The following is a 144,179-nucleotide window of genomic DNA, read 5'->3' as shown; positions in this document are numbered from 1 at the left end:
CAGCAAAAAGGAAGAGGGCTTCTGCTTCTCCTCATCAAGTTCTTAGACTGGGCTAAAAAGCCAACATTATATCAGACTGTCAGGGTGGGACAAGCAGACTTCCAAACCACAAGATTAACACGCTACTTTGGGCTGCTCAGTCAAAGCAGGCAAACTGAATTTTGGTGGGAAAATCTGCCTCACAGTAGGGGAGTGAAGGGAGGTCCATCATAGATATAAATGCTCACTTTTGAATGTCTAAAGTTAGTTTTCCTGCTTGTCAGCTGTTGGAAGCATTTGTGTCTGCAAAGTATTTAAATGGGAAGCAAGCAGTCAGTGTAGTAAAAAAACATCTCTCTAATCTTTTGAAAGACTAAAAAGTATACATTTATGTAAAAAACAGCCTTCCTAGTTGATGTATAGAAGCAAAAAGTGCTTTTAAAGTAGACATAAAACCAGTTTCTATGTAAGAGCCCCCCTTATCCCACACCAGCTCAAAGTGCCAAGGGGGTGGCAACGTATGACTTAACATTCGTGGCTGTCGTACGGCTAAGTGTGTTGGGTTGGGGAAAGCAATGGTGAACTACCCTGTAAAACCTTCACTGCGAGACTCTGTGGATCTCTCTCGACGCGCTATAGGACAGAAAGGCCTGGAAGGGGACGATCTACGGAGTAGCCGAGGGTCGGACGCGACTGTGTGGCTTGGATTGGATTGGATGTAAGAGCACCATTGAATCATTTATTAGCTCTAGAATATGTGGTTTGAAATTCCAGCTAAAATTTTGTTTGAGTAATGTCAAATAAATTGACACAAAACAAATTATATGGATTTTGGTGAAAGAATTTTTAAATGGCAGCTTGGCCACTTTGCTTGAAGTACTTTTTTTACCCCAAGAGGGAGAATTGCATCATAATACCAGCATATTTGTGTAACCAAGACTGTGCTTCTAGCAAATAGCAAAGTCAGGTACAGAGTCTAACATCTATGACTCACAGTCCCCTAATCTGTTCCCTGGATCTGTGTTACTCAAACTTCTGATAGTTGAAAAACAAATTTTCTGAATGAAAACCAGAGACGTGTCATTCTTGTACCCCAAAAGAGTCTGAGGAGCATACCTTATGCATTTTTGCATTATAGAATGGAAGCCCAGGCCTCAGAATAACTATGTGCAAAGAGAAATGGGCAGCCTACTTTGAAGATGGGTAATTCTACATCTATGCATCAAGTTGCAGTCAAGTTGAATTGTTTATATTAGAGATAGCAAACATTGAATTAAATATGGAACTTCTGTTAAAAGATAAATGTTGAGATGGTAAAAACATTGGCAGGATATAAAGCTACAGACAGTTTCCTGAACTTTGGCTGTAGCTTTAAATTTGTCAGCTGCCTGGAAGAGTTGCTAACATCCAGGTCAGACCTGGAGTTCTCCCAGAATTACAATTTATCTCCAGGCTACATTGATTATTTCCTCTTGAGAGGATGGCAACTTCAGAGGGTAGAGCAGGGTATCACTACTCAACTGAGCCCCCTTCTTTCCTCAAACTAACTTTCCCCAAAACTTCTTTCCCCGAGCTCTGCCCCCATATCTCCAGGAATTACCCAAGCTGGAGTTGGCAACCCTACTGCTTGGTGAGTCTCTGGCCCTGGAAATCAAAAGTTCTTATAGATTTGGAAAGGAAAGTTGATGCATGCAAAATGATCCAAGTTCATACTAAAATTGGTCTGTAAATACAATGACTAAGGAGCGTGGTCACTTAGTCTTTAGGTTGCCACAAGACTCTGGTCATTCTTTTTCTGCAATAGATTAACATGTCTGTCCCTTAGGTATTATGACTAAGGAGGTTGTTCAGTAGCAAAACAACAACTCTTGGTTAAGAGCAAAATTAAGGATAATTCACACACCAAAATATGCAAGGTAGATCAAGATGTTAGTTTGTCTGTAGCAGTGGAAAAGGGCAAGAGTCCAGTAGCAACTATAAAACTAATACAATTTGTGGTAGGGTATGAACTTTTGTAAGTCGCAGCTGAAGAAGTGAGCTGTGACTCACAAAAACTCATACCCTACCACAAATTTTGTTAGTCTTACAGGTGCTACTGGACTATTGCTCTTTTCTACTGCTACAAAATATGCAAGAAATTCCGTCTTTCTATGCCAGCATTTTAGCTTGACCTGTATAATGCAAAATAGTTTTTGTTAAGTTTGTAGCTAGCCTTGTACATAACATTTTATTTAATCATTTGTAAAATTTAAAATGTCCCCCAAATTGATTAAATTAAATTAAAGTAGTGAGTTAGAGAACTAGTGTGGTATAGTGGTCAGGATGTTGGACTGGGAGTCAGGAGAGTCAGTTCAAATCTTCTTTTGCTTACCACGAAAATTTCTGGATCATTCTTTCTCAGCTTAACCTCACAGGGTTGTGGTGAAGATAAAATGGAGGAGTGGTGAACCATGCTGACCAATCTGAGCTTTTTGAAGGAAGAGTGGGATATAAATGCACTAAGTAAGTAAATAGCCATTTAATTTTTTCCCCTTGAACTTGTCTAAAGTTAATTGGAATAAAGATGCATACTTTTCATATTTCTGTGGTTTCAGATGGCTGAGTCTTAGTTTCTTTTACTACTTCATATTACAACAAAAGAATATGAGCTGAGCTGCAAGCTATATGTGTAAGGAATTAATCAATTATTCACATTTTATTTTGGCATTGAAATCATTCTGCTCATACACGTGAGCAATCCTAAAGAGATCTATGCAGAAGTAAGTCCCATTTTATTCAATGGAGCTTATTCCTAGGTAAGTGCTCTTAGGAATGGAGCCATACTATATTAAAACTATCTACGGGTTCTCCAGAACAATAGGAAAACTTTGGAAGGAATTCCTCCTCACTTGGGAATTTAGGAAACTTGGCAGGGCTTCTTGCTGGATAGTTTTATATATCTCTGGAAGACGTATATGTCCTATGTCCCTTGTCCCCCCATCCCCCAGTCTATCATGAGTGGTTGAAAACCTTCAAGTGGCAGAATTTTAGGCACAGGGCCAGTGCAGACATAATTATTACTACAGTTAAGTGAGCTCAAACTGTTATGGATTTGTACACCCTTACTCTCCTTTCCCTGGCTAACATGGTTCAGTGGTACATCTGCACCACTGTTAACCACAATTTTCTCTGTAGTTTACAAACCAGTTTCTAACACTAGTCTCAAAGCTAACCTGCTACTGGTGAAATTCCAGCATAGTTGTCACTAACCAAAGAACCAAGGAAGGCAGGGAGTAACGATTTATACTTATTTATTAAAATATTTATATGCAACCTTGCTTGTGGCTCAAGATGGCTTACAAACCAAAAACTTGACATTTCAAAACATACAAAATAAAACCATAGATATCTTCTCCCCCCAAAGATGCCTACAGTCTATACCCTCTTAAAAGTCCTGACAAATAAGATGGCCTTGTAGATTCTCTTGAACAGTTATAAAGATGGAGCCCCCTTCACCACCTCAGAGAGCCCTTCACAAAGTGGGAGCGGCCCTGAAGAAGGCATGGGCTCTGGACTAGAGATGGGCATGAACAGAAAAAAAACCCTAAAATGATGTTCGTTGTTCATTGCCATCCACGAACAGGGACTCACGAACAACCACAAACATGGCCCTGTTCACGAATATGTTCGTGGTTGGCTGTTTGAGGGGGCCAGCAGGCTCTCCTCCAGCCATCATCCATGTCAAGATCCCTGCTGCACCACTCCCAGAAACCTGACCTGAGCAGGCACCAGGAAAGGTACCAATAATAAATACTAGCTTGGCCCCAGAGCCTGGCAGCAGCCCTGGAACTTGAAGGGGTAGATCCCTATCGCACCACTCCCAGAAACCTGACCTAAGCAGGCACCAGGAAAGGTACCAATAATAAATAATAGCTTGGCCCAGAGCCTGGCAGCAGCCCTGGAACTTGAAGGGGTAGGTCCCTATCCCACCACACACAAAGAAATCCAACGCACTCTGTCAAAATGCCAACAGCAGCTGTCTTTCCCTCTCCAAAGCCAGAGCTGGGAGCCCCCCTCAACCCTGGTCTTTGTTCCCTTGTAACAAATTTGGAGCTCCACACTTGAAAGGAAGACCTGCCTATCAAGCTAAATTGGACTTAGATTGGGGTTTCCAGGGCAACAGCAGGAGTTCAGACAGAGTTCAGACAATCCCTGCCTAACTTGCCAAGGGAATTGATTGCAGGTGCCAGACTGTCTGGCTTGACAAACAGCAACGAACAAGGCTTGCAACGACCACCTTTTCATTTAGAATGGGGCCTCACAAACAGCTTGTTCGTGAACAGCAGATTGCGCTGTTCGTGGCTTTTTTTTGTTCATATTGCTGTTCGTGCCCATCTCTACCCTGGACTCCAGGTGATGTCTCGTGGGCTACCTTAAGTGGGGGACCAGCCAGTAGGTGACAGTCTGAAGGCCATATTTGGTGCATGGGAGAAGATGGTCTTTTAGATATGTCGGCATTAGCCATAAAGGGTTTTAAAGGTCTCAGAAGCAAACTGGCTGCTAAGGTAGCTACTTAACATAAACACAATACGTTCTTATTAGAGCACCTGTCAATAACTGGGCTATTGCATTGTGAACCAGCTGAGGTTTTGGGTCTGTCTTCAAGGGCAGGCCAACATTACAATAGACTAGCTACAGGGATACAAAAGCATGGATCAGTATGGCTAGAATAACTGTGTCTAAGATAGGGGAGTTAGTGAACCAGATGCAGCTGATAGAAGGTACTCTTGGCCACTACAACATCCTGCTTTTCAAATAGCATGGCTGCATCTGTGAGCACCCCAGCTCTCTTAACTTGCTCTGCAAATGCCAATTTCCCTCCATCCAATACACTGCATCTCTTCCCAACCAGGGTCATCTCTGCCTTGCCTGGATTCAGCTTCAACTTTTTCTGCTATAGCTATATGACCTTAACATGAGGCAGGTTTAAGGGGAGGCAGTGTATGAATCCTTAGCAGGTTCTAACCTAAGTATTATTAGGCAATCTCTAGTAATAGATTTTTTCTCTAAGCCAAAAAAATATGATTGTTTGCTTTTACCAAAAACCTTTTAATGAGCTGTGATTTCTGACTGTAGGTTAGCACTGCTAGGTAGTGCTCTGGTTTCATTTTCTTGAAATAGATCTCTCAACTACTGGTTAAGCTGCAGTAATGTTATGGAAATAATCTAACAGCACAGGAATGAACTGTCGGTACAAAAGGCCTAGCAAAATAAGGGACTGTGGTGCTGCTAGCAATGAGGTGTAGAAGAAGAGACTGATCTCTGCGCTCATTCATTCTTAGTCCCTGCCCTGCAACATTTGTGTCAGCTTCTTGATGATGATATTGTTAGGATAGAGCTGAATGGAGTTTTGTTTGGGATAAGATTTCAACATGCAGAGGTATGTTAAGAAGAATACAGCAAGCTGAATGTAGAATAAATGATTTAGAATAAATATTTTGTCCCCAAGATTTGTCTTATAAATAGCTGTTGCTCGCCTGCCATCTTTAGTCCAGCCCAAGTTTCAGCTGGAGGACCCTCATTACTGTGAGAGCAACCAATCTTATTTTTCAGAGTCTGCATTAGGAATGTGCAAATCGGGTTTCCGATTCAGGTAAAACACCTAAATCGGACCCGATTCACAAAGATTCAGGATTTCCAGATTAGGCCCAGCATCCTGGGCCCGATTTGGAAACCCCAAATCTAAGCTTCCCCAAGCAATTCATATTGCAACCCCAGCGACCCAGATGGAGTTTAAAGGGCCCGCTGCAAACCCTGCCAAGCAGCTGATCTGCACCGGTGGGGTTTGAACTCCCCTGCCGCTTATTTCACCGAATGGGAGAGGAAGGAGGGGCTTCCCTCCTCCCCCTCCCATCAGGTGAAATAAGCAGCAGGGAGGGTTGTTTGTCAGTGTGCTCCAAATCTTTACGGAGCACACCGAAGCAGGTCAAACAAGGTATTTCCAACTCTTTTTTCTGCTTTGGGTTTCCCACTTTTTTTTTTTTTGCACACCCCTAGTCTGGATGAGAGCAAATAATATTTCTTGGTAAGAAAAAAAGTGACAATGGTTTGGGGATGATTAGACTTAGCTTTCCAAGTCAGATGTAAACGTTGACATTTCCCAGATGTTAATATTAGAGGGCATCTCACTGTACCGTCCTATGCAGAATTACTCCACTCTAACCTCATTGGTTTCAAAGGATAGCAATGTCAGGCAGGCAGGAGGAATGCTGGCTGGCTGACATCTGTCTGAAAATAATTTCTATTTGAGTTGCAAACAGTAGGATATTCTAGCTCTGGTGCCAATTCCGTCCTCCCCCCTCCTCCCCGATGATGCATTTAAAATGTGGTTGTTAAGGCATCTAGAGGAAAAGGGCCAATGTGGTAATGTGGTAATAAGCCCGTTGGTTTTAAAAGAGCTATTGTGTCTTCTGAAACCTAGGGAAATCATGGGATTCAGATTGCATGTTTGCTCCTTTTGAACTGCTTTCCTCTGTATAATCGCACAGTATAATTTTATATCTAATCCACACTAAAGTATCTTTTGAACTGTTCTTTTTAACTGCAGAAATAAATATTTCTTATGAGATGAATTTCCTAAGTTATGTTTCTTTTAATTAAAAGGGTATTTGGTAACATTTATAGCATTTATTGAAGGAAGAAATGTTTTTGTAAGGAAAAAATGACAGGTTTGATAAAGAGGACCAGTGCAAAGTACATCTAACCTTGTACTGTGAGAATTCTTACACCTTGTCCAAATTAAAAATAAAATATTTCTCTTGAGCATCTCAGGACCTAGAGCGGGTGACAACAATATTTTAAAAACGATAAAATATACATTAAAACAACAGATATAAAAACCAACCTTATGATCCCACTAGCAAAGCATTCCATCTGTTTAGGTTCAAACTACTCCAGTGGCTCTCCAGAATAGCTCTGTTTTGCAGCCTCACCAGAATTCTTGGAAGGGAGGAGCCCACTCAACTCTTCCGAGAGGCTGTTGCAGAGGCATGGGGTAGCCACTTGAAAAGACTGAACCCAGACTGTTGCCAAGCATACCTTAGACAAAGGAGGTACTAACAGTAGACTTTGTGGAAAGAACCGCTACTGGGAACATGTTGGAAGAGGAAGTCCTTCAGGCATGCAGGCCCCAGGTCATGAAGGGCTTAAAAAAGAGTACTAAATTGAACCTGGAAACTAATGGGCAGCCAGTGAAGGGACCTCAGAATATGGGTGATGTGACCCCACCAGCTAGACTGAGACAACTCTCATGACCCCCCACTGAGCTGGCTCTGACACCTGCCAGCTCCCCAGGCAGATGTCCTCCAGCCTCCGATGGACAGGTAAGGGGGTTACACCACCTTGTTCCTTCTCCTGCCCTGGGAGTGACAGCAAGCTCCAGCTGCCTCTCCCTGCAATTCCTGTCCAGCCTTCACAGGAAATTGACTTTAAAGGTGTCTCCTTGCTCCACCTCCCTGAATCTTCTCCCAATCTTCACCCAGGCTCCCTGAGTGGTCCTTCTCCCAGCCTATCTGATGGAGGGCTGGGTAGACTCTGCAGTTTTCTGGCCCCACACACTCCATCCTAGCAAAGGGTGGAACATTTGGTCTGTTCTCTGCCTATCTCACTCCTGCTGCTTCTGGAGCTTCTCCAGTGGCTCCCTTGGCAGCATGGGGCCTGTACCTGCCAGGATCATGCTGCAGGCAATCTCCTGTGGACCTGGCTGAGATGGAGCTGCCTGGGCAACTGCAGGAGAAGTGTGAGTCAGCTGGGTGGCGACAGGGTATTCCTGGGCTTGCCATCCCCCCGCTGGGGATAGGGAATCCCCTTCTCCCACTTCCTCCCCCACCCCCACTTACCTGGCGAGCAGGGGGCATGCCCCTGGGGCATGCCCCGGGCAATGCAGGCGCACCCCTGGGCAGCGTGGCATGCCTCTGTGCTCTGCCATGGTGCACTCACATGCCCCGCAGTGGCCTCAGGCGCAGGGTGCTGGAGGGAGCGCTGGAGGAGGCGCGGGGGGCCGGAGCGCGCTCCACAAAGCTGCAGCCTCCTATCCCTCCCGCCCCACACCGCCGCTGCTGCCAGCACATGCCCCCGGCTGGGTGAAGCAGCCACGGGCAGGCATCTGCGGCGGCACAGGCAACCGAGCAAGAGAGCTTGGAGGCCACCCACGCACTATCACAGCCGCCAGCCGCAGCGATTGGGCCGGCGGCAGCGCGCGCTCTCCCGTGATGACGTCATGTGTGACGTCATCACGCAGGCCGGTGCGTGTGCACTTGCACGGGGGGGGGGGTGCCCGGATGGTGGCCGCGAGTGCCAAAAACCCTTGTGCCGCCCCTGCTATCACAGTAATCAGCCAACCTAACCAGCATCCGTTTGAGCCCAATTTTGGCAAAGGCATAATTAACATATCATCTGCATACAGCAGGACTGAAATTTTTCAACCAGCCAATGAAGAGGGAAAAAATGTTCTGGGATTCCATGGCCTAGACAAAATAATTAATATAAAAATTAAACCAAAAGGAGGCCAATAGGCAACACTGTTTTACACCTTTCCTTAATGGGATAGGATCCGTAAGAGAGCCATGTGAACCCACTCTTACCCTGACTGTGAGAATGGAATTTAGTTCCCTCAGTATCCTGAAAAATTTTCTGTCAGTGTTTGTTTTATCAAGTTTGTCCCATAATCTTGATCTCCCAATAGAGTCATAGGCTGAAGTAAGAGTCAAAGGCTGAAGTAAGATCAACAAAAGCAACATAGAGATTTTCTATAATTTTGGTGTATTTCTGAATCAGGGCCTTCAATATCATACAGTGATCAACTGTGCTACTACGACTGTTTAAAAACGTGCTTGTTCAGAATTAAAAAGGTTTGATGATTCTGCCCAATCTTCCAATTTTAGGAGAAGGTGGTGAGTATATAGTCCCAAAGTAAGTAACTGAAACAAAAAATCTTGGAGGTTAGATTAAACTGCCTAACTATCAAGAAAAAAAAATCAAGCCTTTTAAATTATGTTGCTTTCACAGTAGAACAGCTTCAAAAAATAGGGGAGAAAATTAAAATTCTGTCAGTCATACTCTATATATCATCTATTTCACCATGTATATATGTATTGGGACTAAAAATTGACCCCAATACCATAAAGGTATAAATTGCAATTTACAGAAAATTACTATTGGGGGAGTATGTATTACGAAAGGCCAATTAACTTACAGTTGTAAAAAAAAGAAATAACACTGTTTACTTTTCCCCACTTTCTGTCCGACAGACTTGTAAGATTTTGAATCCTTTTCTGCACGGATATGAGTATCTCATTGCAGCTACTAGCACAAGTTCTGTTTATTTGTACTTTTATTATCATAAAATGACAGTTCTGTGCAGTATGAACACATTAGTATTCTGCCAGTGAGAACATACCTGCTGAGTCACAATCTTCCCTTGTTTCCCCTTCTGTACCATCAACCTAGAGAAATGGAAATTTTAAGACAGCACTGGAAAATTGGAAGGTGAAAGCACAGTGCAGCCACAAACACTGCAATGCCACCAGAAAAACAGTCTAATCTGTCTTTGTCAGTTCAGCTCCAGAGTTTGGAAGTAATTTCATTTGGATTAGTTTCCTTTCTAAAGTTAACAAGCGGGGCATATTCTGTCCAGATTTTGCTTAGTTAAGTTCTGGGGGGGGGGGGGGAGCATTCATTCAGATTTACTTGTTTTTGTTGAGTTCGTATGGATAGAATTTTATAATTAATTTTATATTTTTATATTATTGTAGCTTGCAATTATAGGGAAGTTTATAATACATGTAAATATGAACAGATGAAAAACTATAGTGGTAAACAGCGATGGGCACAAACCACAAAAAAACTGAACCATGAGGTTCGTGGTTCGTGTCTTCATGAACCAGGAACCACGAACTGGGGCAAGTTTACGAACCAGTTCGTGGGGTTTAAATGGCCATTTCCAGCCACTTAATAGCAGCAGGGAAAGGGGCACTTGACAATTTAAAGGGCCGTTTCCTGCCTTGCAAGCGGCAGGTCCCTTTAAACTATCAGCTAAAAGGCAGCAGGGCCCTTTAAACTTCCCAAACCCCAGCCCCCACCCCCCACCCCAGCCCCACACTTACCTTGCCCACGGCGTCCTCCCCCTCCTCCCACGAGGGGCAGGAAGGCTGTTTTTGGCCTCTTCTACAGCTGCGTGGGCCTGCAGGGCAGTGGAGGAAGCCGAAAATGGCCTTCCAGCCCCTCAAATGGCCGCCACGCCCTTCCCACCCCTCGCGGGAGGAGGGGGAGGATGCTGTGGGCTGCAAGAGAAGCTGAATTGTGCTGTTAAAATCAGAGCAGCCACTCTTGCGCCTCTTGGAGCAAGAAATCTCTATCAGTCCTGCCTTTCTGTCGATATAGGATCAGAGAAACTTTGACAAGTGGAAAGGCTGGAGGCACCACCATTGTTTGGAAATCCTTAACAAAATCAGGAACAGATTCACAAGATTTGGAGTTGCAGGGAGTATCTCTTTCCATTGTTCTAGGAGCTGACCAGGAAAATAGACATGTATAATAAGTACGAAATAAAGTGTTCCTCTGGTTTTAATCTGGAGTTGGGGGATGGGGCTCTGCATCCCAAGTATCAAGTGTTTGAGAAGCACTGGCATCGAATTTTGATGAAATTATGAGAAGGTTCTGATCAAATGAAAACAGAAACAGCATTGTACGGCCACTTTTATACCCACAAAAATATTGGTTCTCAGGGCAGTTTGGGTGGTTTTCCTGCCATACATCAAAGGCCTGCAAATGTAATCATCAGCACTTCTCAAAGGACTTGCTTATCTTCTAGCTTGGAAAGTTCAAGAGGTAGTTCACAATAAGTGTTAAGGATTTTGAAACTAGAATATTTGTTAGTAGAAATGAAAAAACATCGGTTTGTTCTTACAGGCTTGATTTATATTATTTATTTTAAATATTTATATTCTAGTTTCTGTCAAAACAAACTGACATTGTTAAGCAAAATACACTATTAAAAACAAAAGCAAATGGAGCAACATAAAACAGATTAAATTCATGGATGAATAGCTTTGCCTTTGCCCTATACCTAAGTCTGTCTGACTGTACAGTACAAGTGTCTCTAGGGAGGAGATTCCATAAATGAAGCATATCATTTCCCTTGTTCCTTACCTTTCCCTTCTTACATAGAGAAGGCAAATCAGAAACTAACTCCAATTATCTAAACATACAAATGCAGATACATGCATTAACTAGAATTAATTTTCTCTTACAAACCCAGATTCAGAGCCTGAATTAAATCTTGGTTTAGAATCCTGGTCTGGGGTGGAAAAGCGCAAGCTCCAGTTAATTAGTAATCTTGCACCAGAAATAACTTTCTAACCATAATTCTATGCACAAGAAGGAAAGGTGGAGGACTGAAACATGTAAGATCAGCAATCTGTATTCATATGCCTCCTGCCAGAACGCTGGCTCCAACTGATGTTGGAATGCATCTTGTTTGGGAAGAGAGCTCATGGGATAGTTTTTGTTTGGCTGCTGTGGCTGGCGTGGGCTAATTCAGTTTAGTGAGTCTCTGCTTGAATTCTAGTGCAGAGAAGTTGCATAGGGAAGTAAGAGTGAGGGCAGTTCTTAACAGCTGTCATTTCCGAGGGACCACAATCCTTCATTACCACCCACCCTGCCAATCTCAACAGAAAATGTGTGTTGACTACAGAGGAAGCCTACATGTGCGCTCTGTGCATAGCAGCTGTGTGATGGCAAGTTCTGCTTAGCTCAAGCAGTCAACCAACTGCCTATTATTTAACTGCTGTCAAATATTCTGTGAAATCAAGAACTCTCCTGTGAAAATGAAAGCTTCCCTTTTTTATTTCATTATGATGTTATTTCTTAGTAAGAACAAATGTGAGGTGAGCTTGTTCAAGCTGTCAGGGACAAGCCTAGCAGTATAGTAATGCTTCTTCTGCAGACATCTTCAAGGCCAGGAGAACTGACCTGCTGTCTACTTAGAACCACTGCCTTTTAAAAAGCTTGAATGTTTACAAAAATGCTGTTACTTTGTTTTTTTTAATTTAATTCTTTTTGTTTGTTTTAACACTGCAGGTAGGCCATGGTGTTCCAGGTCAGAAGGCGGGCAGGGGGTGGTGGTGTTAATGAATCGTTCACATTCATAAAAAAGCATTACTTTACATTGTTAAAAGTTAAACTGATGTTGCAAAATGTTTTTGAAGTAAATTTCATTGTTTTACATTATTTGACTGTTTAACTGATCACCTTTTTTTGACAAGTCCTCAGGTGCTGAGTCTAGCTGTTATTAAGTTTATTCACCTGCATCTGCACAGGTAACACTGCTCAAGCACACACAGTAAGTGAAAGTATTTCTGCTCATTTTTATTCAAAGGATTCATTCCTGCATTCTGTGAGTGCCAGGATCAAGACCTTTGACACATTTCTGTCACCCCAGCAGTCTCTTTAGACCTGGTAAAATTGATTCCTGGGATCGTGGAACTCTGCAAGGGTCAGGAGACTGTAGTAAGGGGTGTGTGTGAAATTGCTCTTTTGATCTCTTCCGTCAAGGTAGCTTCACTGACGGAAGAGGAAAGAAGGGCAATTTCACTCCTTTTCCTCTTTCCGCTGCAGCCTCTCAAAATGTATATTCATGTGGGTCCTGCAACACCAGAAATCAACTGGGCATAGAAGGGACTGCTGGGAGGTGGGGAGGGATGCATGAAGATCTGTGACGATCAGTACTCTGCACTGACTGATCACAGGAGCCAACCCAGATACCAGTTGGTATCTGATGAAGGGAGTTTTGACTCTTGAAAGCTCATACTCTTGGAATCTTGTTGGTCTTTAAGGTTCTTCTGGACTTGGATCTTGCTCTTCTACTTCAAACTGACATGGTTATCTACCTGAAACTAGGATCCACCCCAAACTCTTCTGGCTTAATTAAAAGAATTCTGGCTGTCTAAAATTCTGGATTTTTTCACAAAACAATGGACAAAAGCATAAGTACAGCCTGTTGGAACTTGTAGGTGGTCCATTTAGTTCAGCATACTGTTTCACATAGCTGCCAACCAGTCACCAAACAAACAGGATACTGAAGTTGAGTTTCTACCCTGATGTTGCCTTCTAGCACTAGTATTCAGAGGTTGATTGCCTCTATGTATGGATTCTCCCTTATTTATTTATTTGTTCGATTTTTAGCCCTCCTTCCCCGCAAACTCAGGGTGGGGTACAGTAAAATGCTGAATGAACATTGAAACTATATAACATATATATAAATAAGATTTAAAATACTAAAACATAAATACCTAAAACAACTTATCAGACAGCGGCCCCTTCCAATTTCCCCAATCTGAACATAACAATTCCAAGAGGAGAGGGTGGGGGCCATAGTTGATCATATTCTGGTGACAGCACTTATGGGGGACAGATGACTTTGTCGCCCCCCTAGCGGGAGACCGGTAGGAGGCACCTAAGCAATCAGAAGGTCAAAGACTGGCCTCAACATATGCCTGGTGGAACAACTCTGTCTTACATGCCTGCTGAAAGGACATAAGATCTTGGCGGGCCTGGGTGTCCTCCAACAGAGAGTTCCACCAGGTTGGGGCCAGGATTGAAAAAGCCCTGGCCCTGGTCGAGGCCAGCCGAGCCTCCCTGGGGTCAGAGACCACCAGTAAGTTCTTATTTGCAGATCTTAATGGGATGGATGGTTGAATCTGAATAGGGCTGGGTTGGCAAGGGGAGAGATCTGAGCAGGGTATAATGCCATAGAATCCACCCTCCATAGCAGCCATTTTCTCAGGGGAACTGATCTCTGTGGCTTGGAGTTGTAATTCCAGATTTCCAGCCACCACCTGGAGGCTGGCAATCCTGGTATAGACATCTGCAATAAAAAAATGGGGCATATAGGAGATCTTTATATTCAAAGGAATCATCAAGAAATAATTCCATTCTTGCTTTTAGTTGCAAAGATGCAAGCTGCTAAGGTTTGTTAAAAGCAAATTTACATCTGCCATAAATACTTGATATGATATGATGTGGAAAATTTTAGTAGAGGACAAAAGAACTATACAAATTAAAGTCATGCACAATACTTTTGACATAAATAACAGAAAAATTGATTCCCTTTTTATCATTTGTTGATGCAAATAAGATTTGGCAACATACCGTGAAAGACTGAGATATATAAATAAAAAGTCGTCTTTTAAATCTTCATGAAAGTTAGGAAGGTTAAATTAACCTTAATTTAGGTTAAATTAACACATTGTATTGTAGCCAATTCTTACTACATTTGACTGGCGTGTTGAATCTTTTTTTGTTAACCCATAGTAAAGAATGTTATGAAAAATTTAACGAAATAAGAAAAAGTGAGATCCCAACAAAAGTTAGGAGGTCAGTATTACATTCATGTTTTAGTCTGCACGTGATCATTCTTCAGGAGCTGAAATATCTCTGGCAAACACATTTGTTCTGTTATTTTACTGCTAGCTCACTATGAGTAACTATTAGGAAAAAATAAGTATAGATGTTTGCCTACATAAAATGCACACCAAAGGCACAAACCCCTTTCCTAAAGGGGTGGAGAAGACAGTCATGTTAGTAACTTTCCTATAATTATTTTAACAGATACAAAAAATAATTACAACAGAAACTTTTCAAAGTTTTCTTCAGGCTTCTACTTTTAAAATACCAAGCTCCCCCTTACACAAATTTCTTTGCCCTACTCCTCAAAACTTAAATATGATCCCAGTTTAAATTTATATTCTACACGCTAAGTCTTCTGTAGATTTTTCCTGAGAAATTACCGCAATGAAAAGTGTTGATTTTCTGTCCATAACTAAACCCTAACCATATGTTACTAGAAGTCATTTACTCCCAGTATGGACAAAGTTTTACCCTGATTTGGTGTCAAGAAAAGGCTTCTACTTCCCGATAACTAAAGAATGAAGCAACTAGCAGAACGCTTTGCCCAGCAATCAGAGCGTGTTTGCTATGAGCAATCACAGGGTGGCAGTATGAAAGTCAAAGCTCTAGACAGGCAGAGCCAGAATCTGATTATACTGAACTTTTTGTTAATGATTTACTGCCTTTTAGAAGTCTCCCCAACTGTATGCATAAAACTAACAAGTGTTTAACTCAATCATAGTTGTTCCAAATTAGTTTCTCAGTTTCTTAATTGATTGGCAGATATAAAATTCTTTTATTCACAATCTGTATATAACTTACTCTAGGTACTATTATTAGTAGTAAAGTGATACTCTCTGATGCAAAAAAAAAAAGTGGAGTTTACATATGCATAACTGTGTGCCAGATCGCACTCATAAGCATTAAACCTATCCATAAGTTGTTTTCAGCTTAAAAAGCCAGGCATTAGAAGAGCAGCATACAATTGTACCAAATAAAGAAATAGCTGATCGCACAGTATCAATAACTATCATGTCTGCAACAATTTCCTATGTCACAAGCTAAATCAATAGGCCCGTCAAATGTATGTTTACTCAGCATAACCTTAGTTTGTTTAGGAGTCATTGCAAGCATGGAGGCAATGGCAGCTGACTGCAATGAAGCTCTCATGAAAGCCATTGGGAGTGTTTCTATTCCACACAATAGAGCTGATAGGGATAAGTCTTATGCATTCTTGGCATTACTTTGTGTTTATATCACACATATTGAAAGTGCAACAAAATTATTTTTCAACGTATTTGTATTGTTAATAGTTCATATTCTACCTCAGTGACTTGGAAACTGCTGAAAATTACCACTGGTAAAGTTTCTGTCAGCAAATTACGACTTTTCACCCCTCCCTCCCACAGCAGTCCAAATCTGTCTCCCAGGGGACCCCCAGGAGTAGCATGAGAGGGGAATCAGATGTTTGACATGGGCAGAAGGTATATTACTGAATCTGGGGCACTGGGCAAACGTCCAGGATGGGGACCCAGGATCACTGCCCCACCCAGAACCAACCTAGGGATGGCCCATGCTCTGTGTAAGGAGGGTGGGAGCTGCTGCTAGAAGCTGGCTGTGCCCTGCTCTGTGAGTGCAGGAGCCTGGTCCTGGCCTGCTGAAGATGCTGGAAATAGTGGTGCTTAACGCTGCTCCCGGTACTAGTGGAGGTAAGAATTGGTGAAAATTGCTCCCCCTTTTAAATGTGATAATATTAGGTGGGATCCAATGCAGTATCAGTAAAGAACTTTTTCTCAAGCCCTGCTCTCTATGCCTCTGCCTGCAGAGGTGATGTGAGTGGCAAGCACAGACAGGGATTTTTCAGTGGTGGCTCCTCTTCTTTACACCTTCCTCCCCCTTGAGGCTTACATTATGATCCTTTACCTAGGGCAAAACATTTCTTTTTTATGCAGGATTTTAATGTCCCCCTGGGTGTATGGATGTTGATTGGTGATTGGTACATTCTAAAAGATATAGAGAGGTGCAAGGAGAAACCATTAATTGGTTATCGAAAAACCAGGAGCCTGAAGGATATTCTCATACACTCTGCCTTTGATCATCACCAATCACCATCCATACACCCAGAGGGACATTTCTCTTGTGGAATTGCACGATTTGCAACATGGCAGTTAATTTGAAGGAGATAGAGAATCCTGTAAGTATGAAACAGCTCAGTAATAGAGACTTTTCTAACTGTAAAACACCTTATGTAGTTTGTGTTACGTTTCTGTAAAAAATTATACATTGGGAGTACCACTCGACCTTTGAGAGTGAGGATTCAAGAACACATATCCAGAATAAAGAATAAAGTTACAGATGCCCCTTTAGTGTCCCATTTCATTGAAAACAACCACGGGGAGAAAGATTTTAAAGTTTCAGTTTTAACAGTAATGAAGCCCTCCTTGAACTATGATGTCCAACAGAAGTTATTGCAAAGGGAGTCAGAATGGATATTCAAATTAAAAACATTGTTTCCATGTGGGTTAAGTAATGAGATGGAACTCTCTTGCTATTTGTGATATAATTATGCATTTGTTTAATACAACACTGTACCTTTATATCTGTAATTTATGGCTGCAGAAGTGTATTTATATGACATCATGAGCATTAGAACCCTACGGCAATGGTCCGTCGGCTCCTTCATCTTCCAGGAAATGATGGTGGTGGTGTTGGAGTGATTGTAAGTAACAGGCATACATATGGTTTGATTAAGGGAGGTTGTAATAGTGTAATATTTAATGCAACATCATATGGTTTGATTACAGAGTATGTTGATTTGAGTCTCTGAAAAAGACATTGTCGAAACGGGAAAGCAGGCTGGCGACACCCATCAGGCTCTTACAGCCTATTTTTGGATGGTCTCAGCTATAACCACTGGGAAATGTTGTGTGAAAATATTCCATATGGATATGAACAGTTCTGAAACTGTGTGATGCATATAGATTATTGCACAATCAAAATGCTACATGTTCTTCATGATATACATGCAGTTTTTCAGCTAAACAATGTAGCTCTTGCTTTTCTTTTTATGTTACTGAATATTAGAGTGCACAATATCATGCATGCTTCATAAATCAGAGAATACAAACCTTTTGTTAATTATTAGATATACTGGCCAGCATCCAAAGAACCATGAGACTAGTTCCATAAGCTCCAATGCACTTTAGACTGAACACTCTTGAACAGGAGCCATCCCACCTAACAGGCTGCTTATGAAAGGAAAGCAAACAGCCCAGGTTGTTTTCCTCCTTAATAGGCACAGCTCTGAAACAGACTGTAATGGTGGCTTAGTCCTCTAGTTACTATCTGATATTTTGCTAGGAACATTTTGAAAAGGTAGGTCATTGCTTATTGACAATGTTATTGCATAAACATAAGATAAATTATAAATAACCATTTCCTTTTCAACATGTACTACAGTTCTGAACAAATGTTAGAACGTTTTAATTAGAGAGCCTGTGTTAGGTAGAAGTTTGGATTAAATACAACCTGCAAAAAAACAGGCAGAATTATTCTACAGTCCCTGTATACTGGCTTCTGCTACATAAGGCATAAGGCAGATGTTACCTTATGAACATCCAAAGTAAAAAGTATGGGACAAAACAGAACCAATAAAAGTGTGTTAAATACTTCTGCAGCATCCCGAGAAGTTCTCCGGCAACACATCATTCACAATATTATATTCTGATAATAGTCCTATATTAGTCAGGAGTAGACCTGGGCACGAACAGAAAAAAAAATGAACATGTCTTCGTTGTTCATTGCCATCCACGAACGAACGACGACGAACATGATCCTGTTCATGAACGTGTTCGTTGTTCGTGGGGGCCAGCAAGCTCTCCTCCAGCCACCAAGATCCCTACCGCACCACTCCCAGAAACCCTATCTGAGCAGGCAGCAGGAAATGTACCAATAATAAATAATAGCTTGGCCCCAGAGCCTGGCAGCAGCCCTGGAACCTGAAGGGGTAGATCCCTATCCCACCACACAAAGAAAATTCAAGCTCCAATGCACTCACCTTGTCTCTCTAACAGTAGCTGTCTCTCTCTGAAAGCCAGAGCTGAGAGCCCCCTCCCCCCTGGTCTTTTCCTCTTGTAACAAATTTGGGGCTCCACACTTGGAAGGAAGACTTGCCTATCAAGATAAATTGGGCTTAGATTAGGGTTTCCAGAGCAACAGCAGGAGTTCAGACAGAGTTCAGACAATCCCTGCCTGAGTTGTCATGGGAATTGATTGCAGGTGCCAGACTGTCTGGCTTGACGAACAGCAACGAATAGCAACGAGGCTTGCAATGACCACCTGTTCGTTTAGAATGAGGCCTCATGAACAGCTTGTTCGCAAACAGCAGATTGGGCTGTTCGTGGTTTTTTTTAGTTCGTATTGCTGTTCATGCCCATCTCTAGTCAGGAGCACTAGTCAACAGAGACTGATTCTATAAGCTGTTCTCACTACCTCTTATAAGACCTTGGTGCTAAGTGTTCATAGTGCCTGTTTTGTCAAACGCAGCAGCAACTGATACTTGTAGCCCAGCTCTTTGTAGAATATGTTGGAAATGATGGGACAGTACAACACCTCTTTGTACCAAGCTCAGCAGTACTATAGAGGGGGCTGAAGAGTTAGTAAAGTGGACATCTATATCCTTTGCTTGACTATTTTGCTGCTTTATCTTTGATCTTAGATTGCTAATCTCTGCGACTTCCTTCATTTTTGCACTGGGGGAAAATTTGCTAAAAATTGCCCCCAAACTTAGGATCAAACTATACGTGCATCCCTGCCTCACCCTCCTGCCTGAGGCATTTGCTGAGCCGGCCTCCTTCCTCACGGCCCTGTTGGGTTGGCCCAGGCTTTCCTGCCTTTCTGTCCTAGGACCCACTTCTAGCCAGGTTGTCTGGCTGCTCTTGTAACTCATCTTGCCTTCTCTAGCTCCTGGGATCTCATGAAGGAAGGTGCTATTAGCAACCTTGGCCTCTTCTGCCCAACTGGAGCCTGTGCTGGTTGGGTTACAGTCTTTTGCAGTGAAGGTTAGACCCACAGGTTTCCTGGGCCAGGCAGCAGTATCAGTGCCTGCTGCATGCTGGCCTAGTTGCAGCCTCCTGTCTGGCTGAGGCCTGGGGCTGCAGATGAGTTGGGTATTGGGGCAGCAGTAGCACGGAGACAACTCTTGAGTCCAGTGGTGTCATTATTGGACATCTGCTTTTTAATGACAGAAACCAAGGCTTAAAGGCTGTGTTGATGCAGAGAAACAGCCATGGAGGGGGGCATTCATTACTTAAAACTACTGGTTAACCTCACAATATTTTCTTTTTTCAGATGCCCGATTTTTCTGCAAACTTGGGGCATTTTTCAGGATTGTAGAACGATCTGTTTTGTCTATTCATGGCTCTGGCCTCTGCCTTTAAATATCCACAGATCAGGCCATGTTGAGAATTAAATATATTGGTGATGAAAATATAATATAATATAATATAATATAATATAATATAATATAATATAATATAATATAATATAATATAATATAATATATAGAACGTATTCAATAAACAATGCTATTTATAAGGTATGTGCGTATAAACTGCCTGAAGTTTTTGCAGACATCGAGACTACAACCCTTTTTCCCTTATAAAAGTGTCCTCCTGAACAATTCCAACTACCCTGCACACAAAAATCACTTAAGAAATCACATGGTAACATTTCATTGAACAGTTTTTTGTCCTTCGAAAAATAGTGGTATCTGGTTGACAGAATGTTATAAAAACTAATGCATTTCTGATGGCTGTACACATTGCTCATAACTTCAGATAAAGTGGAGAAAAGAGAAATAAAATTTCATACAGATTATTTGCCATTAATAGGACCATTTCTTAATGCTATTAGTGATCATTTCTACCCACCCTGCCATTGGAGCACTTACACTAATGTAGTTCATGGAAAACATCCAATAAGGTTTTCTTTATTGCCTGAATATTTTCAGAGCATTACAGGATTGTGATGGTGGTGGTGGTGTGCTTTTCTAAGAAGAGGCACACAATACAGACAATAATTTAAGCAAGCCCTTTATTGTTAATTCTTAGTGGTAAGCGTAAGTTAAAAATGAAATTTAAAAATACACTCGGGCATGTGTTCCATATATTAGTACACTTCGGTAGCTTTGTATGTGGAAAGTCAAATAATTTTATTCTTAAATTTTGAGATGCTGCTTTTTCATTAAGATATTTTAAAGTGGTGAGCATGTCTTGTCAAATCAAAATGTTTTTTAAAAAACAACATGCACTGTGCAAGTGACTTGCAAGACAGTTCTGTGACTTAAGACGTCCTTGGCTGACTAAACAGTGAAATCATAAGCAGAGTTACTCCAGTTTAAATCCATTGAAACAACTTTAAACAATTGTAGCATGAAGGGAAAGCAATACCTGTAGATGTAGTGTGTGTGTTTTTATATGTTGTCTTTTTCCCTTTCCCCCTGTTCCCATTTTTCCCTTTTTGTAGTGTTAGTAATTAAAAAATAAAAAAATATATTAAAAAAAAAAGAAATCAATGGTGTAACTCTGCTCAGGATTTCAATGTAAGTCAACATTTTCATTTCTATTTATTTTATGTTATTTCTAAACCACCTTTCTCACAGAGACTCAAGGCATATTATGCAATATAAGTTAATACAAACCATGGCTGAGACATCTAATAAACAACGAGATAGGGGGTTTGGATTGCAGAAATTTGAAAACAAGCAGAAATCTGATACAGAGCTAAAACAATGCTGAAACGAAGCATACACATGTAACATGACATGTTAAATGATACAGAACTAACCTAGTAGGAACATACTCATATCAACACACAGTAGTATATTCCAGTCATTTTTCCTTTACCCAAGTATCTTTCTGAACATTTTCCTTACAGTGCCCTTCTGAATAATTTAGTTAACAGGCCAATCTATAAGTTGAGGTGAGCAAAGAATGCACATGTACAGGCTGTTGTTGATTTTGCCCATTTGTAGGGCGGCACCTGCAGAAAGAATATTCCTGCAGGATCAGTGACAGGGGCTTGACCAGTGTCATCTTGGTTCATACTTATTTTTTGTTTTTGAGAAGCTGCACAATAATGATTATGATAATAATTCCAAAAGGAAGCTAGAAACAGCCAGGCAGTAGACAAGAAAAAAGACTGTCCAGTGTGTATGTGTGTGTGTGATGTATGTGCAAATGAGTGGCAACAGCTGTTCAAGGGAACCAAGTTCACGGTAGCAAAGAAGATCTGAGGAGTCATGATAAGCTGGAAATGGAGTATGAAAGACAACTTTATGAAGTCATATGTAATGAAATAAAGGATGGTATTCTTAAAAGTCAACAAAATGAAAAGTTATTTTGACAAACCACAGTATTATGTAAGATTGTATGAACTTCAGCTATTCTAGGCTCTTAGGAAAAGTTTACTATTAAGTTATACTTATTGGATTTTTATAATATTTCCACAAAGTCACCTTGTGTCAGCATAGGATCAGACTGGTCAGCCAAAAAAGGGAAAGTAGGTATTATATTACATCTATTGTCCATAATTGAAACTGCTTTTATGCAAGTATAATTTCTTTCTATAGTTAAGCTATACTTACACTGCACTCACTCCTAGGAGGAATTCACAGCAATTCGTGTGAGCCCAAGGAACCAGTGTAGAATAGTGGTTAGAGCTTAGTGGTTAGGCTCAGGTTTGAATCCCAGCTCTGCTACGGAAGCTCACTGGGTGCCCATCGGCCAGTCACACTCTCAGACTCTCTGGGTTGTTGCAAGGATAAAATAGAGGAGAGGAGAATGATGTAAGTTGCTCTGGATCCCAGTTGGGAAGAACAGGCAGGGTATAAATAAAATAAATAAATGGTTGTTGTGGGTTTTCCAGGCTGTATTGCCGTGGTCTTGGCATTGTAGTTCCTGACGTTTCGCCAGCAGCTGTGGCTGGCATCTTCAGAGGTGTAGCACCAAAAGACAGAGATCTCTCAGTGTCACAGTGTGGAAAAGATGTTGGCAGGTCATTTATATCTACTCAGGAGGGGTGGGGTTGAGCTGAGTCATCCTGTAAGAGTTTCCCAGGGTGTGGAATGCTAATGGTGGGAGGCTTCACTGTATCCTGAGGAGGTTCTTTTGCATATGGATTGGTGCTTGATGTGCTAATCTTCTCTGCAGGGCTATTGTCGGGGATAGAGTGTTTTGTTAGCCTGGTGTTTTTCAGAACTGGAAACCATGCTCTGTTCATTCTTAAGGTTTCTTCTTTCCTGTTGAAGTTTTGCTTATGCTTGTGAATTTCAATGGCTTCCCTGTGCAGTCTGACAAAGTAGTTGGAAGTATTGTCCAGTATTTTGGTGTCCTGGAATAAGATACTGTGCCCTGTTTGAGTTAGGCTATGTTCAGCCACTGCTGATTTTTCAGGTTGTCCAAGTCTGCAGTGTCTTTCATGATCTTTTATTCTGGTCTGGATGCTACGCTTTGTGGTCCCGATGTAAACTTGTCCACAGCTGCAGGGTATAAGGTATACTCCTGCAGAGGCGAGGGGGGTCTCTACTGTCTTTTGCTGATCATAGCATCTGTTGTATTTTTCGGGTGGGTCTGAATACTGCTTGAAGGTTATGCTTTTTCATAAGCTTTCCCATCTGATCAGTAATTCCTTCGATATATGGCAAAAACATTTTTACTGTAGAAGACTGTTTTTCCTTGGTTGTTTGATTCATCCTGGGTTTGATTGCTCTTCGGATTTCATTTCTGGAGTAGCCTGGCGAAACGTCAGGAACTACAATGCCAAGACCACGGCAATACAGCCTGGAAAACCCACAACAACCATCGTTCTCCGGCCGTGAAAGCCTTCGACATTACATCAAAATAAATAAAAATTATAAAATAAAAAGGATATCCTTTTATTGTCTCAGAGAACACAGCCCCAGCTTCTGACAGGTGGCCTGCATGGTGCCCAAGCTCTTTCGCATCAGAGTCTGGTAGCTTACTTTATCCTTGGCAAAGTGCAGGGATAGGAGGGCTCTTGGTTCACAGGACACCCTATGCCATCCACACTGATGCCCATTCAATATGGCTAGAGTCCCGTTAAGGAGAGTCAGTTTGGTGTGGTGGTTAACAGCAGTGGGTCTCTAATCTGGGTTTCATTCCCCATTCCTCCACTTGAAGCCAGCTGGGTGACCTTGGGTCAGTCACAGCTCTTGGGAGCTCTCTCAGCCCCACCCACCTCACTGGATGATTGTTGTGGGGTAATAATGATATACTTTGTAAAGCGCTCTGAGTGGGTGTTAAGTTGTCCTGAAGGGTGGTATATAAATCAAGCATTATTATTATTATTATTCAAATTATCCAACACACAATCAACAATAAGCAGAGATCACATGTTATTATTGATTGGCCTTGCTAAGCTGATACAAGTTTCCACCGGAGACCAAAGTATCAACCAGATATTGGCGTAATATGTACGCTGTTCCAAGTAGCTCCGTCTTTTGCAGTTCTGTAGGTGTTATGTCAGAAATTGGCAGTTTTTCCATATGAATTGCAAAGTTTTTCTAGATGGTTCCAAGTGCCCCGATGACAATGGGAACTACTGTTGCATTCTTCTTCCATAGGGTGGTTTCTATTGTCAGATCTCTATATTTAATCGTTTTTTTTCTTGTTCTTTTTCTTCAGCTCTGGCATCCCCAGGAATTGCAATGTCGATTATCCAGACTTTTTGATTTTCCACGACTGTTATGTCTGGTGCATTATGTTCAAGGTGCCGATCAGTTTGAATTCTGAAATCTCACAAGATCTTGACTTGTTCATTTACAAGCACCTTTTCCACCTGATGTTCCCATGAATTCTTTGATACTGGCAAGTTATACTTTTTATACAATGACCAATGAATCATCATCATCATCATCATCATCACTGTCTGTTGTTGTTCTACAGGACATTGGAAAGTGAGGCTCCACCTTTTGAACATTTTCTTGCTCTTGCCACCAGAGCTCTGGATCCCTATTCAGATCTCCTGCTGACAGCCAACTTGCCCCTATTATCTATAATGATGCTTCTTCTTCACAGAGATCACTTTCAGTTCTCCTGGTGGAATTGTTGAGTCCAGCTCTGGAAGGCTGCACAGGACTCCTTGTCACACTATAGAAAACTAAATAATGTCATAAAATATGAAAACATGCATAGGAATCACAATTGTGTAAGACACAACCAAAACCTCAGTTACAACCTCACAGGGAGACAGGTTCCCCTGCACTCCAAATTATTCATTTTCAGTACTTTTCCTAGATTAAGACTCACTTCCAATTAAATATACTTAGAGAATTACAATCTTACAAAACATCAGACAAAGATTTTGTATATATAATGCAGATATTATTATATATCTCTACAGGGATATCACAAGTAAAAGATGGCTGCCAAAAGGCAACTCACTAAAACATACACATTTAGTTTTTCTATTTTGAAAGAGATATGACTTTTTTTTTTGTTAACAAGCAACTATAGCATTTCTGCAACTAGGGTCCAGGGATGTCTGGAATCTATGAGGGTAGCACAGGTGGTCCACAAGCCCTTGCAAGGAGACAGAACGAACCCCCTTGACATCATTTGGCTAATACAAAAACAGTTTTCTGGGTATAGGGTAAGGATCTGTTTCCTCTCCTTTTGAAGAGTGGGGACCCATAGAGCTACCACCACCACACTCATCTAGCTTCCAAATCACCACAAAGCAATAGCAAAAGGGAGTGAGGTGAGGTGGGGGGAAGCACAGATTAGAAGCTGGGTGCCCAGCATTCTGCCTTCTGAAATCAACAAACACAGTTGATTTGTGAGAATGTTATCAGATACAGCATGTTCTTGATGAAGCTTCTCGAAATGAGTGAGCAAGCCGGCCCCTCGTTGTGCGGAGCAGTTGGAATTATTTCTCCTGGAAAAGAAATATACATGGGCCGAATCCACATTACCTCCGCGCGTCCCGGTGTTGCACTAAATGTCCGCGAAACACCCGGAAGTATAGCGTCTTTCAAGCGCGATTCAGAAATTGCGCTTGAAAGATGCTATACTTCCGGGTGTTTCGCAGACATTTAGTGCAGCACCGAGACGCGTGGAGGTAATGTGGATTTGGCCATGGTAAACTATTAATAACACAAGACAGTTGTCTTAAAACATTTATGGACTTTCCAACATAAGGCTAATTGCCTAAAATGTTCAGGCACTTTCCTCAAGGCTGTACAACCTAAGATGATTATTAGCAGAAGGCTATTTATGCAATACCCATTTTGTACGGATTGTAGTTAATGTTTGTCTTCCATTTGTATTAATTCCTGGGTTGATTTGTTTTCTGAGTAAGGTTTTTTTATTGTTTTTATTGATTTTGCTATAATATACATAACAAACAGATAACAGTAAAGTAAGTAAAACAATTAAATCCTTATGATTTCCAATTAGATAAGTCAAATATCGTGTACGAAAACTGATCACAACACAATAAAATCATTAAAATATAATTTGACTCTGTTCCTTATTACAATGTTTTGTTACTCAGTTATAATATGTGTTATTTTACCGAGTCTCTCACTGGTTTAAAGTAGTATAAAGTAGATTTTTGAGAGGTTGTAGATTGTTTTCAGCTATATACTCAAAGAATGGATACCATTTTGTCATAAAATCAGCTTCTTTCGGATAATGTTCTGCTTGATATAATCTATCGTGAATTTTTTCTTGTATATAATGATCCCAAAATTTCACCAACCAGCTATCAATCGATGGTATTTTTTGTGATTTCCAGTTTACAGCTATTAAACTTTTGGCAGCCACTAATACGTTGTTAATTAGATCTCTTCTAATTTTGGGGATCACAATTGTGTCCCATTGATCTAAGAATAAAATTTCTGGTGCAAGGGGAATTGTATAGCCTGTTATTTCTTTTATCTGTCTTAATATATCTTTCCAAAAGTTTTCAATTGGGGGGCATTCCCACCAACAATGTGCAAATGATCCTATTCTGCTGCAACCTTTCCAACAAAGTGGTAATACCTGGTTTAGATATTTATTCATATATTTATTGATAATTTGTATCTTGCACTTGAACACATTATAATATTGAATTGAAGTTCACATTTGTTGATTGTTTACCATTGTGAACCACATGATGTATATATGAATTGTTTAATTGCCTAATAATCTGAATAGTGAATACTATCAGTAGAATGATTAGGGTTTGGATTTTGTGACTAATTAGTAAGTTGCAGTGGGTTTCCTCTTTCTTTGTTGTAGTTCTTTACTGCAACACTCCTTTTTCCCACCGGCAGAACGGCAACCCTACCACCTCCACATGCTCATTCAGCCAAGGCCTTCCACTGACAGTGCTCTTCTGGAGTGGAAGCAGGACCTCAGAGGTTATGGCGCTGGTAGAGCTGCCAACCTCCAGGCGAGGCCTAGATATTTCATGGAATTACAAGTGATCTCCAGACTACAGATGGTAAAAATGGCTGCCTTGCAGGATGGACTCTATGGCATTATACTCTGCTGAGGTCCCTCTCCTCCCCAAACCCTGTCCTCTTCAGGCTCCATCCCTAAATGTCCAGGAATTTCCAAACCCCTATGTGGCAACTCTAGGGCCTGGGTTCATGTCCTGCATGAACTTCCGCCTAGGGTTGCCAGTCCCCTGCTGGGGGCAGGGGATCCCTTGCTCCCCCTCCCCCCACTTGCCTGGCTGGTGGAGGAGGCACACACCTCCTGGGATCACGTTCCCAGACACTCCCATGGGCCCGATCTGTCCTGGATTGGGCCCAAATTGGCCCAGATCAGGCTGCTGCTGAGCGCAACAGTGCTCCTGTGCTTTGCAACAGCCCGATCCGGGTCAAATCGGGCCCGATTTGGCCCTCCGCAGAGCACAGGAGCACTCTCAGGCTGGCCACGGCCTGCACAATGATGTCACTTCCCAGAAGAGGGGACCTGGCAACCCTACTCCTGCCCTCTCCTTTTCTGTGAGCAGCTCTGAAAGTTTTTCCAGGCTCCTTCTGACGCCTGTTCAGCAGACTTCTAGCTAGAAGTTATTAGCCAAAAATGAATTTTCTTGATGTCTCTGTTGCAAAGTCACTTCTAATTAAGTGTCATATCCTTTTGAGCTGTAGCCCCATAGAATCAGCTATGAGACCAGACCTTATAGGCCACCTACAAACAATGTATTTATTTAAACTTGATTTTACAGAGTAGCTGATAAGGGACTTGCTAGATTGTTCTGAGGATACGATCCTCAGATGATGGAGGCTTCCAGGATGCATGCACAATATGCAGCAGGGTTGAAAGGGGGCTGTCTGGTGCCTGACAGGCTGATGTGGGGGAGGAAAGTCCTGCAGAGAGGGATGCTGCTCAAAAATCTGAATCAAAATGGGAGTATCCCTGGGTTGCTATAGTTTGAGAACCACTAGGTTAATACATTCTAAAATTAGTTAGGGTTGCCAGGTCTGGGTTGGGAGATTCCTGGAGATTTGGGGGGGTGAAGCCAGGGGAGGACAAGGTTTGGGGAGGGGGGGACCTCAGCAGGATATAATGGCATTGAGTCCACCCTCCAAAACTACCATTTTCTCCATGTAGCCTGGAAATAAATTGTAGTTTTGGGAAATCTCCAGCTATTAGCTGGATGTTGGCAACCCTCATTCCAACACTTAAAGGACTACTAGTTTTCTTTAGTAGGTAATTTATTTTACAAGCGAGTTTTGTGGCTCATACTTCCCACCCTATATATAAATTATATGAAAATTCAGATAAAATCAATGAAGTAGTACGACTATGCCCCCACCCCTTTGCCTTCATGTTATTTGCATCCAGCTCCCAAATGTTAAACTGTCTTGAGGGGGTTCTCAACTCTGCTTTCGTGCCAGAGCCTACTGTGCTTTGAATGTCTTGCCAACAGTCAGCTGGTGAAACTTTTCTTCCATGATGAGAAACCGTTTAGCTGAATTTCTGCTGAATACAAGAGCTCCTAAAGGCAGAGGAGCCGTGCTGGTGTAGGTGGGAGACTTAATTATATCCCTGGAAGGTGCATGGGCGTATTCTAATAAAGTGACTTGTAAAATTGAGTTCTTGAGGAGGAGGACGCCGTTTGAAAATTAGGGGATGCTGAAGCGAAGACGATATCTGAGCATGCTGTAAGAGGCTATCCCTTTAAAGGACGCTATTTATTTATAATATAAAAAAAGAAGCGGAGCCAGGAGGGAGAAGGAAAGGAACTCCGTCTCAAACGCCCGCCCGGATCGCTTCCGTGTACTTACTCGCTTCCTGAACAGCGCGCGTCACCGTGCCCTTCGGTTTGACGCGCCCGCCCTGCCTCTCTTCCTCCTCCGCGTTCAGGCTAGCGGGGAGGGCCTGAGGAGGCGGCCATCTTGGGCTCGCTCGCTCGCCGGGCTGTGCGTGTGTGAGCGAGTAGGGGGGGGGGAGGGAGGCAGGCCGGGGCAGGGAGTGACTGGCTGGCTCCTTTGCGGAAGTGGGTGGCTTCTCTCCCCGGTCGTGGAAGGAGCAGAGCGAGTCTCGGGGGGTCCTCCGCACCTTTCCCCAGCGCCGTCTCGACCCCAGGAGGATGGCAGGGCGGCTCCCGGCCTGCGTGGTGGACTGTGGCACAGGGTGAGCGTAGGGGAGAGCGAGAGGGGGATGAATGGAGGGAGGAAGCAGCAGCAAGCGCTGGGGCTGCTGCTGCTGACAGTTTGCTGCCAGGCGGTGGAGGCAATGGAGAGGGCGGGGAAGGGAAGCTGAGCGGCCGGGCTTGAATTCTGCTTCCTTCGGGGGCGTGAGGGTGGGTGCGTGCATTGCTTGGCTGACCCTCCTCAAAAACAGACCTCGCAAAGCCCTGGGCTGGCTTTGCCTTTCGGCACCCGAGTGCTTCCTTGCCTCTTCTCCACGCATCTCCTCCCACTCATTCTCCGCACTGATTGCTACATTAGCTTGCAACTTGCGAGATGAGGAGGAGGCGTGTGTAGGGGGGGGGGGAGTTGGGGAAGGGGGATGGCGAAATGCAGCCCCTCCGATGGTGCTCGACACGAAGAGTAAATCCTGTCGGTCGGTTTTGGCTTTTAGCCCCCCGCCTTCAGAAATGTGGTTTTGTGGGAGTGGAGCCAGCGGGGGTGGGTGGGTGTCACACCCTTACCGTTTCCTCACCTTCGTATTTTAAATATGTGGGATTGGTTCCTGCTCGTTTTTCTGGCGTCAGCTTCTGTGAAAAATCTGTTTCACTTGTCTTTCCATTATAAAGCAATCGAGGTTGTAATTGCCACAATTCTATTCATTGTTTAATATCGTGAAAACTCAGTGTATCTCTCTGCTTCCCTTTTTTGGCTTCACGTGGGAAACGGGGAAGCCTGTGAAAAGGACACTTGCACGATAAGATCACCATTCTCTTTCCTTGTGCCAGGGTTTTTATCACCCTTTTTTCCACTTCATTCATTTTCCTAAAAAGATGCCCTTTCGGAAAGTAGCATTTCCTGTTAGTTTTTTTGGAAGAAAAAGCCTGCACTTTCATATTTGCTTCGTTTAAGTACAGAGTCTAGGAGATCAGGGTGCATCCATTATATATCTTTAAAGGAATAAGCCTAGTTAATATATTTTAAAACTGAGTTTGATCATTTGGTGAAACAGTATATTTCAAAGTGGTGGTTTCACTGGGCAAGGCCATGATTTTTCCATCTGTGTCATTTATTCAGCATTACTTCTCTCTGTGTGGGAGCAAGAAAAAGAAAAAAATCTCCCCGCTGTAATGAGCAAGCGCAGAGGAACTTCCTTAGTTTTGTCAAAGGCTCTTCCTCCTTTCATGCTTTTATACCTTATAAGGCAGTTTTCAGTGTCAAACCTGAACCAAATCTTTTTTAGAAACAGGTTTTTGTATTTAGCAACTTTTGGTTGGTGATAAGAGAGAAGGTTAATGCCTAAATGTATGCCTAAATGTGCTTAATGCCTAAGTGTATGTCTGCAGATAAAGAGTATTGTGGAGGTTCTTCAGGGTGCTCAGCAAATATAAAGCTTTAGAGGTATAACTGGGAGCGAAGAGTTCCTGAAATGAGTACTTTGTATCCCTCATGTCAGCTCCCTAAGAGCTGAGCGCAAGGCAAGTTCTTTCTGTGATTGGCAGCATCCATCATACTTATCCAGATAACTTTTGTGATACTCTAGTATGAATATTCACAGTTTCTACCACAGAAATTTTTACATGGTATGCATGACAGTACAACTCCTATCTATTTAAAAAAACAAAAGGTGTTTTATATATATTCTTTTTGGGAGGGGAAGAATAGAGCTGTTTACATTGTTAGATGTGCTGTTACCTAATGCTCTGAGTGAATAATGAACTTGCCTTTTAATTTTAAAATTACAAACATGCTTTTATGAAGAAAAACAATGACCTCAGGGTCAATGAAACAAAGTATTCAAAATTAGGTGGCAATGTTGGGAGAGTTTATCTGGCTCTTATTAGTAAATTATATTTGAATTTATTTTCTTCTGTTACACATCTGGGTATGCCCCACCATGGTAAACTTAAAATATTTTATTAAAGCAAATACTTAAGTAATACATAGGTCAAGTGCCCTTCTTTGGAAACTTTCTTCCAGAAGCTTTGATCTTGCACCTAAGAGGCCTCTTTACTTGATTAGACATTTGCTTTCAGTTGTAAAGTTAAAATTGTACGTGCGAGGTACATGCGAGAGTATTTTATATAATTCACAATACCTTTCCGTTGAGTCCAGACTTCTAATTTGAGATTCCAGGATTGAAGCACAAGACTTAATTCCGGTTTCCTCAAAGGGGTCTTCCAGCCAATGCCTGCATACCTGCTTCTTTGACCATAGCATCTTTTAACCGGTGGCTGTGTTTTTACAATTTCAGAATGCTTATATTTTTAAGAAAGGGACTTTTTAATTCCCACCAGTGGAAGCAGTTTCCATATTGGTGCCAAGGAGCTTGGGGGCGGGGGGCGTATTTTGTCTGGAGAGCTAATTTTCTCTGGCTTCATACATGTGTAATTTTATGGAGGCCTAAGGTGTACCTGAGATATTGTGCCTGTTTGGCTCGTGTGATTTGTAGTGTGCTATCCATCTGCATTGTGGGCAGGGATTGATTGTAGTATGAACTACAATGCTGAAAGAGGGATAACTGAACTTTTAATGGGAAGAGCTGATCTGATCTAAAAACTATATTGCAGAAAACACATCTTATATAAATGCCCCGTAAGTGTGGTCCAGTTGCAAAGGTTTTGTGTACCGAGTACCGAGAACTCTCATTTCTATTAAAGATGACTCATGTTTGTATTGATTTACTCTTCATGCAGCAGTGCAGCTGCACTAGAGTTTGCTGCAGTCAATATCTAAAAGTGCATCTTCAAGTATACAGTGGACAGGAAGCTACAATGTGGTGTGGTTCTCTTGCATATACTTTTGAGTGTTAAGGGACACACCTATGTTCCTTACATATTTATCATTGCAAACACGACTGCAGTACTACATTACTAGGTCTGCAAGTTTCTTACAAATTTAAAGCCTTAACAGGTGGCATAGTAGTAATTAAAGGGAAAATTTTGTGTCCTTGATTGACTTGATTTTCTGGAAGATGAGATTATGTAAAAGATTCAAATCAAATATCCCATTGAACTGTGGTTTGGGTTTCCAAACAGACCATAGACTGGTACTGCTGGGCTGCTTTTGGTTTGTAACTGTTTATCATTCCTGTTCCTTATGGGGCACAAGGCCCTGGAACTGGGGCAGAGGCAAAAACACTGGTTTGTCAGTTCAGTTCTGATTTTAAGACATTGTTAGCATGAATTATGATTTGTAACATCACTTCAAACCATAGCATCTGATTTGCTACCTGATTACAAACCATGTTTTCTAAATGTAAACATGTTAAACTGGGCCTTGACAAATTTTCTTTGTCTCTAGGACCCAGCCCCCAAATTTAGAGCCTGTCTAATTTTTCAACTTTCAAGGATTTGTGTTTTAATTGCCAATTTTTAAAATTCTTTCTGCCACAAAATCTAACCCTAACCTCCTTGCAGGTTTGTTGTACTTTAATACAATTACTAGAAAATGTTGTAGTATACAAATATAGGAGTAACCCTGGTTCTTACCTTCTTTCGTCTTGGTGCTGACATCTAACACTAGACTAACTTCACCCCATTTTCACATAATTCCATTATTGCTTTAAAATCTCCATTTAATTGAATATTGGAGCTAGTATAGAAAGTAACTGGTTAAGAAATGAATTTATCCACTGCCACTGAACGGTGTAAGATTATATTTATATATAAATAAGCAATGACAACGTTAAGCACATATGTTTTTATGTCATACAGCAGAATAGTTTGATGCAAAATAACTAAGCGTTGGTTGGATCCAGACAGCTTTTTGCTGTGTCTCAGCCAATTCCCTTCCTTATTACAGCTTCTGTTCCACATGGTTTTTTGTCCATACCGGTCCCATGATCCCAAACAGAGGGACCCTTTCCTCCCCTTTTCAGGAGTGGAAAAAGTGGTTGGATCCAATCTGTTATACTTCCACTGAGAAATGCAACAATTAAATCATTGCTGAAAATGCTGGGTGCAACAATGAAATTTCTAGACACCATGGTGACCCTGGCACCAAAGATTTGTTGGGCCTTTTATTAAATAATAGTTAAGCTTCCTTAGCCATGATTTAATGTGATATTGGAATGAAGCCATTTTAGTTATGATTTTATGACATTTGACACCATTGCTGCTTGGTAAATTAAGAAAAATATGAATATTGATATTTAAGGCAAAATTTACACTAGATGGTTAGGAAGCTGTTGATATTCTTATGTTTTAAGGCTGGCTACTTGATTTAATTTGTTACTTCCCTTGAGAAGATATTGAGCAAGCGGGAGGATTTTATTTTATAACAGTCATCATCTGAAGATGTTGCAAAACAATTCTGAGATTTCTTGAGTAACATCTGGGAGGCAGGTCCCTGGCTAATGCAGAGTGGGACTTGGCAAATACTTTTAAAGGAGAAGTGTGCCGCTGATTCGGAACCAGCTCATAGCAACCCCATGAAGTTCCACCTCATGGGGTTTTCAACCCAACAGATGAGTAGAGGTGGTTTGCCATTGTCTTCTTCTGGATAGCAGCCCTAGTCTCCCATGGTGGTCTCCTGATGAGATTGGACTAATCTGGGCTGTTAGGGCAGCTGCAGTAAATACTTTGAGAGCATATAGTTTCATATACAGAGAAAAGCATATATTCTCAACATATAATGTGGAATAGTTATTCATGTCTGGGAAATGATAGTATTTTTATTCCACAGAACAGAATTTCCCTTTACTTAACTTTAAAACATAAGTATAAACTTCAGTTGTGCTTGATTGCCACTTAACCAAGATATTCTATTTTTATTCACGAATACTCAAGGACTGCATACTGCATGTAAAAATACCTATTAAAATGTCAGACAAGTTAAATTACTATTTCACTGTAGTCCTTTTCAGATATTAAAATCTTCCCAATGCTTGCCATGTTGTGTGAACCGGGGTAACGTGTATTTACCAAGCATGAATGTGATGCCCCAGAAGAACTCAGAAGTAATTTCATGAGTACCAAAGCTCCCGTTATTTATGGTTAGTAGGCTCCTAGTACAAGTGACTGTAATGTCTGAAAGGACTTGTATCTCCCCTGAAATGCATTAATAATACACTTTCACAGTGGGAAAATTAAGAAAATTGACTTTGTTTGCATTTTGCAGTGAGCCAGTAATTCTGAAAGCTACATTGTATAACTAGAACCATTTGAGTGAGTTTTAATTACATTTGTGGCACTGCTAAATTTTGTGCTAGTATACAGTGTTCTCTCTAGTAATAGCTGACCCTCTGCTGAACTCTTTGTTGCTACATATTTGTTATCATTGAGTAACTATTCTAGTTTATACCACCTTTTGTTGTTGTAGTACTCATGTTAATACAGTTTGGAACCACTTGGACGCTTCTGCGGTGCTGATGTTCAGTTAAACTGACTGTTAACTGTGTTCTGCATTGATGATAGGGATGTTCTGCGCATAGATTAGTCTCATACCTAGTCTGTATCTGATTCTCAATGTGGCCCTATCTGGATACTTCAGTCTGGAGCAATGAACAGACAAGACAGATCTTTCTACAACCAGATTTATGCAAACTGGCTCTTATGAGTACACCTTCAAAGACTAGAATAGCCCTGGAGAAGGCTCTGATACCTCCTCTGTTTTTTTTACTGGCAGAAACCAAGGCTTGCAATACTGTTGTGGTTGCCTACCAGTGGCTATTGAGGGTGTTTGATTCTTAAAGCTACAGGTGCAGTTTTTATGAGGGGGTTAATCCCCCATTTTATTTAGATTTTTATTTAACATTTAGATTTCAGATTTTTCTGCAGACCTTGAGCATTTTTCAGGTTTGTAAAAAGATCTTTCTTGTCTGTTCATGGCTCCATTCTCTGGATTTAAGTATCCACAGGTTTGGCTATGTTAAGAATTAGATATATTGATTGTACATTGCTTACAAGTAGGAGAGAGAGTAAATAGTGTGGGGAGGGGAATACAGGGGAAAGTAAGGTGCTCCCTGCAAGCCCTTGTAGGTTTCCCACTGCACACCATGCAGTTGGCCGTATTTTTACCAGGTTGAGGCTAGTGACAGGGAAGGGAATAAAGATATGTTTGTTTGGATGGTGGAAGAGAACAAAGGAAAAGGGAAGCGGCTATGGGAACTTTTAGGAAACAAAAAGAGGAAATGATGGGGGAAGGGAGAATAAGATGCTCCCCATAAGTCGTAGCAGGTCCCCCATTTGTATTTATTTATTTATATCTTTATATATTGTCTTTCTAGAGAATGTGCTCAAAGTGGCTTACATAGGGAGATGCATTTGGCTTGTGATTCTTTGAACCTTTACTTGTAGTGAATCTTCATACTGGTAGTTTCTTACACGTTCAGTCTTAATGGAATATGGACTAGAGATTGGGAACCAGAATAAATATCAAACTATTTCAACATGTGATAATTTGAATATATTAGATTTTATTCACTAATGAATTCAATTGATTTAAAACATTCTAATCTTATACAGGAAAAGTCACTGATGAGTGAAGCTACGGTAACCTTTAAAGACAGCTTGTTGCCCCATCAGAAACTGCCCATCAGTAAAGATTTTCTGTGGAGGCTCTGCTTAGTATTTCACCATTTTCACAGGAGATGTGGGTGATTGCTTGAAATGGGACCCTTTCTGTGTTGGTTTCTCAACTATTGGACTCCCAGCTAGCATCATTAAGCAAAATTCTCTTAATTCCTCTTTACCTATTTTCTCCTTGTAATTCAGCAATCCATTTATTTTCTACTTTTTAGGAATTTGGAATATCTGTTTCTAATCAATTTGTCAGGCCTGGCCTTCCCCTCCGCTGGCTTAATGCTCTGCTGTGCTGGGCTCTGTCACCTCTGTGGAGTAAAGTGGTCTTCCTCTGCCTCAGAGTTGGGGTAGGGGAGGGGATTGCACCATCTTGTTCCTCCTCCTACCTGACTGTACATTCCTCTCTGCTCACTAGGTCACGCCAACACTCCTCATGCCTGGGGGACCTGCCTTTATACCCCCTTGGTTCTTCCTCCCCCCTGTCCCTCCACTAGTCACCCTTCATGCCTGTGCTGGGGCTTTACTACCACCAATCATCCCTGGCTGCCTGTTGGACGTGTACACATCCTCTCTCAGAGATGGACTCTGCTGGGCTCTTGGCCTGCCACTCCACTTCAGCAGGCTTCTCCCTCTCCCTTGCACCCACCCCTGACCTTGGTGTCTCTCTACCCCTGCCGACACCCTCCTCCTCCTTCCCAGCTCCCATGTGGTGTCCTAGGCGTGCTTTTCCCACCCGTGCTGGTCCTGGGCCCACACTTCTGTGGTGTCAGGCTTCAGGGGGCGGTTCATGCCATGCAGGCCGGGCCTCCAGGTTGGCCTCCATCTCGGCAGGTAAGAGGCTGGCTGACCCACCGACCCCCAACTCCTCTGCCACAGCACAGAGTGACAGGAAGAAGGTTCTGCAGAATTTCATTCTGTAGATGCTCAGGGGCAGGCATTGTCTTCCAAACGTTCTTAGCCTCCTACTAGAGCACTGTTGCAGGGGGGAACACTTAAGCATCCGCCTTGTTTTTCTTGGTATCCAAGCTAATCTTAGGTGGAATTCAAATGACATATCCATAAATAATGTCCAGGTCTTTTGAGCAGTCTATCCTGCAGTGACAGATTCTCTCGGTTATATTTTGTCCTTTTCCAACAAAAACTGTTCATTTATGCTGAGCTATTTCATAGTAGCTTCATCCTGGGATGGTTCATTTCTCAAATACAGCTCTTAAGAGATTTTATATAGCAGCTCTAAGTAGTGTTGAACATTATGTCAAGCTGAGGAGAGGAATGTGCAAATCACTTGTTTATAACATTTATTAGCAGCCTCATATTGTAAGGCGGATTACAATATAAATAAAATAAACATAAAATGAATAAAAGCAGTTTAAGACTACAAATAAAACATAGAACCAAAGTGAATTAAAAGAGGTCCAAAATAAAAATCTCTTCAGCTGCCCTCTGAAGATTGGCATTGAGGGAATCAGGTGCACCTCCCTGGTGACGCTCGTCCATAATGTGGGACTGCCTTAGAAAAGGCTCTTTCTTGTGTACTCACCAAGTTATCTTTTCACATTGCTTGGTAGCTTTCAGTGTTGGAACATCAGCTTCTCTCCCTATGCAGAGATATCCATACAGTCTGGATTTTGTACAGGGGTACATAGGGGTACATAGATGTTATTTCCTTTCCCACTTCTGTTTCTCTATGTGAAACCACTCTCAGAGTAATTAGACTCTTTCTTTCTGGTTTACATCAGTCTGTAGTTTTAGTTTTTCAAAACATTTTCAGTTTTGATGGAAGCAGGAATAATAATTGCTTGCCATTGGAAGTGTTGTGAAGTTCTATAGACAGAAGTATTGTTACAGAATGTGTAGGTGGTTGCAAGTCTGATGAAGCTGGCAAATCATATGAATGTGAAAGGGAAAGGACAAAGTAATTCAGTAAGACTGAATACCCTTTACAGGAAAAAAAGAATTTTAGAACATCAGAGAGAGTGTCATGATAAACAGGGATGTAGTATTTATAACATAAAACAGCGGAGGTATATAATTCCTAACTATAAATACTGTTCAGTTAAGATAATATCTATTGGGTTTTTTTTGCTTACCAGTCCCAAACGCAATTAATACTAAACATGCAAAAGTTTAAATAAAAACCTCAAATACTACCAATGGCATATGGAGTAATGAGTTTAGTCTCATTTTAAGATTTATTTTATGAAGACATGTAAGTATAATCTCTGCTACCCAGAGGCCACAGTCAACTAGTCACAACTCCTAGTCTAAACCAAAACAGTATTCCATTGTACCACACTGGTTGTTTGGTACAAATACATAGCAAATATAACAATAAAAATGGAATTTCCAATTGAAATAGGAAATAGGAAAACATGGTTACTCTAAAATTGATAATATTAAGTAATACTTCCAAAGTCATGGGCTGCTTTTTGGTTCTCAGTTTTTTACATTCAAGGTAATGAGTGGTTATAACACCCAAAATATTATTTGTGCATTTAGTATTATATTTCCATGTGGTTATTATTGCTTGTTCTACTAATTTTAATCTGCAAGCTGAAACTGGATCCTAGGAAATAATCATCTGGTGACTCATGTTGTTCATTCAAGCAGATCTGAATTGAAGACTACCTGGGAATCCCATGTATACCTCTGTGAATTCCTTGGAGAAAACATGGGATACAAACAAAACAACTGCGTTCATATGTTTAGAATTGCTGGGAGAAGGACTGCCTATCTAAATATTAATGAAACTGGCAAATCATCTTCATGATCGTTTATGTAACTTCTAAGTATTCTAGAAACATGTTTTTAAATTGGTCTTTTATATGAACTTTATGCTTTATTCTAGATAACTAGATCATTAATTTATTGGCCTAGCAGTGGGTTTCTTTATTTCATTAAACTGAATTAATATTGGGAATATACATTACAAACAAAAATAGATAGTGTAGAAAGTATTGCTAATACAGTGACAATAGAAACAATAGTGGGTTTTTAAGTTCATTGTGATCAAAAACTTGTGATTCTTGGGACATGCTAATGTCAGCAGTCAGGTAAAGTTTCTGTAACTGAATGATTCATTGGACAGCAGTTCTTTGAGGCTTTAATCCTGGAATACCAGGGTCAACTTCCAGGGACAAATTTTGCTTGAGGCAAATTAAACGTCAATTTTTATAGGAAGCTGAGCAAAGTAGGCAGTACACTTGGTGATGCTTTCAGTTATAATGCGTGGTAGAGAAACTATAATAGGTGGTAGAAAAACTCCTAGATTTGTAACAAGCTGCTGCATCTACTGCTGCAAGACTGGCTCTCGTTGCTGCTGTCGTGAACAAATACAACACCAAGATTTTTTAACCTCTTGTTAAGTGAATGAAAATAGTTGATATGTCCCTTGTATTGTTTTGGAAAAGTTTATATAAAAATTTGTGGGTTGTTAAACATGTCAAGGGCAAAGTCCCATACATGCAGTGTGGTATGTTTTGTTTCCACATTTGTTGCTGGCACTATGAGGTCCCACATACCCAGACTGAGTCATCTTTAAGAATGTGATGAGAAAATGCCTACTGTTCACATTTCCATCCTTTATATTTCAGTTTTGCAGTGTCTGCTGCTGTTATGAGGCAGAATTTGTATCTCAAATTTTTAGTGGCAGTGGAAAAATATGACTATTGCAAACCTTTTCTAGTAATTGGAATGTGTGGTAGTGGACAGTGTCCAAGTCATAGTGACCACTGGTGGGGTTTTCATGGCAAGAGATGAACAAAGGTGGTTTGCTGTTGCCTGCTTCTGCAGTCCTGGTCTTTGTTGGAGGTCTTCCATCCAATTACTAACCAAGGCTAACCCTGCTTAGCTTCTGAGATCTGATGAGATCAGGGTCACCTGGGCAGTCCAGGTCAGGACAATTGGAATGTTGGGGTACATGTATAGTAATTGGAATGTAATGAGCTAGATGTATACATTTTAAAAACTTTTTTGTGTAGTTATAAACAGATTTGATACCACCATCAGTGAAGCCCTACTGTCTTCAGATATAGGTCAGATTATCATTTTATCAGGACAGAATGGTCTTTACCATCAAGGAGATTTAACTTCACAGTAGGTCTTCATTACAGAAACTACATTGGAGTTAAAACAACTGAAAATACAGCCTACTGTGCCTTTATGCTAGTAATGCTATTTTTATTTCTTTATCTTCTGTGCCATTTTTGTTTATTTTAATATGCCTTTTGTGGATTGCCTTGTGACAAAAGACTATCGGAAAATAGTAAGATATGAATGGATATACTATGCTGTTGTCAGTGGGGTAATAACCAACAGGACTTTCGTAGGAAGTCTTTTAATTGTAACAAAGTTTGTTATAGCAAAGCTTTAGGGACTTCTTTCCTTCCTTGACAGTTACAGTCTTCTCCTGGGCTTCTGTCCTTACCTCAGTTGTTCTGCCCTCAGTTTCCAAAATACTTCATCATTCTTATTGCTGACTTCACGTCTTTCTTTCTAGAACAGATTTTCTCCTTAACATCAATGCTCTCTTTCACCCTATGATCTTCAAACTTATCTCTTTCACCTTCTCCAGAAATGTCTCCTGCATTCCTAATTTCTCCCTTGCTCTCCCTAATGCTTAGAACTCTTTCTAGCGTACTTACACAGTGCCACTTCTTTCTCTCTCTCCGGATCCCTTCTCAAAACCCATGTCTTACTCTTTGGAGATAAAACAAGCTGAAACAAAGCCTAAGAACAAGTACATATTCCTGTTTCTACTTGTCTGTTCTTGTGTTTGTAGTTTTACACTGGGTATAAACTCATATCCTTTTTGCTTATTTGGTTTTTGTTTCTTATTAGAATACTATGCACCCTAATCAGTCTCTGATAATGTGTTAACTTTTATAGTTAGTTAAGGACTCATCAGTATGACGGACTGAGAATGGGAACAAACAGTTGCAGTTGTATAGTTCTGTCCTCTTTCCATCAGTTGCTTTCCTTCTCATTGCCTTCATACTCTTTGGTAACACTTTTTAAGACTTTACATGTTTATTGTAGGCATGAGTTACTCTTTAGAGTGAGTTGGTTATCCAGTCTTGCCTGCATGGCCCTTTGTTGGTCATAGGAATTGATCAACATTAGCTTGTGAGGTTCTGAGTAGAAATGTAAAATATCTGGAAATTTTGAAACCATGGGGAAAATGGAATTTTTGGGGAAACCAAAATATATGCTATACTTTGATTATTTTCCTGCTTTAACAACATAAAATATATCAATAATTACTAAATACATAAAATTGTATGATGGTACCTGTATGATATTTGAAAGTCTGTCTTCATTTTCTACAAGCAAGATTGGAATTTCATCCAATACTCAAGAGAGTGAACTACAATCCTGTGCTACCTTAACACATTTTTGCCATCTTGAGTGTAGTAAAAAGTATTAAACATACAAAACTTGAAACTAAGAAAGGTATGTTATTGGACAGACATGGTCTTGTACAGTCATAATAGTATATCAAATTAAACTCTATAACATTGAATTACTCTACAGTGTATTATCATATACATAGCATATTATAGATAAAATTAATCAAATTCAAACAAATACGTACTTGAAAGTATAATTTATACTGAAGACATGTACATAGGAATTGTCATTATCTAATGTTATAGATTCTCTTGCATTAAAATCTTTATTACATATTCAGAGTAAATAAAACCTTCCTCAGAAAGCATTTCACTCATTCCAAATGAGAATATTTTATGTGAATGTTTTTCAGTATGCCCCTAAATTTTCAGTTTTCCACTGGATAAATTAAAAAATCCTTGAGGAAAGAATGCAAAACAAACCACCACGTCTGGCCTTCACACCGAGTTCTAACAGCTGGGCTTGCATCTCCAAGAGACAAGGGCCAAGTAGAGGCGAGAATAACATATTGGACCAACATGGCACTCATCATATAGACAAGTCCCTTAGCAAGTTACAAGGTATTATTGTTTAAAAAAGTAGAACTAACGTAGTATCTGCTGTATTAATAATTACTGGACTCACTGAGCTGGCCTGTGAGCTGTTAGCTTAGAGCTTCCTCTATACCAGTTCCTTTTTATAGACCAACAAAGGATTTTTTTGTCTGCAGTTTTGAAGTATCAGTTTCTTCTTCCAGTTTCAACACTACCGACAAATGGCAGTTCAAACAATTCCAGTTCCTTTTTAAAAAAACCACACAAGTTTAAGTACTTGCTCAACCTTAAATAAAAGCAAAAACCCAGATGCAAAAACGGAAAGCGTGTGTTGACCAGATACGTGTTCCGTTATCACAAATTTCTGGAAATTAAGGATGTTCCATTCCTTTAAGATTCTATGGTTGTTGCTGAATGTTGTGCAAGTTACATAACCGATAGAAATAAATGATTTTTGTAGGCAAGGTGTAGTTTATATGTATTATTTTCTTTAATCTTGTGTTCTTCTGAGAACTTCAACAGCTTACCCTGTAAGCTAGAGTTTAGCAACACAAGATTATAATTGACTGATCAATCAAAGATTGTGGTTTGACTATAGTCATATATTGGAAGATAGTTTTGTAAGCATAGAATAGACAAAAGGAATTCTTTACTCAGTTATCCATATGCTAAATATTAATCATATATCTAAATAATCATATATCTAATTTCCAACAATGACTCTAGAAAATAAAGTGCATATTCAGATAGGAGGGGTTTTCTGCAAACTTGAAACACCCTCAGGCTTGCCAAATCTGAAAATAGAAAAAAAGTGAGGGAGATTTTTAAAAGTTTTAAAACCCTAATCTAGCAGAGGACAGGAGATCAAGATCTTGCGAAATTCCATCATTAGATCTTGGCTGCCATTTTGAGGTTTGTTAAGGAACCTCTTAAACATGCAAAAGCACAGCACAGATGTGTCATAGTCAGGCAGACAATCTGGAGGAGGAACTGTCACTGCTGACAAGCAAGGCAGTGACTGTAAAGAGGTAGGAGGTGGTAAGAAGGATGTCAGAGGCGCCACTGCTGGAGTGACATCAGTGGTGCTGTGAGCAGGCAGGCAAGGCAAGAATGGGAGGGGCAGTGGGGAAGAGTCGGAGGGCTGGCAGGTGAGGGGAGGAAAGACGGTGGGGGCAAAGCGGAAAGAAGCTGTAGAGAAAGCTGGGGTGAGTGGAGTGCAATGTTCTCTCCCCTCTTGAGTCCCTGCTTGTATATAAAATATTCTGATGCTGAGGAAAAATAATGCTTATTATTTCTTCTGCTGGTAGTAAGAGGGAGCATAAGGCTTAACTGTGAAAAATGGGTCTTAGTGTCTATCAGGAGGCTGTGGCCTGTACAAATGGTGTGTATGGTGGGGAACTAATGGTGCTAGCCAGCAGGGGGTAATTGTGTCTGAATCCAGCACAAGCAAAAGGTTAATGCTAAGAATTCATGCCACATTGTGCAAAGGGATAGCATAACACAAATAGAAATCAAGAGGCTAAAGGCTGCCCATGCTGGGAGAGCAGGCTCAGAAAGAGGAAAGGTTGAAGTAATGGATCAAGGGAGGCAAAAAAGGGGGACCAAGAATAAATGTCTCAGTGAAGAAGAAGCAGGAAGGGTTTAGAAATAATTCAGTCGGCTAGAACCAATGCTAAGTGAAGGGCAGAGCCCTATGCATGGTAGTCTTAGACACCAAGTATCTCCTGTAGCTTTTCTTCAGGACTAAGACTGTTATGTATTGGAAGAGGCCTGGCTGCAAACCCTAAGGTACCTAGCTAAGGTGATTTTATAGACAGTATATATGAGTGCTGTTTATTCATGCATAAAAAGTCCAGCTGTAGCATGCTTTCTGTTATGAATGAGAGACAAGTTTCCTTCCAGACCATGTTTATAGGTTTTGGGTTCTTGGGCATTGAGTCAAATGCTTAAAACTTTTAAAACATCAAATTTTAGTTAAGAATTTAGAAGTGATACAGATATACAGAAACAGAAGAGACAGCTTGGTGTGAAAAATCAGTGAAGGGCTGGACACAGCAAATGTCCCAGGAGTAATGCTCAGGTGATTTTTCTTGTTGCCTAAATCTGCAAGTATAATACTTCTGTTTAGTGGCGGAACCTCAGAATGATTTAGGTTCTGCTTCCAGGAACCAGCCAAGCTAAAACTTAATTGTATGTGGGGATACAAGGGACTGCCTTACAGTGGCTCGTCTCCTTTCTCCATGGTCAGGGATAGAGAAGTTAGGAGGTAGGAGCATGCCACCTGTTGATGTGCGATGTTCTGCAAGTGGCGATACTCTGTGCTCTGTTCTTTAATCTTTATATGCATCCCCTCGCCCAGCTGGTACGAAGCTTCGGATTGGGTTGTCACCAGTATGTGGATGACGCCCAGTTGTATCTGTTGATGGACAGCAGGCCTGACTCTGCCTTAGAGGTACTAGTTAGACCTTTGGAGGCCATGCCTGGATGGGTGAAGCAGAGTCGACTGAAGATGAATCCCATGAAGACGGAGGTCCTGTACTTAGGTTGTGGGCCATTAAGTTTGGGGATCCAGCTCCTGGCCTTTGATAGGGCACCCCTTGTGTCTGTTCCAGCAGTCAGGAACCTAGGGGTGACAATGGATACCTCCTTATCCTTATCAATGGTGGCCCAGGTCACTGCAGTTGCCCATTCTGCTTTCTTCCATCTTTGGCAGGCCAGGCAGCTTGCCCCATACTTCTTGACCCATGACCTAATGACAATGATCCATGCAATGGTCACCTCCAGGCTGGATTATTGTTACTTACTTTATGCAGGGCTTCCCTTGAGTCTGGTCTGGAAATTACAACAGGTCCAGAATGCTGCTGCATTGTCCTAACTGGTACCCTGTATAGGGTACATATTAGAGCCAAGCTACAAGTGACTTTTTTCACGTGGACAACACTTGATCGTTTTCGCAAGTTTTCCTGGGAACTGAAGTCCAAGTATCCTTCCCCTCTCTGTTAGAATTGCTGTCTGAAGAGCCAGAGAAAGCCGGCTGCTGCAGCAGCTTTTGCAAATCGTTCCTCCAGTCACAAGCCTGCTTTCAACGATTGTTTGCGGGTGGGCAGCTGCTACTTTCTCCCTGGGCATCCTGCTCCCGGGGAGCTGCTCTGGAGAAAGCTGCTGTGTCGGTGAAGCTCCAGCCACAGCAACAGCGGAAGAATCTGCTGCTGCTGTAACATGCCCTCATTCCAGTTTTTCTCCAGGAGCTCAGGAGCAAGGGAAGGGCTTGTTAGAGCAGGAGCAAATTCTTCCGCTGTCGCTGCGGCTGGAGCTTCACTGACATGGTGATGTTCTGACAGGCATATGGTTGAGGCCAGTCTTGTATCCATCTGTTGAGCCTCCCTACCGGTGTCCTGTCAGACTGTATAGCCATCTTGCTCCTCCTCCATGAGTCATAATGTGACCAGAATGGCTGTTTCCTCCCCCCCCCTCCCCCGTGCACCATGGGCAGGGGTGGATGGTATGGACCGCTGTCTTGGGAACTGTATTTTACTGTATTTTATTATCATCAAAACGATGTGGTTTTATTGTGATTTTAAATGTATTTATACCCTATTGTAACCTGCCCTGAGCCCACTTGTGTGGAGGGCAGGCTAGCAATCAAATAAATAAATAAAATAAATATAGCCAGTCACTGTTTGCTACCATAAAGTTGTTAAAGGCACTTTGAAGGCTTTTGAAGTAAAATGTGACTTCTTGAACTTTTGAAGCAGGTACTGTGTGTGCAGCAGCCCCCCCCCCCCATTTTGCACAGTATATTTTTGGTCTCTGATCACAAAGTTTCAGGAAAAGGTAATTGTATTAGGTAGCAGGGTAGATATGTCAAGGTTTTTGTGTGCGTATTCATTGAGATGTCTTACAGTCAAGGTGCCAACTCATGGTTATGTAAGTCTTCTATGTGGTGGTTGTTCCATATAGCATCATCGAGATTTCGGATGTCTCACTGAGTCTTCGTGCTATCCTGTGTTTTTACTTTGGCTGGGGGGTGGTTACTGTTAAAGTAGATGAACATCTTGGCAGTCTTGTACATCTTTTGTTCTCTATTAAAAGAAAATCCCAAATTATAGTAGACACCATGGATAAAATGTTTGAGGAACCAATAAGGGTTTGTTGATTTAAGTACTACAGACAATATAATCTGTATGGAGCAGTTAACCATCACCTTTCATGGATTTGCGACTTGCAATTTCACTTACAGTCTACAGACTGGGGTTGGACTGGATGACTCTGGAGGGCCCTTCCAACCCTATGATTCTGTGACCAATCACATGATGTTGCTTCCAGCGTATTTTTACTCACACCACACCATTGTTATTATATAATTACATTTTGTGGGGAATTTGATTGTTTTGCTACTGAGAACCAGCACACCTCTGTCTCCTGGTATTTGTGGAGTTTTCATTCATCGTGATCCTAGGAATAGATCCCCGTAAATGTTGAGAGTCTGCTGTACTACTTACTTCCATTTTTTATCACCCCTGATACTTTCTTTTCATAGTTAACTAAAGTTCAGTTTCTCTGATAATACTTTCTGAATATCTAAGTTAAAAAAATGTTTTATCTGTACTCTTAAATTTGTCGTGTTGTTCCGTTAAAATTCCTTGTATAAATGCCTTTAGGATAAATGTTAACTTTTAAAAGGTTTTTAAGTGCTACCCAAGCCTCAGTATTGGGTGGTTGAGAAACACATCAGTATTAATTATGTGAAACATTATTATTCTAGCAGTAGTTAAATAACAAATATGTAATAACAAATATGTAATCTCTGCTCACGATATTTCTTGATTTGATGGTGCTTCTGCTAGCATATGTTGGGGAAGCTCGTGTTATAATTTTGTTCTATCTTTACCATTTTAATCAGTTTAATATTAGAAAATAACTGCTATCTAATTATCTGTTTAATGGGTTAGTTCCCTACTGAACAAGAAATTTAGTAGGTTTATTTTTAAAAATATATTTTCCCAATGGTCACAACCTGGTTAACTTTTTGAACTTTAGAACCCTGGCATAAGGGTCAGTAGGAATTATTAGCCACTTCAGTATTTTCAATGATATTCCTGTCAGGATTCTCTACACTGGGGGAAAATACTGATTTCTGTAGTATAATCCACCCCTTCACATAACTTACTTGTGTTTTTTTATTTATGAATGTGTTTGATTTCTTTTTGGAAAGTATTTAGGGTTTAATTCTGCATTTCATGCTTTGATGCTCTGTATATTATGAAATCACCTGAATATTGGAATGGTGAGGAATATAGAATTAGCAAATAGTAAGATCACTTTATATAATGAAAATTGCTACTACAAACTGAATTTGGGGCGTGCCTCTTGTTTGATTCACAGATGATTCATATCTTGTGCATGACTTGTACTACTTTTATATTGCAAAACTGAGCTTGCTAAGAAATTTCTGAGTAAAAACCTTTGGTAGGGTAGGTCTGTTTAGTTTATTAGATGTGTCCTGCTCTTGTGTTGCATATTTTTTTGTTGTCCAAGTGTAACTTTCCACATTTAAATTTCTTTTTTCTTCAATTTCTAGTACTTTTTTGGTTTACTGAGAATTGCTGGTATTCTATTTGTGACATGAATGTGAAGCTGTTCCACTTAAAGTTTAATTCTCATTCAGAATCTAAAATGCTAGTTGTAGAGCTGATAAAACCAATATTGAGTGGCTAGAGCATCTGCCAATAATCTTATTTATTTTCATGACTCAGTCTCTGGCACTTTTGTTAAAGTAGCTATGAATATTTTTAGAACTGCTGAATTGTACAACTTGATCCTAGACTTTTTACTGGAAGTACATCTTAGCATTTTCTACCAGTTTTCATGATTTTTGGGTGTGCAGTGGATCATTTCCTGCATAAACTACGAAGCAGTCTGTTAATCCTAAATAGTCTTCTATTTATTTTCAGTGTGCTAGATTATTGTCTGATCTTTACTACTTTATTAAATGTGCAACTGTCACACAAGCAGCCTGGATACTTTGCATGTTTTCTCAGAAATACATCCCAAGGAGTCCAGTGTCATCTGTACTCAGCTATGTACTGTGGCCTATATTTTTTTGGTTCTCAATATGGATTCAAAACTTGTTCCTCATACTACACATAGTTAATGTTGTTATGCATGACTTTGGAAACAGAATAAAACTTGATTATTCCATTGAGGGCTGTTTATTATATTCAGGTGTTCCATCCTGTTGCAGCAACATGAAATTTCCATACATCAGGAACATAAAGTGCATTTGGAATGATGTATAAACAAGTGCAGCAAATAGTTCCCATCAGTGTAACCTGTTACCCTGCCCTTCCTCTGAGGAACTTAAATTGCATACAAGGTTCTCCCCTCCTGCACTTTATCCTCACAACAACCCTGTTAAGTTGGTTAGACTGAAAGAGAGTGACTGGCATGAGATCTTCATGGCAGAATGGACTTTTCCAGTCTTATTCCAGCATTCTATCTTAACCATTACATCATACTGGTTATATTGAGATGCCTTTAATGCTCCTTCTTCTCAGAGAGACCAATCATGGGAATTGGAAAAGTAATGATAATCTTGTCTGTGCTGTCTCATAAAACAGCTATATAAACTTAGTATGTTGCATTTTGCTAACTTGAGCTTGGAATGGCTTGAAAGTGCAGTGATTATCTAAGAATGTCTTAAGGAAGGGATTCCCAAACTTGTTGAGCCTATGGGCACTTCTGGCATTTTGAGAATGAGAAGTGGATGTCATGACAAAATGGCTTCTATGGGACAATCACAAAATGACTGCATGGGATGCAGGCGGGCAGTTGACAGGATGTTGGGAGGTTGTAAGCCATCTAATGAGGAAGGCAACTGTTCTGAATGGGTGCTCCATACATACACAAAGGTGATATCTCCTGGGTTCTTCTGAAACACAGCCTCAGTGAGGTGGAAAGCTAGGATGGTCTCTTGCTTTGGGGAAGAGAGTCTTTGTCAAAGAAATAAATGGATGCAGTAAAGATATTGGCGCATATCATTTTGGGGATTATTGCTTTAAGTTTCTAGATTGCTATAGCACTGTCATGAAAATGGGAACAATGAGCTGTTGTCATTATCTTTGCATTTATTAGAATAGTGCCTGTGGACCATTTCCGTATCATGTAGTCTGCTGTCCTTTTTGCTCCTGAGAGAGACCTAGTTAGGCCTGCAGAACCCTTTGCTGCCAGCAGACATTTCTCCATTCTGGTTGCTGCTAGTTGTCCCAGAGACGGCTCCGCTGTTCTGTTATTCCTTGCTGCTCCTATTTCCCATATTTCTTAAGTGTTTATCTTTTTATCTGTTGGAAGGCCTTGTGTCTCCGAAATGGCCACTCTTTCACCTAAAACCAATAAAATCCATTTAATTTCCCTTTTGGCTTTCAGGCAATTTGTCTTTTAGCATCAGTAGAAAACATCCTTGGCATCCTTCACCTCTCTGCTCTTGTACAGCCGGAGCATGTATTCAAACACTCTTCTTTACTACAGCCTCCTGCCTCGTTATCGTCATACGCAAGCCCATCTTTTCTTTCTATCTAATATTTCGTATGCACTGCAGACAAATCCTCCCATTTGTCATCCTTCTGGTAAGCTGCAGCTACTGCCTTTCTTCCCCTAAAATATTTCTGAACCCCAGGCCCCTCCAGTTGAGATTCATTCTTTTGCAGCAGTACCAGTCTTAAAACTCCTGTAACATGCAGCACCTTCCCTCCACTGTTTATCCTCCAGTCCTTCCTTTCCTCCTTGCACCTTTAATATTTCTGCTTTAAAATTTGTATCACTCCCTTCCCTCAGCCTTATTGCCTAGCAACAGCTGTTGCTCTAGCTGCTCCAGAATATAAGCATCTCTTGTCTGATGGCACAGTGCAAGAAAGTGGGTAGAACAGAGCTGATCTTATCCTGTAAGGGATCCATTAGTGGATGTTGGTATATAATGCCTATTTGATATTGCTGCTAAGCTATATAATGTTTTTACTTTGGTGTTGTGCTCTGTGAGAAACCATTAAAATCATGGTTTGCCTTGACAAATGTTGCCTCAGCTCTGCCTGGACATCTCTGGAACCAGTGGTGCCAGGCAACAACTAGTGATACATGAAGCATCTTCAAACAATATTTTCAGATTCTGGTTTGGAAATAATTAACCATAGTTAATAAAATGGCCTCTTTTCAGATGAATATACTGGTAACCCTAGTTTGTTTAAATCATAGCTTGATGATTCTCTGACTCAACATGAATGTATTGCCAATTGGGAGAGGGAGGGTATGAAGGGATGAGCTGGTGCTAGGCTATCGTGTCCCTTTCTTACATGCTTAGGGTAATGCTGATGACCGTTTTTGCCTCAAGAAGGAATTTTCCTCTAGGCCAGAGTTACTGAGTGTCCTGGAGGTTTTTTGCCTTCTTCTGAGCTTAAAGCAGGGTTCACTGATAGAAGTAAGGAGGGAGATAGCTTTGAATTTCCTGCATTGTCCTGGGGGTTGGGCTAGATGACCCTTGGGTCCCTTCTAACTATGTTTCTGTGTCTGAACTGAGCCATAGTTTTCTTTTTAGTCTGTAAAGTTCTGCATAGTTGACTGAGAATTTTGCAGAAGCTTCTGATTGGTGTTCATGTTCACATAAGAGATGCCTGTCTCTAACTTATTACATAGGAAATAAGTGATTACTTTTGTTTATAAGCAGGTTAAAACTTTTTTAACGTGAACATGGGTCTGCATTTTGGTGCCTCACAAGAACTAAAGATAGCATCCCCTGAGTTTGTTAATCTGTCACAAAAAGGTACAAGTTCTTAAATCTGTATATAGATGTGTACATATATTGAGGATACATATTTCCAAGAGTTTATCGTTGCTGATATGTTGTACCTGTTTGGACAAGACTTGAATGCAGCTTTCTGTTCACAGCTTCATGTCTGAACCTCCTGAGAAATAAGAAAAAGAGAATAAAATGACTTTTGTTAGTCTAAGAATAAACATACTCAACAATTCCAGGGAACCTAAGCAAGTGAGATAGTTAGTTTAAATTCCAGCTTCAGCTTTCTGCAAATCTGGGAAATACTTGCCCAAGAGATACATTGTTTATGTATTGCTGATATTTATCCAGGTTGTTTAAGGACAGAGATAGTATTAGATAATGTAAAAGTAGGAGTAAAGAATAAAAGCAAAGTGACAGGTGGACTTTAGTACTCTGTACTTTTGTTAAAGGGAGTAAGTAGAATTTGAGGACTAATGTGGAAAGCTCTTGGGGCAGACTACATATTATGCTGCACTTGCATATAACAAAGCCTGAACAGTCCTGTTGACCTTGCAACCTGCCCCCCTTCCCCAGCTGCTTTTATCCTCATCAGTATTGTGGACCCATGTGTGCCTTGTCAATATGGATGTGGTACTTCATGGAGAATGCAAGCAGCTGGGAATGACATTTCAGGGGAAAACTGGTTGGCAAGATATTTTAAACTTTTTTTCTGGTGCTTAAACATGAACAGTGTTACTATCTTTGGGTCCTGGAATGCCTGGAAGAAAGGCAGGTATATACATATTTTAAATAAATGGTTTTACAGATTTTGGTATTGGAGGGAAGTGTGAAACTTTTGCAAAACATATCAAACATTTAATGGCATAATACCCACTTTATAAAATCTATAATTAATTGTCTCTTTTCATGCTATAAGATATTTGTTTTGAATTTTTAAGCTATGGTTGTAATTTTAAAAACTATTTATTTTACGGCCTGTCTTTCTTACTGAAACTGAAGGCAGATTACAGAATAAAAACAATGCACTCATACAACATACCAGTTTGGTGCTGTGGTTAAGAGTGGTGGGACTCTAATCTGGAGAACGGGGTTTGTTCCCCACTCCTCCGCTTGAAGCTGGCTGGGTGACCTTGGGTCAGTCACGGCTCTTCCAGAGCTCTCTCAGCCCCACCCACCTCACAGGGTGATTGTTGTGGGGATAATAACGTACTTTGTAAACTGCTCTGAGTGGGCGTTAAGTTGTCCTGAAGGGCAGTATATAAATCGAATGTTATAAAACACCAATGAACAGTGCAATGGGATGAGGGTTACAGAAATATGAGATAAATGAACAACAAACTACCTAAATGGTCTCCAACATGGTTCCTGTGGGCAACATGGTGCCTGCCAAGACCTCTATTGATGCCTGACAAGTATTTTTAGAAAGTAATGGAGCTCTTGTGCAGCAGGGCATCTAATTAGCTATGCAGATTAAAATAACATTTTTCCAGAGGCAGCTGTTAACATCTTGCTCTTGGACTTCCTCTGTGTGTGTAGCTCGGCCTCTCATGATGACCATTTTGTGGTTGGCACCACCTGCTACAGAAACCATTTTATGGTTGTGCCCATTACCCTTTGTCAGAATTCCAAATTTGTTTGCGGGCTCAAAAAGATTAAGGGCCCCTGCTATAAACAGTGTAACAAGTGGCATTACAAAAGTATAAGACAATGTAGTAAAAGCAGGATAACGCCTAGAAATGTTCTGGAATTCCAGTAGATGGTGTTGACTCAATTTTCAGGGGATTTTAATATATGCCTTCTAATAATTAGCTCCCCTCGTTGACTGTGTTGAATGAAGAAAGCCAGTTTAAATAGGCGTGGTTCTCAAACTATGTGTATGCCTAATAGACTTGGAAGTGTGTGCTTTGTCAATAGAAATCATTCTTGACTATTTGTCATTGTGAGTCATGGAGACATCTGTACTGCAAAATAGCAATATAGTACACAGTTCATAATAGTACTGCTAATACATTGGCTTCCAGATCCATTGCAAACATAGTACAGCTTTGTGATATTTCAGTAATACCAATGACCAATATGCTAGTAATAGAATGGTCTCATTACTTATTCCTGAAGTGACTCATTAACATCATTGAGTTATTCTTAAAGTATGTTATTTGTGGCATTAAAAATGTGGTCATTGGCCAGAGCAAAATATGCTGAAGTCAGTTAGAAATATGATTCTATGCAGAGTTAAGCATAAGCCAACTGTGATTTCTATAGGTTTGGGTACTGCTACTGTGAATAAGATTTTATAGCATCCTTTTACCATTCTCTTATAGTACAGAGAGAGAAAGTGTAGTGTTTATGGCTTTAGTGTGTCATGAAAGTCTTTGTAATGCTAAAATCAAAGTTACGAAATTACTTATACAGCAATAAAATGGCCCACTTATTAGTTGACAATAAAAATACTGCAGTAGGTGCTGTACTGAAGCTTAAATAGTTCCTGCTTATTGTCTTTTAGACAAGGAAGGATCCTAGAAGACAAGGAACCTAAGATGGGAAAGGAGAAAGAAGATGCAGATAGTTAGGCACAAAGTATATTTAATTGATAGCCAGATGGTGAGAGTAAATTGGATTTGTGGAAACATGAGGGGAGTCGTTTAAAAATCTGCCTTTAAAAAGAGGACATAGCAAATGTAAGAGAACAGAGCATTCCATGAAGATGCAATTACAAAAGAGTGAAGGTGAGAAATTTAGTGACAAAACTGACATATGATGTACAGAAAAGAAATGTGAAGAATCAAATTCAAAGAGAAAATGGAGCTGAATAAAAATATTATATTCACAAAAAGACATTAAATGTGCACGCAGCTAAAAAAATGGATTCTGAGTATTGACTTGCTATGTTATATTGGCCACTTTTGCTTGAACATGTGGAGTGGCCATAATGTAATAGTTTATGTACCTATATTGACAAATATGGTAAAGCTGAATTAGACTTAATTTAGGTCGGTTTGTGAATTATAGTCAGTCTGTCAGAGTAAGGGTTCCAGGATAAGGAAGCATGCACCATGTAAATCTCAGTGGAATCTGTATATTAAAATTAAAGTACAAATTAAAATCAGATGTGCTTTAAGAGTCTCTCAGCAATGTTACTGCTAAAGAAAAAAAAGTAGTCTAAAGGTAGACTACAACCTTGAAATCCTTGTTTTTTAAAAAAATTATTAACTGGTACTGTTGTACTTCAGAGAAGAGTACATTTAATTCCTTAACATGTTAGGAACAGAAAAACCCATCATAAGAGAAAGGAAAAAAGTAGAATGGGGTGCATTTTTAAATTTCTTCTAGCTGAACAGGCAAGCTGGTGTTAAATGAAAAATCATTTGGAAATCTGTTGCCTCTTAACCTTTTCCATATGTTGGTACTAGGTGGAAGCTCTTCAGCTTGGTGATCAACTACAGCAGAATCCTACAAAACATCCATGGATTTTTCTTCTACCAGCGTTGTTAGCCTAAAACAATATTATTACACTATGTGGAGCCTTTCTTCAGAATTCTTTTGAGTCATGTGCTAAGTAATGTATATTTAGGATAATTTGTAACAACTTTTTAAAGGTTATTTTTCTGATAATGCAAATTCTGAAATTGGGCTGTTACTTAAGCGTGAAGATTAATGAGTGAAGTTGATCTGTCTCAATATCTGTATGAAAGAATATTTCTCTGCGGTATCTTTTATAACTGTTCTACCCTGTCATTGTTGTGTAACCTGTTCATATTGTTCTTTTACAGGTATACCAAATTGGGATATGCTGGTAATACAGAACCACAGTTCATCATTCCTTCATGTAAGTTTTTTATTTTTGTGCTGAGTAAGCCGAAGTTGTATTTAAGAATATCGTTTGGCCTTCTACAATATTACATATAATATGTAATATGATACATTTATTATGGGAGCTTTTAAGCCTCATGGAAAAACATTTGAAAAAAATGTATATTCAGAAGTCTGAGTAATGCTTATTAGGTTTACATTGATATCATACTATATGGAGGGACAGTTTGGATATTGAAAAACACATTTTAATAACATGGATTCTGTGTTCAAAGTTATGATACAGGGAGTTACTTGCAAAGGACATTTATGTACAGGCGTTCAGTAACATTAGTGTTTGATTTACACTTTAAAATAATATTTCTCTAGTCCTAAAAATGGATTTCTGTTAGTATTCAGGTATGTTCAAGTCTTTTATTGGGTTATCAATCATTTAGTGTGTTTAAGATGAATAGCAGGAGATGGGTTATTTTATTTCAGTTTTTTAAAGTAGTTTTTTGTCTTATTTGCTAATTTGGTTTTCCTAATGCCTGATAAAGGCTTTTCTCTGGTTTTCAAATTATTCTTGAACAAGCTCCTGAAGACTTCATTAGTTTTAACTTTCAATTATTTATTTTATTTTTCAATAATAATAGTAACATTTGATTTATATACCACCCTTCAGGGCAACTTATCACCCACTCAGAGTGGTTTACAAAGTGTGTTATTTTATCCTCATGACAATCACCCTGTGAGGTGGGTGGGGCTGAGAGCGCTCTGGGAGAGCTGTGGCTGACCCAAGGTCATCCAGCTGGCTTCAAGCTGAGGAGTGGGGAGTCAAACCCGGTTCTGCAGGTTAGAGTCCTACTACTCTTAACCACTACCCCAAACTGGCTCTTTAACACCTGCTTCATGTTAGTGAAATTGTCATAATTAGACTGGAGAACTCAATAAAGTTGCTTTGGGGAATTGTTCTCTTAACCTTTTATATATATGTTAGTGCTAGGTGATTAGTTAAATGATCGAAAACAATCATAATGTGCTCTTAAAAAGGACAAACCATTAAATTCTGACTAGCTACCAGATGTAGCAGAAGAAGAGTCTTAGAGGAAGATGTATATGGGGAATTAAGTTTATAAATTGGCAGATCTCAGGTAGCAGTACTGGTTCTTGTTGGAGTAACTTCCCTGAGTTAATGCAGAATTTTGCTTCCATGTTTCTTTCATTGAATGCCTTGCTGTGGCCCATTGCTGCACTGCAGGATGATTAAAATGGGTTGCTGGCTCTTCATACCTTACGTCCTATTTCCCTTGCCTGAAATGGAGCTTATCCCTTTGAAAGTCATTTAACATGTCTCATGGAAAGGTTTTAAAGGTCTTTGGAATATTTAGCCTTCCTACAGCCCCCATTTGTTTTTCCCCCCTTAATAACATACTTGTTTCGTGTGAAAGAAATTGCCATTCGGGGAACATAATATCAGTTTATGAAATTAAAGCATTTTATTAGTCTTCTGTCCTTGAGGCCAGATTTATGAATAATTATAGTGAGAGCAATCTCTTGCAGTGAACTGTAGCTCAAAATAGGATTTAACTGCAGTCAATGTTTGTCAGACAAATAACTGCATTTCTTGTTTAATTACTTCACAATCCTAAACTACTATGGGGAAGAAAAACCATTATTATATAAATCAATGTGTTCGTGCCTTTGTCACTGGTTGCATGATTTTTAGCAGATTCTTACAACATTCCTTGTTCTTCCTCATATTTTCTTCCGTAGCTTGACATAGACAAAATGCGAACTTGAACCATGAGGTTCAGTGCTGTAGTGTGTAAACTATTAATCAGCTTTGGTTATCCCTGAACAGAAGTTCTATTAGGACAGTGTGGCTTATTGGGTTGGCTCTGTATGTTTGAGAGGGCATGGAGTCCTTTAAACTCTAACTTAAATGGAATGGACAGAATTGCTGTGGGTGGAAATACCATAATACTTGAATGTGTGTGTACCCAGTGAAGTAGATGGCCAGTAGATTCGGAACAGACAAAAAGAATTATTTTTGTAACTTAAAAATTGTCACAGAATGTAGCACAGGTTATTAGTTTTGTTCATTTTAAAGGGTATTATACATGGACAATAGGCCCATTGGTGGCTTATTAGCTACAGTGACTAAATGAAATTTCTGTGCTGAGGCATTCGTTCTCTAAATTTCAGGGGGGGAGGGCAACAGTAGGGAGCAGCTTCAGCCTCCATGACTAGCTTATAGTCCTTATGGTGATATATGGTTGGCTGCTGTGTAAACCATTGGTCTGATGTGGCACCGGTGCTGTTATGTTTGTTGTATTTATGTATACTGCAGTTGGAGTATTGTGTCATGTTGTCATCAAATCTGGTTCTGAAAATACAATTTACAGTTAAGTTGTATGTGTGGGGAGGAGAAAAGAAGACAGAGCATCATGTCAGTCCATGTTTAGGATCATGGTTTTCCATTATTAGTGTATGGGTATGTATTTTAAAAGCAGGAATCTTACCACCAAAGGTCTGTTGTTCATCTCAGTTGTTTATTATTCCTCCCCTGAAGTCTCCTCCATTATGCCCATTTGTTGACCTCTTTAGGTATTTTAAGAGCTTTTGCCTTGGCTAGACAAAATGCCCATTCTTTGGTGATCATGTGGGGTAGGTTTCTGCATTTATTGCATTCAGAACAAATTTGTACATGTTCAGGTAGAATTGATACTATTGCACACATGCTTTTGGAGTGCCCTTTGCATGTTAATCTTAGGAGATGTTATATTTCGCTATGCTTGCAAGCTAGCTCTGATTCATTTCCCTATGAGACACTACATTTTTACTGGTTGATAAGGATCCAAAAAAAGATCCCTGCAGTTGCAAACTTTTTGTTACTCCTTTGGCCTATTGTATAATAAATGACTAAGAATAACTATATACTGCTCAAGATCATTGTATCATAGAGCTTTTATTAGATGTAAGATGTCTGCTTTTCCTTTCCTTTTAAGAAGTGTAAGAATCTTTGGCAGGTTGCTGTGACCAGAAACTACTATTCACAGGGGTCATTTCCTAGAAAAAGAATGTCAGGAACTCATTAGCATATCTCATTAGCATATGCCACACCCCCTGACATCACCGGAAGTGTATCAGAAGGCACCATCCACCCCTCAGGCCCCTTTCCCCAAAAATCTCCAGGTATTTTCTTAAAGCAGAATGAACTCAAAGCAGCTTACCCTCCTCTGGAGAGCCAGCCCTGCTTGCTTGCATGCACGCACTCTCTCACACAAATCACAAATGAAAATAAAGCAGCAGAATGAATTCAAAGCAGCTTACCCTCCTTTGGAGTCCAGCCCCACCCGGCTTGCACCCATTCACTCATTTTGTCTCCCCCCCCCACAAGTCACAAATGAAAATAAAGCAAGCAGCAGAACAGAATGAATTCTAAGCAGCTTACGTTCCTTTGGAGCCGAGCCCCACTCAGCTTGCACTCATTCACTCATTTCTCTCTCTCTCTCGCTCATTCGCTCGCTCTCATATATCTTGAAACATCATGGTAACCTAGTTCTTGGTCTATCCAGGTATAATGTCCCGTACATGCTGTCAGAATGTGTTGTTTTTCTAAAATACCAGTATTCCCTCCATTCTGATGTTAAGCAAGAAGATTATCTAGCTTATGTATGACTGTTAATGCAGAAATGGTTCCTACTGGTTTCATTTATACTTTATAGTCTACCTTTCTCACTGAGATTCCAGGTGGATTACACAGTGTAATTCCATACAAAAAATAGCTGGAACATACAGTAGGTTATTATTACGCAAATAGGAGGTCTCCTTAATTGGTTGGGGGAATTAGCATTAAGGAGGCAAGCAAAAGGGAGTAACTAGACATCTCCAACAATGTTTATGGGGATTATTCCCTTAGAGAACTCTAAAATAAATCAGGCAGATGTTCAACCGGAAAGATTTTTTTATGAAAAAGAAATAAAAGACAAACGTACAGAAAATCACACATGGCATGCAAGGCTAACTAGGAAAGTCAGGGAGGAAAGTGGGAGAAAGCAGTTTCAAGAAGAGTGATAATTACCAGTCTCGAAGAACAGAAGTCTGCGGAGGCAGTAAAATGACCAATATTTCACCGAGGAGTCTCGAGCAAACTTGAGGGTGGTTATATGGATCCAGAACACACATACAGAGCATATCGCTGGGGAGCCCAGTTATAGAGTGAAATGCTCCTGGGGTAAGCTGATGTGTTGCACCCAAAAACAATCATTTAATGGCGTGTCCGGAGGTAGAAGAATAAGTTGGGAGAGGCTTGAAGTGACTATCTGGGATAGACATTAAGTGAAAATATTGCTTGATGACCTGGAAAGCACCAGATGGGAAAGCTACCAGGTTTGTGGAATAGCTTTGATTAGGATAGAAGGGTGAGGGAAAGCGAAGCAAGGTGTTGATGCGATTAGAGATGGGTTTTCTTAAGAAACCTTGTTATCTCTGTGTCTCTCTCCAGGATGTGGAGGGGTCTTAAGTCAGTCAGCTGCCTCTGACTCATGTTCTGGTAGTTTTCCAGGCTCTTGCCCAGCTGGAATCTGCTCTGGGTCAGGCAGTGCCTTGGACTTATGGAGGGGCATTTATGATATTCCATCCATAAACTGCTCTCTTGATGTGAGGAAGGGGTCTGACTGTTAACCGTATAGACCAGCGATGGCGAACCTATGGCATGCGTGCCACAGCTGGCATGCAGAGCCCTCTCTTTGGGCACGTGAGCCAAGTCACCGATGCTAGGTCCAGGGCTCATTTGGAGGGGGAACGCCTGCAATGGTGTTCCAGTAGCTCTGAGCAGAGATCACATGGGTTTTGGCCCTGCCCATGTGATTCCTTTTCCTCAAGGCTGCCCGTCTCTTTAGCAGCAGGAAGCGGAGGCAGCAGCAAGACTGCTGGGGCTGGCTTTCTAAAGAAGAGTAAGCTGCTTTGATTTAACTTGCTTTACTTACAGCCATGGCTCTTGAGTGAGTGTGTGTGAGAGAGAGAGTGCTTGGAAGCAGGGCTGCTGGTTTAAAGAAGGGTAAACTGCTTTGATTTAACTTGCTTTACTTTCAGTCGTGGCTGTTGAGTGAGAGAGAGAGAGCTTGCAAGCAGGGCTGCTGGTCTAAAGAAGGGCAAACTGCTTTGATTTAACTTGCTTTACTTTCAGTCGTGGCTCTTGAGTGAGTGAGAGAGAGAGAGAGAGAGAGAGAGAGAGAGAGAGAGAGAGAGAGAGAGAGAGAGAGAGAGAGTGCTTGCAAGCAGGGCTGCTGGTCTAAAGAAGGGCAACCTGCTTTGATTTAACTTGCTTTACTTTCATTCGTGGCTCCTGAGTGAGTGAGAGAGAGAGATGTTAATTAGTTGGGACAACTGTATGAGTTGTTTTTTCTTAACTAAAACCTCAGTATTCAGGTTTAATTGCAGTGCTGGCACTTTGAAATAAATAAGTTGGTTTTGTGTTGCAGTTTGGGCACTCGGGCTCAAAAAGGTTCGCCATCACTGGTAAAGACTGCAGAAACTTGAAAACAAGCTGAAATCTGATACAGAGTGGAAACAATGTTGAAACGAAACATAAGCAAGTTGACATGACATAATAAACAGCAGTAATAGACAGTGCCCGGCAGTAAAGTCTGTAGCCCCTATGTTTTTATCAAAGCAGCTCTTTAAACCATTTCCTTAAGATATAACCCTATTGTTGGGAAGGTCGCCTCTCTTCCTCCCAATTCTGAGTGGTGATCACAGCCACGTCAGCAATCATGCAGGTAGGACACGTTCTCTTTTGTTTCTGAAACTGAAAGCTCTTCCTTTTCCAAAAGCCTTGGCTTTCTAATCTCCAGGTTTGTTCTGGGGTGTACCCACATGCAAGCCATGAATTCCAGACTCAGCTTAAATAAAAGTTAAGTTTATTTGCTTAAGGAGTGTTTGCAAAAAGTATATGCAACAGACATTAAAATGAGAAAACATTCATCTATGGTGGGGGAAAAATCCACTTCAGGGTAGTTTGGAGGAAGTTACCCCCCTTAATTGCCTAAATGCTGAGAAATTCCTGTTCTGAGTGACATGGACAGAGGGGCTTGAGATAGAATGCTATGGAACCCGACAAGATAACTCCCACCTTGAAGATAGATGGTGTCCAGCATTGACCTTTTGAGTCCATCTCAAGAGGAATGATTTGAACCAGTCTAGGGCACATCCCCTGATATTTGTGTGCTCTAAGCTGGCAAATATATTAATAGACATGTACAATTAATCTACCTGATCATTTATAGGACTGAGGAAGTAATATCTGTTGCTCAGTATAGGTTATTAGCTGTCTTTCTGCAGATATAAGTTCCCAAGTTGTCATTTGATTTTCGGCCTGTGACTTGGAAACCTCAGTACTTCACAAATATTCTCACAACTCGGTTAGAAACTTTTAAGAGTGAGTCATAAGAATTTTCCAGGAGTTCTGTATAGTGAGCTGCATCATTAAGCAGTGACTTGAACTTGTCTTATACCTACGTTCTCTATATTGCACTACACAAACTTGTCATTATTATTTCTGGCAAGAATGACATTATGATAGATTTAATTTACAAGAGTGGACACTTGAAAGAGTTTTTTGTTTTTTTAATTTGGTTTTTTTATCCTAGATACTTTACTTATTAAGAGTCTGGGATAAAATGTCTTAAAACAGTAGTTATTAGTATTACCAAACTTTTAAAGAAGGGAAGCTGTGGAAAAGGGACAAAAGAGCAAAGAACTTGTTACGTAGGAAGTTTGCATAGCAAACACTAATAAGTTGTATTTGGGGAATAGAAAACTTGCCACTTTCTTCGATCTGTCCCTAATGCTAACCAGTTGCCTTTTTACTTGTAGTATCTCTCAGTCAAGACAGGAGAGAAGGGTCATATAACTCGGATAAATCCACTAATATAATCTGCTGTCCTCTGTATATTAATCTTCTTTACTGTGTTTCTCATGCAAGACTGTCTGTTGTAGTGAGTGCTAGGGTAGATTCATGGTGACCTTCATTACTTCGTAAGGGGTTGAATCTCATGAAAAATTTCTTAGAGCCAAAACACACGAGAAGAAATACCTAGGTTCAGCACGTGTTCTCTTACCTCAAGGTTTGCCGGGATCTGTAGGCGTCCTGGAAGCTTAAAGTTTAGCATTTACAGAGCAGCAGGAAGGGAAATACAGGCGCCTGTATTTCCCTTCCCCTTCCTGCTGCTCTGTAAATGCTAAACTTGTTCTCTTACCTCAAGGTTTGTTGGGAAGTGCAGGTGTCTTGGCAGCTTAAAGTTTAGAATTTACAGAGCAGCAGGAAGGGGAAGGGAAATACAGGCGCCTGTATTTCCCTTCCTGCTGCTCTGTAAATGCTAAACTTTAAGCTTCCAGGACGCCTACAGATCCCAGCAAACCTTGAGGTAAGAGAACACGTGCTGAATCTAGGTATTTCTTCTCGTGTGTTTTGGCTCTTATTTTCCTTGCCTCTTCTGCTGCAGCCTCAAATGCTGTCTATGAGGGGAAAATTGTTAAAAATTGCTCCCTACCCCCTGTTGGTGGACATTTTCCATGTTTTCTGCATCAGTGCCACAAATCACACTATGGTCATTAGCTTTCAGTGGTCTGGCTTAATGTTACACACAATATCCCATTGAATTGCTTCTCCAATATGAGAAAACAGGAATTAGTATGTTAAAATTACATGCATGTTTAGTCAGATTGGTTTGAATGGAAACTGTATTGGAGATAGTGGTAGTCAAATCATCTCTTAATTGGTTTGGAATTTAGCTTAGTGTTGGTATTGTTTTGTAATGTTCTAATCATTTCATGTTACAAATGGTCTTAAGTGAGATTAAATTAGAAATGTATTGTGTTTGAAAATCATTCCTAGAGATACTGTATATTTCCTAATAATAGAAATAGTTACCTACTTCAGTATTGGTGCTGCTTGCAGGACGCAGGTCTTTTTCTAATGCAATCACCTTTTCTTTATTAAAGGTATTGCTATTAAGGAATCAGCCAAAGTTGGGGATCAAGCACAAAGAAGGGTTATGAAGGGTGTGGATGATCTAGACTTCTTTATTGGGGATGAAGCAATAGAAAAACCAACATATGCAACAAAGGTATGTAAAATTGAAACAAGTACCTTTAAATTATGTGGTGCGCTTACTGGTTCTGTGATGGTTTAGTTTGTCCCATATAATAATAGCGAACATCCTTCTTTGGGTCAGTGCATTCAGTCTGCAAGTAGAACAAATACATTATATAAAGTTAAATGCGTTGTAGGGATGTCATAAACAACTTGGCTGTTACTATTTCAAGTTTTAGTTGTTATTTATTGCATGGTGATGGGTCAGCAGGGGCTTCAGAACACTATTTTAGACTTGCAACAAGCCTATGAGAGATGTTAGATCAATGGAAAGTGACTTGCCCAATAAGCTTGAGATCGGAGTTGATATTTAAACCTATGTTCACTTGTTTCACACTGTCTCTTGAAAGGAATGGTATAACTGATGGCATCTTTTGTTGAGCTAGTTTTGGTCACTTTTTCTATACCTAAAACTCAAGAAGTGAAGAGTGGAGAGAAAACTTATCTTATAAATTCCCCATAGTGGATAAAATAGCTTTAATGCGATTCTTACATGAGTTATGCTTCAGTTACCTTGTTCACCATAAGCTTTTAGTGCAAGCCCTCCATTTTTCTAAGAATTCTTCTTTTGGGGATTCAGTGTGTGTTTTACTGTATTAGTTGTGCTTTGGTTGCATTGCTTGCCAATAACATTATCCAGATATTCCCATTCACTTGAAACTAATTGAGCTCCAGTATAATTCTGTCAAAGTGGCAACGTTTGCGATATGCCTTGCCAGTGATGTCTCAGTGGCATCTGGCTCGTCAGTGTTGAACTGATCCAGCAAGGCTGTTCCGATGATCGTGTGAAGCTGATAATTCAGTTGAGATATACATTAAAAAATCGGAACAGAGATCATTGTTTCATCTAGGATTTTTTGAGCCTAAGAAGAATTATGCTAAAGCATTGTGAAGATTAAATAGGACGAAGTATTCTGCACTTTTAAGATTTTAAAATAAATGCAATTGTTCTATGCACAGTTGTCTCCTAAAATATTCATATTAACTTGTGGCAATATTCTCTTCCCATTTATTTAATACATAGCTGTTAAAGTAAGCTATAGCTATAACAGAACTTGTGGCTTAAAACACCCAATTCAATGTTTTTGGATATTTTGCTCAGTGGCCCATCCGCCATGGAATAGTTGAAGACTGGGACTTGATGGAAAGATTTATGGAACAGGTTATCTTCAAATATTTAAGGGCAGAACCTGAAGACCATTATTTTCTATTGGTGAGTAAACATTATTTTTGAAGAGTCAACAGTTAGCCTTTCAGGAAAGTAGAATAAGCCTTTAGCTTTAATATGCTCAGGAGAAACTAATCACAAGCAATGGCTTGAAAGCATGCAGGGTAGTCAGTTGCTGATTTTAATGGCTTATCTTTAAGTGTTAAAGTCAAGGACCTTCTGAGTTGCCAATGCCTTTCAATCTACTACTTCCCTCTCATTTTGCAAAAGCTTCCTTTTAACTGGTAATTGGTATCCTGGCAACTACATTTTAGCTAAGTATTTCTTCACTGATGCAGCAGGGGTGTATCTGAAGCCTTAATATAATTAAAACTATTTAAAACAACTGTCGTTGCTTAGATACAGTTCTTAGTCACTGATGCTTATATGTTTTTTCCACTTTCATATTGAGATTGTTGAAACATAGTCTGTTCAATATGAACTATAATAGAGCTTTTAAAGTCACAGACAAATTGGTGGCACTTTAAATGACATTTTCCATTATTGCTGGGAATTTCCAATCATACTATTCTACTCTTAGGTGGGTTTACATAAGCTAGCTGCCCTTCTCAAAAAAGCAGAGGTCTTTTACTACGGCTGGCTGACGAGAGAAGATCTGGGTCAAAGATACAAGACAAATTACTCTTTTAACACTAGAGAAAACACATATCTAGCTCTCCACTGCAAACTTATATTTAGAAGTTTTAACACAGGTTGACTGGAAGCTGGCGATAACCTGAAGAAATCACACAACAGGTTCAGAAAGTGACTAGCTATAACTTTTATCCATCCCAAACCGAATCATGACAGTTTAATTGTATGAATCAGCCCACAAGCAACCAATGGCTAGAAACAGTAATGACTAAGGCTTTGTTAGGTAAACTGACAAACTTGCAGGAGTGGGTTCAAAAGTTCCCTATTCTTAGAAGGCTAATATATCAGAGATGATGGTCTAACATAGTTTTCTACTCAGCATGTCTCCCCCCCCCCCCAATGTATAGGAATCTTTTCTCAATAAGCCTGAAAAAATAATATAGCCTCTCGGGTCAGTCTATACAGAAATCACCTTAAATATTGGCTGTTCTTTTTGTGATAACCTGCAAGTGCAAATTGCCTTCAACATATGTCTTACTTTAACAGCTTTAAAAGCTGGTGTCAATGTCCACTTTAGAAGCCAGGTGGAGGAGTATTCACCAATCCAGAAACATTTCCAACATTTCCAAAATATGAAAATGCATGTTGAGCATGCTTAATTCTACATTATTTGGGACACTGGGTTATTTTTTTTTAAGAATTTAAATTTATAGAAATTTCGAGTTAGGAATTTCTTAGTGGAAGACTGTGGCAAAATTCAGAAGTTGTAACGGAATACAGGTAAACTTTGGGCACAAACTCATAATTGCTGCGCATGCTTTTCTCCCTCCCATCTCCTATTTCACATAGAGGTTAGGTGATCCTGCTTTTATCAAGCTCCAATTTGGTGAGGCATCTGCCTTTTGATATCAGTGAATTGAAGCTTGATCAAACTGGGAAGCTTTACGTTCACTGTCCGTCTTCTGTGCAGCCCCACATAGGGACTGCGCCTGCGCAGGCCTGCCGACCGGATTTTTCTTTTCTAGCAAACGTCCACTAGGGGGCGCACGTCCGATCCAATGCGCATGCGCGGCCGTTTCCCGCCCGAGCGACATTGGGCGACGTCGCCCCCTTTCCCCTCAGTTTCTTCTTTGCCGCCGACCGGTAAAGATCTAGCTGTCCGCTTTGTGAGGAAACTTTTTTTCTGTCGATCGAGATCGTGAAGATGTCGGAGAAGTCGCTATTTAAGCGCTGTTCCACCTGCTCCACGAAGATGACGAGGACGGATGGTCACTCCGTGTGCCTCGAGTGCCTGGGCGAGGGGCACGTCGTCGGGAAATGTGAGCACTGCCGACGGTTCACCCCGAAGGCCAGGGCAGAGAGGGCGAATCGAATGAACGCCCTGCTGTGGAGAAGGGCGATGCGGGTTTCGGGGGCTCCCGGTACCCCGGGGGGGCCGCCACCGGCTGGTGGGACTGTTGACACCCCCCCTGAGATGGGATCTCAAAGGGCTGCTTCCACTTCGCGTTCCCGCTCACCGGATCGCCAACAGGCCCGGCACCCGACCCCGGATCCGAAGGAGGCTGCGAATTCCGCGTCGGGTCGCAAGCACTCAACTCCGAAGTCGGATCCGACTCGGAAGCGGCACCATTCCAGGTCCCCGTCGAGGTCGGAACCGACCGCCACACCGGCTCCGAAGGTGCTGAGGACTTCATCGGATCCGAACATCCCGGCTGGATCGGTTCCCAAGCCGTCGGATCCGACACCTGCTCCGACAGCGTCGGCTCCGAAGCCCGCTGAATCGGCTCACACCGGCCTTGTTCCGGAGACGGGCTCTCGATCGGATCCGAAGGCATCGACTTCGTTGGCCGTGTTGCCGGCTCCGATGGACCGGAACCGAAGCTCCGATCCGACTTCGGCCGCCAAGGGCAGGAAGAAGTCGAAGGATAAGACGAAGCACAGGCAGTCGGCTTCGGTCCAGACGGATGATGTTCTCTGGGAAAAGCCCTCGACCCCATCACCGCACCTGTCACCTCCATTGCACCACTCCACTGATGACGATGGTGACCTGCCCGACGCTCCGCCTCGGGTTGCCCAGACGTGGCATGCCGGTGACTATGCGGACGGGGAGGACCGGCCTTTTCATCGGAGTGGCTATGGCAGGCCGGTTTCCCTGTATGCCAGCTCTCCATCATTTTGCAGGGAGTATTGGGGTGACACTCGGAGTGAGTTCTCCCACTATGGTTCTCCCAGGCACCTTTCGCCTTACCATCCTGCGGAACCCTATCAGGGTCTGAGTCCCAGCCCTCCATCTGACCCGTCGCCGGATGACATCATCATTGGGACCGGTCGTGTGTCACCGTCTGAGGACTACCGGCTCTACTCTGAGCAGATGGTCAGGATGGCCCGTTCTCTCGACATCGAGATATCGGCCGTAGATCCTAAGCCTAAGGACAAAATTCTACAATATGTCCAGTCCGGTAACCCTCCAACTATTGCTTTCCCGTTCACCGAGGGCTTGGTGGAAATCATTCACGACATCTGTGAGAAGCCGGCCTCTGTGTACCCGACGTCCCGCAAACTGGAGGCCTTGTACAAGACGCGGGATGACGTTTGTGCATACCTCTTTGCACATCCGCCTCCTTCTTCCCTCATTACAGAGGAAATGCAGGCCCGCCAACGCCAGGGGTCTTATGCGGTGCCCATTGACAAGGAGAGCAGGAAGCTGGATTCCTTGGGCAAGAAATTATACTCCTCTGCTGCCCTGACACTGAAAATCTCTAACTATTCAGCCATCATGGGGGCGTACCAGATATTCCTTTGGAACCGCATGGCGGCCTTCATGGAAAAACTCCCGGCAGACCAGAGAGTGTTGGCAAAGGTGATCCTCGATGAGGCCCTGCGGCTGTCTCGGCAACAAATAAATGTGGGCCGTGACACGGTTGATACCCTCTGCGAGGGCGTTAGCTTCCTCCGTCGTCCTCCGCAGTCACTCGTGGCTCCGCACAACTGCGTTGCCGGTTGAGACGCGTAATAAAGTTGAGAATCTGCCCTTTGAGGGTCAATCCCTATTTTCTGCCAAAACGGATGACTACCTGTCGCAGAAGCGCAAAGATCGGATGACAGCCCGTTCTTACGGCATTCTCCCGACCAGACCATCCACCGAGAATCGTGTCCAGTATCGCCCTTCACAGGGCTATCGGGGACGGCAACAGCGGTACCAGCCGTATCCGCGCTATGGGTCCTACAGGCAATTCCAGCCGCCTGCAAGTTCCTACCAACGCCGGAGGCCTAACTACCGCCCTCGTCGCGGTCCACAAACCCACGATGCCAAAGAGTCAGCAACGCAGCCAAAGCAGTTCTGACTAGAATTCGAACAGTCTGTCGTGTTTGGGAACAGATTGGTTCAGTTTGCCTCTGCATAGGCTGAAATTACATCCGATAGTTGGGTTCTTAAAATCGTTAATGTTGGATATAAAATTCAGTTTGATGTTTACCCAGTGTTGTCTCTTCCTGACCACTCATTACAATCCTCTTCTGATAACTTACAGGCTGAGGTTGTGGCGCTACTGGAGAAGGGGGCTGTGAAGGAGGTGCTCCCTCGGGACCCCCTCTTAGGTTTTTACTCCAAGATGTTCCTGGTAGACAAGAAGGATGGAGGAGTGCGACCCATCTTGGACCTACGAGAACTGAATAAATTCGTTCTCGTCAAGAGGTTCAGGATGCTTACCCTGAACACGGTCCTCCAGTTAATGCCCGAGGACATGTGGTTCGATGTCCTGGACCTCAAGGATGCATATTTTCATATTGCCATCCATCCTGGTCATACGAAGTACCTTAGATTTCTGTGTAACAATAAGGCCTACCATTACCAAGTGCTTCCCTTTGGTCTCTCAACGGCCCCACGAGTTTTTTTCTAAGTGTATGGCTGTTGTAGTGGCTTATTTGAGGGAACAGGGTTGTACCATCTATCCCTATCTTGACGATTGGCTTCTAGCAGCTCCCTCTGCTGATGCACTCCTGGCCCAGATTCGTAAAGTGATGCTCACCTGCTCCCGGTTAGGGCTTTTGGTTAATTTGCAAAAGTCTAACCTTACCCCATCCAAGAGAATACTGTTTATCGATATGGAATTGGATGGTGGTGTAAACAGAGGTTTTCTCCCCAGGGAGCGTGCATTAAGAATTGGCAGGATGGTGAACCTTTTTTCCAAGTGCAGGTTCCAATCCGTGACAGCGATCCAGAGGCTGCTGGGCCTAATGGCCTCTTCTACAGCAGTCACCCCTATGGCCCGGTTGCACATGCGACCTCTCCAGCTGTGGTTCCTGTCGGTTCATGATTTTGAACACGAGTCCCAGAATAAGCGGTATTCCATCCCCAGAGGGATTGTCCGGGCCTTACGATGGTGGCTTGATGAGGCTAACCTTCTTGGGGGTTTTGCTTTTGGGTCCATCCAAACCGAGATCACAATCTCGACTGATGCCTCCACGGTAGGATGGGGAGCCCAGTGTAGTGCCCTGAGGGCGCATGGGGTTTGGTCAGAGCAGGAAAGGAAAGATCATATTAACCTGCTAGAATTGAGAGCGGTCCGTTATGCCCTTATCGCGTTCGCAGACACGCTGCAGCGGAAAGCGGTTCAGGTGCTCACAGACAATTGCACCACGATGTTCTACCTGAACAAACAAGGGGGCACTACATCCAAGGCCCTCTGCGACGAGGCCGTTCGGATCTGGAACTGGGCCATGGACAGAGGCGTGTTCATTCAGGCGGTCCATATTCCCGGCACCACCAATGTCATCGCAGACAAATGGAGTCGGATGCGATTCGACAGCTACGAATGGACCGTAGCAGACAATTACCTGAACGCCATCTTTTTGGACTGGGGGTTCCCAGACGTAGACCTCTTTGCGGCAGAGACCAACAAGAAGGCCCCGCAATTCTGTTCCAGGGGAGGGCTAGGTCACCGCTCCCTGGGGGACGCGTTCCAGATACGCTGGACAGGGCACCTGTTTTATGCCTTCCCTCCGTTCCCACTGCTGGCTCGGGTCGTCAGCAAAATCCAGAGGGATGGGCCGCACTTAATTCTAGTGGCACCCTTCTGGCCCAGACAAGCTTGGTTCCAGCATGTCATGCAGCTTTCGCAGGGGTCATATTATCGGTTCACACTGAACCCGGACCTTCTGTCCGACAAGGGGGTTTGGTATCACGACCTACCCAAACTCAACCTCACTGCTTGGCACATTCAGAGGCGGAAGGGATGTCTGACAGGGTAGCTGAAATCTTGCTGAATGCCCGTAGGGACACCACTCGCAGGTCATACTCAGCTAAATGGAAGCGTTTTGAGGCCTGGGCTTCTGGCAACGAAGTGAATGTTTGGGATTGCCAGTTGTCTTCTGTGTTTGAGTTCCTCCTGTCCCTGAAGGACGGGGGACTCTCTAATTCTTCTATTAAAGTTTATTTGGCTGCCATTTCAGCCTTCCATCCTAAAATAGATGGGAAGACGGTGTTCTCCCACAGTTTGCCGAAGTCTTTTTTGAAAGGGTTGTATAATATGTTTCCACAAGTCAAGGAAATTGTTCCCCAATGGTCACTGCAAGTAGTGTTGGCGGGGCTTATGAAATCACCCTTCGAACCACTGGCCACCTGTGATTTAAAATGGTTATTCTGTAAGGTGGCCTTTTTGATAGCCATTACATCTGCCCGTAGGGTTAGCGAGTTGGCTGCACTGAGGTGGGACCCTCCCTTTTTGAAGGTCCATCAGAATAAGGTGGTGCTGAGACCTGACCTTCGTTTTAGACCCAAAGTGTCCACTCAATTTCACACCTCACAGGACATTGTCCTGCCTATCTTTTTTCCTGACCCTTCCAGTAGCTCTGACAGAGCCTTACATTCCTTGGATGTGAGGAGGGCTATTTTATTTTACCTCCAACGTACATCACAGTTTAGGAGTGCCAAACAACTGTTTGTGTGCTATTATGGGCCCAGGAAGGGAAAGGCTGCTACAGCCCAGTCAATTTCCCGTTGGATCACTCAAGCTGTTAGAGCCTGCTACTCGCATGCTAAGTTACCTTGCCCTTTGGAAGTAAAAGCTCATTCCACCAGAGCGCAAGCTGCCTCTGCGGCCTTCCTCCGGGGCGTGCCCTTGCAGGACATCTGCAGGGCTGCAACGTGGTCGTCTTCTGACACGTTCGCTAAACATTACGCACTAGATGTGTGGGAAAGGAAACAGGCTGCTGTTGGTAGTGCAGTGCTTCAGTCTCTTTTTCGGTGAGAACACGTGCCTGCCTCCTGGGTAAGTGGCTTGTGAGTCTCCCATGTGGGGCTGCACAGAAGACGGACAGTGAAAACAGAGTAGCACTTACCGTAACTACTGTTCATTGACGTCTTCTGTGTAGACACACAACCCTCCCTCCTACCCCGCTGTGTTCTTCCAGATAATGTGAAGACATTCGGCGGCAAAAGGAGAAACTGAGGGGAAAGGGGGCGACGTCGCCCAATGTCGCTCGGGCGGGAAACGGCCGCGCATGCACATTGGATCGGACGTGCGCCCCCTAGTGGACGTTTGCTAGAAAAGAAAAATCCGGTCGGCAGGCCTGCGCAGGCGCAGTCCCTATGTGTGTCTGCACAGAAGACGTCAATGAACAGTAGTTACGGTAAGCGCAACTCTGTTTTAAGCTCCATTCATGAGGATTAGTGGGGAAAGTAAGAGGCACATTTAAGCACTACAGCAGTGTCCAATCAGAGTTTAATGGCAGCTTGTACTGGTGCTTGAATGCAACAATTATATATGTCTTTTAAAATACTATACCTACATATAGAATATAATAAAATATGTATTCATCCCATTAGCCGTCACCTGCATCATTAGTCATTCTCTTTTCATATCTGTGTTTCTATTGATTTGTTTCCCATGCATCATCTTGGCTGCTCTTTGGAGGAAGAGATGGGATGGAACAAGCATGTGTTGTATTTTCCAATAGCCTTTTTGGAGAGGTGGGAAAGTAACACGTAGGCATATAGTCTGACGGTGAAGTATAGTTGTGTTCTGACCACCTAAGGCTATAGAAAGCTAGCAGTTCTTTCCAAAATACCATTCTTAATGTATTAAGGCATAACATGGAAAATTCTAGAAGCAAATACACCTAAGTAAAAAAAAAAAAAACCTGATTTTTTTGGGGTGCAGGCGGGGGGACGACATATTTAGTTTGGTGAAATATTTGGCATTTTTAGTTTGAGCTGACTTTAGATGTTTTTGCTTCACAGACTGAACCACCTCTCAATACTCCAGAAAACAGGGAATATACTGCTGAAATCATGTTTGAGTCTTTCAATGTTCCTGGACTTTACATCGCTGTTCAGGTAAGAAATAATTTTGTTTAAGTTGGAGGGAGCATCTAAAGTAATACTTCTTAAGAGTAGAACATATTATCTCCTCCTGTGTTGTGCTTAATCTCCATCAGTCCTTTATGATCTTTAGTAGCTTTATCAGGACCAAATAGGAACAATGTTTTCATTCTCACACCACAGTCATTGGGGCACCAAGAATGCCTTTTTATGATAAATTATAGTTTTAAAACTCAAGTGTGCTGTCATTGGAAGTTGCGGATCTGCTTTCTTGTATTCTGGTTCTGTAGATTAAAAACTACACTTGTGTGGATTTTCTGCTCTTGCAGTTAAATATTCATCCTTATAATTAAGACTAAAATAAGTTTGGCCCACTATTTTAACCACTATTTTAACCAAATCTCCTTATTCATGTGATGCAGTAACAGTTCAAAAATCCCCACAACACCCAAGAAAATCTTATTAAAGAAAGCCTCCACAGCAACAAGTGCTTAATCTTGATTGCTGCTCTCCTGACATTTTGTTTTCAGAAGTGAATTGGGTACTTCACAGCTGTATGTTATCTGCATTGTGCTTTCCATTAAAAAAAATCTGTGGTTAGTTTAAAGCAGAGGTTGCCAAGCTTTTCTTTAATGAGCTACTTCTGAATAATAAAAAATATCCTGATCTACTTCCCTTCCCCGCATGTTACTAAGTTCTGTTCTGTCCTAGAAACAGAACTTGAACTTGGAAAAGCAGCAGAAATGATGCTATCAGCTAAGCAGCGCAGAAAAAAACCCTGTAAAATAAAACTTTTCAAAATGCCTATCTTTTGCTACCTTTTCCTGGGTTTCTAGAGAGTGCACAAGCCATTATGCAGCAGCTGGTGAATTGTCGGAAGCTCATGGAGCTACCAGGCTATCCCTGGTTTACAGCGTGATCAAATTAAGAACAAAATACTCCATAGTAAAATGAGGCATAGCATGTAATTTATGTCTCTGTCTAACCCCTTATTTCCCCATAATATGAAATACAGTGCTTGTTAGACAAAATATCACTGATGATGATGATTCATTACCCACAGTGATGTCACCATGTGAATTAGCATTTAGAGTGAAAACTAACCTCCTCCCCCCCCCAAAATAAATCTGTTCTCAGCTAGTAATGGTAATCGTAATCTGTTTGCGTGTTCTTGGAGGCTGTGTAAATGCTTGGGGGACATAACCCTTCTTACAGTATGAACAAGTTATGACATGCACTCAGTCCAGAAAAATATCTGTTACAACTAGACCCAGTATAGTGAGGATGATCTAACGTATCTCCATTTCACTCCTTTTATTGGCTATATTTGAATCCTTTCCCAGAATATTTTTGCAGCGTAGAGTAATTTGGTATAATTCACTGAGAACTTGTACCCTTAGATCCTGTGCAGTGAAAGTAAAGCAAAAAGTGGTCCACAGGCCAGTCAAAAATGTCAGAAGTCCCAGGCCTCATGAAAGGGAATTTCAAAATGTCTGTGTTAGTACTGCCAGAAATGGCTGTGTGGCGCTCCTCTCATGTTTCATGGGACTTCTGAGGAGGTGGTATCATGGATTCGGCAATATGAGAATGGCCCTCCAAAATTCTCAGCTAACTTGAAATTAGCGTGATTTCATGGGTGCAATATCTCTGTACTTCCATACTTCTGCACTGATGCTGCCCCAGTAAAACAATGCAAATTGTAGTAAACTTCCCCCCCCCCCACATATAAATTACTTCAGCCATGGAAAAATACTAGTCCAGTGTACTGTTTTTAATAGAATGTCATCTTTATATCCACTTTCTGTTCCCTTCAACTTTATCTGTTGCATAGGGCAGAGCAATTAAGTTAAAAGCTTTTGTTTCGCATGTCAGCGTTACTTGAAAAATGGGCTTTTAGGGTTGTGATAAAACACTAACACTCAAACGGTTTCTTTTGGCAAGGCTGTCCTTGCCTTAGCTGCGTCTTGGACATCAAGACAAGTAGGAGAGCGGACGCTGACTGGAACGGTTATAGATAGTGGAGATGGCGTAACTCATGTTATTCCTGTGGTAAGTATATAATACGATGCTGGTTTGTTAATTTGGAACTGTGCCATTTCTAAAAGGTAGCCACTATGGGACAGATAGCTTAGTTGGTTATTTTTCAATCACTTCCCAGCAGCCTTGGTGCCACATAACCCTACAGTAAAAATTACTATTATATAGGAGTAGAAACTACGCTTAGGGCTCACTTTGTAACTGTAAAAATTAATGTCGAGATTTTTTTCCCTGTAGGCCTATACTGTCATTTAAAACTTTTTCAAGTTGTTCTGAACTTGTAAAACTATTCCTAGAGAACAGATAAATTGTTGTAGACAAGAATACCGCAATTTTTACAATTAGCTCCATCTCTACAGAAGTAAAGGTGCTGCCAGCACATTAAGAACGTTAATGCAGGTCAGAAGAAAAATACCCACTGAAAGCAGAATATTATCATCTTCCCCATGCAATGTTTGGAGCAAGGGAAAGGCTGTGCTGTACCAAGGCAGAAAGATCTACTTGGTGGGCTGCAGCCCCCCTGGTTCCTTCTACTGCTGCTGCTGTATGGGAAGAAGAGTCTGGGAAAGATAGCACTGGATGCAGCACACATGTAGCTAGACTTTTCTAGAACACAGCCATCTTGCAGGATGTATAGACAAGAGGTAGAAAAATACAGCCCTGTCCCCCCCACCTTGACATTTCCTGTCAGATTGATAATCTATTAGTTATCTGTAAAATAAGGCAGAATGTAAAAGATTGATGCCTGACAGTCTTATTGTAATGACTTCATTATTATGAGAAACACAATTGCTGTGTTTTGTTCATTACCTGTAGTTGTCATTCCCTCTGTGGATTATGGCAATTCCTTTTGTATACTTCGTTTTAACTGAATTGGTAATGTTAGCTGTTTTTGAAGCTGTGTAGCATTTTCTTTTATGTTTAAGTGAAATGTAGCAGAATAGCCTGGATAGTGCTGTTCCTCAGAATTGTTTTTTTGTAAAAGAATTTAAACTCTCAAGCTTTCAAGTAACTGTTAATGTTGTCTCATTTACTGATCCTTTCCACATAATATATGTATCATACCTGTAGAAGTGGGTTGTACTGTACAAATCATATTATTAAATTATATTGTCACCACTCCTAATGCTATACCTAATGTACAGTTTGTTTTAGTGATAGTGAGCATGAATCTCAGTCATCTGATATCTATAAAGCTGCTCGTTATTAAGAATAAAGTGTTGTTACTTTATTTTATTTAAAATATTTCTATGCCACCTTTCCATATGACTTAAGGTCCCCAAGGTGGCAAACATTACAACTCTCTTTCAAATACTACATGTACACACACAGATGCACAAATACAGCTCTACCTTCAGAGGTGTGTATTTTAAGTGTGATGTATTTAAAACAAATAAGGCATATATGCATATAAAAATAATAGATAAGTGAGTGGGGAGGATAGCTAATAAGAGTTAGAGGAACACTGAACCTAACAAAAGTCTTCACCTGCTGACAGAAGGCAATGATAGATGGGAATAGACTAATCTCCCTGGGAGGAGTTTGGAACTGTTTCTCAGGTTGCCATTCATCTAGCCTCAGGTTTTGGAGGGGGGGTGCTCTCAAAGCAGGGCCTCTGAAGATGACTGTAGTGGGTGGATAGATTCATGTGGGAGTAGGGGGTCCTTAAGGTTTGCTGCCCCAATAATACTTTGGCTTATATTTATGTTTGCACATCCATCCTTCTAAATACCAGCAACTAAAAGAACAGATGAAAATTCCCAAAAACTACTCCTTATGGAAGATGACAGGAATTTACTTGGTGTATATTCTTTAAATAAGAAGATTTTAGGGTATGATGATGAAACAATGGACCTGTGTAAGGCATTTGCTGTCTGTATTTCTTCATATTATATCTTCCGAAACTAATTTTTTAGCCAACTGCTAATGTGCAAATTATGGAGTGTTGATGATTCAGCCCTGTTTATTCTGCAAATACAGAGCTTCACTTAAAAAGTGAATGTATTGTCTCTCTACTTGTAGAGTTAGAGTGAGGGAAACATGGTGTCTGTACTAATTTTATACTCCTTGAAGATGTTCAAATATTTCTTCATTCAGTGTGTGTCAGCTTGGAGTCCATGATGTTTTTTGTTGAAGTTTATAGATGACATTTTCTTTTACTTCCAGGCTGAAGGTTACGTGATTGGCAGCTGTATCAAACACATTCCAATTGCGGGGCGAGATATAACTTACTTTATTCAACAGTTACTAAGAGAGCGAGAAGTAGGAATCCCTCCTGAACAATCATTGGAAACTGCTAAAGCAGTGAAGGTAATGAGAAAAAAATACAATGCATGTGTTTTTATGTTTAAAGGAAAATGAGCATTTCAGGGATAGGTTGTATTGAAGTGAAAATCTCTATTGGCTAGAGCTCACATGCAGTCACTGGAGCTTGTGTAAACATAGCAGTTCAGCTGCCTTTGGTCATGGTTGTATTCGTGGGAGACTAAGATGATAAATTTAAAAAACGTTCAGCATTTTTCTAATTTCTTTTTCCCTGAGAAGAAAATCTTGTATTACATGAAGCAACATAATTGATTCTTCATAATAAAATACTGTAATTACTTTTCTTAATTTTTAGCTGCCTTTCCCCCGCTAACAACAAACCTATTATTACTGAAGGATTTTAAATTCTGGTATATGATTGTAGGCATGATGCTATGGCAATGCTTCAGTTATATTTGAAGAAGTCTGTGTTAGTTTTTCCCAGCTGAAAAATCTTAAAACAATTTAATCTGTCAAGATTTTTAGATTTTTTTTCTTAACTGTGCATAAAAATGTGCATGTGCTAGCAATGAGTACTAATTATCTTAAATGTAGATGATCATTACTAGTGCAATGTTTTGGAAGGGCTTTCATTTGTACCCGTCCTTTTGCTCAAAAAAGCTTTATTCCAATTAAACTTGAGATCAAGTATAAAAATCTTCAAAATGTTCAGGGGAACATTTTTCCCTAACTGTTTGTACTTCATTTTCAGGAGCGTTTTAGTTATGTCTGCCCTGATTTAGTAAAAGAATTTAACAAGTATGATACGGATGGCACCAAGTGGATTAAACAGTATACTGGAATCAATGCAATCTCCAAGAAAGAATTTACCATTGATGTTGGCTATGAGAGGTTCCTAGGGCCAGAGATCTTCTTTCATCCTGAGGTAAACTCTGGTTCAGCTCTTGGTGAGGACATTTAGGCAGTAAAATGTATTTCTAAGTTTAGGCTTGCCCTGTTAATTCCATAATATTGGTGAAATAGTCCTGTGGCTTTGCATTTAAATTTTGTGCCTTTTTGACATTTGAGACAGACTTCAGTATGATTAATATAAACTGTACAATCCATATTTAAATTTTACTTGGTCTAAATTGTATTGGATTAGATGCACAACTAAAGAATTTCCATTCTTAACACACGACTTGCAAACTTTAAGGCATTTTTCTCCTGAAGTTTTACTTGGTTTCATCCCCTCCTGTTTTTGCTGACTATTTTTATTATTTGGAGCCACACAGTGTTCTTTGCATAATTATTTCACCCAACTTCAGAATGGAGACCACCAGCCTGGTTTTCATGGCAAGCTGAATAGAAATAAATATTTCTTCCAGCGTATAGCCATTTTTTATACTGAATAAAACTGCTTGATTCAGTGCGAGCATCTGAAATGTGTGGGTGGCTGCTGAATTGTTCAGTACAAGACAGCAGCAGGCAGGTTGGCAAGAGAAAGAAGCAATTAAATGACTTAATCTCCTTAATTCCCGTTTTCAGTATCTATATAGCATGTTATGGGGGTTAGGGTTTTTTAGTTGAAAAAAATCTGTTTCTCTTTTGTTGCATTCATTCACTGTTTTAATTTTCTTCCTGGTTTAAATAGGAAACAATTCTACAAGTGTGTTGTTGTATTTAATCCAGTTAGGATGAACTTCTGAGGATTGGTGCCCTGTACCCTAAAGCAGGGGTCCCCAGCCCTTTTCAGCCTTCAGGCACCTATGAAATTCTGACACGGACAGGGTGCTGAGCACATAGTAAACAGAGAGAGATTATACATAACTCAGATGGTAGATCTTCAACATTTCAGGCAGAATCTCTGTTTACCAGGCTCTGTTTAAAGATATTTTCTTTTATAGATGCAACACAAGTATAGATAGTGACCTACCTAAGAAACCATCATCGGGAAGTATTTATCTTCATTTTGCAGGCATCTAATGCACTTATAAAAAAATGCTGCTTCTCCTGATATGCCTTTACAAGAGCACTTCTTTCATGAGCCCAGCCATTTGCGGTATTACTTATAGCAAGGACAGTTGGTGCTGAAGGGCTGGTGAGAGCTGCTTGCAAATTTGTACAGTAACAGATTCTGGCCAGATTTTGATATGAACACACATGATTTTTGAAAAGTGAACAAAATGTAATGTGATATTGTTATTAACTTCCCCCAGAATTATAAAAATATATTGAAATAGGGAAGATCTGATGATTTCACTGTAAATTCGAATTATATGCGTTAAGCATTTTAGCCATGTAGGCTGATCATGTTTAGCCAGAATCAAATTTTACTGTATTTTTAGAATAACACTGCAATTTGCAGAGGTGAAGGATTTTACATACAGTCATTTTCTGCATTATCACATAAACATGAAAAATTCAAAGAGCCCCTTTCACAGCATAAACCAGAAGTGCTTGTGGGTGCCGTGTTGGGGACCCATGCTCTAAGTGATTATCTGTGCCAGATTTCAGGCAGTTAAGAGAGACTGTCCATGTTTATAGACATTTAAAATATTTGTTTTTAGAGGAGGCAGAAGCAAAGAGATGCCAGTCCCACAAAGCTGTCAGTTATAGAGCAGCCCCAGTATGGTGTGTGGTCCCCTAAAAAGGTCAAGTAGCATGATGACTGGGTACAGTTTTACATTTTGGCAGCCCAGGCTGGATAGATACACTTTTCCAATCAAAAAACTCAAGTGTCCCTGACACCAGATCATCAAGTGCTTGTGTAGAGAAGATGCCTGGCAGAGGCAGATACTTCACAGTCTCAGGAAGGCAGGCAGGCAAGGAGTTGGGTAAGCAGGCATGTGGAGATTTGCATTGCATTGCAACACAAGGATTCAGTGCTTCAGATAGCGCAGCATACGGAGAGGGTAGAGCTGGCACTTGCACCTGCCTGTCAGCCTTGGGGCTCCAATGAAAGACCAGTGGGCAGCACTATAACAGACAGACTACCAAATCTGATGAGGGAATCTGCCTTGATCTCATGCTGTAAGTTTTGTTTCTTATTTAGAGAGTGGGAGGGTGCTTGGTGGAAAACGAAATCTGGCATGGTTGATGAAAATCACTTTTAAGTGTGTGTGTGTTGTAGTGCGAGATGGACAAACTGACTGTTCAATATTTGTGCACTCAGTTTGAGTAACACTAAGTACTGATTATATATATGTGTGTGTTGTAAATCACATCACTACCTACAGATTTGACTTGCACCAAAGGTTGGGGGCAATACAGGAAAACCTCACAGACTGTTAAATAGCAACTCTCTCTTATACAACAGTAAAAAAAAAAAAAGCAAATGAATCTTTCACACTTGTCAGCCACCTAGTAGCTGATAGCTAGACATTTTGCAAAGGTCGAGAAATAAGCTTGGTGTCAAGGAGAGCAGAACTAGCTGAGGGAAGGAGGTGCTGCCTGGAAGGGATGGGTTTTGTAAAGATTTAAGAGAGCTTGCGTCAAGAGGAGAGCCCAACCTGTCAGGAAAAATGTCTGTTACAAGACCCATTTTAGTGATTTATTTACTTAGAACTTGTTCAAGGTGGTTTCCAAAGTAAAAATAATAAAAACAAATTATTAAAATACAGTAATTAAAAGCCAATATTTAAAAATAAAACCCAGCCCAGCATAAAAGCATAGATAATAAAAGCAGATGACAGGCAGTTTAAAATAACAGGTTCCTTGCTAAAATAGGGTTTTGAAAAGCAACTCATTAATTTAAAAGCCTGGGTGAATAGAAACGTTTTGGCCTAGCACCCGAAAAAGAGCAATGCACCTGGCGAGCCTCAAGGAAAAAGACGTGCCACAAGCAAGGTGCCGCTACTGAAAAAGCCTTGTCAGCTTCATGGTTTCATGTTCTCTTTCTCAATCTGATCTCTGCTTGAACTCTTTAAACCAGATAGCAGAATAAATAAAGAGTATTTGTGAAGTGTTAGTTTTCCTATTTATTGTAAAGAAAATGATAAAAGCACGCTTTCATTTGACTTTTCATTACATCCTTACTATGTATGGCTATGCTTCAGTTTTCATTGATCCTGCCCCACTTTTAATTTTTGATTACACAGTAATAATAGAATGCAGCATTATTGGTATAAATGGTACTTTACAAAGTTACCGAAGCAAGCGATAAAATGGTTTGTGCCCTTAACAGTCTAAAATAGCCGATAATGAAAATGACAAGCTAAAGGGTGACATTCTTACATTCTTACCTAGTTTGTTGTGAGTAACTTCTGTCAGTCATTTCTCTAGCTTTATCAGCTCTCTTTTGTCATCTGTTTCTGGAGAATTCCAGGATGTCACTTGATAGATCTAATAGGGCTGATGTTTCTGTATTAGCTATGTATAATGTAAACCATTTGTGGGTTTTTTTTAAATACTGCTTTGCATTAAAAGTTGCAATTTAATCATTCTGTTTGTTTTTAGTTTGCTAATCCAGATTTCACACAGCCCATCTCAGAAGTAGTAGATGAAGTTATTCAGAACTGTCCTATTGATGTTAGACGTCCACTATATAAGGTCAGTAAAGGTAGTGAAATTACTGTGTGTGCATACATAGTAATAGGTGTTTTAGGACAATGTGTGCTCTGTACAGATGCATTTGTTAGGCATATCTGCTCTGCTTATGGATATGGTTTTGAATTGAAAGCAGAACAATGAGTTGTTTCTTGTTCAGTCTTAAAGAATGGGACTAATATGCAATGAAATTCAAAGAATTAAATGTATTATTTGCATAAACCTAAACATACCTAGAAATGTACCTGGATTTAACCATTGTAGAAGTCTTAGATTAGAAAATGACAAGATAAATTTTTGCACATTTTGGACACATCTAAAGGCACTTTAGGCCTTTACTGTTCATACATTTAAAAGATTGACATTAATGATTGTATGCAAATGTCAAGTAACCCTTACTTTTTTGATGGCATAACAGTAAAAAAAACCACTCATCTTGTATATGAGTAATTATAGTAAGTTTTTTTCACAGCTTTGCTATTAAAAAAAAAAGAGGGGGTCATCTTACATTTATATCTGAGTTTCATTTATGTCCTGTGTGTGTGTGAGTGAGAGAGAGAGAGAGAGAGAGAGATTTTTAAGGCAGTCAACTTCCTTTTGATTAAACCCTGCACAGTGATTATAACCGAGTTTTTAAGTTCTCAATCTTACAGTGCTGCATAAGTGATTATAACTTGGTGTGTGCAATTTCAATTCAGAATATCGTTCTCTCTGGAGGCTCAACTATGTTCAGGGATTTTGGTCGTCGTTTACAACGAGACTTGAAAAGGACTGTTGATGCCAGGCTGAAACTCAGCGAGGAATTGAGTGGTGGCAGACTGAAGGTTTGTATTCTTTGATAATGCCTTGCAGTGATGTGTGAGGTTCAGTTTAGAATGGAGGTATATTCCATTATGAGGTCCTGCTGTATTTTCTTATATCTCTGTGACTTTTCTTTGTAAAGGCCTCACTGTGGTAGTTGCAGGAACATATCCTCAGTCTGCTGGTAGTCAGTGGCTGCAGTCGTGGTGAACAAGATAACCATCACACTGCAGGATTCTGCCAACTACTGGAAACTCTGGACATCTTTTTAGAACGTTCTATTTACCCCTCTCTTTCAATGTATTGCTATCTCAGGCTTGTATTTTTCTGTCCCTTCAATTTCCAGTGTGGTGTAGTGGTTAGACTAGAATCTGGGAGATCCTGGTTCTACTCTGCCATGGAAGCTTTCTTAGTGATCTTGGGCCAGTCAGACATGCTGAGTCTAACATATCTCACAGGGTTGTTATAAAATGGGGAAGAGAACGTTGTAAGCTGCTTGGATTCCCCAGTAGAGTAGAAGGTGGGGTATAAATGAAGTAAATAAGTTTCATAACTGTACGTGACCCGTCAGTGGGTTTTTTTTGCTTTGGGTCCTATACCTGTGCGAACAATGAAATACATCAGAAATTTTTTGAGCAGTGTCTTTTATCATGTCATCTGACAGCTGTGTAGGCATAAATAGGAAAAAAGTATTAAATTCTGTTATGAAGAATGTTTTTTTAAAAGACAGTATTTCTGCAGACTTCTGTTCCTCATTCCCTGCAACCACGAAATAGATTATCTGCTGTCAAAACAAATTTAAAATTTAACTTCTACATTTAAAATTCAGTGTCATATAGGCAGTTGCTTAAATGTAACTGTTTGCTTACAAAGGTGGGATAAAATGTGAGAAAACATTTTAAGCTGTATATGTTTTTATCTGAAGAATTTACAGTCTTTTGAATTCTACCTTCCCTTTTGTGATATCTGATTTCAGCACCATACGGTCCATTTTTTGTTCAATAAATGTTTTAGTAGGCTTGACTTTTGCTTTGATGTTGACTGCTGTAGTATAGAACTTTACTTTGATAAGTTGTCCAGCAAACCAGAGAGAGGTTCATCTTTTCTGCCTCCACCTTGGAAAGATCAAATCCAGTTGGCGTGCTTTCCTATCTGTCAATCTTCCACTGTTCTCATGATTCCCTACATCTAGTTTCCCTTCTCTCTGTTGTAGAAACCTTTCCAGTTTCTTCTAACCAACTTAAGTTTTTTTGAGGGGGGAGAGCACTGGAAATTGTAGTTTGTTGGGGCTTCTGGATGCATTTTGCTCATTTTGAAAAATTTGAAAAATCAAATTTGAGCATTTATTTAGAACTAGGTTACAAATGGCCAGTATTTATTTGTTTGTATGTGTGTGAATGGTGCCCTCGGGTCACAGCTGACTTATGGCGACCCCTGACAGGGTTTTCATGCCAAGAGACTGTCAGAGGTGGTTTGCCATGCCTGCCTCTGCAGCTCTGGTCTTTGTTGGAGGACTCCCATCCAATACTAACCAAGGCTGACCCTGCTTAGCTTCTGAGATCTGACGAGATCAGGCTCACCTGGGCTATCCAGGTCAGGGTATTTATTTATTTAATACATTTTAATCCTATGCTTTCACCGAGGAGTTTAAGTAAGGAGGCATACATTGTTCTTTGCTCTTTATTTTATCCTTACCGTGTATATCCCTGTGATGGAAGCTGAGAGAATTTCTGGCCGCGGGTCACCCAGTGAGTTTCCTGACAGAGTGTTGCTCTCCCAGATCCCAGTCTCTCACTTGTTGAATTTTTACTTGAAGCAGCTTCATTGCCTTTTTTAATACTTAATGAGTCATACCATGCTGCTTTCTAAAATACAGAAATTGATGGTAAGTTACAATTTCCGCTTCACCAGGAGCAACAATATTCAGTGTTATATGTAAAATAGGAGATAATATATTAATATTTTATAAGATTTTTATATATAGGTTTTAAATTAAAACTCATAATTTTAAAAATGTGATCTTATAATTTAATGTCGATTTGTACACCACCCTACTACATTGTAGAAAATGCGTATCTTAAAAACAGTGGCATGTAAACTGTGCAAAACTAATAAGTATATACTGATTTTGTTTTCTGATGTAGCCCAAACCTATTGATGTACAAGTTATTACACATCATATGCAGAGATATGCAGTTTGGTTTGGAGGATCAATGTTGGCTTCCACAGTAAGTTGACTAAAGGGAAAAGAAATCTAAATGAGCTATTCTGCCAATGCACAGTGTTTCTGTATTTATGTAAACATTTTTTGGGATCCAGACTTAGGACTAGTGGCAATGTAGAAAGTACTTTCATTTTTTTCAATGTTCATAGAATTTGCATAAATAAGATTTCTACAACCTGTTACTGTTGAACTTTTGACTGTAGAAACGTAAACACTTCATGGAGCAGGGGAGAGCTAATGAAAATCTTTTCATAATTGTTATTTTATATGTAACGAGAGATATTTTAATTTGTACATTATGGATAGTAGTGCTGTGCACTACATCAGATAAAACTAAGCACTGATCTGTTCAGTGTTTTAGAGTTAGAGGTGGGTGGATTCCCTGAGTCTAAATTTGAAAAAAAAAATCACTTTCCAGACAAATTAAAACTTTCATCAGGGAGTGGGCTTGGTTCAGAGAGCATTCCAATCATTTAACTCCTGAGTCCTCTCTCTGAATCCCCCGTCCTGCTGTCTTCTCACAGCTAACCTCTACCATCAACTTAATGCCCGTTATCTTGTGCTGCAGCTGCAGTAGGCCAAAGGACCTCCCGACACTGTTACTGATTATGGTAGTTTGACAGAATCCACAGTGCATCCTACAAAATGTTAACTTCATAGTCCCTGGTACTGAGATTTCTGGCTTCCTGGGGACGATGTTCCCAAGTGTTGCACATTGGGACTGCTGAAATACCTCCAAAAGCAAAGTAGAAAGAGGAGGGGAAGAGATTATGGAAGCCAAAGTTCTGTCATTGCTTTCCGTCAGTTGCGTGGGAAGTAGGATTTGTTAAGGAATAGGAATAGGAATGTATCAGATATGCAATCTGATCCAAAGGAGATTCTAGGGTTTCATTTTTAAAGAAAACAATAGGAATATCTTGCTTCAAGCCTAGTGAGTAAGAACCTCAGTGATCTTTCTGCTTACAATTTGGTATTTGTCTGCTTTCCTAATATGTGATAGATTTGCCCTTTAAAAAAGTAATTATGACTTTCCTTTGCATCCTTTTTTTCCAGCCTGAGTTCTACCAAGTATGCCACACCAAAAAAGATTATGAAGAAATTGGTCCTAGCATCTGTCGTCACAACCCAGTGTTTGGAGTTATGTCTTAAATCTGACTTGAAGAGTCGGATCTAGGGAGACAGAGAGAATGGAGGGTCTTTCTCAATACTTGTTTGTCTGGATGGCCGTTATTAAGATAACAAAACATGACTTGAAAATAAGAAAAAAAAATGACCAAACTCAATTAAACAGGAATATTTTAATAAGTGTCTCGACATGCAGATGTAGTGGGAAGCCAAAATGATTCAAAGTGTTTTTTCTTTAGAATGAATATTTGAACCTGTGCGTAATGAAACAAAAGAAGTGGGTTTTTGTTCTTTCTGTGCCCTGATATTTTGTATATTAATGGAGTATCCAAGATTTGATGGGATTTGATGGTGTGTAGATAGTCAGCTCTATAATTCTTCGATTGTACTCTTACATGTGTACAATGCGAGAGCTTGTTTATATTTCATACTTTTTTATACGTTGGGAAAAAATATCAGTGAAAGAAATGTAATATTTGACAAGAAACATACCAGTGACCAACTTGAGGTAAATTTTAAAAACAATGTAATGCCCACATGAAGTTTAATCATGTGACTCTGTAGTAATTTCAAATTATGACCAATCTTAAATGTGGGTTCCACACAGTGCAACTTGGCAATTGCTTTTGGAACTAAGGAGCTAGAATCTTGGATTAACCAATGCCTGCTAGTGCTTTCTGATTACTCGGTGCATTTTCATTCTATTTCTTGCTTTGGAAAAAAAAGTAAAGACAAGACTGTTGGACCAGTATTGCAGTTCTGTAGTGTCATTTCTAATTAAACCAAATATTCCAATGATCAAAATTGGTGTATTTCACCATTCCAATAAAGGCACAAAAATTCTTTTTAATATTTGTGTGAGGCCATTCAGTCTCATTGCTTGACCATTTGAGAAGGTCTTGAAGAGTCTTTATTCTGTTATTTCTGAGGGATGAAAGTGTACTTGCGCTGTGATTCAGATATTCACATAACAGTTGTGTGTGTCTTCACCTGGATATTTATCTTGGTTATCTATTCATCCGCATACACTGTCACAAATAACACTTTTTATAAGGATAATTTTCATTACATATACTTTCCCCTTTATGATAAATAGTCTCTTGTGTCACAGAGTTCTGGTAAGATGATCAATAACAGGACATGTGCTAGTTCAAATAATCAAGCATTCATGTTGGATTTGTGGTGAGTAAATATAGCTGCCACTTATCCAGTTGCTATCAAGTCACTTACAAGTAGAAATTTTCAGGGCACCAAGATCCCCTTCGATTAATCAAGAATCATGTATCCAAGGTAGATCTAAATAAAACATCAGGTTAAAAAAAATCAGTTATAGTTATTTTTCTTAATAGCCTGGGTTTAAAATTTGACTTTCGGCAAACAAAATGTTTTATCTTAAAACATAATCATAAGTAAGCATGTTTGATAGGTAGACAAAGACCACTTCAATGTAAAAGAATAAATTAATGAATACATTATTTTATTTCTAAAGTAAAACATTTATAAATGACACATTAACTTCTTTATTGCTGTGGGTTTCCTATTGAACAGAGGAATAGCAAGTCTTGGCATTAGCATCCTGGGAAGCCATACAGTATCCAGAATCATCCATCAGCCGATTAAGTTGGACCCAAATCTTGCTCTTCTATACTGATCAACATGGCCACCCACCTGAACTTAGCTTAGAAGTGAGAGCTATCCCATATTCTGTGATGGAGTGGTTAGGGTCAAATGGTGATATTGGGTCAGTCACTGTCTCTCAGCCTTAACTTATTTTACAGGCTGGAAGCAAGAATTTCCTTTAGAAAGGGGAATAAGGAGGTACCAGGTATGGCCACCCTGAAAACCTTGAAGTAAGGGTAGGCTAAAAATAAACAGTGCTGTAGTATGGGAATATCTGCAAATCTTTTAAAAGTATTTTCACTTTGCTCTTTGTGTTTTTTCTGTATGTGGGCTTATTTAAAAAATCCACTAGAAGTTCCTGTGATTGTGGAGTATTTGGTTTTATATTGAATCCTTTTGTTTTAAGGATTCGAGACTGGCATTTAGGCATTTCACAACCAAACTTGGCTTTGGAATCTGAACAGGAGACTGCTTTAGCCAAGTTGTATAAGTTGTTTAATTGCCAAACAAATATCATGTCATAATGATCTAGACTTGATTTGTATGCCTTTCTACTTCTCAATTCATAGTGTGATAGCATAACATTTGAATACATATGACATAATCAGACTTGGAATGTTTTTGTTTGCATAATCTTGGGCATATTTTACATTTTTATAGATGCTTTTAAACAATATTCCTGTTAGCTACCAGAAAAGTTGCTGAGGAGTAGAGTTCATTGCCCACGATCATAAAAAAATCATCAAATGATCATGACAATATGCTGTTGTAGAACTTTGGCTAAGAAATAGAATTGGAGAGGTACATGGTGAGTGCTCCAGCCAATCCAAATTATGTTTTTTTGCAGAGTTGTGTGCATCACAGTAAAGTGAGAATGGAGATACCTTGCATGGGAATTGTGTTTTTGCTCAGTAACAGAATATGTAAAAGATAACAGAAGACACTTGCCTCATACCGACTAAGCCTGGCAAGAACATTTACCAAATTGTGTGTTAGAAATAGAGGCAGGGAAAGGGTGGCAGTCTTCACATAGATAGATGAAGATATATCTGCTTTCAAAAGTTGCCTTAAATTCTTGAGATAATATTGCTATTCATTTTGCCTTTCAGAATGCGCAAAATGGGTTTTGCATATGAAATCTAATCTGATTAACTTTCTAACATGAAAGTCCCCTCCAATAATCAGATAATTTAGAGGGTTTTTTGTTTGTTTCCTTAACTTTGTCACAGCTTCAAGTTAAAAGAATTAAAATATGAAGAACAGTTGCAGTGTTGTGGTGTATGTTAGTGAGCTGTGATAGTGTTCTTTCATTTCTCTGAAATTGTATATATTGATCAAATAGCAGCAATGCGTTTTGTGTATGGATTTAAAATCTAGAAAAATTGCTGTAAGAATGTGACACCACAAGTACACAGTAATTATGAGAGAGGCTTGATAAATGTTAATGGACTTTTGAATGGCCAGAAACACCACTAGGATTACCATGACGAACAATTCTTGGAAGAGAAATTTTTCACAGTCATCTTAAAAATGGTGTTTCAAACATCAACATTCAAAATAAATTAAGAGAAAACCGGGAACATTAGTTTGGGTTTAAGTATGCTGATTTTTCTGCTCTCATCCACCCTTAATTTCTGATCATTTCACTGAAATCCAAAACATACCTTCATTGCTCCATCTGTCTAAATGGTATATATCATCTCATTTCTGTGACTAAATGTCAACTTGAACTTTGCGAAACATGCCTCAGGAAAGCTTGCTTCATGTATAACTTCTAGAAAATGCAGAGGAACTGGCCATGTCAGTGAAGTTTTCTGTGCTAGTAGGCGAGATTTGTTTGTCATTAATCTCCAAAACATCCATTTCTTGAGTGCTGTTAGATATTGCTCCTCATGTTAATAGTTTAGCACTACCATCTGATGGCAGCCATTTCTGGCCACTATTTAACGATTTACAAGCAGACCTTCCATGCTAGGATGTGAGATGGAGGGATGAAGTTGTGAGACATCAGCATTTCAGTACCTTAAATGCTTACCTGCAAATTGCTAGTGTGTTTAGGCCAACAGGATTTTAGTCCAGTAGCACCTTAGAGACTAACACAATTTTCAGAGTGTAAGTTTTTGAGAGTCAGAGCTCCCTTCTTCAGACACCTACTGTTCGACTACAGAGCAACATGACCTAACTATTTAGGCCAATTTATGGCATGTCTTGGCAAATTATGGACTATATTTTTATACCATATTATATAGTGCTGTATTTTTTGAGTAGTACAGGAATTGTATGATGAATGGAGCATATTCTCCTACTCTATGATGTCTCTGATAGGGGTCATAAGGTCCAAACTTTCACTTCCTCCCCTCTAACATAAGCAGTCTAAAGCCTCTATTTTATATGTGAACTGCCTCTGGCTCTCAGTTGTGTGGTCTGTTGTAACTGCTGCTACCAGAAACCTTCTCTGCCCCCACCCCCCAAATTGGTAAAACTCTCACAAAATAGGTATCTAAATTTGGATTGCTTATGCACTATATAAAATTCTAGCAGGTAACTCTGAAACAAGACAACATAGCTTAAATTTTGTGTATGGCTTTGTTTTTGCTGTCAGAGATACTCAAATTTTGGAGATGCTAAAAGTTACTTCTTACTGTCACATGTCTCAACTCCCTGTGGCTCTGAAAAGGCTTGGAGGACTCTTGTGGGAAATGTCATGTGACATATGGTGAGTGGCTAGTTAAGGAGGAATAATTGGGTGAAATTACCCTCCTTATTCCAGCGGAGCAGCTTCTTCCCTAGTATAAGGTTTCACCCAATTCCCTGTTGCCTTAACTGTAGCCCCCATGCCACAGGAGGGCTAAAGTGATCTAAGTGAAGGAAGGAAATGGAAGACCCAGCTCTGCAACTGCCTTATGGCCGTGAATGGTAAGATCTACTCTAATGTGACTCATACAGCTACTGTATTGGACAAATGTTCATTATATATTCATACTTCTATATTGTGCAAAGTGTCAGTCCTCATTGCCTATAAAAACGGAATCCTTTAAAGGATGCTTAATTTGAATTGCATAGGTCTGCAATATATTGGGCACAGGTAAGAACCTGGTTTCCTGAGTCTGCCCCAGTATTCTAGCAACTTGAGAATATGATGTGTCTTGGGTTCTTTGAAATTTTCACATGACCCACTTCCAAATGATCCTGAAGTAGATCAGTGATCATTTACTTTATTGCCTTCTCTTCCCAACAACTGGCAAGAAAAGTTTTCTAATGTAGTCCAATTTAAAAGGCAGAAAAGCTCTGAATACCAGTGTAGGAGACCACATCAGGGAAAAGCCTTGGCCTGTATGCCCTTCTGTAGGCTTCCCAGATGAACTAATTGGCCAGTGTGCGAGACAGGATGCTGGCCTAGATGGACCATTGGTCTGATACTGCAGGGCTCTTGTTCTTAACAAAGGCATGGTGAGTATACTATCTCTGGCACTGGGTAAGTTCTTGTCTGCCACCATCACATTTAAATAGGGCCTAAATTCTTTAGAAGATAACCTGCTTCAAATGCCATGGTTTAATACTGATAACTGTCAGGTTATTCTGCTGCTGTTAATGCAATAACTTTCTTGGGGAAACCTGCCAAGCTTCCAATTTGTTGGAAGATTTCCTCTGAGGATTTCCTCTGTGGTACCTGGATATTGCAACTAATGTAAAAAAATTTGACGAGCAAATGCAGCCCCTAATCTTTCTTTTGGCCATTCAGATATCCTTAGTGATACACAGTAGGTAGAATGAATGAAAGCTATTCATCTCCCCGCATCCAAGTGTTGGAGGCACTTTCCATTAAAGTGGACAGAGTAAGTTGTGGTATGAGGCCAGCTTCTGTGTGGGGAAATTTGGTATGTGTGCGTGAGATAGAAGGAAAAGAGCTGTAACTCGCCACTTCTTCCTCCATTGCGCTTGGCATGTTATTCCTAAATCTCTGTGGAAGATCTCAAGACCAGAGGGAGCTGACTTCCTTCCTTTGATCATACTTTCTAGCATAATGTGGTGGGGACCAGGGCTTTTTTTCTGGGAAAAGAAGCGGTGGAACTCAGTGGGTTGCCACCAGAAGGGGCCAAATCTTGGCGGGAGACGGTGCCCCTGGTACCACATGTGCGCACACAAAGGGCACGCATGCTCCCAGGGCCAATGTCGTCACTGGGTCAGCTGGAACAAGGGAGTTTTTAAAAGTTTAAATCGCCCTTGGCAAAAATCGTCACATGGCTGGTGGCCCCTGATCTCCAGACAGAGGGGAGTTTAGATTGCCCTCCGTTACACAGCGTTCCAGCTGGAGAAAAAAAAACCCTGGTGGGGACACTGGAATTTCTCCAAACCTAAGGAGTTTTCCTCCAACTGAAGTGGCTCTTTCTCCAATGGAAGAGCTTCTTAAGGTGTAGAAAGACTTCTTAGGTGGGGGAACATTCCTCTAGCCCTAAGGTAGGATAGTGTGTAGTGACCCCACCACATGGTGCTAGAGAAAGGTTTCAAGCTTTCCTTAGCAGAGTAGTAGGATAGAGACCACTGTGTTTCTGGCTGTTTCCATGTAAGTTTTATCTGCCATGGGTTCAATGCAGTTGGGAAGCAGGCTTTGTCCCTCTTTCTCCACAGCTTTGTGATGAATTTGTGTACTTCCCAGGGTTTCCCTGGCCTTTCATATTTCTCTAACCTGTGTTGCTCCAAAGTTTTGGGAAAGATCACAGTAAAGCCTAGATTGGTGCTGTGTAGGTGGCAACATTTGAATTTCCCATCCCACATGGCAGCCATTTTCTTTCCCCTGTCACACTGTGTGTTGGTTTTTTAAGAATCAGTTGTAGAATTTATATCGGTATACTGTTGTAGCAGTATTATAGATTCCTTGAATCCCCAACTTTCATTTTTTTTAAAGTAGGCCTCAGGCCGCTTCCCTTGCTGAAACACAAGCGAAATAGGCAATGGAAGGGCTAAAGACTTGGTTTTTTAATGAAATCATTGTTAAAACATTATATATGTGTAACTATATCCTAGTGCTGAATTTTAAAAATTGAAAAAGCCCTGGTGGGGGGGGAGGGGGAGGGGGAGGGGCAGGCTGCTGATGGGGGACTGGGGTAAGGAAACTGGGAGGGAAATGCCATGTTACCTCTTACCACCGTGCTTTATCGCTACCGGTATCAGCAACACAAAGAAAGCACACAAGCCGGTCTCTATGTGGGAACCACCTCTGTGAACATAAATATACCCACAACTTTTCTTGTAGGATCTTAATCAGTTGAATGATCTTTATGCATCACAGTAAGACAAAAGTTAATTATGCATCACAGCAAGACAAATTAACTTTCAAATGTCTACAAGGAAATGTTTTCACACTTCAGCTGTATCATTTTGTTAATTGGTCAGAGTGACCAGTCATGTACAATTAGCAATTGCTTGCTTCATGATGAACAGAGGAATAAAAATGATGTACATAGATTCCAGTTGAAAAGAAATAATCTCTCCATCTCCTGAACTATTCCCTGATGACCAAATGCCCTTCTTAACAAAAATATCTTTGTGCTGCCATTACAGTATGAGGATTGTGTAGCAGGCCTCTTTAAAGGACAAAGAAAAAGTCAAGTTCCTCTTGTTCCATGGAAGATCAACACCTATCTGTATGGTAATAGTGCTAACTTAAAAGTCAGGTTTGTTTTAGATGCATTCCATAGGAACGTGTTGGGAATCTGAGTTCAGTTGTAGGTGTGAGATCAAAAGTGAAAAGCAGGGTTGAGATAAGTTTTGCGGTGGGGGATCTGAGTGACTAGTTCACAGTGTAAAGTCCCCAGGAGAGCAGTGTAGGTCCGGTTCCAAGCATACAGACATTTTTAATCAAGGGAAATGAGTAGGAGTGCAAAGCTTAGTCTAGGGAAGTTCCTCACTAGCTGATGAGCTGTCCAGACTTTATAGGGCCTGAGAGCATTGTGGTTGGTTCTTTGAGACGTGCTAGAGTCCAATCAGCTGATCTTAGTCCAAGATGGAAAATGCAGCCTAAGATGTGGCGCTGATTTAGGCAGATATTGCAGATTGTAAGGCACTGTGCTAGGGTAAGTAGGACTCCTACTTTGATTGCTACCCAAGGGAAATCTTGGTGGGCCACTACTCCTTAAAGATTATGACTCTAAAGGCTTACACATTCTCTACACATGCCTTTGCCATGGATAACTCATTTTATCTTGCCCAGTTGGGCACAAGGACACTCTGGGATTTTAGGGTAATGGTAGAATACTTGCATCTATTTTACTACTACTTGCACATGATACCATTTTCCTTGGATTGCTGTTCAGTAGACTAGATTCTTAGGTGAAGGAGTACCTCCTAATTATTGAAAACATTTATTGCTTCCATCTCTCAGAGGCAACATTTTCAAAGGATAGGAAGCAATCTCTTTCTGTAACTGAATTATAGAGCGGACTTTTGAACCCTGCTGTGCGTTTTCACTTTCCCTCTGAAACGGTGTACTTTCGATTGCCAAGCCCGGAACTCTCTAAAGATAGAATGTTGGAAATCTTGGTCTGTGTGCCCCAACAAAAATCAAATGACACTATAACATATCACAGAACGTGGTGAAAAGCTTTTAGCTTGAGTTGCTTACAAATAACATTGGGTAAGTTCTGCAAAAATAGCATATTCTGGAATCCTAATTAAATATTTCACAGGAAAGAACAACAAGGAACCTTTCTTTCCTCTCAGAAACTGAAGTACCCTTGTTCACCATACAAAACCTGTCTGTCTTCATATCATGAATTTAAAATGTGGAACATAAAATATCTTTGATGGAATTGAAGGTGTGCTATTTTGGACTATCCATTTAGGAATGCAAAACAAAAAACCCCGAAGTCTAAAAAAAACCTTTACATTTATTTTTAATAGAAAATGCTGATAAATATATCAAATCACACTGAACTATACTTTTTGTTTAGACAATGTGTGCTGCCACACTAGAACCTGCTCAAGGCAGCTCACAACTGAAATAATAAAACCAAACAGGCCAATACTATAAAACCTTATCCTCATTGAAATTTTAAGGCACTGTTCTAATAAGGATTTGTTAATGTTCATAAAAATATTTTCAGAATGATGAGCAGGATAAAAGCACAGAGGTTTCTCTTAAGTCCTCTTTTACTAAGATTTTGATCTCAGTGATACTAGCGTTGCTGTTCTAATTTCTTGAAATTCATGCGTCATCTGATTCTTTGGCTTTACTGTTTTTTGGCAATAAATACTGTCATGCTGACTTTTATGATATATATGTATGTTATAGCAAGTATACGCATACTGAAATATTGAAGATGACATACATGGAGGCACAAAGATTGTGCACAAGTAAGTTTTTAACCATTATCTTTGCAATGTTGAGTTTGCATCCATGTTCAAAACATGGCAAAAGTGTGGCATTCCGGTGTTTCTTGACACACGACAAAGCTTGTGACTCTTCTTTCTAAGTTCTCATAATGGATGCTCTTGTAGGCTCTGAATTCTTCTGCTGTTAGAACCTGTAAAAGAGGGGCAACATTTCAAGCCCAGGATAGAAATCTCCTGAATTAGCTTACAGTGTTAATAGAATTTAATATTTTGAGGTACTGGTGAAGGCTGAGCATGAAAATGCAATGTGAATAGTTGAAATGTTGCTGTAATGAGTGTGCTAGTGCCTTCTGGAAGGCACATTTTGCCAAGCATGGCAGCAGCTACTAGGTGTAAGAAATAGTGCAGTATGTCCAAGATAGTTCCCACACAAAACCTCATTACACAGGCTGTTAGAAAACACTTAACAGTGCTAGGAATTCAATAACACAGAATGATCCAGCTCTTATCACACCAAAAGTCAATCTATTTCCAACGCTGTGTAGCCAGGTGCCCCTAAGAAGTTCACAAGCAAGGCAATTGGTGTGTGTGTCTGTGTGTGAGTGAGAGAGAGAGAGACCCTTTCTTGGAAGTTACATTTCTAACTTCTGGAAAATTTCCACATACAAGAGTGCTTAACTGTCACTGCTGCTGTGCCTTTTTAAAAAAGAGGCTTATTAAGAAACACACTTTACTGTATAAAGGAGGCCTGCTGTCTGCCATATTTATGTTGCATACTGGGAAGATACAGAGACAAGAACAAAAGGCTCATTGGAGGGAAAGTACTAAAGCAGCTAAAATCAACCTCCTGTTTCCATTCTATACACAGAATCAAACAGAATGAGCTCCCTTAGAACAGTGTGTACTGTTGATTTAACCATCCCTCCTAGTCTTTACTCAAGATCCAGATTGCCCCATTATCCTTTTAATTGATGGAAAATCTTGGGCATGATTCTGTCTCAGCAAAGTACTTTGAAATTCCAATGATGCTGTAGCTTTCCTTTTTGCAATGAAGAACGTAGAAGAGTGTGACTTTGGGTGGATCAAGCCTATGCTACTGTACGGGTAGGGTGGAGAGGAAGCTATGCACAAAACCTGCCCCTTTTCAACAATTGTGAGGAACAGGCTACTGAATTTTCCCTCTTCTTGTATCACTTCCTCCATAGAGTTAATTTCAAAGCTAATATAAGGCTGCATCTAATAGAAAATCTTGTTGAAGATGCTATATTTCCATGCCTTCCGTTTCCCCAAGCAGCCTGTTGTTTGTTCTAAAATCTTCTCTGGGATTAGGAGAACCTTGCAAACTAAATGTGTTGCGGGCCACAACCCTGCCATGACAAGGGGGAATTAAATTAAAGCACCTTCTTTTCACTTTTCCACTAGTGGCTTCTGTCAGTGGAAGAGGAGGAAAAAGACTTTACCAGATTTTCCCTAACTGAGGCAATGTGGTGTATTTTGTTTGCAAGGTTTTCCAGACCTTCAGAGAATCTGAGGAAAATGTGCTGTTTGGGGAAGACTGGGAAAGATTGGCAACACCATCTATGAGATTTTCTTCTGGATCCAACTCGTCACAGCAGGGCTCCTCAACGTGGTGTCCCTGGGCACAGTTGTGCTCGCCAATGCCTTTCCTGGTGCCCACCAAGTGTTCTTAGAAAATGGGTGGGGACAGGTAGGCTTTTTCTAAGCATGGTTTCTGACTGGCTATGGAAATTTCATTGGTTGTGCAGTTTTTTTTTAAAAAAAATATTGCTTTGGCAAATTGTGCTGTGTTTTCACAGCACAAAGATGTTCATTGTGTGACTGAAGGTAAGCTGTAGCAGCTGTTTTGTGACTGGCTCCAACAGTGGCAGCAATTTTTTGTGGCTGCGCCCACCACACTGAGTCAGAATTCCGAATGTGCCCACAGACTTAAAAAGGTCTGGGACCCGTACATCACAGGAGTATGTGTCATTGCTTCCTTGAATACTGTAGTTTAATGAGCAATTGAAAGGTCTCTCCAATCCCACTCTCAAAAGTATTTTTCCAGGAAAGAACAAATTGCTGAAATAGATGAAGGCTGTGGTAAAGAAAGGCCGTAAATATGTTTTGATCAGGAAATATCTGCCCTAAATCTAAATTAAATATTCATATTATGAGTTCCTGGCCATCCAATATAAATTACTTGAGTAGCCAGCATCCTATTTGTAGAGAGCTGTACATACCTATTCCCCTGTATGTCTCCCCAAAGGTGGTGGTTGAACAAGACGCAGGACATGCTTGAAATACACCCAAATAGGTATTGTGATCGATCCGTACACTGTCACACTGCACTATAAATACATTAGCTAAAGTAGGCTATAAGAAGTAATTTGATATTTGAAAGCATGACTTGACATGAATGCTTATGGGATTTTAAAAGTTCTGCTTGGTCTGTTATTAGCTCTGTGGGCTTGCCTATGGTAGTTGCCTGGCGACGTCTTTGCAACTGGTTTTCGGTATGGGTTGAAATAAGGAGTGTGAGTTTAGGTTTATTATACAAACATAATTCTGATTTTGATTTCTAAAGCACTGGAGACAGGTCCATCAGAGCGAATGGGGCATTGTTCCACACACGCAGGCTGCCCCCCCCCCAGCTCCCTCGCATCTGAGACAATCTAGGGTGTGGCAGGATGCCAGCATAGTTGGTCTCTGTTTTGTCTTTAACTCAGCATTAACCCAACAGAGGCCTTTGCTTTCCTTTTCAACCACAGCAACATACAGTTACTAAAACTGGGTAAATAATCCTGGCCCACACATGTAAAGTTGCATTCTATAAAGTTTACTGCAAAAGGATTTGCAAAACGCTTTAACTGTAGGTAGGTGAGGGTGGGACCCAAGACTTACCTATTGTAGTCTCCTCATATGCACTCTCCCAGAGAGGCATCATTATGTCACTTCCTGGAAGTGACATCATCATGCCAGTCATGGGTGTGCTCCCGTGCTTTGTGTGGGACTAATTCTAGCCCCTTTGGGGCCTACACTGGCCCCAAAGAAGCGCAGGATCATGCTGCAGTCAGTCCGATGATGTAACTTCAAGAAGTAACATTGTTGCATCCCACAGGGAACGTTCCTGGTGCACACTTTCTGGGTTGCCTGCCAGTGGGGGTGATTACTGGGGGGGGAGGGGCTACTATCTCCTGCTTATTGTCAGTGATCAGCAGGCAACCAGGAAAACCTCTGGAAGATTGCCTGCCACTTGCGGGCAGCTGGTAAATATAACTGTAGGCCTTCCAACAGCAGAGAGACCTTCAGGATATAAAAATGAACTTACAGGCAGAGAAGAATGGGTTGCCAACATCCAGGTGGGGACAAGTTTTCCTGGAATTACAGCTGGTCTCCAGACTACAGGGATCAGGTCTTCTGGAGAAAATGGCAGCTTTGGGGAGTAAACACTATGGCATTACTTTCCTGATGAGCCCTACCCCAAATCTCCAGGAATTTCCCAACCTGGAGATGGCAACTCTATGTGTTTGGTGCACATAGGGTATAACGATATCTGAGTCCAGTAGCATCTTAAAGACCAACAAGACTTCTAGGGTATAAGCTTTCAAGAGTCAAAGCTCCTTTCATCAGATACCTGACAAAGGGAGCTTTTGACTCTTGAAAGCTTATATCCTGAAAATCTTGTTGGTCTTTAAGGTGTTACTGGACTCAAATCTTCCTGGAGAAAATGGCAGCTTCACAATGTGAACTTGATGGAATTACACCCCTGCTGAATTCCCTCCCCTCCCCAAATTTCCAAGAGTTTCTGGACTTGGCAACCCTAGGAGGAAGCACAACAAGAGGACCTGCAAAAAAGAAAAGCATTCAATAGGCACTACTGCCCCCCCCCCTAGAGTTCAAATAGACTAAACTCCTTGTATTTGTATTTACTTTAATCAGGCTGCTAACATGCTGTTGTTCATTGGGCTGAGAGGCATTCTTATGACTGATTAGTCATAGTCCCTGAGTAGACAACTGAGTTTTTAGATCCAGGCCTGTCAATCCTTCTTTTCTGGGGTGTGTATGTGTGTGTAGGGATTTACAAATCAGAGACTGCTAAGAATGGAAAACTTTTTAAAGGAAATAGGGTACTGTCCCTTTAAAGCCTCAGTTTACTTGCCCTTCAGACTCAGATCTACATAGGGTTGCCAGATCCCTAGGGGGGCACAAATTTGGGGCAGATTTTCACTCAATCGTCCCTCTTCCAACCTGTTACTTCTGCATCGCACCAGGAATGACATTTGCTGGTTTAAAAATAGCTGTTGATTGTGTTAAGTTCACTGAGAAAGGGAGACTACAAATAAATTAAAAAACCAGAAGAATACCAGAGGGAGGCTCCAGTGTGAAATGGATTTATTAGGAAGTTTCAGTTAAGTGGTTGGGCTGAGAATCAGCACTCTTTTGGTTCAAGGCTCAATGCTGCCATGAGCTCATTAAGTGGTCTTGGGTAAGCCACTCCTCTCAGCTCCAGCTGTATTGTAGGGATAATAACAACACTGACTTTGTTCACCAGTCCAAGTGGGGCACTAGAAGAGTGGTATATAAGCACATTTATTAATAACAGCAGTATCTCGCACCTTCAAGGGACTTAAGATTTTTTGTCTCATTACGTATGTCAACTAAATTTTAGTAAAACTTGGGATTCCCCATTCATTACAGGTGTTTTCTAATTAAGCAAACTATGGTCTCTGTATTTTTCTTGATTAGTTTTGAATTTTACATAATTACTTTTCACCCTGTTCTACTTGCATTTCATGGCCCCTGACCACACTGGTTTTTTTCCATACCTCCTACATAAAATGTCTGTGTATTGAGGATCCATTTATTGCATGTGAATAAGTGGGCAACAGATTAACATAATGCTGCTCTGGATTTTAACAGGTTATTTTCTTTTTACAGAGATCTTCAGTCAATCAAGATCTCCTCTTCTTACAGAAAAACAAGAGTCCTTAGAGACAATCCTTGAGATATATTTGGTCTAATGGGCCTTCTGTGCTTAAATCTTTACTTATGCAAGTACTTCACACCTGGACAGTAACTTTTAAGAGCACAGTTATTTACTCAAAACAATTAAGGGGTTTTCCATGCCCTGATGAATAGGTAAATGTTTAAACTGAGTCTTTTATGTTTCAATACACAAGCAACTGTTATGTTTAAGAGCTGAAGCAAAACATTGAAGGTAGATGTGCCCTCCTCTAACCCTTTGACAATTCTTTTGTTTTTTTCCTTAGGAAAGCTATGAGGAAAATTCTCTAATAGGATTGTTCTTTAATTTCATTTGATTTGTTTCCTGGTGCAAGTCACAATGTTAGTCCATCATGTGCCAGCATCTTAGTTGGGATAACAGTTTGGCTTCAATGGCCTTTTTGGATGAGGCTACAATAACTGGTTAATCAATATATTTTAAAGTAAGGTCCACTGCATTCATAGACAAGCAGACGCACTTTTGTATGCATTAACGTTCAAATTATCCATTAGTTTTTCTTGAGCTGTTTATAGTTAGTGATGGTCAAACAGCAGCCTGCGCTGCTATCCTAAACAGAGTCAAACTTTTCTAAACTTGTTGACTTCATTGGATTTAGAAGATTATAACTTTTCTTAAGACTGCACTGCTGGAGGCTGAACCAGTATACTCAAGATAAAATGTTTGACCGTAGCTTCCCCCCCCCCTCATAGGTTGCAAGTTGAGATTCCATACTTTAGTGCTGTATCTCAGTCTTTACGTTTTGTATGCAACACATAAATATATTTCATTGCTCCATCAACACTGTATTGAACTTCTTCCTGACGGTAGTAATAGGATAGCACCACAAAATGGTTTTGTTTGGTTTTGCAGCAGCAGACCTATGACTGATATGGCAGCTCAGATTTTTAAAAGGATAGCAGAATACAATTGTGTTTTCTTTTATGTTTGCATTTTACTGATGTTATAAAGATTTTATATGTAATTTGGTTGTATAGATTGCATCACTCCTTTCTGCTAAGGGAAGTGCATTCAGTTGACACAAGGTGGCCCTGCTGAAGTAAGAAAGACTTCCTACATTTCAGTTTCTCAGCAGCAAAGCCCTTAATGCTAGATGGCACCAATTTTATGAAACCTGGTTAAATGGTTGGGATGCAAATCAGCACTCTGCTAGTTCGAATCCCTCTACTGCCATGAACTCAGTAGGTGGCCTTGGGTAAGCCACTCCTCTCAGCTCCAGCTCCCCAATTATATTGTGGAGATAATAATAGCACTTACTTTGTTCACTACTCTGAGTGGAACAGCAGGATTTGAGTCCAGTGGCACCTTAGAGACCAACAAGATTTTCAGAGTGTAAGCTTTCAAAAGTCAGAGCTCCCTTCTTCAGACAGGTGTCTGAAGCTTTTATTCTGAAAATCTTGTTGGCCTCTAAGTCAGGGGTGTCGAACTAATTTGTTACAAGGGCTAGATCTGACAAAAATGTCACTTTGTTGGGCTGGACCATATGTATCATAAAACTTAAAGCCAGATACTGGAGATATAAACTTTATAAAGGACACAGACAAACCCAATTAATGATATTACCGTTTACTCAAAATACAAACATGCTTAAAACATTACCACTCTTACAGCATTTTATTTAATTCTTTGATATCTGACACCTCTTGCTCTCAACTATTGCATCAAAATCTGGAGTTAAAGCTATTACACGTTTTCATGCCTTACAGCTAAAATTCCAGTTTAACGTATAAGTGCCACCCTTCCTGCAACATTTACAAATATGCCAATTCATTTACATTCTCAAACATACATTACTGAACAGTTGTGTACCAGTCATATCTAGACTGAAAATCCCTGTGATCACCTACGCTCCTATAGCTTCAGCTGCCTTCTGGAAACCTAGATCAGAGAAAACTAGCAGCCATTGTCATTTTAAGCAACTTGCATCTTGCCCCACAAGATGCAGGATCAGTGGAAATTTACAAACCTAAACAAACCTATTTCCAATCAAACATGCACAGGACTGGATTATCATCCACTTCATTCAATGAAACTTATTCCCCAGTGAACACGTGCCGAATTGCAGCTGTCTTAGGAAATCCTGTTAACTTTACTGGTTCCTTGCTCACAAGTAAGGATGGTTATTATAGAAGACTGGAGAACAATTCTAAACAAATTCTATTCAGAATCCTACTCAGGTCTGTTCAGTTGCTGGAAATTGTTCTCAGGATTCCACTGAATCACACATGCTTTAGGTGAGAGTGCCATATGCAATACCAGGAGGGGCAGAGAAAATGTATACAATCACAACATTACTAATAATAAGATTCTTAAAGCCCCAGTTTAAAAAGGATCCAACCCCAACACTGGTTTCCTACTCCAGTCCTAACTGTACTGCAGCCACCCCCAAACCACCAGCCACATGGACATTCATGCAATCTTGATATTAGATCACCTCCCAGTTCATCAGACCTATGCCAGATTCACACAAACATGCTCTTCCCATCCAGGCCAAGTAATCCTACCCTAGCACCAACTCGCCCCTTCTTATCCCTGATAGCCGAATTATGCCTTGCTACCAACTTCAGCTCAAACTGTCCGGCACCCAGTTTGTTTCCTACCCACCCCATTGCTATGGCAACTTGAACTAGCCACCCTACTATTTAGATCAAGTGGCACTAGTGCCAGGGCACCTGGTGCTCAGCATCATGGGAGTCATTGTTCACAGTCCGGGTTGGGAGCCAGAAGCTTTAGCCAGCAAGCTCCAAACTGGTGTGCCTTCCCTGCACATGCCCTGCTCACACCTCAGAGCAGCCTCTAGCCTCCTGCCTTTTCTTCCAGTTGCTTACGGGCTAGATACAAGCCTTGAAAGGACCAGATCCAGCCTCTGGGCCGTATGTTTGGCACCCCTGCTCTAAGGTACCACTGGACTCAAATCCTGCTGTTCTACTGGAGACCATATGGCTACCCACCTAAACTATATTCTGAGTAAGGCACTAATCTGTCTAGAAAAGGGGTATATAAGAGCAGTTTATTATTAATTCACAGAGCATGTGTGAAGAAAAAGAACCATCAGGCCTACAAGCCAACGAATGGAAAAAAGTAGCCGAATACAGGTTAGCCACCATCATGTTTTAAAACAGGTGTGACTGACTCTTCTTTTTGGATTGGTCTTGTTAGTGATTACTACACACACATTTTAAAGAGCAAGAGTCCAGTAGCACCTATAAGACTAACCAAATTTATGGTAGGGTATGAGCTTTTGTGAGCCACAGCTCACTTATTCAAACCTTCTGTCTTTGACTTTCCCCCAAAATATAGAATATACTTCCCAAGCTATATTATTTCATTATTTAACTATGCAGTGTTGTTATAGTAAAACAGGTCTAAGAGGATTAATAACAATTATATTATATTCTGTCCTTGAAATATTATCTTCCCTGATCGCTGCAAGTGTCATATTAGCTAACTTGTTTCCAAAGCCTTCAGTCTTAGGACTACCATATTTGTGTCTAAGACTGATGTATGATTACCATCTCAAAGCGCTTAGAAAGCACTGGCAGACTTCTTGAGAAGTGTTCATGGCTAGTCAAGCATTCTCAAGGATAAAAATTAATGTATCAGCTTCCCTACAAGGAAGAAAAGTGTATAGATGATCTAGAGTTCATATGTTCCATGGAGCCACTCTTGCTAAGCTTATCCACTAAACGAACGGTAATTTGAACAAATAAACAATTCTTACCTCTTGGACTTTTTGGAAAGCATTGAAGCGCTTACATGAGACTCCTGCAAAGTGGCTTTTTTGTATTCTTTAATGTGCTGTCTGGAGTTATCTTTTCTCTGTATTTGAACAGCAGCACACATAATAGAGAGCTTATGTTTATTTTATTTTATTTATTTAAAACCTTTCCTCTTCTCACACAGTACAGATATTTAGGACAGCTTAAAAAATTATAAAATAATTCTGACCTCAAAGGCCACAGTTACACATGCTTTGGTGAATTCCTGAGTTGATTAATGTGACACATTCCATGTGGGGAGTACCTTTGAAAAACTCTTGGAAACTCTGAATGAATTCTGCAGCTTATTGTAGTTTTTGACAAGGACAGACGCTTTGATCATATTCAGTCTTGTTACACCCCAGCTACATCTTCCTCTGACATTAGAAGTTCAGAGGGTGATAAAACTGATTGGCTGGTTGTCCTGCAAAGCATGTTTCACTGTATCATTTTCAATTTTCAGAAAACTGGTTAAAGCAGAGGTTTTCAAATTTGTTGATGTTGGACCCACTTTGAAACTTACCATGCTATTTGGGACACACTTTGAAACTTAGCATACTCTTTGGGATTGAGTTTTAAAATAACTTCATGTGATTTTCTCCTTCCTTAACATAAAGCACAGTAGTCTCACATCAGTTACCTGTGAACAAATGTATGATTAGTTTTTTCCTATTTAGTAATTTTCACCCATTATAGAGGCAAGTCTCAATTTATTATTAAGCCCTCCAGCCTGCTCCTCCTGCTCTTCCTTCTTGGGACCATGACTCACCTGTGAGCACGGCAACACATTTTGGGGTCCCAACCCACAGTCTCAGAACCATTGGGTTGATACAATCTTGTTTTGTGACACTTTTTAAGTTGATGTTGATTATTTGTTGGCACAGCTGGATTTCTTTTTATCTTCTGTTTTGGTTTTTATTATATTGATGCATTTTACATGGTCATATTTACTATTTTAAATCACTTTGGGAGTCTTCTTAGCAAAAAGTAGCTGATAAAATGGATTATAATAAAAAGGGAAATGGAAAACAACAACAAAATAATTAAGATCAGCAAACGTGGCAGCTTACATTCATAATAAAGAATGGTAATCCACAAACCGTTGATTGGAAAAGAGCAGATTTTTAAAAAGTTTAACACTGGAATGTAGGAACATGTGACCAAATGAATCCTCCCTGCATTTGCCAAGTTATCGGCTATCTGGAACAGCTTTGGTTTTTCTGCAGAATTTGCAAAGTGATATTTATTTCAAATATTTCTGCCTCTCTTCTTCCTAGATAGAGACCCAACGTGGCTTACAAAATATTCAACAAAGCACATACTGGCATATTTCACTAACAATCCAACTAAGATTTTCAAACATTAAAATATCAGAAATGAAAAAAGCACTGAACCAACAACGCACGTATCAATTCAACAGAATCACTGTAACAGTTTCTAATACATCCACCAGATGGTGCTTTCCTACAAGGAATATGATTTCCACAAAGAAACACTCAATAAAACTTTTCCCTGTAATGCTTGGCTTTCCTAAATATTTTAAGAAAAGAAATTCCTTTTAAAACCAATGCTATTGAGAAGACTATAACTTTGGCGTTTCTAATGCATAAGAATCCCTTAAAGTCACAGTGAGAAAGTATCATAGATGACGTCTACAACTGACAAAAACGTGTAGAAATATCAGAGTCCCTTGGGAGAGTCTTTCAATAACATCTGTTTTCATACCACAGTGATTGGGGCTAGTGTGTCTGTACTGTACATCTTATTGATAGTCCAGCACAACATTATGCATATTCTCACCCACTGATTTCAGTGTGCTTATCTCAGTGCTGGCTTATGACCAGATATGAGGCCACAGAGGCAAAAAGTTTTATTGAGAACTTAATTTTACACAGCACAGCATTTATAAATAGAACCCAGGTGAAAATTTTCAGAAGCTAACGTGGAGGTTTTGCATCTCTCAGCTTAGCACACGATAGAACAATGTATCAGCAAATGCAGTGCAATCAATAGGATGCCTATTTGACACTTTTTAATTTATCTCCAATAGTAATGCATGAATTCTCTCTACAAATGTTTCCAGTGTTGCAATGTTTGAATTCCTTATATTGCAGTATTTTGGAACTTTAGTGGGATCCTTTAGAGCTAAGGGCTCTTACTATAAGTGAGATCCCTGGATCTTGGCTTCACCAAAATCCAAGGATCTCATCATTACAATGATAATGAGATGTAACGCTTTTTCCTGCACTCAAAGGAATGATTGGAAGGTGGGTCATATAACAAGGGATGAAGGCTTTGCCTGGAGATAGTGACTTGCTTAACAATGTTTCCATTGCTGACCTGAAGCTGCGATTTTCTGCTCTATGTTTGTATTCTTTTCCTCTATGCCACACAAGATCACTATAGAAGCAAGCAATAGAAATGATTTCTCCTGTTATCTCAACTTCATTGTGCTAACTGGCTGTTTGGGCTTCATATGAGACTTAAATAGCGTTGTCCTAAGAGCACTTCTCAGGGAATAAGCCCTATATAATAGACTTGAGTGAGATTCTGAGTTAGACCTCTTTAGGACTGTACCTTTGAAAATGTGTCCCTGTGTTAATCTGGGAAAGAGAGGAAGAAGAAAGCCATGTTAAAATCAAATATTTGGCCAATGCTGGAAAATGACTGCATTCAAATTATATTAACTTATACTAAGTTCTATAGCACATATGGCAGGAAGATGACAGTGACACTATAGTATAATTCCAGTTGAACACTTAATATGATGCAATAGTTGCACAAAAATGTATGTAATGAAGCCCCAATATGATTTCCCCCCTGAAAGAATAGTGGCTTTGAGGAGGTGCAATATTTAGGGTAAAAATTAGTAGGAAGATCAATAGTAAGACACCTTGAACCATGAAGAAAGGTGGGGTAAAATGTTCTGATAAATAAACTCTTTACCTGCCCATATTTTTTCCTGCAAATTTTGCCCAAGTGGTCCTCTCTTCCCATAGGCTTTTAATCCAATGCTTGCAGTGTAAATGAGGACCTGGAGTCCTGCTGAGGGTCGAAATTAAGAGAGGGGGATAGTGTTGCCAGGTCCAGGTTGGGAAATTCCTGGAGATTTGGGGGGTGGGGGTGGAGCCTGGAACAGGCGGGGTCTGGGGAGAGTCTAATGCCGTAGAATCCACCCTCCAAAGCAGCCATTTTCTCCAGGGGAACTGATCTTTGTCACTTGGAGATAACTAGTAATTCTGGGAGATCCCCAGCCACCACCTGGAGGCTGGCAACCCTACAGGAGGAGGAGTTGCAGTAGGAAAAGGTGGATGAAAGGATGGGCACTTCTCAAAACTGTCTTCCTCTCAAGCAGCTACATTTCTTAGGCCCTCTGAATTTTTGATAAATGCATTTGCATTTAATGTGCTCTTCAATGTGCCAGTCGCAAGAAACTGCTCATGAGGCCCAGCTGGCTCCTCTATTTAAACCATACCAGTAGACCAGTCTGAAGCCTGCCTAGGCTAAGTCCATTGGCAAGGGGTCCTCCTACTGCCAGCCAGGCAGTTTGAAGCTATCGGCCCCCATGCTTTGTGCAGAAGCTGCTGGGAGCTGCCCAGGCTGGAAAAGCATGGCAGCCACCCTGCCCCAAGCCCTGTGCCCCATGGCTTGCAAACATCACCTCCAGTGAGTCTGGAGGTTGGGGCTTTTAATTATTTAAATATTTATACCCTGTCTTTTCACACTTTTGATGTCTATCTGGGTAACATGAAGCTGTGCAACAGGGATAGGTAAGACTGCAGCAGGCTATGTACCAGTCCAACCCAAGTATGTTAGCGGTAGGAGTCAGCCAAGCATTCGGTGAACACTGACGTCAAGATGCTGGTAGCATCTGGCATACCCATGCCAAGGTCGGGGGAGGGTTGGGACTGGAGGTTATGCTGTTATTATTGTCTGTTGCAGCTGTGTTTCTTCACTCTCCCAGGATGTGAATCCTTCCTGGAATTCTCTCTCATAGACTGGTTGCTCCTAGGGGTGTGCACTTTGGGTGTCCAATTCGGGTAAAATACCAGATTCGGGCCTGATTCGGAAAGCTTCGGTGTTTCCAAATCGGGGCCAGCATGCTGGCCCCAATTTGGAAATACCGAATCAAAGCTTTCTGAAGCATTCGTAACACTTCGGGAACCTTTGGGGCCCCAGGGGTTAAGTTTAAAGGGCCCTTTTGCAAGTGGCAGGGCCCTTTGAACTTTCCCATTCCCCACCCATACCCTCCCACTTACCTGGCACTGTGCTGGAGGCGGTGGCCCTCCAGCCTCCCCGCTGGCCCCCAAAAACTAGAAGCGGAAAAGAACCGCACAGGAGAATACAGATTATTACAGGTGGTCAATATATCAGTAAATTCATATATTTCCACAGGTTATACACCAAATTAACACATATAACAGCAATACAACAATTCATAGGTTCATAGGTGTGTAACCTCAAAGCAATATTAATTTCAATTGACCACCCCTATATACAACAACATGCAAGGAAAATTGCACATGTCCCAATTAGACACACCCCATATGTTTCACAGGTGAGTCCAACAAATATTGATTATGCAAGTAAATCCAATTCTCTTCATACGTCAAGTATATAAAGATGGCTTCCCCCCCCCCTTTTTTTCTTTTTTAGGTGAAGCAAGCGAAAAGACCGAGATCCACACGATGAGCCCAAAAGGGCTATGATGGTACAGGTAAGTCTATAGGGATCTCTGCAGATGGTACTAACAGTAGTATCTTCTATATCATTTCTTTTTCAGATGAAACATGGGAGAATGCAGAAAACCCAACTAGTGTGCAAAGAAAATGCCCAGAACTGCGGCTAGCAGACTTTCCATTCAGCTCTTCGTCTATACGACTTCCTCAGGGGCATTCATTCTCTCTCTCCATGTTCATTGTAATGAAAAGCTCAGTTACACCACCCAAACAGCATAGAAAGGCTCCTCCCACTTACCTGGCACTGTGCTGGAGGCGGTGGCCCTCCAGCCTCCCCCATGCCCCCCAGCAGCAGCGATGGTGACCCTCTCTGCCAGCCAGCAGCACCAGCGGCGGCTGCACGGCGGTGGCAGGGAAGGCCTTCTCAGCTGGCCAGCATGGCATTGGCTCCAGTCTTCTGCCTGACCAGGTAAGTGGGATGGGGGGTGGGGGTTAAAGGGTGGGAGTTTAAGGGTGGGGGTGGGCTTCCCCCTCCACCTCCCCCGTCATTTTAGTATGTTCTGAATCTTTACGGAGCATACTGAAGTGACTTAGAAACCCGAATCCAAAGTGGCATGCCACTTTGGATTTTGGGTTTTTCTGAAGCTTCTTCCTGAAGTAGGAAACCCGAATATTTTTTGGGTGCACACCCCTCCTTGCTTCTAGCCACTGGGAAAGGAGCCGACATAATCTAAGAGAGAATCTAAGCAAGCCAGAGAGTTAGTTTGATGGAACTAGAGGAGTACAGTTGCACTCGTCTTCTGTCCACCCAAGTCTACCTGTGCTCCATTGCTCCTCTCTGGGGCAAGGACCGTCTGAGTGCTCCACCAGCATAAGTCCCTGTTCCCTCCCTTCCCTCAAGGATAGCACCTGCATAGTACTCTTACTGGCTGAGGATTGATGGGAACTTGACTAAGTGTGCATGTGCCAAAGGTTTCTCCCATTGAAACAGCTGCTGTGTTCTCCTTGTTCAGTTCCCCAGTTTGTTACCTTTTGCATGTGTACAGAATGCATACAGATATGATTGTCTACTGCAACCCTCCTGGTGCAGCAGAGTAGCACCACTTAGCTCATAACAGGGGTTGTGTAATGAGCCCTGGTGTACTTTAATGGCATAGTGAGCCTCGTTTTGTGAGGTCTATATTGATTAAATTGGTATAGGGCTCTGTTTTGTCCTGTAAATCACTAATGTTGCATTCTTTAGTAAACTTAATTTATATAAAACCACCTGTCTGAATCGGCCAGATTCATTCTTTGTGCCATAACTGAAAAAATATTCACACAATATGAGGGCAAGGAGAAGGTTTAGTGTGTTGTGATGATGCTGTTTAGTTGTGTGTCGTGGCTTTGGTGTTATAGAATTTTGCATAAGAAGCTGAAGTGTCTTTCCCACTTCTCTCTGCAATGGCGCATGTGGCTGACTTCCTTCACAGATCTCTGTAATCCTATAGTGTGTGTGTGTGCGGGAAGGGGTCTGCAAATATATCCTAGCTCCCCGATTTCTTTGTCTATTCAGATAGACTACCTCATCCCTTGGAGTTCTAGGAACAGTCTGTATAGACATTGTTCATGCATGCAGTTACATGACTGCAAACAAAATGGAGGCTATGGTATCACACTCAGCCTTCCCAATCAACATTACCTCCATCTTGTCAGGGTTCAGTTTCAGCTTGTTTTCCCTTAGCCATTCAACTATAACAGCCAAGCATTGGTTCAGATATTCTATAATTCCATCCTTCCTCCCTGCAATTGTGTAGTAAGCTAAAATACTCCGTTAAAAATAATGTCTTCCAGACAATAAAAAAAAATTAAAATATTGAGTATTTTAGATAGCATTAGCAATAATGAAGTGGTGCTTGCCAAAGTAAACTTTCCTATCTCTTCCATCCTGCTAGAGCCTGCTACCTCCCTGCTCCAAAATTGTGCCTTCAAGTATCAGTGAACCCTCTGGAACATTGTGGGAGGCAATAGGGTTCTGCTGTGGAAGAGGAAACTGGCAAAAATTACCCTCTTTTCTAGTGGCAGAAATAACTTCCACCAGCTGAAAACATGATGATCTAAACAACGTTTTTACAGTGCAAGCCCATGCAGAGATACTCCAGTTTAAATCCATTGAAATCAATGAGCTTAAACTGGAATAACTCTGCACAGGATTGTACTTTTAATATGGAAATGTAATAATTTTTTTAAAACTACATTTTAACTTCTGTGAATATTTTTTGCTTACATGCCACAATTATATCCAAGAAAAATGGGCTAACATACTTGCATGCAAAATGTTATCATTCTGTACTGGCATTTGTATGTGACATATGTGGACATTTGTCCTTAGACCACTTTCCACATATGCAAGTATATCCAGGCTTTTGCCTGCAAACCCCATATTACTTTCAGTTGTGGACTTGAAAGAGTTGCAAAATGTCATCTTGTTTACTCTTTTGCAATAACAGGATTCCCTGGGCCCTAGGGTTGTCAGGTCTCTTGATTCCCTCTGCGGGGGACCGGGAACCTCGAACTCACCCTCTGCAATCTTTGTAGTTTGTCCTTGTGCCCGCGCGCTCCCTGCATGCATGATGATGTCCCTTCCAGGAAGTGACATCATCACGTGGGTCAAAAGGCTGCCTGGCATGTGCTCCCATGCTCGCCAAAGGGCTGAATCATCCCCCGTGGGCCTGATTTGGCCTGAAATGGGTCCGTTGTAGAGTGCAGGAGTGTGCCGCAGTGGGGCATGGGGGCACGCTGTGCTGCCAGGGGGGCGCCCTGGGGGGCATGCCCCCCACTGGCCAGGTAAGTGGGGTTAGGGGGAGAAGGAGGGAGCAGGGATCCCCCACTCCGGGCAGGGGAATGGAAGCCTTTCTGGACCCACACTATCACAAACAGAAGTTCCTCCTCCTTTTATGAGCCTTCCAGACTGGAGATTCTACTTCATGTTTCCTTTTAAACATTTATTTTTCAATTATGTGATGTACTACCATCATAATAGCATATTTTTAAAATAAAAATGTACAATAGACATTTCCAGTATGCCCATGGTATGGAAATGGTATAATTTACAACATTAACAAAATCTATGTACAATATGTTATCCCATGGATAAGTTACCAGTTCAGTATATTATAAACTTCTCCCAAACATTCAGAAATTAATTGCACCTGTATCACTGCAAGATCCTGCCTTAACCAAGGAGTTCAATTTACAAAACTTCCTAAAACTTTCTGTGCCATTTCCAAATTTTTGCTATTACCATTTCAGCTCCTGCAAACAAATTACTCACTGAATTTCAACTGCAGCTTCTTCTTCTAACAACTTGTTTAATTGCCCATCCATTCTTACTTCCACTGTCTCCTGGTATTTAATCCAAAGTTTGCTTTGCAGGAATCTTCAGCCTCGGGACTTAATACTATCCCATCAAAGCCAATCATCATGTTTTTTCTACAACTGATTATTGTGAATCTAACGTTTACTAAAATCGACTTGGTTAATTTGCTGTGGGATGGTACAACTTTTAAAAAAATCCTATCCATGTTGAAGAGCTGTGATGGTGAGACACCTGAAAAATCATTTTGCCCCTACAGAGGAAAAGGAGATGACTACAATTTGTTACTGTTTTTGTGGAATTTTCCAAACTTTATAGGTACTGCCATCCAGTTAGGTTTCAGAATTTCAAATAAGAAAGCAAAGCTACCCAGCACTGACTGCATAAACCATAGTCTTCCACGTTAAAAGTCTGTTTGGCTTTGGCAGCCATCAGTTTCAATCTATCTTTGGAGTTTTTGACAACTTTAAAAGATAGCAGCTTAATAGCCGTCCTTGTAACATTCTCGGTAGATCACTTGTCATTTTGGCTACTTTAAGATTATAAGGCAAAGTATATTTTATCAGTGGAACAGTACTTGACGTGTCAGGCAGAGAATAAAGCGGCAAAAGTATTAACTGGCATCTAGAAGACATAAATGTAAACTAAATTAAGTTTTATATAGTGGCTTTTTAATCTTAATAAAAAGTTGGAATTGCCTAAAACAGTGCACTGAATCCAACAACTACATAAAACAGCCTGCAAATGATTTTTTTAATTTATAAGCAAGAAAAATCAATGCAAAATGAAATAACACGCAAGCTTCCTTGTGAATGATAGGTCTGTGTAATTATCAAGCCAGATGCAATGACGATTTTGATAATCACTTTATATTAAATTGCTGGACTGAAAAGTCAAGTCTTCGCCTGTTGACCATAATTTGAATGGGTACATAATTAATTTCATTAAATAGCACTTCTTCTCCCCTACTATGTTTTGTAGGTACATTTTTCTCCAGTGAGGGCAAGAACTGTATTGCTGTTATTAGCAGGGGCACCCAAGGTGAAAAGTAGGGCCCAGACAAAGGAGCATGCTCCAGTAGAGTGTATGCGGAGAACTCTAATTATTAAATTATACACTTTTGCCACGCTGTTGAATTAAGCATGATTTATAAATTGCCATTAAAAATAATCCAATTGAGTGAATCCCATGGGCAGCCTTAGAAGAGTATTTATGGAAATTAAAGATGTAGGATAGTCTGGTTACAATCTGACACAATTTATACACATTTAAATTAATTGAAATTAATCACATTAATGGTGCTTAGCTCTGCCTTGGCTTGTTGTCTTTGAGTGTAGCATAGTCAATCTTGCTTGATATCCAGCCCTGAGGAAAAAATCCATCAAATGATTAAAAAAAATATTTTTTGTCTTATTTCTGTCCATTCTTTTCTTTCATTTTTAAAGCCTTCTGGCGATTTCTGCAGCCATACTCTCAGGATAGTTGTTTTGAGTATTTGTACTGCCATCCTGCTGTGTTTGCCTCTAGGTAAAAGAAACTGAGAAGGAACATCTTTGCTGCAGCTGTTAGGGAACCACCTGTTGGGTCTCCTGATTCAAATAAATCACTTTTAAAACATGCTGTGCACAGCACTGTGTGTATCTTTAAGTGCGAGATATATTTACACACCTTACCATTGATCAGAAATTGTGTCACATGTATCTGCAGATATGTTCTGCTCTCTCTGCCTGATAAATTTACTACTGGATACAGTCATTTTGAAAAGAGAATTGCTTAGTGGTCTAGCAGTGTGTCCCAATATTAGAGTTCAAAAATATACATGCATGGGAAGAAAACTTTCCATGTCTGGTGTAAATTGGCCATGGTGTAGGTTTTCAAAAGTATATGTTGAATGGGAAAAGAATTATATTTGGATTATATATTCTTGAATTATATATTCTTTACTATTAGTATATATTCTTTACAAGAATTCTTCTCTCCTTTTCCCTTCATTTACATTGTCTTAAAATTCCTTCTGCTAACAGGCTTGTCACCCGTGTAGCCCTTAACATCTAATTTTTCAAAATTTACTGTTTTATGCTCTGACCCATACTAGTGTCACTAAAAGCTAATTTTTATTGAACATATGAAGCTGTCATATGATGAATAAGAACATTGGTCTATCTAGCTCAGTCCTGTCTTCTTTGACTTGGTGGATCCCAGATGGAACTCTTTTCTAGCCCTGCAAGATATTACTAGAAATTCTTTAAACATGTGAGAATGGAACCAAGAGGGATTCCCATGTATAAAAATAATGTGATCTATCACCAAACCATGAGTATGTTTAAAGGTGTCACATGAGTTTTTGCCTCTCATTTGCTACAACAGAGTGACATGGCTGCTTTGGGAATTTGTCACTACCTTAGAAATGCATTATGCACATAGATATTATTGGTCTTTTGTTATAACTCTCAGCAGCTGAAAAATTTGGAACAGGAGTATTACTTAAATAAACAAGTATTTTACCTGTACAAAGATGTTTGGCATCAAAGTACCAGGAACCAAAGGGCTATCTGCTCCACCCAATGAGGTTGTCAGCAGAAAGAGCACAGCTATTTGCCATGTCCTCTCTGCCTCAGTAATCCTGATCTCAGGAAAAATGATTCCCAGAGTTGAGGGATCCACTTGGACTAACAGCCATGTGGGTTTGTGGCAGCAGTGAGGAGAGAGATAGGGGTGAAATCACCTTCCACTCTCTCCTTCACAAGTGCAGCTCTGTAATGGAAGAGGGAGGATGGACAATTTCCCCCCTTTCTCTTCTTCCCCAATATAAATGGTTGTTAGTTGACATGAGTCCCACTGTAGCCGAGGAAATTGGTAAATTTAACACATAGCCAATAGTTATGAACAATGGTCTCTCTAATCACTTTCAGCTTGCTTCAAACAGCTTGTCTCTTGCTTAAATTTAACACTGTCTGTTATTCTTAGCTAAATGAATTTATGTAGACCAAGGAAGTTGTTTTAGGACCGAGGAAATTGATTATTAACTAATAAGTGTTATAATATTGTTCTGATTAACTAACATTTAGAAAGATTAAATAAAATCCTTCTTCAAAGTAAAATACAGCTGACAAGCTGACTCAGCTAGATACTGTTGAAACAGGAAGCTTGTAGCTTGAAAAAGAGGAAGTTACAGCATTGTGTATCTCAGAATAGACTGCTTGAAAGACAAGACTGATGATTTAGGAGAATTTGTCTGAATTTATGCCACACTCAGAAAAGGTCATGTCTGGGGCAATGATCTTGATGATGGAGCTAGATAATGATAAACAAATTATAACCGTTAGCTAGTGAATGACCACCTTCTGTGACGTAACTGTAAGCTGTGCTATATCAGAGAGGTTGCTTCCTTATACTGGAGCTCAGTTCTTTGTGGTGATAGCCACACTGGGCTCGGCCGGCAATAAACATCATTCCTTCCTGAAGATTCTGTCTGGTCTCAATTCTTGGGAACACGAAACCCTGCTACATTTTGGGGGCTCGTTCTTCCGGGATTGAGGGGACCATTGGGGTGCCCCCTTGACCCCCAGTCCGTGGCCGCTGGTTCTAGACTGGTAGTGGACCTGTGGGCGCCCCCTGAGTTTTTCAGGAGCAGGCCCTGCCTTCCTCGGGTGTCAGCGGTGCGCCACTGGGGCGTCAACGACCCGGTGACGGAATCAGGAACGAGTGATCCAGGAAAGTCCCGGGACAAGTAAGTATGGAGTAACTGGGGTTACCGTTTCCTTTTGAAACGAAGAGGGGCTTGATCACCCCCTAGCACGGCCCAAGTAGGGGAGTCGGTGGGACTCTTCCGAACCCGCTGTTGCTGTAGGTACTGGGTTGGAAACTTGTCGTGTGAATGACACGAGTGGAACGCCCTAGGGTGATCGGTGTATTGAATCTCTGAGACGCAGTTCCTGGCTGGGCGACTTCGTCAGGTCGTCAAAGACGAGAAGCGTTTGCGTAGGGACCCCTGAGAAACAGACCCCCTACTGTTTCTTGCTGTTATTTGTTCTCCCTAGTCTGTCTTGTCTTGTCTGGGCTCTGTGTTGATAATGGGTGGTTCATGCTCATCCCCAGAAAATACCCCCCTGGAATTGATGTTGAAACATTTCCAGGAGGTGTATAGAGGATGGGTCCAGTCAGGGGAGAATCCAACCCCTGAGCTGTTGGAAATTTTCTGTACCTTAGAGTGGCCTACATTTGATTTAGGCAGGCCAAAGGAAGGGACTTTTGATGAAACAACTGCCCTAGATGTTTATCACTTTACTCTTAAGTATCATGATGATCAGATTATATATGCACCGTCATGGTTTGATACTTGTTTGAATCCCCCTCCCTGGGTTAAGAACTGGCCGGGGTACCGGGCTAGGAAGAAGGAGGTGCAGCTTATGGCCCTAGGGAAAGGAAGGAGGATGAATCCACAGTCAAGAAGGCGACCACCAAAGGGAGGCATTTATCCTGTGGTGCCAGTAAAGCGAGATACTGCCTGCCCCACTGCCCCTCTAGAAGCTAGACTCCAGCCAAAGGCTAAACCTGTTAAACAAACCCAAGAAGAAGAGGTGCCCCCACCACCATATGCTCCCTCACTGCCTAGAGGAGGAGAGAGAGTGGAAGGGCCTGTAGAAGAGCAAGTAAGGGGAGCTGGGGGTGGACCAAAAAAACCCCTCCAATGCTATCCCTGCCAAAACCAGATCTCAGACACGGAAAGAAGATGCAGAGGCAGAAGATGAGTATAAAGATATCCCAGAGCTAGAAAAAGAAGGGGGAGAGAGCAATGTCTATCCCTTGAAGGAAACTAAAGCCTGTCCCTTAAGAGAGACTATGGACCCTCGCTCTGGGACCTTGCACTTAATATATATACCATTTACAACTACTGATCTGTACAATTGGAAGACTCAAACACCTCCATTCTCAGATCAGCCAGAACCGGTGACTACTTTGTTTCAGTCCATAATTAATAGCCATAAACCAACTTGGCAGGACTGTAACCAGCTCCTGATCACGTTCTTCAATACAGAGGAACGCAAACGTATTATACAAGGAGCTAGGAAATACCTAGCAAAGCTAGTGAAAGAAGGGGAGGATGCAGAAACAAAAGGTGAAAGAGGCATTTCCTATGGCAAATCCGAACCGGGATGCCAATGAAGAGGGAGGCATGGCTAAACTAACCAGGTACCAGCAAGCCCTGATGCAAGGAATAAAGGCTGCAGGAAAAAGAAAAATACAAGAGTGTCAACAAGGACCAAATGAGCCTCCTGGTGCTTTTCTAGAAAGGGTCTACCAGACCTACCGTCAATACACTCCCTATGTCCCAGAAGCAGAAGAAAATAGAAGAATGGTTTTGAACACTTTTGTCACCCAAGCAGCAGGGGACATTAGAAGGAAAATACAGAAGCAAGAAGGGTTCCTGGGAATGAATATAGAGCAGCTGCTTGAAATTGCCCATAAAGTTTTTTCTAATTGTGAACAGGAAGCACAAAGAGAGACTGATAGGAAAATGAAAAAGAAGGCAGAATTGCTGGCTGTAGCACCGGCCCAGCAGCCCCAACAGGGACAGTACCCCCCTGGAAGGGGACGTATGGGGGGTACCCTGAGAGAGAGAAGAGGAGGCAGGCAGCCCCTAGATTTTGAAACATGTGCGTGGTGTTTTAAAAGAGGGCACTGGAAAGATGAGTGCAAAGAGAGGCTACAGAGTATCAGGGGATGTGGAAGAGGATGAGATGATAGAAGAAGGAAGAGATGGGACCCCCAGAGCCGAGGGGAAGTCCGAAATGGAATGTATAAAAGATGAGGACCAGCCATGGAAGCAGCATTAAGAGAGAACAAATATGGGTGGCAAATAAACTCTGAATGGGACAAAGAATGGGAGGCATAGGCCAGACTGAGCACCTTCAATCTTGGCCCCCAGGAGCCCATGGTTAAAATTTGCATGGGGAGCCAAAATATTTCTTTCTTAGTGGACACTGGAGCTGAACGTTCAGTAGTAACTCAGCCAGTAGTCCCAGTGACAGATAAAACAATCATTGTAAGGGGATTTGTTATGAGGCTACCCAGAAGTTGCTAAAGGTGCTATACAAAGCTGGCTACAAAGTGTCACAGAAGAAAGCACAGCTCTGTCAGCCCCAAGTAAAATATTTGGGATTTGATACATCAGAAGGAATCAGGCCCCTGGGCCATGAATGCAAGGAAGCAGTCTGCTCCATTCCAGAGCCCTCCTCCAGAAGGCGAGTGTGAGAATTTCTGGGGTCTGCAGGGTATTGCCAAATTTGGATTCCCAACTTTGCAGAAACAGCAAAGCCCCTTTATGAAGCTACAAAGGGGGGAGAACGGGATCCTTTTTCTGTGGGGAAAAGAGCAGAAGCAAGCATTCCAGACTCTTAAAGGACAGTTGCTGGAAGCCCCTGCCCTGGGTCTGCCAGACCTTATGAAGCCTTTTTGCTCTTCTGTGCATAAGAGGAATGGCACAGCAGCTGGAGTATTAACCCAGCATCTGGGAAATTGGGAGAGGCCAGTAGCATACCTGTCTAAGCAGTTGGATGCTGTAGCAAAAGGCTGGCCAGCTTGTCTCCATGCAGTAGCAGCCACAGCAGAGCTAGTCAAAGATTCGCAGAAGCTGACTTTGGGACCGAAGGTCTGTGTTAAAGTCCCACATTCTGTGCTCGCCCTGATGGACTACAGGGAAGAGATTTGTTCACAAATGTATGCATGACCACGTATCAGAGATTGCTGAAAACCCACAAGTGGAGCTAACTGTAATTAGTGCTCTCAACTCAGCATCCTTACTACCAGTAGATGAGGAGAGCCCAACCCTTGATTGTCTCCGAACCACTGATGAAGTTTACTCTAGCCGAAAGGACCTGACTGATGTCCCATGCCAAACCCAGATATTGATTATTTTACTGATGGTAGCAGTTTTGTTGAAAATGGGGTCAGAAAGGCAGGCTATGCAGTGGTAACCTGGACTAAGAATATAGAAGCTAAACCCCTGCCCCCTAATACCTCTGCTCAGAAAACTGAACTTATTGCGTTAACCAGAGCCCTTCAGCTGGCAGAGGAATTGAAAGTTAATATTTGGACTGACTCTAAATGTGCATTTCCGACCCTGCATGCCCATGGAGCTTTGTATAAAGAAAAGGGACTCATTACTGCTTCAGGGAGAGGAATTAAAAATGGACCTGAAATTTTGCAACTGCTCCAAGCCGTAAATGCCCCACTGAAAGTAGCTGTTATGCACTGCCGTGCCCACTAGAAGCCACTGAGCCCAGTGGTAAAAGGGAACCGTCGGGCAGATGAAGCAGCTAAGGCGGCTGCCAGGGAAGAGTATTTACAGTCGTTGAGTCTTCAGTGCCCTCTCTTCCAAGCCCAGATGTCTGATTAGACTCCAAAGTATTCCCATGAGGAGGAGGACTAGGCTAGTCCTCAGAATACCCGGAGATGTGATGGCTGGCTTCAGTTTCCAGATAGAAGACTCTTTAGGCCAGAATCAATTGCTCATGCAGTAGTAAAAGCTGCCCGTGAAGCCACACATTATGGAAAATCAGCACTAGCAGAGTTACTAAACAAGGACTTGTACATTGCTAAACTACATGGACTGTGTGCAGCTGTTTCCAGAAGCTGTGTTGTGTGTGCCAGAAACAACCCCCGACAAGGACCAGGTCCACCTCCTGAGTTCCAACCCCCGGGGTCTCTGCCATTTCAGTCACTAGTTGTAGATTTTACTGAATTGCCACGGTACCAAGTATTCCGATACTTGTCAGTGTTTGTTGACTCATATTCTGGGTGAGTAAAAGCATTTCCTTGTAAAACTGAAAAGGCCAAAGAGGTAGTTCGGTTTCTCTTAAAGGAAATTGTAGCACGGTGGGGTCTGCCAGCAGTTATTTGAAAATGTCCCCATTTGAGTTAATGTTTGGTAGGCCACCTCCTATTTTACAAGGTGTTACAGGAAACCCTTGTCAGTTGGGAGATCTGAGACTCAGGGAACAAGTTATAGCCCTGGGTAAAACTTTGCAGAAAATTCAAAAGTATGTAGAAAAACAATAGCCTTTGCCAGTGTTTAATCCAGTCCATAAGTTTCAGCCAAAAGATGAGATTTGGGTAAAGGACTGGCAAGTAATTCTAATGGGACCTAAATAGAAGGGCCCATACACTGTCCTGTTAGCAACTCTCACTGCTGTAAAGGTAAAAGGCATTGCAGCTTGAGTTCATTGGACTAATATTAAACCTGCTGCCACGCCTTGAGTTTCAGAGATCTGTCCAGACGATGCCCTCCGTCTCTGACTGAAGAAGCTACCCTCTGGATCTCAGCCTACCGGAAAAGGCTGAGATTCACAGGCAACAGTTCCGGGGCCTGGTACCTGAGCACTCCAGAAGGCTGTTCAGGTTCTGAAGAAGCTCTGGTCTAGCCACTCCTGGGCTGGCTAGTCTACCCACAGCTGAAGCTTTGATCATCGGTGGACTACAGTAACAGTTAATGTTTTTTCGTGTTTTCTCCTATACTTTTACTGGTTGTGCACTTTTCCTGTGTTTTGTTTTCCTTTTCTATTGCTTCTATAAGTTTAGGACAGGTATCCAAGAAATAGTTTGTCCTGACTGTGGCTGTCAGCATTATAATAATACACCTTGTCCTCGTTGTTTCCTGTCTACTCCTCCTGCTCTCCCACTCCAGGACATGCCATCACAAGAGAGGCATCCTAACATTATATCCAAACTTAGTTTCTGATCAATGTCATAAGTATCTTGCTGGTGTGTGTTATCTTAAGGGAAAGCTGGTAGAAAAAGGCTTTGCTCTTAGTGGGGGTGTGCTCTAACTGAAATTATATTTCTTCCTTATTATATTTCATGCATTATTTGCTTAATACAGTCTACTGTTTCAAAAATTAACAATGTTAGCAACTCCAGTGTCGCCTCTGCCCAGTAAGGGAGCCCCACCTGCGGCCCAATTACTGACACTGTCCCCAGAAAGGGTGCGCTTACTTAAAATGCGCAGCTTAGAGTCCTCAGGACCTGATGAGGAGGAGGGGGCGTATTGACCCTAGAGGGAAGATATACTGTTATTGTTCGGCCTCTTCTGCTTCGCTATCAAGGCCGAAAAGGGGGGAAATGTAGCCGAGGAAATTGGTAAATTTAACACATAGCCAATAGTTATGAACAATGGTCTCTCTAATCACTTTCAGCTTGCTTCAAACAGCTTGTCTCTTGCTTAAATTTAACACTGTCTGTTATTCTTAGCTAAATGAATTTATGTAGACCAAGGAAGTTGTTTTAGGACCGAGGAAATTGATTATTAACTAATAAGTGTTATAATATTGTTCTGATTAACTAACATTTAGAAAGATTAAATAAAATCCTTCTTCAAAGTAAAATACAGCTGACAAGCTGACTCAGCTAGATACTGTTGAAACAGGAAGCTTGTAGCTTGAAAAAGAGGAAGTTACAGCATTGTGTATCTCAGAATAGACTGCTTGAAAGACAAGACTGATGATTTAGGAGAATTTGTCTGAATTTATGCCACACTCAGAAAAGGTCATGTCTGGGGCAATGATCTTGATGATGGAGCTAGATAATGATAAACAAATTATAACCGTTAGCTAGTGAATGACCACCTTCTGTGACGTAACTGTAAGCTGTGCTATATCAGAGAGGTTGCTTCCTTATACTGGAGCTCAGTTCTTTGTGGTGATAGCCACACTGGGCTCGGCCGGCAATAAACATCATTCCTTCCTGAAGATTCTGTCTGGTCTCAATTCTTGGGAACACGAAACCCTGCTACACCACAACTCTGAAAATCATCTTTCCTTTTGTAGAAGGGACTGCTGGGGGTAGGGTTGCCAGCCATCAGGTGATGGTCAGAGATCTCCAGGCCTCAGATACCAGTTCCCTTGGAGAAAATGACTGCTTTGGAGGGTCCGCTCTATGGGATTATACCCCACTGAGGTCTGTCCTCTCTCCAAACCCTGTCCTCTTAAGACTCCTTACACTCCCAGTCTGGGTGTGTGTGTGTCCCAGCATTCACCTTTTCTTCAATCCGTTTGGGGCCCAAAATGACCTGCTGTGAAGCACATGCATGTTCCTTGGGTGGCGTGTTAACGTCACTTCTGGGAGTAACATCGTTGCGCATCCCTGCGACTAAAGGCATTCTTCTTATTCTAAATCTAACTTATTTATATTTATTTGTTCGATTTATTGTCCGCTCTCCCTGCAAGCAGGCTTAGAGCAGATGACAAGCAGATTAAAATACAATTCAGTGTACAGTATGACAATTAAATATAAACAGTGTAAAATTAAAACAGTTAAAATCTGGTAGCATAAAAAGTTTGTAACCCACCCTTGGCAACGCGTTGCACAATCCTGCATAATATTTGGGCCCATGGTGGCTGATGGAAAACAGCAGACAGAACAGAGGCTCGGGGGGAGGGCTCCCCCCCCGGTAGGAGGCCAGAAAGGAAGCCCGCCTGTCTCCAGTGATACAGAAAGATACATAAGCTTGGTTACTGTTCTTCCAACAGCCCCTGTGAAGTCTCATCCCTTCTTCCTCCTGCCAATTTTTTAAACTCACTGTCAGATCATATCCTTCTTCCTGAATTTTTCATTCATTTTCAGGGCCCACTTTTGCATGCGACTATCCCTGTAACTTTAGAAGACTCTATTATTTCTCAGCTAACACATCCATTATAATTATTTCCCAGTCAGAGGATTCCTTTCTAGTAAATCAAGTTTCACACCTGCTTTTTCCTGGAGCAACTCACTCCTGGACATCAACGAAGTGCAAATTAAACATTTTTTCCATCCAAAGACATTTACCTTGTCTACTTGTAGGGTGAGGATTCATTTCACCACATGTACCTGCTCTCTGAGGTGCTTTCTGTTTGCACATAGGATTGTTTAGATAATAGCTGTCATATTTAGATTTTTATTTCAAAGTAATGCTTCAGGGAGAATTGAGGTAGGTGTGCTTTTATTACCATTACGCTGAACAGAGTTTAACAGAATTGCACAGCAACTGAGTTCTTTGTATGAGGTCATACAGTAGGTAGTATAGAAAACAGATTGGCTTAGTGATGAGTTGTACTGCTTTATCTCAGTACTCTCTTTGACCAAGTCAACAGGCTGTCTAATCAAAGTTTGTTTGTTTTTTTTAAAAAAATAACAGTGATAAATTTGTCTGAGCTTGTTGCCATAAAATTACTGTTGAAAACAAAACACTTGTTTTGATTGATGGTGTCGTCAAGAGCACTTTATTGTTGTTGGCATTTTAATGACAGTTTTGAGAAAGGAATAAAACTATGTTAAATAAATGGCACAGTTTTATTATAAGTATCCTCGTTTGGCAGGGTTTAACTAATCAAAAACTGAATTCAAGATGTGGCTGGCAATAAGGGCATAAGACAGTAGTCTCTTACCATGGAGCATCCAAGTGATTGTTTTGCACTGATTAGTGAACTTCATTATATAATATTTTCCATTGTAATTTTCTCTGAATAGCTACCAAGGTGAGCTGTCCAGGCTTTGTTTCTAGGTGACAGACAACTGAAGGAACCGCCTATCAGAGGGCAAACAAATACTAGATTTTTTAAAAAAAATTCATAAATTTTTAAAGTGCTAGTAGTGCTTAAAAGTGCAAAAAGGTAATATGAATAAAAAATACGATAAATATAGACCATAAATACAGACAATAAGTACAATCATGTATCCAAGGGAGACAGAGAATCAAAGTAAGTAACTGGTCATAAATTAATGTTTAGTCTGGGATTCCTTTCCTTTATCAACTATGCCGTATCCAATTGATGTAACTGTCACAAATTGTTTTTCTTTCTTACAGGTGGTAATTCATCATCATGATGACAGATTTCTGCAGTATAATCATCTTCTTTAGTTGTTCACCAAATAAAGCCTTTAAACAAACATAACGTTGTGGCTGTTTCTGGGATTAGATCTTAAAAGTAGTGGGCGGAGCCTGACGGGCGTTTGCCAGCATTATAATCCCGTTTTGTAATTAACACTTTTTCAAAGGCTTAATTTACATACAGCAATCAATATGACTCTACATCAAACACTTTCCATGAGCCAGTTGCTAGGATTTTCGACGGGGAATTTTCCATATTTAATTTTTAAAAGTTTATAGACGAAATATATTATGTTGTGGTGGTTCTAGTTCTTGCTGAAGGATAGGATCCAGAAGGGGGCGCTGTTGTTCCCATCAGCAGTTAAAATGCGAGGTCCCACAAAGTTCTGTCTTTTCTCCTATGAAATCTTTCATATGCATGAAATAGCAAGAGGCTTGATGGAAGGATTCAGCAATATGTGGATTACATAAACTCAATTTCTTTTTCATCTGATGCTATGTAGACTGTAGATTTGTTTAACCTGGAATCAGTGCAATTGAAGCTAAATCCTGACAAGAGGGTGGTGATGTTGGCTTAGGGGTTCAACCTGTGCTGAATGGGGTTGTATTTCCCACAGAAGGCCTAGGTTTATCATTTGGTGTATTTTTTTATCTGGCTTTAGCGTGCCCAGGAATGTCTTTAGCAGCATAGGCTGGTATACAATTTGCAATCTTTCCTGAAGAAATCTGCCAGACTACAGCCATGCATGCTCTGGTGATGTTCAGGCTTGACTATGGTAATGTCATAGGCTCTGCTGAAGAAGTCAGGACAGCCGCATCAGTGTTGGCTTTCTGAAGGATTGTGGAGACAGTTCTTTTTCAGAGGACCTTGGGGGGCTAAAGCAGTTTTACTTATCTTAATGCTGGGCTTCTTATCATGTTTCCTCCCTCTTCTTGATACACTTTTTTTCCCTAAGGCTGTGTTCTTAATGTTGGGATTAAGAGACAGGATTGGGATTCTGTTGGTGTACACTCAACCCATTGACTATCATTTTCCTTGCCTGAACTGACAGAGGTGGTCTCAGGGATGGAGTTGAGGCCCTCTAGGCTGGTTGTCCTGGGGGAGTTCAACATTTGTGCTGAAGCTGCCTTAGCAGGAGTGGCTCAGGATTTCATGGCCTCCATGACTACCATGGGCTTCAGGTAATAACTGGTCTTATACATTCTGCAGGTCACACTTCTGATCTGGTATTTTGTTCTGGCAAGATGAATGCAGTCTGAGGGTGAAGGAACCTTCTGGTTCCTTTCTCATGGGCCCATCTCTATTGCTTGGGTTTCAACTTACAGGAGTACCAAGACAGGGTGCCCCTGCATTCTGAGGTTAGGTCAGTGGCAACCCAGGTGAGGCTTTTCTTAGTTGTGGTAGCAAAACTCTGGAACTCCTTCTCCAGGAATACTTGTCTGTTCCCTTCTGTAACACCTTCCACCAGCAAGTGAAGATTTTTTTGGTCTTCCCTCTGTAATTCCTCCTTCCTGCCATATGTTTTAATTGTTGCTTTTAATGGTTTTGTAAGTGTATTTTAGCTCTGGTTTTAATTGTTTTAATGATGTGTTTTTGTTGGTTTTAATAGTTTTTAACAAGTGATTTTATTATGTATGTTTTTAATTTGCTAGGTGCCTTGGCACCCCTTCTGAGGGAAGAATGGCAGGGTATAGCTTTTGTAAATAATAATAATAATAATAATAATAATAATAATAATAATAATAATAATAATATAGTTTCAAACTTTTTGGTTTGGTTTCTTTTATCATTTTGTATCTTCTGGTTTTGCTGATTTTATATGGCATGAAGTTTTATAGCTTTAAGCTGTTGTTAATTTTATGGTTTTGTTGTTTGCTTTACTCTTTTTTTTAAAATGGCATTTGTAAACTGCCCTCAGTAGAAGGAGAGGTACAAATACGTTGGATAAAATGTGTTCTTTTGGGGCTGCCTTGAAAATGTTCCTGGACAGTACAGTGGCTCTAAAATGTAGCTGTCTAGATTGTTGCTACAGACACGATACTTCAACCACAGTATTCCATCTTAGATCCAGATTCATTTGTTCCCAACTGGTGTGCCAAAGAGGGCTTAATGGGAAAAGTAGGGCTTGAAATGTAACAGGACTGCCTCTCCCCATATGTATCCTGGAGAGCACTAAGTTCGGCAAATGAGAACCTACTGGTGGTTCCTGGCCCCAGGGAGGCCTGGCTGGCCTCGACCTGGGCCAGGGCTTTTTCAGTCCTGGTCCCAACCTGGTAGAACTCTCTGTTGGAGGACACCTGGGCCCACCAAGACCTCATATCTTTTTGGCGGGCCTGTAAGACAGAGATGTTCCACCAGGCATGTGGTTGAGGCCAGTCTTTGTTTTAGAAGCCCACCATGGAGGTGACAAAATCATCTGCCCCCCCCACCCCACAAGTGCAGTCACTGGAATATTATTAACTGTTTTGTTTACATTATGACTGGGGAAATCGGAGGGGACCGCAATCTGAGATGTTGTTCCATACGTATTTTGTGGGTTTTGGATTTTAAATGTACTTATATGTTTTAATGTGTATTGAGCATTTTATTGTACCCCTCCTTGAGCCCATTCGTGGGGAGGGTGGGCTAAAAATCAAGTCAACCAACCAACCAACCAAAATATTTCTTTTACCACCACACATTTCATCCAAGCAGAGTTCTGACTCCTTCCAAGTTTCTTGTCATAATAAACACATGATTGAAGTCACTCAGTTGACTTCATGGTTAAATGATATTTTAGCAATAGTCTCCATTGTTGAAGTCTAGTATACCATGGTGGCTCTCTTAGTACTAAGGATTAATTGGATCCCATATTCTATGGATGGAAGGACTGTGGATCTTTCCTGCATTTCTTATCACCAACAGCTATTTCCAGCCCTGAGGAAGTTTTTCTCAGGGTTGCTTGACCTATGTGTTCTAGATACTACAGTGAGAAGGGAATGAAATCACCTTCCTCTTCTATCAGTTGAGCTGACTGGAAGGATAATGGTCTTGCTAGGTAATGAGGTGTCCAGGGACAATGCAGTATTCTGTTTTTTTAAAAAAAATAAAGTGTAATATTGAAAATAGTAAAGTCTGATGAAGAGAAGTGTGGTTCTCAAAAGCTTATGCTACTGTCAGAGTGGCAGTTTGCTAGTCAGTTCTCAAGCCATAGCTATGCCATGTTCTCATGTTATAATCTGTAATTGTTTAGTTCTCTCCCTCCAGGCCCAGGTGCTGCCCAGGCCGCATATATCCATGGGAGCGAAGAATTCTTATCAACCCGTTCCGGCCGACCTTGACGTCCTCGCCTTCCCAGGCCTTCTAGACAGGACTAAGGGGGGAGGCTGGGAATGGGTGTTTGAAATGTCGCTACTTTCATTTTGTGTGTCATTCTCAACAAAGCTTTCGTTCAGCCAAGGCTTTCCTAGTCCTTGGAATATGGATACTTGTATCCTGAGCATTGTCTTTCAATAAACCTTTTGAAATCAAGAAACTTTGTGCTTCTTGCAGAAGGGGGGAGACGAACTTTAGATAACTGGGATTCCATAGTCTGACAGCTACAATAAAGTTGGTTAGTCTTAAAGGTGCTACTGAACTCTTTACTATTTTGCTGCTACAGACTAACACGTCTTAACTCCTCTGGATCTGTGTAATATTCCAGTTATTCATATGTTAGAACTGCTGGTTATATTTCTGGAAACATCTCATCCAATGGTGTGGCTTCCAATGTACTTTGCAAAAGCTTTAAAACAGCAGTATTGACACTGATATCCAAGTTACTGGCAATTACTATTTTGTGTTGATGGCTTACAGATTTAGAATTTAGATAATCCACCTAAGCAAGTGGCATATGCAGGGGCATAAAGCTTTTTGTGCACACAACTGCTTTTATAAAAAAAAGTAAATAACTCATCCTAAAAAACAAACAAACAAAATAACTTGCTTGGTAGCAAGAAGGGAGAGCATATGGACTGTGATCCCATAAAACATATTGCAAATACAAAACTGGTGGGTGGGTAACATACTAAGACTGTACTTCCACTGGGAAGTTTTGAATAAATGTATTTAGGATTACATTGTAATCGAGAGGCCTTGATTATGCTCTTTTTAAACTTAGGGCCAAGCTACAAGTGACGAATGACACTTGAACGGCAAGTGGATTGAGTGGAGGGCAAGTGAACAGGGAGACATACACTTGCCGTTCAAGTGTCATTCGTCACCTGTAGCTTGGCCCTTAGAAGTAGGGTGTTCCACCTTCAGCTATTTATTATAAGAAGCAGATTAGGCATCCTAACAGAATAGACCCTTGTAATTAGGTTGGAGTTATTATTTTGCTATCTCTTATTTCACCTTATCTTTTCAGTTCAATGGCATCTGTGGCAAGGTTAATAAATAAGCAGGATTTGAATTTTTTTCAATATTCTGATGGGACTTCTATCTCTGCTTCATCTAACCTAAACAGAATGTTGCTTTCAGACATCCTGAAATAAATTACTATGGATATGAGTGGAAAGTTATTCTGAGGTCTGCAATACTGGTATGGCACTGATCAGTCAATCATTTTAACTTCTCACACTGAGCCTATGAATTTATTCCAAACACAGAAACCCACCACATAAACCCACCACATATTTTGGAATGAAGAACAGTCCTTGTATAGAAAATATAAAGAACAATAGTCTTTCTTGCCCATGCAAAGTCAAAGCTGTGCTATCCTGATCATTTTGTGTGCCTATAACTTTAGTGCCTAAGGAAAATCATAAACAGAGATGGAGAGCATTTCATTAGACCATCTAACCTAACCTGCTGGCTTGAGGCAAGATATTCCATGATCAGATGTTCTTAACAAACTGAACTGCATTAAATGGGTAATGCTCCAAAGGAAAGAGAAAAGGAAAAGAAGGTACATATAATGTTTTGCATGTGAAATACATTTGTGTGTTTTATTTATGTGTATTAATGAGGGGTTTTGAAATTTGTTACTGTGGGTTTGAATTGCAGGCCTCCAAAGAAAAAAGAGGAGGGTGGCTGGATGGGTGAGTGAGGTGTGCTGGCAGCTGTACTGTGGGGGAGGATACAGAGTGAACTGCAGTTTTTAGTCAGAAAACACTAGAAAAGGTTTGCAGTCAGTCTTTTTATATCTCAAAAGAAGTTATTCTAAGTCATGAGTGTGAAAGTTTAAAGGATCTCATTCTGTCTAAGTCAAGCAAACTATGTGGAAGCTTGGAAGGGACTCATTCTAAGAGCCGAGCTACAAGTGACTTCCTTCATGTGGAGAACACATGATTGTTCTTGCAAGTTTACCTGGGAAGTGAAGTCCGAGTGTCCTTCCCCTTTCTGTTAGAATTGCTGGCTGAAGAGCCAGAGAAAGCCAGCAGCAAGAGCAGCGTTTGCAAACCGTTCCTCCAGTCACAAGCCTGCTGGACAAAAGGGCTCCCAACCATGGTTTGGGAGCAGGCAGCTGCTACTTTCTCCCAGGGCATCCTGCAGGCTGCCTGCTCCTGGGGAGCTGCTCTGGAGAATGAAGCTCCAGCCCCAGCGACAGTGGAAGGATCTGCTGCTGCTCTAACATGCCCTCATTCCAGTTTTTCTCCAGGAACTCAGGAGCAGGGGAAGGGCATGTTAGAGCAGCAGCAGATCCCTCTGCTGTCGCTGCAGCTGGAGCTTCACCAATGCAGCAGCTTTCTCCAGAGCAGTTCCCCAGGAGCAGGCAGCCTGGAGGATGCCCTGGGAGAAAATAGCAGCTGCCCGCCACCAAACGATCATTGGGAGCTCTCTTGTCCAGCAGGCTTGTGACTGGAGGAACAATTTGCAAAAGCTGCTGCCGGCTTTCTCTGGCTCTTCAGCCAGTGATTCTAACAGACAGGGGAAGGACACTTGGACTTCACTTCGCAGGTAAACTTATGAGAACAATCTCCATGTTCTCCATGTGAAGGAAGTCACTTGTAGCTTGGCTCTAAGTCAGGCAAACTGTGTGGAGCCTGACAGAGCCTGTATCTGTGTGAATAAGAGGAGTGTTTCTTCTATTAGTGAAGATCTATGTGCAAAATTAGTCTTTGTTATTGGGTATACCTTTAAGAATATATAACTATCTTTGGAACCACCAAGCTTATAAACCTATTCTAAAACCAATATGCTTATCAGTACTCTGCAAGTATCACACATAAGTACTTATAAATAAATCCTGCTTCTGGTTAAGCAAACCACTGGAGTATAGAATCCCATTTTACCTCAGAGCCACCCCCATGTGCTGTCCATTCTGTCATACTACCATCTGTAACAAAGCCTTCCTATAATACAGGACAAACAGAAGAGGTCTAAGATGAAAGCCTTTGGTGGCTATGTTGTTTTGAATAACCAAGAGATTATTTTAATTGTCTTTAGTTAGTTGTTTGTTAATTTGGAGGCATTTGGTTTTTCTTTATTAAAATGTATATTTGATTTAAATATACTCCTACAAAAGCAATAAGATGCTGATTTCTAGTCACATAAATCGAGAAGAAAGTGCTCTGAGAACTGAGAATAGATAATGGCTGTCCCATCTTTGGCTGACTGGATGACCCCACTAGAGGTAATTTGAATTGAAAATCAATTCCAGTAAGAGCTTGGTAGAAAGACTCATCCAAGAAATATTTTTTTAAAAACAGTGTGTATGGGTGGGTGGAACAATTACTTGTTTTCAAGTGGTTAAAATATATTGTTGTAGTATTAGAATTAAAGGTGACCTACATAAAGGTGATAAGCAAAAGGAATCCAGATGTCACTAGCCTCTCAGATGTATTGTATTGAACTATAATGAATTTTCTCTCTCTTCTGAGATCATTTTCTCAAGCTGTTATGCATTCAAGCTGCTACGCATTCCCCAAGGGTGGCGCTTGGGGAGAAATTGTCATCCCATCACCCGTTGGTGTGCGGTGTCCCTCAGGGGGCAATACTCTCCCCATTACTGTTTAATGTTTATATGCGCCCCCTCGTCCAGCTGGTACGAAGTTTTGGACTTGGGTGTCATCAATATGCTGATGACACCTAACTATATCTGATGATGGATAGCCAGCCCGACTCTGCCCCAGATGTCTTGGAGCCTGCCTTCGATGCTGTGACTGGGTGGTTGAAGCAGAGTTGGTTGAAATTAAATCCAACAAAGACGGAGGTCCTGCATGTGGGTTTTGGGGCTATGGGCACAGGACTCTGGCTCCCCGCTCTTGATGGAGTGCCACTTGTGCCAGTTTTGAGAGTTAGGAGTCTGGGGGTGATCCTGGATGCTTCCCTGACTATGGAGGCACAGGTGACAGTGGTTGCCTGCTCTTCATTTTTCTAACTAAGACAGGCCCAGCAGCTTCCCCCCTACCTGTCGACCCATGGCTTAACTGCAGTGATCCAAGCAATGGTTACCTCTAGACTAGACTACTGCAACTCGCTCTATGCAGGGCTTCCCCTGGGCCTGATCCAGAGGCTACAGCTGGTCCAAAATGCAGCTGCATGAGTAATTGCAAAGGTCCTGATTAGGGAACATATAACACCTATACTACACCAGCTGCATTGGTTGCCGGTTGAGTACTGGGTCCGGTTCAAGGTTTTGGTGTTGACCTATAAAGCCCTATGCAGACTGGGCCCAGCATATCTGCAGGACCACCTCTCCCCATGTGTACCCCAGAAGATACTTTGTTCAACAAATAAACAACTCTTGGTGGTCCCTGGCCTCGACCAGAGCCAGGGCCTTTTCGGTCCTGGCACCAACCTGGTGGAACTCTCTGTTTGAGGAAACCAGGGCCTGACGGGATTTGTTATCTTTCCGCCGGGCCTGTAAGACAGAGATGTTCTGCCAGACATATGGTGGAGGCTAGGTTGGGCCCCTACCAGCCACACAAAAGATCTGTCCACCACCCTATATATGATCCTATATATGAGCTAGGCCCTGAAATGTAGTATTTTATTGTCACCATCTGAAGAGAAGCTGTATTGTGTTTATTGTATAAAGTTGTTGTTGTATAATGTTTTATCTGTTTTTAACCGTTATTTATGTAAATTGAAATGTTGTACTCTGCCCTGAGCCTGCCTGGTGGGGAGGGTGGACTAATAATAATAATAATAATAATAATAATAATAATAATAATAATAATAATAATAATAATAATAATAATAATAATAATAATAATTCTTACTAGGTAATAACTCCAGTGGGCTCATTCTTTTTTCACAGCCCTTCAAGCTGGCATAAACATCCCAATTTAAGAAAGAAAATTAAGCTATACTATTTTAGATGATCTAAAGTAGCATGATGTGCCAATCTGAAGAACAACCCTAAGCAGGTCTATTCAAAATCTTACTCAGGTCTAGGATTGCCAATCTCCAGGTGGGAGTTAGAGATCTCCAGAAATTACAACTGATCTCCAGATGATAAGTTCCATGGAGAAAATAGCAGCTTTGGAGGGTGGACTCTATGGAATTATACCCCACTGAGGTACCACCCTCCCACAAACTCCCTTCTTCCCAAACTGCACCCCCAGATCTCCAGGAATGTTACCACCTGGAGTTGGCAACTCTACTTGGGTTGCCAAAACTACCCAATCCTACGCAAGGTAGTGGGGCTTACTCTCAAACAAGTATTCTTAGGATGGCACTGCTTGAATCTGCAGCTGAGTTTAAAAGCGGCTTGTTTCTTCAACATTTTAACTAATCTATAAAACAATTCATTATTTTTTTCTTATTGTGTATTGGTTGTGTATCAGTATCTGCATCAATTGATAGTAACATATTTTATTTTTAAAAGTATACTGTTACCAGTAATATCATCTATTATACTTTCGAGAAGAGTACATTAAGCACATTAATTTCTTAAAATAATCTTTTAAAAATTCCATTTTGTTTAATTGTATGAGAATCATGCAGAGAACAATTATCCCTTCTGATCAAAAGGAATGCATCTGGAAAGCAATTTTTGCTCAATTTGAAAACAATAATCAGTGACAACTCATTTTCCTTTCTTATTTGTACCCCTCTCTTAAAATACCTTGGTATTACTAGAAAATGAGTTACATTCTTAAAACATTAAATCACAGTAGGACTCCTTTTGAAATAAATTTTATTTATAACAATGTACAAAAATGATTTCTCATTGTGCCAATACAACTTTGCTTTTAAAATACAATAAATTAGAAACTGAATCCAAATTTTCAGTAAGAGTGAATCTGAGAAATAATCCAGGTCCATATTATTGACATGTGCCCCCCCCTTTTTTAAAAAAGTGTCTTTTTGGTGTAGTGGTTAAGAGTGGCAGGAGAACTGGGTTTGATTCTCTACTCCTCCACTTGAAGCCACTGGGTGACCTCGGGTCAGTCACAGCTTCTCCGAGCTCTTTCAGCCCTACCCACCTCACAAGGTGATTGTCGTGGGGATAATAGTAACACACTTTGTAAATCGCTCTGAGTGTGGCATTAAGTTGTCCTGAAGGGTGGGCGGTATATAAATTTAATGTTGTTGTTTTTAATCCTGCTATTTAACTAGACAGTGGCTAGGATCCAAGCAACTTTTTGGCTGGTGAAAAAGGAAGGAAGGCTCCTATTTGTACATCAGAAAAGGCTACATTGATGTGACAGTGGGTCAACTGAAAGTGACAGTGTGACTCTTGCAGCTGTTTTGGCACTTGAAAAGGGATGGGGTGGAGGGAAAGAGCTCTGTGCTGTGGCCCTGATCAGGATTGGGCCATTGCAGCATTTTACAATCACTTTAAGCCTATGGCAGCCATAAATTTGTCATCATGTTTAGTTTGTCTCTGAAAGTGTCATGCAAAGCAGAGTTACACCCTTGAAGTCAGGGGGCTTAGAAGAGTGTTACTCTGCTTAGGATGGCAGTGTAGCATGATGAGGTTAGTAGTATTGAGTAAAATTGCAGAAGACTGAGCAAAAATGCTGCTTGGATTTTTACTTGGAGATACCAGGGTCTGAACTTGAGATCTTAAATCACAGAATCATGGAATCATAGAGTTGGAAGGAGTCTTACAGATCTCCTACCCAATGAAGAAACAGCCTAAAGCATCCCTGATAAGTATTCATCCAGCTGCTCCTTGAAGACTGCCAATGAGGGGGAACCCACCACATCTGTAGGCAGCTAATTCAGCTACAGAATTACTCGAGTCTTTAACATGAAGAAGTTTTTTCCTAACATCTAGCCAGTACCTTTTCTCCTGTAGTTTAAACCCATTATTGCGAGACCTATCTTCTGCTGCCAACAGGAACAGCTCCTTTCCCTCCTATAAGTGAAAGCCTTTTTAAATATTTAAAGAGAGCAATCATATCTTCCCTGAAGCTCCTCTTCTCCAAACTGAACATTCCCAAGTCTTTTCTCATAGGGCTTGGTCTCAGGCCCTGATCATTCTTGTTGGTCTCCTCTGTACCCATTCCAATTGATCCACATCCTTTTTGAAGTGAGGCCTCCAGAACTGCACGTAATACTCCTGGTGGAGCCTGAGCAATGCAGTATATAGTGGGACAATGACATCCTGTGATTTGGATGTTGTGCCTTGGTTGATACACCCCAAGATTTCATTTGCCTGTTTTGCTGCTGCCTCACACTGACTGCTCATATTTAGCTTCCCTTCCACCCGTATCCCAAGATCTTGTTCACACACACTGCTACCCAGAAGTGTATCCTCCATCCAGTATACATGATTTGCATTTTTGTTACCCAAGTGCAGAACCTGGCCATTATCCTTGTTAAATCACATCTTATTCATATCCAGATCAGATCTCGTTGAATTCTATATCTTCAAGGGTGTTTGCTACTCCTCTCAGTTTGGTGTCATCTGCAAATCCCTTCACATCCTTGTCCAGATCATTTATAAAAATTCTGAAAAGCAGTGGGCCCAGAACTTAGACCTGTGGCACTCCACTGGACATCTCCCTCCAATCAAACGTGATGCCATTGACAGCTACTTTTTTGGGTGCGGTTATCCAACCTGTTTCCTATCCATCTAACCATCTTAGATTCCAGTCCTCAGTCCTCCAGTTTGCTCATCAAAACATCATAAGGAACCTTGTCAAAAGCTTTACTGAAATCCAAAGAAACTACATGTCATGCGGGAGGGCGCCCCCTGGCGGCAGCAGCGGCGGCGGGTCAGGTCGGGACGCCTGCGACGGGTCCGTGCTTGGCCTCTGCCTGGCTGGGCGGGCTGCCTGGCCGGCGCGTGCCGGGGATTCCCGCGGAGGGAGCCCCTTAGGCCTCAGAAAGGGCGGGCACCATCTGAGCTGGTGAACCAGTCAGCAGTTAGCTCTGCCCAGCCAGCTGCACCTTCAGCGTCAGGGCAGCTGACCATCCACACACTCTCCTCCTCAGCCTGGGGTTTTGCCCTCCCTAAATACCTGCCCTCATTAGTGTCGCTTCCACCCCTCTCCCCCTGTGCCCGTCCCCAAGGCTAGTCCCAACACCTGGGCCAGGTGTGGCCACACCCGCTGGCCCCACCCGCCCTCCTGCCATTGGTCTGCTGGCCGGTGGTCCCTGCTCCCTGTTTGCCGGTCCCTCCCTCTTCCCCAGAGTGGCAGCCGCCACGGCCTTTCATGGCCCGGTATGGCTGGGCAGGCCTCCGGCCTGGGGGCCACCCTGGCGGGCCTGTCTCCGCACCGGCACCCGCCCCCCTGGTGGGCGCGGCCCTTGTCGGCCGGCCGCGCTTGCGCTGGCGTCTCGCTGTGCCCGCCTGCGCCATGCGGCCGGCCCTCGCTCCCCCCGTGGCCTCTGGCCGCCGCTCCCCCGCGGCCTTGCTGGGAGGGCTGCTGGGCAGGCCGCGGGGGCAGCCGCCGTCTCTTCGCCATGCCGGGCCTCCGGCGGCGAGGCTCCTGCCGCGGCACGGCGGCAGCGGCCGTCAGTTCCTGCCGGCTCGGGGCGTCTGCTGCCGGCGCGGCCGGTGGCCCAGCTTCTCTGCCCCTCGCACCGTCTCCCAGGCTTGGGCCCAGGTAGGTGCCGGCCGGTGAGGGGGTCACGGCGGGGGCATCGGGGCCGTCGACGGGGGAGGGGGCGGCCCAGTCCGAGGGTGTGGAGCCGGCCCTCAGACACTACAACAACAGCATCCCCACAATCCAGTAAGCCTGTCACTTGGTTGTAGAAGGAGATGAAATTGATTTGGCCGGACCTGTTGGGGGACAAATCTGTGCTGACTTCCCTGTAAGAAACTTGCAGATTGATGCCTTTAATATCTACTCCAGTATCTTCCCTCTGACAGAGGTCAGGCTGACTGGCCTGTAGATCCCCGGATCATCCTTTTTTCCCTTTCTTGAAGATTGGGATAACTTTTTGCCCTCCTCTTCCTGCATATCACCTGATCTCCAAGAGGCCTGGAAGATGATCTACAAAGGGTCTGCAAGGTCTTTTGAAAGTTCTTTAAGCACTCTTGAGTTGTACCCCATCTGGCCCAGGGGATTTGTACACTTCCAGCGCAGCTAGATGTTTCTCAACAACTCTGCGAACGTCAACCAGCAACCCTGATGCCAAGCCTTACCTACTACCATCTCTAGGTGGGCTTGTCCTGTCCTTCAGGGAGAATACTAAGGCAACATAGGCATTGAGCGCTTCTGCCTTCTCTCTGTTCTCTGTCAGAGGGCCAAGCTACAAGTGATGAATGACACTTGAAGTGACCAGACTCACATGTATACCTCCCTGTTCACTTGCGCTCCACTTGCACTCCACTTGATCACTATGTGAGCAAGTAGAGCACAAGTGGAGAGCAAGTGAACAGGGAGGAATACATGTGTGAACAAGGAATACATGTGAGTCTGTTCACTTGCCGTTCAAGTGTCATTTGTCACTAGTAGCTTGGCCCAGAGTTTCTCAATTATTACTCAGCAATGGGGGTATCACCCTCTTTACCTTGTATTTGCTTGTCAAGTATCTGAAGAATGTCTTTTGTTGTGGCGAGCCCCCCTGGCCAGTCTCAGTTCATTCTGAGCTTTGGCCTCTCTGATGGCTGCCCTACAATGCCTAGCTACCCCTAGAGACACTTCTTTAGATGCATTTCTTTCCCTCCAGTTCTTGAACATCTTTTTCTTTCTTAGTTCATCACAGAGCTCTCTGTTCTTCCACATTGGCTTATTAAATCCTCTACCATGTTTCCTTCTTACTGGAATGGTGATGACTTGAGCCTGCAAGAGTCCTCCTTTTAGGAGAGTGTGCCCTTCACTCACTCCTTCCTTTCCAGCATTCCTGTCCATGGAATAACTCTCATCATATCCCTAAGTTTATTAAAGTTTGTCTTACTAAAATCTAACAACTGCGTTTGGCAACAAACTGCCTTGGTACTCCACAACAAAAGGAATTCTAGGAGGATGTGATCATTTCTCCCTAAGGTTCCAACCACCTTCAGCCAACATCAGCGAACTCTTTCTTGTTGGTTAAAATCAAGTCTAGTATGGCTAAGACCCTTGTCACTTCTACCATTTGAGAAAGGGAGCCAAGCTGGCCAGGAAGTTGCATGACCCTGGACATATAGCAGAGTTGCTCTCCCAGCCAGTGTTCCCTCTAAGCTGTGCAGTGTTGTGAGCTAAAAATCTACTTTGTGAGCTGAAACACCAACTTTCATTAGTTTTGAGTGCACCTTTTTTTAAAAAAAAAAACAGTCTACAAACATACAAAACATACAAACATAACCTACAAACTACTTTAATTTGTATTGTTTCTCACTTAGAAACAACAATGCAATCTTTGAGGCTTCCTGTTTAATTCTGCACCTACAGATTCCCCTGTGCTGCAGGAGAAAAGGCAAGTCAGGCACAGCTGCCCTTGGAGGCTCACTTTAGTTTCAGATCCAGATTTGGGGTGAGGGCGAAGAAGAGCTGTGAGCCTGCAAAGAAGGCAGCTTTAAAAAAGAAAATGAGAGAACAAAGCTGGAGCTAGCCCCAAAGCAGCTGCACTAAAATAAACCCCCAATTGTGCAATCCTAAGCAGAGTTACTCTGGTCTACATTCACCGATTTCATTTTAGATGGGGATGCTTGGCTTGCCAAGACAGGGTGGCCAGGTCCTGTTCTTGGCAACAGTCTCCTCCTCCTCATCTGGCCATTGGCAGGCACAATGAGCACCTGACCCAGCCCTCCCCCCTCCTTCCCTTCCTCTGTATCCTTCTTGCCAGCCTCCTATTGCACCAAGGCCAAGTTAGACATCCCCTTCACCACAGTGGCGACTGAGGTGCTACCTCCTCTCCCCTGCAGCCTGGGGCTGAGAGGATCCCAGCGGGTACAGGCTGCACAGGTCAGGCTGGGCCCCATCATTCATCTCTGCTCTGTTCCCCAGCTAGAGAGCCAGTGGCGCCTGAAGGTGTTCTCTGACTCCGCCCTAGGGGCTAAGTCAGCCACAACCAGGAAGGAAGGATAGTAGCAGGACAAGACTCCATACCTATTGGGCCCACCTGCTGGCACCAGCTAAGTGGGAGGGCAGGGCCACCTGATAGTATCTGTGAGCTACAGCTGAGAAGCTGTGAGCAGAGAAGTCAGAATCTGTGAGCAATTGCTCACGTGCTCACATTAGTGGGAACACTGCTCCCAGCACACATCAGGGAAATTGAAGTCTCCCCCAAACTACAATGTCATGTTTCTTGGATATCCTATTAAGCTGCTCACGGAGGGCAGAATCTACCTCATCTCCTTGGTCAGGTGGTCTGTAACAAACTCCAACCACAATACTGTTCACCTTCCCCTCACTTATCTTCACCCAGACACTTTCCACTGGGCTGTCTCTCTCTTCTTCCAGTATTTCCTGACAATCAAGCCCTTTCCTCACATACAACGTCAATCCACTTCTATGACTTCCAGTTTTTCTTGAATAACTCTTACCCATCCACTACTGCATTCTTGTCATGAGAATCATCTCACCAAGTCTCTGTAATGCCTAGTAAGTCATATCTTTCCATTTGCATTAATAGATCAAGTTCCTCCTTCTTATTGCCCAAACTTTGGGCATTGGTCTACAGGCACTAGAAGCCTTGCAACATTCTTTCTCTTTAACCTGGCCTTCCCAGACAGGCCTTTTCTATTTGTTCTCCATCTATGCCAGTTGTCAAGATTTCCCTGTGATGTCAGTTTAAAGCCCACCCAGTGAATCTCCCCAGGTCTCTTCCAACACATTCTTCCCTATTCTTGACAGGTGAAGTCCATCGCATGCAAGCCAGCCATTGCATGCAAGCAGGCCATCTTCAAGAAAACAAAGTCTGTGGTCTCAGAATCCAAATAGCTCCTGCTGGCACCATGAATGCAGCAAGTGGTTCACCTCCATAATCTTCTTTTCCCATTGCATTTCCCTTTCTCTGACAGGTAGGATCGAAGAGAACACCACCTGTGCCCCTATTCCTTTCAGCTGCCTCCTGAGGATTTCATAGTCAGCTCTAATGTTTTCAATGGTGTTCACGGCTGTGTCATTTTTTCCCACACGGACTACCACTAATGGGTAATGCTGCCTCATCCTGCGCTCTGCAGTGGGCCAATTTTGGCCTGTGAGGGGCCAAATTGGGCCTGTTGGAGGCTGAAATCAGCCTACTGTGAAGTGTGGGAGCACTCCAGGGCCCATTGCACTGCTCCATCAGTGCTCCCATGCTCTGCAGTAGGTTGATTTCAGCCCAAAATTGGCCCAATTTGGCCCACTGCAGAGCGCGGAAGCATTGCTGGAAGGGCCTTGGAGAGATCCTGCACTTCACAGCAGGCCAATTTAGGCCCCAAATGGGCCAAAATTGGCCCACTGCAGAGCGGCACGAGACCCTGCAAGATGATGTCACTTCTGGGAAGTGATATTATTACGCTGCTCTGGAGCACTCGCGCATGCAAAGACGTTTACAATGGTAAGCCAGTTTGGTGTAGTGGTTAAGGGCGCAATGTCAGACTGTGGCTAGATAAGGCACTCTCTGCAAGGTTCCCTTTAGAAGCAAGAATAAGTCCAGTGTCTGGCAAAGGAAGTTTTATTGCAGAAAAGGTCCATTATAGTCCACTGTCCTGAATAGGAGACTCAGGATGGTACATGATCATTGTTACCAATGAAGAGCAAGCATAGGATACAGAGTAACAATACCCATCTGGAACAGCCTCCCCCCACAGTTCTCAAAACAACATCTTTCAGTCCTGGGAAGCTGCTCTCCTTCAAGGCCAATGCTCGGTGGAACGGTGTTAGACACAACAATCTCCTCTGGTGGGAATGCTGCCTGGGAACTGGTGCACCTGGGGAGAAAGCACTTAAACACTAGAAGCATTAGAAAATGGAGTCAGTACAGTTTAGATACATACTGGACCTGACATTCTGCCCCCCTTAAAATAGATCCCCCCCTGGCTTATATGGATAGCGAGTATGAAAAGCTTTGGTTAATCTAGGAGCATGAACATGTGCAGAGTTCACCCATTCATCGTAACCAGAATCAAAGTCCTTCCAGCGAATGAGGTAAAAAAGCTGGTTTCGCTTGAGCTTAGAGTCCAAGATTTGTTGTACCTCATAGTGTATTTGGTCGTCAATCAAAGTTGGAATGGGTGGAGCTTTGATGTGCCATTTGTTGTCGGTGGGAGCTCTCTTTAGAAGGCTGACGTGGAACGTATCATGCACATGGCGCAGGTTTTTAGGCAAAGTTACAGCAACAGTTACTTTATTTATTATTTTACGCACAGGAAAAGGTCCTAGGAATTTTAGAGCGAGTTTGCGGCTGGTTTGAGCTAGCTTTAGGTTTTTTGTGGAAATATACACATGATCTCCAGGTTGTAATTCCCATTCGGCCACACGATGGCGATCTGCGTATTTTTTGTAATCCAGTTTGGCTCTTTCAAGGTGTTTCTTAATAAGAGTCCACTGCTGCGCCGCCTCCCCCCACCATGAAGATACATCTGGCAGTTTAGAGGAATGGAGAGGGGGTGCGTCTAACGGGAAGGGATCGAAGTGAGTCCCGTACACAATTTTGAATGGAGCCTCTCCCGTTGAAGCGTGTACACTGTTGTTATAGGAGAATTCGGCTAGGGGGAGGAGGTCCACCCAATTATCTTGTTGAAAATTAATGTAGCAACGAAGGAATTGTTCTAAAATTTGGTTAGTCTTTTCGGATTGTCCGTCGGTTTGTGGGTGGTGGCTTGAACTGATGCCTTGTTCAATATTCAACATTTTCAAAAGCTCCCGCCAGAAGTTGGCAACGAACTGTCCGCCGCGATCCGAAATCACCTTGGACGGAAAAGAATGTAATTTCACGATGTGTTTTAAAAACAGATCCGCTAGCTTTCGCGCGGAGGGTATAGCAGTACAGGGGATAAAATGTGCTTGTTTGGAGAACAGATCTACCACCACTAAAATGCAATTATGTCCTTTTGAGATAGGTAGGTCAGTAATAAAATCCATGGATATTACGTCCCAGGGTCTGTTTGGCGTTTCCAATGGTTGCAGGAGACCCGGAGGCTTCCCTTTCCTGGTTTTGGCGCTGAGGCAAACAGGACAGGAACTAACGTATTGGGAAATGTCTTTGCGCATGCCCGGCCACCAGAATTGTCTTTGGACGAGATGCAAAGTTTTTAGATACCCATAATGTCCAGCAGTGGGAGCATCATGACAGCGCTGCAAAATTTCCAGTCTGAGGCTGTCTGGGACATACAACTTGCCCCCGGCCAACCAATCCCCTTGTGGGGATTGGGTCAGTTTGCTCCGCGGAGCTCTATCCCCCTCCTTCTCTATTTCAGCTTTAAGTTTCGATTTCCATTCCTGGTTGGCTGGGAGGGGCTGCTTGGCGCGGCTGCGAGTAGTCACCACGCCCCCAAGTTGCTTAGGCGAGAAGACCGTGTCGACCGTCTCCGCCCGTTTGCTCCTATGTTGGGGCATGCGCGATAGGGCGTCCGCCAAAAAGTTAGTTTTGCCCGGGAGATAATTTAGAGTGAAGTTGAATTTTGAAAAGAATTCCGCCCACCGCAATTGCTTGGCATTCAGTCTGCGTGGGCTCCGGAGGGCCTCCAAATTTTTATGATCTGTCCAGACCTCAAAAGGGTATCGCGCCCCCTCCAGCCAATGTCTCCAGTTAGTAAGGGCTGCTTTTACTGCAAAGGCCTCCTTCTCCCACACATTCCAATTCCTTTCCGCGGCAGAAAATTTTCTAGACAAGAACGCACAAGGACGCAATTTTCCATCCTCCCCCTTCTGTAGCAAAACCCCCCCTATCGCCGTATCGCTGGCGTCGACCTGTACTATGAAGGGGGATTGTTCGTTGGGGTGGGAGAGGATGGGTTCTGTTACAAATTGCTCTTTTAGGCAGTCGAAAGCCGTTTGGCAATCGGGGGTCCATTGTAATTTGGAAGAGGGCTTCTTAGCTTGGTCCCCTTTATCTTTGGTTTTCAGCAGTTCTGTTAAGGGGAGCGTGATTTGGGCGAAATTTGCTATGAAGTCTCTATAAAAGTTGGCAAAACCCAGGAAGGATTGCAGTTCTTTGCGGGTGGTGGGCGTTTGCCAATCTTGTATCGCCTGTATTTTGGCTGGATCCATTTTCAGACCCTCTTGGGAGATACAATACCCAAGGTAAGTGAGTTCTGTTTTATGGAATTCACATTTGGACAATTTGATGGGCAGTTTATTCCTCATCAAGGTGGCTAGGACCTTTTGTACCATTTGAACATGTTCTTCCTCGGTGTCCGAATAAATTAAAACATCATCAAGGTACACCACCACCCCTTTGTACAGAAATTCGTGTAGAACTTCGTTTATCATGGACATGAATACAGACGGGGCTCCCGTCAATCCAAAAGGCATAACTAAGTATTCATATTGTCCGAGGGGCGTATTAAACGCGGTTTTCCACTCATCCCCTGCCTTGATACGAACGTGGAAGTAGGCATCTTTTAGATCTAATTTCGTAAAGATCTTACCTTGGGCCACGACGTTGAGAAGGTCTCGGATGAGCGGTAGAGGATAGGCGTTGTTGGTGGACACTGCGTTCAGTCCCCGGAAATCTGTGCAGAGTCTGAGTCCCCCATCCTTCTTTTTTACGAAGAGGACCGGAGCGGCGTGGGGGCTAGAGGCTGGGCGGATGAACCCACGTTGAAGGTTGGTGTCGATGAATTTCCGGAGCTCTTCGCGTTCATGGAGACTCATGGGGTAGAGTCGTCCTTTGGGTAGCGAGGCTCCTGGTAAGATTTCCACCGCACAGTCCGTTCGTCGATGCGGGGGTAGAGTGTCCGCTTCCTCCTCCGAGAAAGCGTTTAGAAAAGGCCAGTAAGGTTCGGGTATTTGGTTGACTTCTTCTTGGGTAAGGAGGGCCTTTTCTTTCTGAGTAGGGTCTTCGCCCCAGTTTTGATTCCAACGGTGATTTTCACAGTTGGCGTGACTGAAGGTAATGCATCCCTGTGCCCAGTCTATGTAGGGGTTGTGATCACATAGCCATTTGCTGCCTAGGATTAACGGGTACTTGGCAGTAGAGCTGATGACAAAGGACCTCTTCTCCCAATGTTGTCCCATGCCTGTGATCACCGGGATGGTTTCAGTTGTGACAGGATTCATGTTGGTACCATCCATTTGTTCAAAGATTACTGGATTTTGTAAATCCCGAGTCGGTAAAACCAGTCCATTAACTAGAGCAGGGGCTATGATGTCTCTTGAGCAGCCCGAGTCAATTAGAGCTTGCACCCGAATGTGCATTTTTCTCTCTGGGTTGATCAGAGTCACGGGCATGAATAAAATGGACCCAGGTGGCCGGTTCGGTGCAGGAACGGGCTTGGGGCGGATCTGTCGTTTGGGCCCTTTTACGACAGATCCATCTCGTTTCCCGACTGGGGGCTCTCTGGATTGACTTCTGCGTTTGGGGAAGCGGGGTCGTATTCCATAACTTCTTCCGCTTCTAGTCCCCTCTCTGAGGCGGGCCTTTGGGAGGCGCCGCGGCCTCTGTTCGCTCGAGGTGCGGGAATCGGGCGTTGGAGAGTAGGAAATGGAGCAAGGGTTGGGCGCCTTAATTGAAGCGGAGGTCTTTGCACAGGCCGGTAGGGGCATTGTGCTGCAAAGTGACCGGCTTGTCCGCATTGCAAACACAGCCCTTGTTGCCATCTAGCATCTCTCGCTCCACGGGTGGCGTACCCAGCTCCCCGTCCTCCCTTCTGCAAAGTCAAGGGTCTTCTTTGTCCCGTTTGTTGTTGTTGTTCAACCAAACGGACTTCCAAGATGCGATTCTCAACTTCGCATGCAAGTTGGATCCAACCTAACAAGGTAGGGGGATTGTCCTGCATGAGGGCTCTGTCCAAAAGTCTCGGGTTTAGTCCTTGCTTGAACAGGATGATTTTGGTGGACTCCTCACACCTAGGGCATTTGGCAGCCAATTGTCGGAATTTCGTGATATAGTCTCTCGCTGACATGCTGCCCTGTTTAATGGCCTGCAATTCTGTTCGGGCCCGGGTTTCCTCTAAGGGGTCTTCATATTGTGCTCGAATAGCATCTACCAACCCCTGGAGAGTATCGAGTTCTGGGGCCCCGATATTATATAGTCCTACGTACCAGTCCGCTGCTTTCCCTTGTAAGCGGGAGCCGAGATGTTCAATTTGGCTGGCCTCGCTGCCGAAGAGGTGTCCCCACCGGTTGAAGAATTGCACGACTTGCACTAGAAAAAAGCCCAGTTTGGAGGGATCCCCATCAAAAGTGGCTTCCAGTTTCACCCAACCCATTGGGAGGTCTTGCCTCGGAGCCGGTGCTGGGTAGAAGTCCGCCGGAAGCATCAATGGCACTTGAGGTATGGGGGGTGCTAGCGGTGCTGGTTGCGCTGGCGGCGGCATCACCGGTTGAGCCGGGGGTAACGGCCTCGGCTGGGCTGGCGGTGGTGCTCTCGGCTGGGCTGGTGGTGGTGCTCTCGGCTGGGCTGGTGGCTGCAGTCTGGGTCGGGCAGGCGGCTGCAATCTCGGTCTGGCTGGTGGCAATGCAGGAGGTGCTGGCCGTAGCGGTTGAGGTGGAGGTGGTCGGTGCGGCGGAGTAATGGTCGGCCGCTGAGGGGTGGGTTGGTGGGGTCGTAGTGGTGTAGGCCCCGTCGGTTGGTTCGGAGGTGGTCTTACGGGCTGCTCCAGTGGCAAACGTATCGGCTGCAGCGGCGGGGTTAGTTGTGGTCGAAGCGGAAGGGGCCGCAGCGGCGAAGGCTTAATGAGTGGTGGGCCGCGCGGGCTTGCCCCTCTTGGTGTCGTGTCTCTGGGACGCACAGGCTGGTCTTGTGGCGCCGGTAGATCTTCCCCCGGGGTTTGCTGAATAGGAACCACTTCTAGCGGTCGTTGCGGTAATTCCTCCTCAGAAGGGGCCGGGAGGTCTTCCGTCTGACCCGGCCGAACTGTTGTTGGAGAGGCGGGAGGGTGTATCACTGTCGTCTCGGTTGGACGGGTTGGTCCCTCTCCTTCTCTTGGCTCCTCCGCTGGAGTCTCCTCGGGAGACGGATCCCCGTCCAATTTAGGGGGTTCCGTTGGAGTCCCTCCGGGCACCTCAGCTGGAGTATCCCCGCTCGGCGGAGTTTCGTTTAGTCCAGGGTGTTCCGCGGGCGATTCTCCCGGTTCTTCAGGGTAGGATTCCTCCTCTCCCGAAGGTAGCGGCTGCTGCGGGTCGACCTCCACTGGATAGGACATGACACTTTGAAGGGTGGCAATTTGTATCGCCATTTCTTCAGGCGAGATTCTCTCTCCTGCCCCCATTGACGAGATTAGGTGAATGGCATGAGCCAAACTTTCCTCCATATCGATCAGCCTAGCTTCCAACTGTTGCATTCGGCTAGGACCCGGTTGCCCCATCACGGAACCTCCCTCAGTTGTACTCACCGGGGAAAACGGCCCCCAGGGCGGAGGATCGCCTTGATCGACTCGCGATCTCGCTGCTAGAATTCCTTTGGCTAGGCCCGTCACAGCCGAGATGCCGGAGTCTACAGCATGGGTACGGCTTTGTATTTGCACCCAACTTTGCTCAGGAACTTCCGTTGGCTCTTTCCACGGGGCAAGTTCCGAATAATCCCAACTCAGGGCGCCGCGGTGAGATGTGTTCCCGTCCGTCCGTTCGGTCGTCCGGTTCCAAAACAGCCACGGTTGGCTGCTGTCCAGCTCAGGGACCGTCTCTAGGCTTCGGCGCCCGTCCATCGAAACTCTTGGATGTAGCCCTCCGGCCCGGCGCTCCCGTGTTTCTCGGGGTCGGGCTCCCCACTCCGACGGGGTGGGTAGCGAGAGCAAGGGAAGAGCTGTAGCC

At 41.9% G+C, this 144,179-nt stretch overlaps 1 protein-coding gene across 1 annotated transcript; it reads left to right on the top strand.

Annotated features, from left to right (window-relative positions):
* The first annotated feature begins 28,877 nt into the window (after positions 1 to 28,877).
* On the top strand, positions 28,878 to 85,208 carry ACTR3 (actin related protein 3). Its single transcript, XM_054971007.1, has 12 exons — positions 28,878 to 29,057; positions 54,078 to 54,133; positions 62,107 to 62,231; positions 63,360 to 63,470; positions 71,299 to 71,394; positions 73,321 to 73,428; positions 75,583 to 75,726; positions 76,433 to 76,606; positions 80,119 to 80,211; positions 80,907 to 81,032; positions 83,154 to 83,237; positions 84,287 to 85,208. The coding sequence occupies exons 1-12, from the start codon at positions 29,014 to 29,016 to the stop codon at positions 84,380 to 84,382; spliced, it is 1,257 nt and encodes a 418-aa protein (XP_054826982.1). The 5' UTR covers positions 28,878 to 29,013; the 3' UTR covers positions 84,383 to 85,208.
* Positions 85,209 to 144,179: the final 58,971 nt, after the last annotated feature.

This window comes from Eublepharis macularius, chromosome 2 (genome assembly GCF_028583425.1).
Source record: "Eublepharis macularius isolate TG4126 chromosome 2, MPM_Emac_v1.0, whole genome shotgun sequence".
Classification (NCBI taxonomy): Eukaryota; Metazoa; Chordata; class Lepidosauria; order Squamata; family Eublepharidae; genus Eublepharis; species Eublepharis macularius.
This window is presented reverse-complemented; position numbering and strand designations above follow the sequence as displayed.

Bases quoted from the DNA above. Each gene is read 5' to 3' on its own strand.
- ACTR3 (XM_054971007.1), top strand. From the start codon at position 29,014: ATGGCAGGGCGGCTCCCGGCCTGCGTGGTGGACTGTGGCACAGG. The intron at 29,058-54,077 runs GTGAGCGTAGGG...GTTCTTTTACAG, and splicing joins GTGGTGGACTGTGGCACAGG to GTATACCAAATTGGGATATG. The intron at 63,471-71,298 runs GTGAGTAAACAT...TTTGCTTCACAG, and splicing joins AAGACCATTATTTTCTATTG to ACTGAACCACCTCTCAATAC.